This window comes from Trachurus trachurus (genome assembly GCF_905171665.1).
Source record: "Trachurus trachurus genome assembly, chromosome: 9".
Taxonomy (NCBI): Eukaryota; Metazoa; Chordata; class Actinopteri; order Carangiformes; family Carangidae; genus Trachurus; species Trachurus trachurus.
The window spans coordinates 23,077,481-23,215,849 of record NC_139895.1 but is presented as its reverse complement, the minus strand read 5'-3'; the positions used below and the strand labels follow the sequence as shown (position 1 = coordinate 23,215,849).

General features: G+C 43.2%; 13 protein-coding genes across 20 annotated transcripts in view; 8 read left to right on the top strand and 5 right to left on the bottom strand.

Moving 5' to 3' along the window:
* Positions 1-5,519, top strand: part of epg5 (ectopic P-granules autophagy protein 5 homolog (C. elegans)) — a 23,328-nt gene extending 17,809 nt beyond the window's left edge. For all 3 annotated transcript variants that reach the window (XM_083978926.1, XM_083978928.1, XM_083978927.1), the window contains exons 39-46: positions 224-448; positions 537-746; positions 1,579-1,723; positions 1,810-2,052; positions 2,440-2,653; positions 3,197-3,415; positions 3,523-3,637; positions 3,735-5,519. In XM_083978926.1, the coding sequence (XP_083835052.1) occupies positions 224-448; positions 537-746; positions 1,579-1,723; positions 1,810-2,052; positions 2,440-2,653; positions 3,197-3,415; positions 3,523-3,637; positions 3,735-3,917 (1,554 nt within the window). In that variant the 3' untranslated portion in view covers positions 3,918-5,519. The remainder of the gene's footprint in view (positions 1-223; positions 449-536; positions 747-1,578; positions 1,724-1,809; positions 2,053-2,439; positions 2,654-3,196; positions 3,416-3,522; positions 3,638-3,734) is intronic.
* Positions 1-22,491, top strand: part of akr1a1a (aldo-keto reductase family 1, member A1a (aldehyde reductase)) — a 29,237-nt gene extending 6,746 nt beyond the window's left edge. Inside the window, exons 1-9 of one of the 2 annotated variants that reach the window (XM_083978930.1) lie at positions 18,739-18,792; positions 19,431-19,528; positions 19,626-19,745; positions 20,278-20,429; positions 20,551-20,746; positions 20,839-20,888; positions 20,989-21,138; positions 21,627-21,786; positions 22,008-22,491. In XM_083978930.1, the coding sequence (XP_083835056.1) occupies positions 19,448-19,528; positions 19,626-19,745; positions 20,278-20,429; positions 20,551-20,746; positions 20,839-20,888; positions 20,989-21,138; positions 21,627-21,786; positions 22,008-22,073 (975 nt within the window). In that variant the 5' untranslated portion in view covers positions 18,739-18,792; positions 19,431-19,447 and the 3' untranslated portion in view covers positions 22,074-22,491. Of the gene's footprint in view, positions 1-18,738; positions 18,793-19,428; positions 19,529-19,625; positions 19,746-20,277; positions 20,430-20,550; positions 20,747-20,838; positions 20,889-20,988; positions 21,139-21,626; positions 21,787-22,007 lie in introns of those variants that run through there. The other variant, XM_083978931.1, reaches the window with a different exon arrangement.
* dnajb5 (DnaJ heat shock protein family (Hsp40) member B5) lies at positions 8,174-18,179 on the top strand. 2 transcript variants are annotated; one of them, XM_083978475.1, is made up of 4 exons: positions 8,174-8,652; positions 9,986-10,271; positions 11,296-11,957; positions 16,144-18,179. In XM_083978475.1, the coding sequence occupies exons 2-4, from the start codon at positions 10,061-10,063 to the stop codon at positions 16,375-16,377; spliced, it is 1,107 nt and encodes a 368-aa protein (XP_083834601.1). In that variant the 5' UTR covers positions 8,174-8,652; positions 9,986-10,060; the 3' UTR covers positions 16,378-18,179. The 2 variants fall into 2 exon arrangements, with proteins under 2 accessions (XP_083834601.1, XP_083834600.1); XM_083978474.1 differs by lacking the exon at positions 8,174-8,652 and adding an exon at positions 9,251-9,361.
* Positions 22,492-22,719: 228 nt separating the features above from the next.
* On the bottom strand, positions 22,720-33,787 carry vcp (valosin containing protein). The gene is made up of 17 exons (XM_083978929.1): positions 33,638-33,787; positions 31,739-31,850; positions 31,442-31,614; positions 31,216-31,358; positions 30,958-31,088; positions 30,741-30,872; positions 30,260-30,362; positions 28,805-28,938; positions 28,349-28,484; positions 26,052-26,164; positions 25,770-25,934; positions 25,546-25,668; positions 25,242-25,454; positions 24,808-25,116; positions 24,456-24,611; positions 24,192-24,346; positions 22,720-23,301 (listed from the first exon to the last, which is right to left on the bottom strand). Exons 1-17 carry the CDS (start codon positions 33,652-33,654, stop codon positions 23,196-23,198), a joined length of 2,421 nt encoding a protein of 806 aa, XP_083835055.1. The 5' UTR covers positions 33,655-33,787; the 3' UTR covers positions 22,720-23,195.
* A 471-nt stretch (positions 33,788-34,258) lies between these two features.
* fancg (FA complementation group G) lies at positions 34,259-41,708 on the bottom strand. Its single transcript, XM_083979735.1, has 14 exons — positions 41,579-41,708; positions 40,682-40,781; positions 40,456-40,581; positions 39,490-39,662; positions 39,053-39,206; positions 38,539-38,669; positions 38,284-38,430; positions 37,914-38,074; positions 37,726-37,792; positions 36,822-37,120; positions 36,701-36,741; positions 36,427-36,600; positions 35,412-35,526; positions 34,259-34,555 (listed from the first exon to the last, which is right to left on the bottom strand). The coding sequence occupies exons 1-14, from the start codon at positions 41,645-41,647 to the stop codon at positions 34,462-34,464; spliced, it is 1,851 nt and encodes a 616-aa protein (XP_083835861.1). The 5' UTR covers positions 41,648-41,708; the 3' UTR covers positions 34,259-34,461.
* Positions 41,709-44,681: 2,973 nt separating this feature from the next.
* Positions 44,682-48,560, top strand: LOC310992025 (neurofilament medium polypeptide-like; the record flags this gene model as incomplete). The annotated part of the gene is made up of 4 exons (XM_083979987.1): positions 44,682-45,432; positions 46,736-46,935; positions 47,047-47,171; positions 47,258-48,560. 4 exons carry the CDS (start codon positions 44,682-44,684, stop codon positions 48,558-48,560), a joined length of 2,379 nt encoding a protein of 792 aa, XP_083836113.1.
* A 2,648-nt stretch (positions 48,561-51,208) lies between these two features.
* thoc5 (THO complex 5) lies at positions 51,209-59,395 on the bottom strand. The gene is made up of 20 exons (XM_083978196.1): positions 59,293-59,395; positions 58,933-59,037; positions 58,318-58,461; positions 57,968-58,081; positions 56,856-56,953; positions 56,387-56,533; positions 56,165-56,279; positions 55,807-55,939; positions 55,628-55,705; positions 55,424-55,467; positions 54,344-54,443; positions 53,431-53,539; positions 53,224-53,325; positions 53,037-53,133; positions 52,834-52,945; positions 52,464-52,567; positions 52,264-52,351; positions 51,838-51,953; positions 51,506-51,696; positions 51,209-51,407 (listed from the first exon to the last, which is right to left on the bottom strand). The coding sequence occupies exons 2-20, from the start codon at positions 59,029-59,031 to the stop codon at positions 51,344-51,346; spliced, it is 2,055 nt and encodes a 684-aa protein (XP_083834322.1). The 5' UTR covers positions 59,032-59,037; positions 59,293-59,395; the 3' UTR covers positions 51,209-51,343.
* A 1,028-nt stretch (positions 59,396-60,423) lies between these two features.
* tfip11 (tuftelin interacting protein 11) lies at positions 60,424-67,200 on the bottom strand. Its single transcript, XM_083978497.1, has 15 exons — positions 67,077-67,200; positions 66,365-66,575; positions 65,510-65,678; positions 65,249-65,405; positions 65,032-65,159; positions 64,743-64,904; positions 64,379-64,570; positions 64,092-64,271; positions 63,849-63,983; positions 63,648-63,751; positions 63,360-63,528; positions 63,007-63,250; positions 62,773-62,915; positions 60,993-61,158; positions 60,424-60,890 (listed from the first exon to the last, which is right to left on the bottom strand). Exons 2-15 carry the CDS (start codon positions 66,571-66,573, stop codon positions 60,544-60,546), a joined length of 2,505 nt encoding a protein of 834 aa, XP_083834623.1. The 5' UTR covers positions 66,574-66,575; positions 67,077-67,200; the 3' UTR covers positions 60,424-60,543.
* A 217-nt stretch (positions 67,201-67,417) lies between these two features.
* srrd (SRR1 domain containing) lies at positions 67,418-69,489 on the top strand. The gene is made up of 6 exons (XM_083978677.1): positions 67,418-67,691; positions 67,844-67,884; positions 67,997-68,205; positions 68,300-68,398; positions 68,843-68,994; positions 69,165-69,489. The coding sequence occupies exons 1-6, from the start codon at positions 67,543-67,545 to the stop codon at positions 69,403-69,405; spliced, it is 891 nt and encodes a 296-aa protein (XP_083834803.1). The 5' UTR covers positions 67,418-67,542; the 3' UTR covers positions 69,406-69,489.
* Positions 69,490-70,489: 1,000 nt separating this feature from the next.
* On the bottom strand, positions 70,490-81,693 carry LOC310990869 (clustered mitochondria protein homolog). Its single transcript, XM_083978400.1, has 28 exons — positions 81,451-81,693; positions 79,896-80,005; positions 79,398-79,569; positions 78,725-78,862; positions 78,433-78,587; positions 78,170-78,324; positions 77,935-78,057; positions 77,635-77,767; positions 77,060-77,152; positions 76,753-76,919; positions 76,398-76,577; positions 75,874-76,311; positions 75,713-75,786; positions 75,478-75,582; positions 75,277-75,377; positions 75,037-75,189; positions 74,873-74,935; positions 74,509-74,741; positions 74,329-74,413; positions 74,020-74,173; positions 73,785-73,924; positions 72,861-72,941; positions 72,643-72,768; positions 72,389-72,498; positions 72,205-72,298; positions 71,980-72,105; positions 71,818-71,891; positions 70,490-71,339 (listed from the first exon to the last, which is right to left on the bottom strand). Exons 1-28 carry the CDS (start codon positions 81,500-81,502, stop codon positions 70,721-70,723), a joined length of 4,254 nt encoding a protein of 1,417 aa, XP_083834526.1. The 5' UTR covers positions 81,503-81,693; the 3' UTR covers positions 70,490-70,720.
* A 1,282-nt stretch (positions 81,694-82,975) lies between these two features.
* On the top strand, positions 82,976-96,922 carry ddhd2 (DDHD domain containing 2). Of its 2 annotated transcripts, none has more exons than XM_083979680.1 (18): positions 82,976-83,092; positions 83,562-83,745; positions 87,842-88,034; positions 89,209-89,402; positions 89,548-89,637; positions 89,792-89,912; positions 90,007-90,096; positions 90,179-90,320; positions 90,461-90,669; positions 90,763-90,824; positions 90,938-91,057; positions 91,134-91,229; positions 91,479-91,652; positions 92,223-92,378; positions 92,489-92,591; positions 92,686-92,847; positions 94,689-94,857; positions 95,002-96,922. In XM_083979680.1, the coding sequence occupies exons 2-18, from the start codon at positions 83,626-83,628 to the stop codon at positions 95,081-95,083; spliced, it is 2,283 nt and encodes a 760-aa protein (XP_083835806.1). In that variant the 5' UTR covers positions 82,976-83,092; positions 83,562-83,625; the 3' UTR covers positions 95,084-96,922. The 2 variants fall into 2 exon arrangements, with proteins under 2 accessions (XP_083835806.1, XP_083835807.1); XM_083979681.1 differs by having other exon boundaries at positions 82,990-83,112.
* Positions 96,923-98,986: 2,064 nt separating this feature from the next.
* On the top strand, positions 98,987-119,835 carry LOC310991748 (transforming acidic coiled-coil-containing protein 1-like). 3 transcript variants are annotated; one of them, XM_083979652.1, is made up of 13 exons: positions 98,987-99,408; positions 108,123-108,214; positions 111,860-112,274; positions 113,788-113,842; positions 113,954-114,023; positions 114,952-115,004; positions 115,898-116,032; positions 116,370-116,446; positions 116,741-116,784; positions 116,947-117,107; positions 117,603-117,709; positions 117,828-117,948; positions 118,082-119,835. In XM_083979652.1, the coding sequence occupies exons 1-13, from the start codon at positions 99,344-99,346 to the stop codon at positions 118,148-118,150; spliced, it is 1,464 nt and encodes a 487-aa protein (XP_083835778.1). In that variant the 5' UTR covers positions 98,987-99,343; the 3' UTR covers positions 118,151-119,835. The 3 variants fall into 3 exon arrangements, with proteins under 3 accessions (XP_083835778.1, XP_083835777.1, XP_083835776.1); XM_083979651.1 differs by lacking the exon at positions 98,987-99,408 and adding an exon at positions 105,934-106,359 and having other exon boundaries at positions 115,901-116,032; XM_083979650.1 differs by lacking the exon at positions 98,987-99,408 and adding an exon at positions 105,934-106,359.
* A 4,982-nt stretch (positions 119,836-124,817) lies between these two features.
* plekha2 (pleckstrin homology domain containing A2) lies at positions 124,818-135,795 on the top strand. Its single transcript, XM_083978471.1, has 12 exons — positions 124,818-125,331; positions 128,237-128,417; positions 128,547-128,603; positions 129,142-129,190; positions 129,331-129,428; positions 130,800-130,931; positions 131,058-131,147; positions 131,248-131,316; positions 131,414-131,484; positions 132,491-132,554; positions 133,852-133,929; positions 134,036-135,795. The coding sequence occupies exons 2-12, from the start codon at positions 128,277-128,279 to the stop codon at positions 134,486-134,488; spliced, it is 1,302 nt and encodes a 433-aa protein (XP_083834597.1). The 5' UTR covers positions 124,818-125,331; positions 128,237-128,276; the 3' UTR covers positions 134,489-135,795.
* Positions 135,796-138,369: the final 2,574 nt, after the last annotated feature.

Below are 138,369 nucleotides of genomic sequence, written 5' to 3'. Positions count from 1 at the left end.
GTTTCTTATTTGAGATATTTCTCATCTGATTTATATAGAGTTATTCTGATAACTTTCAAGAACCGCATTATCAAATAAGGGGTAAAGTTTGCATTAAGTAGCAGTCAATCGTATAATGGGTTATCAGTTCAGAGTACAGTCATTTGAGACTCAAGAGGTTTGATTAGTTTGTATCTGTAGTTATTTAGATTTTGTTTGTTTCCTTGTCTTGCTGTGTTGACAGGTGGAGCGGGGAAGTCCCAAGAGCTGCTTCCTGTTTATGGGAGAAGTGTTATGTGAAGTTAACTGGGTCAGCGTCCTGAGTGACCACTTACAGATCCCTCCAGCATCTTCAGCATATCCAGCTTTACCTGATGCGGGTACTCAGAAGGAGTCACACACCATGTTGGTCTATCTGCTGTACATGCTGGTTTTTCTGGCGAAGGAGGAACAGCTCCTGAGTCAACAGGTGAGTCTGAAACTGTTAAGTTTCACATGAGGAACCGACCTCCTTCCTTCCCCTCTCTCATTCATTTCCACCCCTCCTCTCCCTGCAGGACTCCCCTCTGCTCAGTCTGTTGGTCCAGTCCACCTCTCTGCCCTGGCATCAACTGGACCTGTCCTCATACCAAGGCATTCTGGGATATGTCGGTACCCACTACCCTCCCTCTTTGCTGCTCAGCGGTGATTCTGCTCCTCAGCTGCTGCTGAAGTCACTTCGTAGCGCTGCTGGGCTCCACCCCCGCCCTAATGAAGTGCCACACAGGGTGAGACACTGCTGTGTGTTTTGCAAATCACAGACTTATACATGCATCATAAACGTCTGAAGGTTCACCTAGTCTCAGTCTCCATTCTGCCCTTCACATTTAAGTCCACCTATCTAGGTCTTCAAGTCCTGAGTTTCACCACAGAACTTCACCATTAGTGATGTAATACTGAGAGGATGAATGTAGTGTTAGGTGAATAAATTAAAAGCTTATTCACTAGATACACCTGAGATTTCATGGGAGTCCAATTATAGGAAAAAAGTAGGTATTCAATATAATTGTCACTGAAAATACACAGGAACCCTAATGTATAATATATTCATATATCTGTGGTAATCACCATTAAATTTAGACTTAAACAATTCAGTTTCCTTTGCCAGCTCTGTATCAGAGTCAGCCAAATCACATAAATGTAACGCTTAAGCATTTATAAATGTTCCAAGTCGACAGACTTTGGCAAAAGCTATTCAATACACTTCCAAGTTACAGGATCACTCTGAAATCCATCCATATGTTTTCTTCAACTTTGCCAACTTCAGTCTCATGTACTATTAATGAAAATATGCTCAAAAAATGTGGAAATTAGATGAGACTCAGCATAAAACACAAAACTAGTAAATATAAGATGGAATCAATGTACGGTATTTATTTGCAGAAGTGACAAATGTCAGATTTCACCAAACAGTACAGTAATATGGAATATCCCTCAAAGTGATAATAAGATGCTGTAAATGGCAGATTATTGTACATTTACTAATGCATCTGTTTTTCCACGGCATTAACCCACACATGAAAAAACAACCTCTAATCTCGGGTACTGTCCATCCGTCAGGAGGAGACGCTGAAGGCTGCAGCGTACGTGTGCTGGTGCGTGCAGTCGCTGGTGACTCTGGAGCAAGGAGGCAGCATCAGCCTGAACAGCCTGGAGGCTCAGCTGGAGACGCTACTGGAGAGCATCGTCACATTCAGCCCACCAGGTGAGAGGTCCTCACCCTCAGTAACATTATCACCCATACGTCATCAATACGTATCATTCATCCACCTTTCCACTTTTCCTCTGCAGAGACGGGATTGGAGCAGAGGCATATGGCGTTCTGCGGCCTCTTCAGCGACGCTCTGGCTTTGCTGAACGGAGTCGGTGTCTCAACAGGCGAAGCCCTCGCTGCTCATGTCATTACCTGGCTGGACAGGAAGGGGAGGGGCTTTCCTATTCTGCCTCTTCTCACGGCTTGTACCAGATGTCTCGCATCAGTGCGGCACATGACACGCATCATGGAGGCGTGCATCACAGCGTACTTCAATCACTGTAAGCAAAGTCACATTTTTTTTGTTAGGTTTTTTTTTTTTTTTAGCTCCCACACATTATTTAATTAAGGATTAGTTTTGATTGTAGAGATGTCAGCTTATACAGTGTTACAGTAATTGGAAAGTGCTTAAAGAATTTCCTGTGGCAGAGATCTCTGTATCCAGACACATGCTAGCAAACTGTATATAAACTACTGGTGTTTAACATAATATAGATATTTAAGGCTTTGGGTTTATTTCTGTACTGCCAGTATTCTCCACATACATGTTTTCAGTTGATATACCGGTAGTATGTTTAATGTCTCTATTAAGTGTAGCTTAGGGTTAGTTAAATGTGATATCAAGGTTTCTCCTCCCAAACTCTTTGTTTTTCATTCTCCCTCTTCAGCTGAGGAGGAGTCTGTGGGTTGGGGTCCAGTGTTGGCGTCACTGCAGGTGCCTGAGCTGACAGTGGATGACTTCCTCTCCGAGAGCCAATCAGGAGGCAGCTTCCTGACACTCTACGCCTTCATCCTGCAGCGCCTCAACACCGAATACACAGCAGCCAATGAGAGAAGGACCCTGGCTCTCATTAACACATGGACCAATCAGGTTTTCCCCAGGTTTGGCCCCCTTCATTATGTCATCTCACATCAGCCCCACTCTGTCTAGTTCCCTACAACCTGGGTGTCAGACATGTTTTCATTATCCACAATACACAGTTAACTTAAATCTAGAGCCTGTTCAGGGAACCTTAAATTGTCTGGCTCTTTGGCCCCCTGGTTGTTTTTGGCCACTAAGGTGTGTGTGTGTGCATGGGGGGCCGTTCAGATGCAGCGTCTTTTGCACGAACAAATCCATTAGTTTCAATGTAGACACACGTATATTAAAATGTGTTTGATGATCTTAAACATTTAAGTGTGACAGAGATGCAAAAACACAAGAGTGCAGGAAGGGGGGAAATACTGACAGTGCAGTTATCAAGATGTGCTTCCCCTGCTGCACAGGCCTTTGTCACCTTGGTCTCAAAAAATAACCCCTGCTCTCCCTCAGTTTAACTAGATAGTGTCAAGTCAAATAACTCCAAAGAAATGTAATTCACACATCAACCTGTAAAGCTGTGTTAACCAGTTTATGTGCTGTGATGTGTGTTTTTTTCTGTCTAGTGGTCCAGGTGATGAAGCCAAGCTATTTCTTTGGTGGCACAAAGCATTGAACCTGTCAGCGGAGCAGCTGCAGCCACAGGCGGGCCAGACTGAAGTGTCAGGAGTCATCTTGGGTCTGTTGAGGTTGCAAACCAGACTGCTTCAGCTGGGGGAAGAAAGACTGAACTCTGGGCTGCTGGGAGCTATCGGCCTGGGGAGGAGGTCTCCTGTTTCTAATAGGTACGCTGCTTCCATGCATTTACATGCAAATGAAAACGCCTATAGTGTAATATTGATTTGCCACTGTTAATGAACCAGCTGCTAATGTCTATCTACTGTCCATGTAGGTTCAGGGTGGTGGTGCGCAGTCTGGCAGCTTTCCTGTCAATCCAGGTACAATCAGAGACTGAGGTCCGACTCCAACCCACCAGTGACTTGCAGCTCTCTGCGAAAGCACAGCAAGTATGTAACAACAAGTGTAAATACAGTGTTTTCATTTTATACTCTACAATTTTCTTCTTAAAATAACCTCTGTTTCTGTTTTTTTCTGTGAATGCAGACTGTGGGGATGCTGGAGGCCATGCCCAGCAATAAGCAGTACGCCGAGTTAGAGGACTCTGTGAACAAGGCTATCCAGTTCATCCGATACCCAGGACACTGTCTCAAAGACGCGCCCCGACTTCTGGCTCTGCTATCCAACCTCCTGTACCCCGACCTCAGATACCTGCACATTATCCGTTAATATTGACTCGTGCTCGAGACTGATTCAAAACTATGTCGCCCTTCTGTGGCCATGACAGTGATAGTGACTTGTTCTGTCTGTTTTGTGCAGACAAACTCTTGCTGGAGTACAAAGTTTCCAAGTAAAGGCACTGGTGGGTGCCGAATCGTTTTTTGCTATATATCACTTTTCGACTGATAATGTACAAGGAAGGATCATTCAAGCAGTCAGGAATATCCGAAATGTTATGTGCTAAACACTGTCTTGCACTTTTCTTTGAACGCTCATGTTTATGCCTTGTTGCTTTTTATATAACTGGCCTGTTGGATTTCAACACCATTTCTTCTCCTCTTGATTTGGGAGAATGTTACATATTTATTGAAGCACAATCTATGAATCAGAATTCATCTCCAGGCTTTAGGTCTCACTCTCTCACCTGCATGTGGTATCTTGCAGGGTTAAGTTGAAGGGTCCACAAATTATCAGCAGGAAGCTGAAGGACAGATCTAATAGGCTTACGACTTAGTAGTACCTTCTTAAAATGAGGAAGGGGACATAGCAGGAAAGCTGATCACAGGTTCAATGCCTGATAACAACTCTTGAGATTTGCTGTTGATGCTAGCATCAAGCTAAGAGCTGCCGTCTGAAATGTTTCAGCTTTCGGTACTATACACATACAGATGGATGAATACAGAGGCTGCCTGTGCGAAGTGGTCATCTTTAGTAACAGAACATTGTCCAGTATTATGTTCATGTCCACGCAAAAGTGCTTTGCTTGTTTCTGCCAAAGAGATGTTATTTTTATCTGCTCAGTCACTTAAACCTCTTGACCGTGTTCTCTGGTTGTTTCATCTGTGTCTCCTAGGTACAAAAACAGCAGTTTGAAAAAGCACACGCACTAGAGGATACACCAAATACCACTTACAATGTGCCACACCACTTGGCTTCCTTATAAAGTAGTATGTCCTCTCTAATACAAATTGCTAATGCCACTGGTATGACTGAAAGAGCAGGGATGTAATGTTGTTGAAGCTTAACTGGACTCGCATACAGATGTTGGGGCATTTGAGGATAAAGCCAGACTGTAGATCAGATTTATCAGACCTTCAGACTGTTTTGTGTATACAGAAGATGTTTCACATTTTAATTATCTACATCAGTTTACCTCCTGTGTTGCTCTGTGCCATCAGAATAATAAGTGTGCTGCACTTCTGCAGCCTGAAGCTCACCTTATTGCCTGTGTTATGTGGTGACTGTTAATGTCAAATGCGTTTCTTTTTTATGAGTCAGTGATGAGGAATGGGTCTGTGGGGGGAGCTACAGAGAGAGGCTTCACGGAGGAGGTGTGGTTCTGTCTAATAAAGCATCTCACTGTCTCACAGCTGAGATTTATCCGTTCAGCTCTGTGATCTGGGACCGTATGTAATACATGGAGGCTCTGGGTAGATCACATGGAGAGACACCTGAGTGGGACACCAGGGCATAAGCAACAAGTGGGGGAGTTGGTCAGGGTCTGGACAGCAAGTCGGGGAACGCAGCCTAGTCTACAATAAGCCTGAAATCTGCATTCTCTGTGAATAAGGTTGCAGATGGTCATATTGAAATTAAAGCTTGCTTGTAAGACGCCTGGTCAACATTTTTAAGTAAATTTTGCTCCAATTCATTAAGTCAGTTTAGCCAAATTAGTTCAAGGCAAATTATAACACGTCATGTACTTGGCCATATATTCTTCATAGCTGAACTAATATTCTAAGGCTTTAGAAATATGTCAGTGATTTTATGACAAGTATCTCTTGCTAAATACAATTAAAAAAAAAAAAAAAGTATTTTCTTAACATACATAAATGAAAAACTGCAACATGTATGCTTTTGTCAAGATGGCAGCGTGATAATAATGGTAAGTGAAATGAATGTTAAGTGAAAATGTTTCTCAGTGTTGCATTGTGAAGGCCCATTCCTCATAGGCTCATGATTTTGATGATTGATGCTGTCAATCAACCAGTGGAACTGACATGAACATGGAGTCAGACAACGGTCATGTTATTTGGTCTCAGGTGTACGTACTGTACTAAACTTAAGAGTTTTGATTGCAGGCCATTTCTCATCTGAACTCTTAGATGGAGTGGGCAAAGTGACATTTACAGAGTATGACAAGCTTCCACTGTGAGTAATATGATTGACATAAACATCCTCTTGTTCTGTGTGAAAGTAGACAACCCATGTTCGCAACAGTAAGGAGCTGTTTTCTAAAACTGTCTAAGAGGAGGGCTTTAAATTGAGGTGTTTGTGTCTCTCTCTCTCTCTCTCTCTCTCTCTCTCTCTCTCTCTCTCTCTCTCTCTCTCTCTCTCTGTGTCTGTCTGTGTGTGTCTGTGTCTTTGTGCACAGGCATCCAAGCATCCTCATTTGACACCACCACGTCCTGTCTGAGAGAAAACCTCTTCTCAGGCAACGGTGGTCTGGTCTCTATGGTTACAGGAAGGGTATAAGTGAGAGAGGAGGAGGAGGAGAGGACTGGGTGTTCTGAGGCTGTGAGATGGAGAGAAAAGGAGGTGTGTGTGTGTGTGTGTGGAGGGGGGGGTTGCTTATACTTTCGTCGCTGCCTCCTCCTCCTCTTCACACTTAAAAACAGCCTCCGACTGTCGTCTCTCGCCTCGGTCGACCCTCCGTCCTCCCATCTCTCGGCTCAGGTGGCGTCGGACTCGGTGCGCTGAAGTCACTGATGTTTGTGTGACAGGCCGCCCTCAGGCATGAGCATCCTATCTCCTCCTTAGTTCATCATCCCATCCTCACACATGCAAACACGTGCTTCAGAGTAGGAGACGGAGCATTCCTGGCAGACACATCGCTGTCTGGCAGATTCCCGCGTCACCATGGAAACCCAGCATCAGGTCAGGAATAGTTGCTCCTAGACGGTTTTCAGTGCACACTCAGCATCAGCATCAGTCATCGCTGACAATTTAGGATGCACAGATGAAACAAACACTGTTCCAGCAAAGAGATTGTAGCTTCTCTCTGAAACCTGAACCGTTATGCAAGAACTTGTGACGGTGAGGAGGGAGAGCAGTTCGCTGTGTGACCTGTGTGCTCACTTGGCCCACGTGCAGATGCAGATTTCAGATTTAATTTTATCTGGATGTTAGCGCCAGTGCATTGTAGTCGATCTCAACTTGTTCCGGTGTCCATCACACAGGCCAGGAGTGGAGGGGTCCGAATGAATAACACCCCACTGGTGGTGACCAGCTGCTCTTCTGGGACAGCTGCACCGACCCCGAGACCCTCCTTGCTGCCAAAACACACACACACACACACACACACACACACACACACATACATACTCACACTGAGTTGGACATAGGAATGTTTCTCACCCAGCTCCTCCTCTGCATGCTTGCATTGTTTTGAATGTTTTAGGACATTCATGTCTGTGGGAGCAGGTGTGTATTTGCATGTGTCAGACAGACTCCTCCACTTTTTTTTTCTTTTAACACCTCCTTGCCAATCCAGTGGGGAGCGATGATGACTCAAGCTTAAATGAGACTTCATTTCTCTCTCTTTCTCTCTTGCGTTGACCCGGCAGTGAGTGTACTTTCCTTTCCACTTAACGCTAAAAGTCATCAGTAATGACTCAGACCTCCACCGCTGTCATGCTGTAACATGGGTAGGCTGCTTGTTGATTTGCTCTGGACAGAGAACAGCAGTGAAGTCAGGGAGGAATGTCCGGCCTTCAGGATGTAATGTGTGTCTTCTCAAGTCTGTTGCATGAGCCAAATCTCCCCCACAGTGATGGATGTTTTTTTTTTCTTCTTTTATTAACAAGTTCATGTTGGCTGTGGGGCTGATGATTTGGGGGTCCAAAGTCAAAGTGGGAAAAACTATGTCATCTGGTCTGGAATTTAGGATTATTAGTTGAGGACAGGGCCGTTGCTAGGAATTCTGGGCCCCCTGAAAGAATACTAAAGTGGGCCCCTGACTTTTCCACTTTTGTCTCATTTTTTTATTTAGCCAGTTTGTTTTGATGCTAATGCAGCATTACTATGAGTAGCTACTAGTCAGGGTCTTATGCAGAATAATTAGATTTCTTGTGGGCCCTACTGGGCGCTGGGCCCCTAGAATTATCATCATCTTTCTCCCCTATACAATGGCCAACTTGAGGAAAGGGTTAATGTTCATTTTTAGAGCTGGCGTTGGGAAAGTAGGAGTTTGAATAAAACCTTTACAAAGATAGAAGATGTGTGTATGGAGTCAACACATGACTCAGCGGTGTTAATACCGACTCAACCCAGGCACGACTACAGCACCAGCATCACGCACGTTCAGAATCAGGTGATTGTTTCTCTGTCAGCTATCAGGACTCTCTCTCTCTTTCTATCTCTCTCTCCCTCTCTCTCTCCAAATATGACTGTGTTTCCCTGCACAGTGGAGCCCCACACCTCGGACATGCCTGCTGCAGACGACCAAAACCCGCAGGAGGGGAGAGTGAGAGCAAAGCCCCTGGTGGTCACGTTTCCAAATCAAAGTGTTCAGTGAAAAAGTTTAACCCTCCGTGTAACTCCAGAGAGTGGGAGCTGGGGGTGTTTGTGATCAGACCGTGAACAAAGAGTTCCTGCTGCTGGCTGAGGGAGAGAGCGAGAGAGGGCTGGGTTTGCTGCCCAGACTGTAAACGATCCGACAGGACCGGGATCGGACGCAAACAAGGCGCCAGCAGCAGCAGCAGCAGCAGCAGCAGCAGGAGCAGCAGCAGCAGGAGCCGGCTCGGTAAGGAAGCATTGCATACAGCTGTATAATGTGTATGGATATGTGCATTTTCCCTTTTTCTTTTTTGAGCCAGAGCTTCTTATCGGTGCAGATGCAGACGTTGCAGGGAAGATATGATCATGGGTGTGGAGTAAACCCCCATCCATCATTATGGAGAGTTGTTTATAACATCGCAGCCTTGAATTAAATAAATGAATTAGCCGTTGTCGTTTTTATAGCCATAATGACTGTATGAGACATAATGAGAATAGGGTGAACTTTTTTTTTTTTTTTCCATCTTTGTTTTCTCGGCTAATCCCGGTGGGATCCTGGTCTTCTTTTTTCCACGCATATCTAAACCGGTTAGAGCCGCGGCGGCGTGACGGGCGCAGTGTGTGTGTGTGTGTGTGAGAGAGAGAGAGAGCGTGTGTGTGTGTTCGTGAGCCTGTGCGGGCAGTTGTCCGAGGTTTTCCACTGAAACGTCAGATGCACCTCAAGTGTTTGGTCACCGGTTATTTCAGAGCCTGTGATCCTCCCGGCCGGTGCCGTGCGTCCTGACGTCAATTTATAAGGACCTAGCGGTGCAGAGCGGCGGGCACAGAGCTGAAGGAGGGAAAGACAGACGGACAGATACAGACAGACAGACAGACAGATACAGAGAGAGAGAGAAAGAGAGAGAGAAGCCGGGCCATGTTGATCTGATATTCACCATTAATTGCTGAGAAATCTGGTAGGATTTTCTTGACTTTATTCTCATTTTCTTCCTATCTTCTGCATCGCCCCTGCTGATCCCGTGTTCTCATTTTAAACTGTGCTTTCTCATTTTCATATCCTACTATCGGTTATTTGAACACATCTCAAATTCATAACCCAGCGGTAGCCTATGTTGATTGAAATATTATTACACATTTTTAAATGATCGGGATTTATTTCTGCCTGACAGTGTAGCCATACTGGCATGTCTTTGTCTATAACAGCTTAATTAGCCTACAGCTCGGTCAAACAGAGTGAAAGTGTTTTTTCTGGCCGACAGGTTGAGTTTCCAGGAGGAAGATCAATCAGATAAGAAATCGATTTTTTTTTCTTTTTTTTTTTACCGCGGCAAATCAGTTAGTTTTTCCCCCCTTCCTTCTCAAAATGAGATGAAGATGAAGGGGATTCCTCTACTCTCCACCTGACTCCACATCAGCACAGCAACCACATCCCCATAGCAACAGATGATAAAACCAGTAGGCTACTCTGTGTTCCCATCTCCATCCATCACTAGCAGACTTCACAGTAAAAGCCCTGAAGGAGACTATTAGAGCACATTCTGCATTGTGAGACCCTAACAGTGAGCCCTCCATCTCACCAGTGACTGACCACGGCCAGAGGTGAATCGGAGGCGGGGGGTGCCAGTGACTCCTGAGTGTATGCGTGCAGCACAGCTATGGGGAAGGACTACTACAAGACCCTGGGCATCCCTAAGGGGTCTAATGAGGAGGAGATCAAGAAGGCCTACCGGCGCATGGCGCTGCGCTTCCACCCTGACAAGAACAAGGACGCCAACGCAGAGGAGAAGTTCAAGGAAATAGCAGAGGCCTACGAGGTCCTGAGCGACCCCAAGAAGAGGGTCGTCTATGACCAGCTGGGAGAGGAAGGTGAGGAGTGGGGGGTTGGTGGTGGTGTCAGTGTGTGTGTGTGTGTGTGTGTGTGTGTGTGTGTGTGTGTGTGTGTGTGTGTGTGTGTGTGTGTGTGTGTGTGTGTGTGTGTGTGTGTGTGTGTGTGTGTGTGTGTGTGTGTGTGTGTGTGTGTGTGTGTGTGTGTGTGTGTGTGTGTGTGTGTGTCTGTGTGTAGGATCACTGAGTGCCCTGTTAGTGAAGCCTTGTTGGACAGGCGTTATGATGGATTAAGTTGTTATTGAAATGGGAACACACTCAGTGTCCAGTATCACAGTGGAGGACTCAGGTGGGCTTCAGTCAGCAAAGTACTGGTGCTGCATTAGCACAGGAACGTGTGTGTATGACTGGCTGTTGTTATTAAATCTGGTACATGTCATTAACACTTACCAGCTCTAATACCTGACAGTCTACCTCAGCTGCCAGTGTAGTGTGTGTATAACTGATAACTGGTGTGTGTGTGTGTGTGTGTGTGTGTGTGTGTGTGTGTGTGTGTGTGTGTGTGTGTGTGTGTGTGTGTGTGTGTGTGTGTGTGTGTGTGTGTGTGTGTGTGTGTGTGTGTGTGTGTGTGTGTGTGTGTGTGTGTGTGTGTGTGTGTGTGTGTGTTAGAACGGTGACAGGCAGATGGCTTAAGATCATGATGTGGATGAGATATGAATAGCAGCGACTGCTGTTGTTTGCATTCGTGGGTGTTTTGTACATGTCTTGTTGGAAAAGTGTGTGTGTGTGTTTGTGTGTGTTTGTGTGAGTGCGTTGGGCCAAGTGACCTGATATTTCATGAGCTGCTCCGGCAGCAGCTCTGTTGGAAGTGATGCTGTGGGATTCTTCCTGCCCACGGCTTCACTCTCCTCTCTGCTGTTACCCACACTCTGAGTCCTCTCTGAGAGCAGTTCCTTGTGTTTGGTGTCTAATTTGAGATTAATGTTTGTTGTGGGTGTTGGAGTGTGTGCGTGAGGCCTCACATCTCTCTCTCTCTCTCTCTCTCTCTCTCTTGTTTCACTCTCAGGTTTGAAGACAGGAGGCAGCAGCTCTTCAGGTGCTCCCGGCAGCTCAACGTACCACTACACCTTCCACGGAGACCCCCATGCCACCTTCGCCTCCTTCTTCGGCGGCTCCAACCCCTTCGACATGTTCTTTGGCTCCAGCCGCAGCCACAGCCGCTCCAACGGTTTCTCCTTCCACAACGATCACAACAACGACGGCGAGCAGGACGTGGACATGGACGAGGACGACCCCTTCGCTCACTTTGGGAGACAGTTCGGCTTTCCTGGCGGGATGAACAACGGCTTCCCGGGAGAGGGCCGCAGGAGGAGGGGGGTGCCGTCGGAGCGCCTGGGGGCCGGCCGGAAGCAGCAAGACCCCCCGGTGGTCCACGAGCTGAAGGTCTCGCTGGAAGAGATCTTCCACGGCTGCACCAAGCGCATGAAGATCACCCGCCGCAGGCTGAACCCGGACGGGCGGAGCATGAGGACCGAGGACAAGATCCTCAACATTGTCATCAAGAAGGGCTGGAAGGAAGGGACCAAGATCACCTTCCCCAAGGAGGGGGACGAGACCCCCGAGAACATTCCTGCCGACATAGCCTTTGTGCTTAAAGACAAAGGTCACGCCCACTTCAAGAGAGACGGTTCCAACATCATTTACAACTTGAAGATCAGTCTAAAAGAGGTGCGTCTGCCCATTTTCACCTGACCTGTCTCTCTCCTGCTCTCTGCTTCTCTATCTGTTTTTAGCCCCCTGCGTTTGGACAGAGCTAATGTTGCTGAGGTTTGGAGTTTGATTCCCCGTGGAGCAGACCAGGCAGAAATTTAATGCATTTACAAGGCTGCAAAGTTTTGGGTGAATTGTTTTATTACTCTTCTTCATATCAGTCTTGTCACTCACCATGGGCAAACAGTGAAGGAGATGAGAAAGTGTGAGTGTAATTTAAGGGTAAACGGATTATGTCCTGGGTGGGTGGTCATACTAAATATACTGGGGAGCGTGTGTGTGTGTGTGTGTCTGTGTGTGATTGTTGTTGGAGGGCAAGATCAGTGGAAGCAGAGTTTCTGTCACTGCAGTGCGAGAGAAGCAGCAGGAATGTGGTGTCCTTGTGCGACCGGCGTAGAGTCATCGTCCTTTCTTGTTCTCTGCCACCGTAACAAATACATTATACATAAACACACATGTGGCAGGGGCACGTAAAGCTACACACAGGCCTAAACATACATGCAAGTGTACACACTTCTACATCTTCAAGCGAATTTTGCAAACACACTTGATTAAAGATGGATTGCAGTGTGACAGTGGTGACAATCCAGAATGCTATTACTGTGACTGGCAGGACATTTAATTAGCCGCTCCTACAGTACGAGGGCAACGGGTCCAGCACAGCTCCGCTCCGTCCATGAATTGCACGGGCTTTAATAGAACTAAAAGCGATGCCACCCTTCAGCCCGCTCTCCACATGGCTGCTTTAATGGCAGGTGTTGCCAAAGAGTTGGAGATGTCGGGGGAAAGTTTGTTTGTTCTCAGCTCAAGCCTGAACAGTTTTGCTCTAAAAGCTGCACTGACTGTGAAACATAAGTACACAGCGCAGACCGGAAGACAGCCTGGTTAATAAGAGCACATGAGAGTTTGTTGAGTCACATTAAGTAGGGGTTGGTACTTGATCAGACCTGCACAGCGCTCCCACAGCTAAAACCCTGCGCGCCTACAGCAGCCAGATAAGAGACTTAATAAGTGATGCAGCCAAAAACGGGATGGGGGAGAGAAATGAAGATGTGGATTGGGGCTGGTGGCGGGGAGGGGAGGTGTGTCGGGGGAATATTAGGGAAGTGGGTCAGATGATTCTGTATCCAAAGCAAATAGGAGCTCATATTCCACTGCTCTGCTCTGCTCTGTTTCCCTGAAGATGTGATGCTAAATGCTGCAGTGAAAACTCAGCACCAGCTACACGCTGCACACCAGCCGACCCGACACATACAATATGGCAAATCTTATGCAAGTGCAATTGTTTCCACTTGCAGAAATAAGAAGGGGATGCAGGGGTGGCTAAGATTTATTGACAATTGGAAATACACATATTATGCATATGTAGTTATTTTGTCATATTTCGACTGGTGTAAGATTTCCCTGCTGTTTGATTGCTCAGTTTTTTGTTCTGCCCAAAGTGTGCCCTGATTAGCTGCCTTGTTTAGCTTCTTTGGTGCTGCTGTAAACTCCCAGAAGGCACAGGGAGGAGAGGCAACTTCCAGCCCTGCAGAGCCCTGATTTTGTGACTTTGACACATTGATTTCCCCGAAACTAACCTCTACCTGGATCTATAGGGTAGCTCTTTTCTGGCATTAATGATACCTCTGCAGTCTGTGGTGCTGCATTTCCAACTCCTGTCACAGCTGCTCTCGGCTCAGTAGAAAAGCCCACGTCCAAACACACGTAGGTGCTAACTATAGCTGCTGGGCTCTAAAGGCTAAGTGGACGCTTTCTTGTGTTATGATATAGAAATGCATAGGAGACTGTTTATGTGCATTTTTTTTAGCAGCTTATGTTTTAATCCTCTGATTTATCAAATACAGCCACCAGTATACAGGAAACATAGAGTTATAACAACAAGTTCATCTTAGGCGATAGTCCAAGGTAGGCAGGTAGATATTTATTGTTTAATTGATCACCCAAGAAGAAGATTTAGTGTGTTCTTACAAATATAGCAAAATCAGTGTATGTGTGTGTGTTTGTTTGTGTAAGTTTGTAGCGCTATGTAGTCTGAGCTGAGGCTTATGCAATCAGTGGGCTCTCAGATCAGCTGGCGGTGTGTGTCGAGCGTCATGGCAACCTGTCTCCGTGTGTAAGACTGTGTGTTAGTGAATGGAAGTGTTCGTAACGAGAGGATGAGTCACTGGCCTCCATCACAGCGCGGGGCTATAAAACCACCATCACCCCCCACAATGTACATCGAGGAGGGTAAAGGGGGAACGATGATGCCATGGCTGGAAAACTCTGAAGCAGCTGCAACTTCAACTGCTGTTGTTAAAAAAAAGGAAAAAAAAGACACCAGACGAGACAAGAAAATCCCCCACCTGTCTTAACACGACATTGCCCACATAATGACATGGAGTGGGGTCTTAGAGGTTAAGCAAGTGGCAAGACAGGCAAAGTCACTATTACATCATGAGTGAGGTGAATGGTGTCTGGGGTTTGTGTGTTTCTGGCTCCTTTTTCTATTCGGTCTGAAGTAGCATGTAGTTTAATGGCTTTGATCCAAAAGTATGCTAAGTTTAGTTATCAGCAAGAAGTTCTTCCTAAATAGAGCAGACCCATTTTTACCAGCCTCATTTGAAGTCTACTCAACTCTGCCCCGCTCTTACACTTACCCATGATTTCTCCACCCACCAAAAATAACTCAAACTGGTTTGCTCACATCAGCTTCATTTCTACTTTTAAACGATCACCACTTTGGCCCAGACTGAAACACCTGAACAGCTAGTCAAATGAATTTAAAGGTGCTATGTGTAACTTTTTACTATGGCTACATGAACTGTTTGCATGAACCGCTGTTTACTTATCAAAAGATGTTACAAGTTAAGCTCTTAACTTACGCACCAAAAAACTGTCTCTAAAATATAAAGTTATCTCTTGTTTTGTTCCTATCTCTATCACTTCCTCTACTGAAGTTAGCGTGCTAACCAGCTAGCCATGCTAACCAGCTAGCCATGCCCAGGTTTGTCCTATAACTACCACTTTGAAATTGTGAGTTACTGGAGAGGATTAAGAAGTTGTATTCTCAGTAAATGCCATAAACGGGTTAAAAGTAAAAAAGCCTTTCATACATTTGAAGAAATGCAGGTGTGAAATTTGCTCAGAATACCATGTTGCAAAAAGGATGATTAATAACAAAGATTTTTTTCATCCAGCACCACCAAGAAAAGTAAAAGTTTTAACTTAACCCTTACACACTTACCTTATAGGTCATACACAATATCCTTTCTCCAAAACGTTATTGTATATATTTGCTGACTTTTTTGTGTCACAAATAACTTTGCAGAAGTTGTTTTATATGCATTATACAGGGGAAGTTTGTTATTTATCAGGATGTTCATTCACAGAGTTGGATTTAAATAGTTCTCTATTCATGAGTGATGCTCACCGGAAAACCTGTGAAGTCGTGACCACAGGTCTGTGTTTAGTTTAGCGCTCTCTACGCTCCGACTGGATGCATCAGACGTTGTGATAAGGAGGTGAGGCTTAGGGTGTGTGTGTGTGTGTGTGTGTGTGTGTGTGTGTGTGTGTGTGTGTGTGTGTGTGTGTGTGTGTGTGTGTGTGTGTGTGTGTGTGTGTGTGTGTGTGTGTGTGTGTGTGTGTTTGGGGGGGTGTTCTCTCTCCTCATCCTGCCAGCCCATCTGACAAGCCCTCCAACTATTTACAAGCTCAGCCGATTCCTGCCTCACTTCATTAGCCTCGGCTATGAGACAGTTTCTAAAATTAGTCCCCTGTGCAATGTGTAGCCCCCTCCAACACTAACACACTTATACACACTCATAGACGTGGACACATAAAGACCGGAAAACCTTTCCACTGCCAAGTCATGTTTTTCAAATGTTCCCATTAAATGTGGTTCTGTAGACCCCACTGTGCTGTAGTCCATATAATAAATGTTTTGTCAAGAGAAAGCCAGTTGCCTCCTCTCACACACACACATACCACACACACATGATGAACACACACACAGAAAATACAAGGATGACGTACTTGGGGAAGATAAACTAAAGTTTTTAGTTCATGGAAACATGAAGTCATTGGGATATTCATGGCTTTGGCATTTCATTCCTACTAAGGATATTAACCCTCTCCATCTCCTCTTCCCTCTCCTCTCCAGGCGTTGTGTGGCTGCACAGTTAGTATTCCCACGCTGGAAAACCGTGTCATCTCCCTTCCCTGTCATGACATCATCAAGCCGGGGACGGTGAAGCGACTCAGAGGGGAAGGCCTGCCTTTCCCCAAGAACCCCTCACAGCGCGGTGATCTCATTGTGGAGTTTTCGGTCCGTTTTCCGGACAGGATCCCCCCGCAGTCAAGAGAGATTATCAGACAACACCTCCCCCAGTCATAGGCAGACTCACCTCCAGCCCCCACACACTCCAGACTAAAACCCAGAAACACAAACCTTTACAGTCCATCATCCACTCTTCTCATATATTTTGACCCCTATTGTAATTAACCTTCCCATATCCTGTGTTACTGCACACAGCTTTAAACTGTGGCTGTGGTTTGTAGGGACGTCACAGTGGGAGGGTGAAGGAAGAAAAAATGCCAACACAAATGGCATGATCAGGATGTAATTATTAGTTTTTTTCTTTTGGCCCAAGCACACAAGCGCCCGTGCAGCGGAGAGGTGCTGAGGATGGTCTAAGCACAACCGTGGCTTGTACCGGAACTTCTTTTCTTAACTCTGTTTTTTACGGATTTATCAGTGGTTTTATATGCTGTCCAACTCTCTGATCCTCGTCTTTTTGTGATAGGATGAAGCGTGAGATATTTTTTAAAAGAAACATTTTTTCCAGCATTTTCTTTTCCAAAGGAGGTTTCAATGGTTTATTTTTACCTTGAGTGTACCAGCAGCTTCAGTGTGTTCAGCGTAATCCCCAGTTTTAACACTACACTTCCACTGCCACCTGCTTTTTCTCATGCTTTCAGTCTAATAAAGCATTGTGCTTGCAGTGTGTAGGCTGTTTGCTTTTTAGTATGATCTGTCTCCCCCATAACCAGTTGTATTCTGTGCCAAAATGCACTTAAAGTCCTGAAATTACTCCAAATAGTAATAGCATGTCTCAATTGCATTGGAATATCTGAGAGTGACAATCACATACTGTAACAGCAGTGTTGGATAATACAATCTGCACGTGATATGGGTGCTTCCCCATCTGAGCTGTGCGGCTGCTCTGAACTGAAAAGCCTGGCTCGATATCTGAGGAACATTTATGTGCCTTAGCCCAGTGTCATACCACATATGTAAACACACACATACACACTAATATAAACAACCAGCCATGTTGAGTGCACAACAGACGATGCCCTGTGCTGTGTTAGATGTGACTACTGGGAGCTTGTGATCATAGAAAAACAACACAAGTAAGTAAAGCAATGTAAAATAAATCAACATAATATGGTACTGTATGCAAACAAGGAAGTGTTTTTAAGGAGAGATCTGATAACAAGACTGACAAATTTTGCCAATACATCCCTGTAAAGTGCCGTACAAGTACAGGTTTGATTTCCCAGAGGGATTGAAGCATGAGATAAAACCATAGACTGAAGTAGTTGACATTCCTCTGGGAAACCCAGCTTTGTTGTATATATATTCTGCTTTCTCTTGTGCCATCTGAAGGCCATGTCTCGGTGCTACTGTGAGCAAAAATAGACCACCGTGGAGTCTACTTTTTGATTTCATGGAGTCCTCAGTTTGTGATTCGACAACTGCTTCCGTCCTCTAACATCTGTACATCAAACATTGCGTCTGTTTTGTTTTTTTCAAGTAGAAAAGGCCTGTTTAGGAAACAGGTTTTGTTATATTGCAGCAGCTGTTCTCTGTCTCAGCTGCAGGGGGCGCTGAAAGCTCACTTCAGCTCTTCCTACTGTAGTTTACAGATAAGATGTATGTGTGAGTGTGGTTTATGCAGACAGTCCTAGTAGGTCATATATATCATGTGTATGGGGAAATGTTTGAATGCAACATGTTGAAAAATGCACTTTTTATGTCATTAAAGATACTGACAAATGTAGGAGATGTTGAAAGAGACTTGAATGAAGTGAGTGTGTGAGCGTCCTGCCTCTCAGAGCCTCGGAGGACGCTGGACTGTGGCTCCAACCAGAATGCACATGTGCTGCTGCTGAAGGACTCACTGTCACTGCTTATGTGCGTTTGACAATATTTATGATCTTTTCAAAATTGGAGATAAATAAAAACCAAATGTGTGAAGTTAACAGTGTGTGTCATTTGTCTTTGTATTATTACAGTCGAGAGCTTGGTTTTTTGCATTTCACTGCACTGTTTTTTTAACCTTGGTTTTAGCTTTGCATGTGACCAATACACGTATCTATCTATCTATCTATCTATCTATCTATCTATCTATCTATCTATCTATCTATCTATCTATCTATCTATCTATCTATCTATCTATCTATTCTGACTTGTGGTTCAGTGTTTACATGTAACACAAGCACGCAGGATGGATAATGTTATAATCTTGTAAACAAGGATGTAAGTAACCAGGTTTCTCGTGATTCATGTCTCAAGATAACTTCACCACCATGTTGAAAGTCAAACGTGTATTCATTGTCAGTTGTAATTTGGGATCGGTGTGATGATTACACATTGGTTGTACATGTAACTGTTTGTTATTTTGGCAGGAACACTGTGGAGTTTGGACATTTTCCACCAGTTTGAGTTACAGATAAACACGTGAGGACAGACTTTGACCTCATCCCTTTCAAATCCAGATGCATAGCAGCTGATCTCTGGTCCGAGGTAGGAATGTCTCCTCCAAAAAAATAATAAGACTCTTATCCTCTTGAGTTTTATCTGTGTACTATTTACTGACTGTGTTAGTGCATTAGTCAATTACACGGTCTGTTCAGAAGATCGGTCAGGAGTATGGTCAGGTGACGTGTGTTAAGAGCCTGATCATGTGAAAAGACTGCACTGGTTGATTAAAAGTGTGTGTGTGTGCATGGTTAGGATAAAACAGACAACTAGAGAAGCATGGGAAGGCTTTCTGAGATGTGCTGCACTAACACCACACTGTGACTAATGCCGTATAGCTGCATCAGCTATTTCTGGCTGTGAGGCTGGGTTCGCAGAGAGTTTATATCTTTCCACTAAGGCATCATTTTCAGTTCAGAGAGTGAAAAAATAACAAATAATAGTAGAAAGCAGGTCACAAAATGTTAACTTTTTTTTTGTTGGCTGCATGTGTGATGGATGTGGCTCATCAACTCCTGCTGCAGTACAGCACAGGAGAGTTAATGAGTTTAGATGTGAGTGATAATCAGTAACAGAGTATTTTAGGACTTAGTCATGACTGGACGGCCTCTGGGTCCACTTCCGTAGGAGAGTGAACACCTCACCTCACCTCACCTCCTCTGTCACTGTCTCTGTCCTGTCAGGTCTCCAGAGCTGGAACATGAACACCTTTGTGACTCTCTCGACGGGGCAGAAGATGCCCATGGTCGGACTTGGCACATGGAAGAGCGCTCCAGGACAGGTACTTACTGTAACTACATACTACACCCACACTTTGCTTGAAACATTACAAAGAAAGTGTATATGGACTGTGTCGTCATTGTCCACGTGTTCCTCAGGTGAAGCAGGCAGTGCTGGCAGCTTTGGACTGTGGCTACAGACACATCGACTGTGCTGCTGCTTACGGCAATGAGCAGGAGGTCGGAGAGGCGCTGGCTCTGAGGGTCGGTGCTGGGAAGGTGAGAGACTCTGGTTGTTTTGATCCCGACACTTCATTTTTGGCTTTGGAATCAGCAGCCTCAACTCAAGGCCTATTTCCTAAGTTGTTTTCTCAAGCTTTCATCTATAATACTCTATTAGTGTCCATCAGCACCTCACTGATAGAGGTTTAGACCTCAGCATTTTAAAAACTTTCAATCCATGTTGTCTTTGGAACTGAGCTTATAAAATAACCATGAGGTCAATTAACTTTGCTTCCCGAGTTTTGACATAGTGTTTAAGAGTCTCTGTGTTCAATGTTGACACTCAGTTTAACAACAGGTCACGACTGAGATTTAAGTTCAACATGAGGGTCATGGTCCGGTGCTTTGTGTGGGAGTGAAAAGTTAGGATGAGTCTAAGGACCTGTGACTGACAGGGGCCCTGAAAAATATGAGATTATGTGATATGTTTTTATTGGGCCCAAAGTCCTTGATTATCAGTGAATCAGCGTGTTTCTCTGTTGCTGTTGTTTTTGTATATCCTGTATATCCTTCATACTGTCGACTTCAGGCTCTGCGTCGTGAGGAGGTGTTTGTGACGTCCAAACTGTGGAACACCAAGCATGACCCAGAGGATGTAGAAGAGGCGTGCAGGACCAGTTTAGCCCACCTGGGCCTCACCTACCTGGACCTTTACCTCATACACTGGCCCATGGCCTTTCAGTGAGGCTGGCTTCACTTCACTTACAATAAATTGATTTTGTATCTCCCCCTGGTTGTCACCCAGTGGCCCATGATCAATGTGGGAGTGAAATTACAAACTACATACATGTCTGTGCTTTAGGCCGGGGAAGGAGCTGATGCCCCGACGGGAGGACGGAAGCATTTGTTACTCTGATACACACTACAGACACACTTGGACGGCCATGGAGAGTCTGGTGGATAAAGGTTTGGTGAAGGCTATAGGCCTGTCCAACTTCAACGCCAGGCAGACTGACGACATCATCGGCATGGCCAGACACAAACCTGTCATCAACCAGGTGCAATGTGACTTTCTCGTGCGTCAGAATAAATAAATCTATAAGTTATTATTGATTACAGTGAATGTATATCGTCTATTATTGCTCCACAGGTGGAGTGCCATCCTTATCTGTCTCAAGCAGATCTGCTGTCACACTGTCGGTCAGTGACTTTAACGTTTTTCTTTCTCTCTGAGCTGAACACCATGAACATAAACAATGTCCCAACCGTTTCAGTCACAGTGCTTGTACCTGTGCCTCAGGTCGGTGTCAGTTTATGTCACAGCCTACAGTCCCCTGGGTAGCGGGGACAGACCCTGGGCCTCTCCTGACGAGCCAAGTCTGCTGGAGGATCCACGACTGGGAGCCATCGCCAAGAGATACAAGAAAACACCTGCCCAGGTCATACTCAGGTACTAATCAATCCCTCAGTTTTCTTCTAACCTTGGATTACATGAGTAGAAACAGCTTCATATGAACAATTAATATATAAAATAAATGGTAAAATGGACATTTACACACAAATCTGGGACGGATAGTCCAGGATTAAATTAAAACTTGTTAATTCAGTAAAATTACTTCTTAGTACACTTGATTGACTGATGGCTGGGGTTACGGTTTGGGGGGGGTGGAGGTCCTTTTGTTCCTTTACAGGTACAGCTGTAAAGACCATATACACTCAATGATATGCTCATCAGCTGTATGGTGACTGTATATGTGTAATCAGAGCTCTCATTGTCATATCAAGAGTCACAAACCATTTTATTTTTGTTGCAATTCAGGAATGTGTAGAGATTAGAATATGCAGATTTCACATGGAGGTGTGTTGTTGGTGATGGTTATTTTGTGAATGGATGTATGATGTGTATCTGTAATAAGCAAACCTGTGTGACATCTACAGGTGGCACGTTCAGAGGGGTGTGGTGTGTATCCCTAAAAGCGTGACTCCCTCCAGGATCCAGCAGAACTTGCAGGTGTTTGACTTTTCCCTGTCAGAGGACGACATGAAGCTGATTGAATCCTTCAACCGCAACCAGCGCTTCATTGTCCCGTCCGTCGAGGTGAGTCACTGACTTGTTTATATTCGTTTCTAACAGCAGTCTCAGTGCAAAAATGTTTATTGCCGAGACTCTATGATGGCTTTAAACTTTGCCCTGTCTGAGCTGCTGCAGAGTGGAGTCACCCTGCGTCTCAGAGGCAGAGCTGTTGATGTGTTTTGTGTCACACATCCTGACGCCTGTTGTCCTGCTGACATAACTAATTTGTTGTTTTTCCTCCACAGCGGGACGGTAAAAAGGTGTGGAGAGACGCAGAACATCCTCATTTCCCATTCCATGATGCTTACTGAGTCTACTTCTCCACAAGAGACGCTGTCCTGCTTCTCAAAATCATTGTCACGTACACTGAAGGAAACCTTTTCTTTCTTTTAATTAAAATCTGATCAAAATCTGTTTCTCTTGAGGTGAATTATGATATTTAGTGAATACATCTGTTGAGAACAGTATGTTTTTCCAGTCAACTAAGATTGTGGTGAGCACCACCTGGGGAAAAAACAGTCCATTGCATTATGTTTTCTTTCTTTGCCAGAGTGACACTGTGTGGTCAGTAAGAGAACAGCCTCTCTGACCGATTACAGCAACTTCAACATGGTGGCTATAGATTGAGAAGGTGCTCCTTCTGGGGAGGATAATTATTGAATCACAGCAGTAATACCACATTGCACTTCAAAATTTGCAATTTATCAATGAGTGAATTCTCTCTTAACAGGTTGCTGTCAGGTAGGATAAAAAAAATCTAATTAAAACCTGGGCTTTCCCCATCTCGTAGAACTGCCACACAGTGACAATGGCGTGGTGCTCAAAGAACTTGTTGCTCATTGCTGTACCTCTCCATGTTTCCTGCCTGCTCCTACTTTTAAATAATCAAATAAAAAGGTCAAAAATGTGCATTAAATCTGAATCAGTTAAGAATATCAAAACAGACACTATAACACCTCCATTTGGTGAGATTTTATTTTCAACAACATAACCTTGACAAATTTTGTAATACATTATATGCTACTGTTTATTTAAAAAAAAAAAGAGGAAGTCATTAGCAATATGTTTTTTTCTTTTCTTTCTTATAGTCTAGCATAGAATCCCGTCACTAAAGCCATTCATGTTGGTTGTGATATACTGAGAATGAGGCCACTCAATAAAACCCACCCACCCCACTGAAAAACTCTGCAGTCACTCACTCACCGTCCATTTCCAACATCCCCTTACCCCCACCCACATCAAAGCCAGGGCAAACCAAGCGGCTACATGCTTTCTCCAAGGGGAAAAAAAAACAAAATCATACAAAAGAAAAAAAAACAAAAAACAAAAAAACAGGAACACATGAAAGAAGCACAAAGTCCTAAAAATGTGGAATCTGGTGAGAATTTGTACAGGTGTGATCCCAGTACTGACCACTGTGGGGCAGTGTACATTTATCCATAAAGGTCATCGTCGGCTTCTTCATTGAACACTGGACCAGTGCCCGTTCCTCCTGAGCCATGGCTTGGTCCGCTGCCGCCTGTAGCACTGGAGGGAAACCTGAAACAACAAGAACACAAGTTATTTTCTCCATTTCTTCACACTGATTATCCTACGACAGGGTTATTCAATTACAAATTCAGTTCGGCCAGATTTTAAAACCGAGACCTTAAGCAGGGCCAGACATTTTCAGCGGTCAATAGGGAGGAGGTAATGACAAATGAGCAGCATTTTTAAAACCCAGTATTAGCTACTAAAATCAAATCTACACAGCTGGAAAAAAGAGAATAAGTCAGTAAAAGACGTATGATAGTAGTATTAGTAAAGACATTGTTTTTTTTCTTCTTTTTGGGTTGGAGTTGAGTTGTTGATATTTGGTGCTGTTCCACCAAACATTCCTGGATTAATAAAAAAAAGTTTAGGAACTAAAAGGTTCCTGAGGCCCACTGCTGCGTTTCCACTGAGGTCTACAGTCCCAGGGAGATTATGCAAATCACTAAATGTAGCCTACTTGTCTAAAGAATATTACAGAGATTATTTTATATAATAATTAATATTACAAAGATTATTTTATATAATAATTATTACAAAGATTTATTCTCAAACATATTGATTATGCATGGTGAAAAACTAGGATCAAAAAGACAGCGTGGCTGAGTGGACTGGAGCAATATTGCTTCTGGGCCGCTATTTGAATAGCCCTGTCCTACCACATGGTTTCTTCCTGGCAATTCACATCCTTGGATTTGTATTAACCATTTTTTACTGTCAATGAGAAAATGTTGTGACTGGCATTGTAAAGCTTTATGTTTTTGGATAGACAGTCATGAGAAAAAAAGCTGCTTCTGGTTCAATACTGCAGAGAAGGTACCACCCTGCTTTAATGGGGCATCTAACTACTGACACACATGTTAATGCAAAACATAAAAAAGAAAGAAAAAAAGAAGTACCTGAAGCTGCCAAAGCCACGGCTCTGCTGCAGAGTCTGAGCAAACATCTCGTATTTGCGAATGTCATTATCACTGACGGAACGACGAGCAAATCGCATTGCCTCCTCAAAGTGGTCCTTCCTGATCTCTGGCACAGGATCGTCCTCTTCCACCTCCTGTGAGAAAAAAAAAAAAAGACGGCGTCATAAACATGAAATAAATCCGAAGATGAGCAGCTCAACTAGCTGTGACAAGACTAAACAAGGGGAGAGAAAAAGTACTAACCATTGCTGATGGGTTGGTCTGTCTCTCCCTCTCTCTGCGGATCTCGTTCTCGATGCTCTCCCTGATGGCCAGCTTACACGCCCGCTGGCAGATCTCTGTGAGATCAGCTCCGGAGAAGCCATTGGTCATCTTGGCCAGGAAGTCCAAGTCCACATCCTATCAAATAGGAGAAATGTGAGGTTTTAAGTTTGATCCTGATTCTAAAATTATTCATCAGATAAATAGAACAATTGACTGTTGGTTAGAAAATGTATATCAGTCTATATTAAATGTATATTACTGACCATTAAATGGATAAAATAATTCACTGCAAACAACTGTTAAGTGCTGCTATGATTAGTGGCACTCTCACCTTGCTGATGGGACTCTTGCGGAGGTTGGCCTTCAGGATGCTCATCCTGCTCTTCTCGTCGGGCAGGGGGATGTAGATGAGCTGGTCCAGACGGCCGGGTCTCAGAATGGCAGGGTCAATGATGTCTGGTCTGTTTGTTGCTCCGATGATGAAGACGTTCTTCTTGCTGGACATGCCGTCCATCTCGGTCAGGATCTGGTTGATGACACGGTCGGCTGCTCCGCCACCATCTCCCACGTTGCCACCACGGGCCTTGGCTATGGAGTCCAGCTCATCAAAGAAGAGAACGCAGGGGGCTGCCTGACGAGCCTGGAAACATAACATGAACAAAATGGTTTTTAAACTTAATTCTGTAGAGTGAAATTAGTTAAAAACACTGAAGCATGTGGTTGTTCTGCAGATTAACTGCACCCACAGCCTACAGACAGTCTCACCTTGTCAAAGATCTCCCTGACGTTCGCCTCAGACTCTCCAAACCACATGGTGAGCAGCTCGGGTCCTTTGATGGAGATGAAGTTTGCCTGGCACTCGTTGGCGATGGCTTTGGCCAACAGAGTCTTACCACAACCAGGGGGACCGTAGAAGAGCACACCCTTGGATGGGGTCATGCCAAACTTGAGGAACTTGTCTGGATGCTCCACCGGGTACTGGATTTAAATAGAGACGACACAACTGTAGTTTTATAGTTTGTTATGCATCATTTCCAGACATGATCTCACTTCTGAAAGCCCTTCATACCTGCACCAGCTCCTGCAGCTCCCTCTTGACATCTTCCAGACCTCCGATATCCTCCCAGGTGATGTTGGGGACCTCCACAACCGTCTCCCTCAGGGCTGATGGGTTGCTCTGGCTCAGGGCCCACTGCACAACAACATTGAGTGAATTAGTATTAACCTTTGTAGACCTTGTGGAACCATGTCACTCTCACCCCACAGCCCAAAAAAAACACATTAGAGTCTTACCTTGAAGTCATCCATGGTGACAGCAAGGGAGTTCATGACTTCAGCATCAATGGTCTCGTCCTCAAGGTCGATCAGGTCCATCTTCTTTCTGATGGCCTGCAGGGCAGCCTCAGAGCAGAGAGCAGCCAGATCTGCACCCACATGTCCGTGGGTCTCATTGGCCACCTACATTAAGATAAAAAGACCTCAGTAGTATTATTTACTTTGCAGCTACAGGTAATGGACAGGACTTCAATCACATGACTATAGCAGCGTGTGGTGAAGAGAAGTTTGTGTACAAACCTGTTCTAGGTCAACATCGTCAGCCAGCTTCATGTTCTTAGTGTGAATCTGAAGAATCTCCAACCTGCCGGTGGCGTCGGGGATGCCAATGTCGACTTCCCTATCAAAACGCCCTGGAGACAGTCGGGGTTCAAGCACACACTTAGCGGTTCCAATTAAACAGATTAAGAGAAATATAATACACATCTCAAAAACATCTTATGACATCTGTTCTCAGCACTGACAACAGAAGAAACAACTTAAACTTTGCTCCAACACATTTCAAAAAGCACGAGTCTCTGGTGAATACACAAAATCCATTCCCAACCCTCTGTAACAAACATCCCATCATAAGCAGTGTTGTGAGACACACTGAAAAAAGGAAACATAACTGCAGGCAGCAATTTTCATCAATGATTTGACTCCAGTACACAACAAATCAGAATTTCAACAGTACATCTGAATTTGCAAGAGATCAAACCTCCCTGATACAGAAAATAATATTCTGAGAACCGCTGAGACATTTTAATGCAGCTACTAGTTAACCTCTTCATGCAGAGGCCATTTTTGGCAATTTCCGCCTGTTTTTGTATCACTGCAATTAAAGCTTAATAGCCACAGAAGTGCTAATCCCACAACTATGGTTTATGGCTTAAATGAAAGACAACCTTTGTCCCTTTACATCTATATGTATAAAATATTGAATTGAGTCATTCCATAAAAAAATGGGCTTCTGGAATTGCTATTTTTTTTGGAAAAAAAAAAAAACGAGTTTGAAATTTTTGGTGAAAAGGTGATATATCAAAATCCTAATTATAAAACAGGTTGAATTTTACATATATGGTTCACACACTCCCTGTCCACATGTGTACCAAATTTTAGGTTGATATGTAAAACTACTGAGGCACTATAGAGTTTTTCCAAACAGTGTCCCTTGGCGATGTACAGTGTGCAAAACCTGTCCAAAATTGTCCAATTTGGCTAAAATGCACACTGCAAGATTTTAGTGAGATTTTTTTTTTTCCAACAGATAACCTATTGGGGCCAATCACACACTTGATGGGTTTTAGGAACACCAGTTACATAAGTAAAATGCCATTTGAAAATTTTATTTCTGGGGATGAATATTTAGTGTCCAAAACCCATCCAAACATGAATTTACCTATTTTCGCCTGTATTATATTGTTATTTTCCTTTAAAACTCCAGAAGTAAACATCCCACAACCATCAGTGATGGCTTAAATTAACAAGGACATTTGAAATAGTTCATTTTGTCTTTTATTATTATTTTTAATTAAACTTGGGGCAGTAAAAACACACTTTTTGTGTCGACTTGTATTGCTTACATGTTGACACTAGGGGGAGAGGGAACCACATGAACCAGCTGGGTGCAGGCTTAAGCTTTGCCCAATCAGGGATCATTATATATCAGGTCACACCTTAGAGTCTCTGCTATTGGACCAAAAAGTTTTCACCCCCGTGACTTTGATTGACAGGCGACGAGAGACTCGCAAAACCGGGTGCGCAGTCTGCCGGAGAATGCGAGTAGTATTAGAACTGCGGAGTTACGTAAAACGCCGAGGAATATCTGGTCACGATGGATAAAATCAATCAATGGATTATTTTCGAGCACATGTTCAGCTTTTAAAAAAGGGTAAGCTTGTAATTTTATTCAGTGTTTTAGTGGGTCTATTATTGATTATTGTCCGTCTTTTTCGGCACTCGAAAATGACTTCCGGGTTTGTGTGTGCTGAGTGAGCAGGCTGGTTTAAACCTTTGATGGGGTAAAAACTGCATTTTTGTGCTTTGCTTTTGTTTATATGACAGTTTATGATTTTTTGGTGGTGAAAGAAGAGGTGTACAGATGGTACATATATGTTTTAATCACCTTCGTTGTTGACGTGACGTCGCTTGTGGGCTGCCGTAGTCTGAAATTGTTTGAGACATTTTCAGTGACTGTGAAAAAACCGTAGCACCTAGAAGCTTCATTTTTTTTCTACCTGTTGCTGAAAGTGTCCTTAAAAGGTCTGTGGTGGAGTTTTCATTACAGCATGCCTACTTTTCGTTATATTAAGGACGCCGTTCGTGTGTTATTGATTTGGGACGCCGGCGTCCCAACCACTAGGGGGCCTGCGTGAACAGGTTAAACACATCTACACTGTTTTAAATGCATGACCACTGAAAATGACTTCAGTTGAACATGAGCAAAAATGAAACTTCTGTTATAAATGTGTATATTAATAGCTGATTGTGTAATCGATCCATTCATAGAGACGCACTGGATGCTACTTCTCTGTAACTGAATACAGATAACTTACCAAATCTCCTGAGAGCTGGGTCAATGCTGTTGGGTCTGTTGGTGGCAGCCATGACGATGACATGAGCTCTTTGTTTCAGGCCGTCCATAAGAGTCAGCAGCTGAGAAACAATGCGCCTCTCCACCTCTCCATGAGTCTACAAAAAGACACAATTCATGTTACAAACCGGCAGTGTGTTGATTAGCGTTTAAGGTGACAATAGAAAAAAAAAAAGTTTTTTAATCTGTGAAAAATTACTGTTTGAAATGAACATAAACACATAAATGCAAATCATGTCTAAATAATAATAATAATAATAAAATAAAAATAAAAACACTTTCCAATTTCAAAGTTTCCTGATATCTGGCCACTGATGGCCATTTTCATTTAATCCACTAATAACCTCCATAAATTATAAAACACACACTGTCATGTGACAATCAGCCATCCATTTAGTTCTCCTCTCTTCCCGCTCACCTTCTCTCTCTTTGGAGCGATTGCGTCAAGCTCATCAATAAAGATGATGGCAGGGGCATTCTTCTCCGCTTCCTCGAAGGCCTTCCTCAGGTTACTCTCGCTCTCTCCTGCCAGCTTGCTCATAATCTCAGGACCTAAAAACAGAGCCGAAACATTTTGAGAAAGCTGAACTATCCCCAACTACTGTCTTTAAAAGCCAAGAGAGCCCATCTAAACTTCTTTAAGACGTGTTTGAGATTTACCCCGATGTAAAAAATATATATATCAGGCATAATAACATTATGACCGCCTGCCTAATAGTGTGTTGGTCCCCCTTTGCCAAATACACAACAACAAACTGTGATGCACTGTGGTTCTGCCAACTTTCTATCAGAACCAACATTGACTTTGAGCAATTTGGGCGACAGTAGCTGGTCTGTTGGATCAGACCACACAGCCTTCGCTCCCCACATGTATCAATGAGCCTTGGCCGCCCATGACACCGTCGCCGGTTCACCACTGTTGCCATCTTTAACCACTTTTAACAGATACTGACCACTGCAGCCCGGAACACCCCACAAGAGCTGCAGTTTTCCCAGATGCTCTGACCCGGTCGTTTAGCCATCACAGTTTGGCTCTTGTCAAACTGACTCAAATCCTTATCTTGACCATTTTTCCTGCTTCTAACATCAACTTTAAGGGAGAAACGTTCACTTGCTGCCTAATGTATCCCACCCACTAACAGGTGCTATGATGAAGTGTTATTTACTTCACCTGTCAGTGGTCATACTGTTATATGTGTATATACTGAAAAACTGCTAATGTAATGCAGTATAAATCATCCAAACCACTTTTCCATCTTTACTCAAGGGAATAAAAACACCTCTCTATTTTTAAGCAGTACTGTATAAAACTTTTGATAGGATCTTTTGTCATAATTTAATTTTCTTCTTCATAGAATGTAAAAGCAACCATTGACAGGATTCTTAGTTTTGATGGGACACTTTTTTTTAAGGTGTGAAAGCTGATGCACACCTAAAAAAAATCTTGAAAAACAGGTGCGTTGGAGCATAGGTTAGGAGTGAACAATGGTAAAAATGGTCTCCCGCACACTGTCAAGTCACTTGCAAAAGACTTAAATAAAACAAACAACGTTTCGGTCCACAGGACCTTTTTCAAGCAGAGATGTTTTAAAAAAAAAAGACATTTCAGGCAAATATATGGCCTACTATAACTAAGATAGCCAATCACAGGCTGTGAAAAATTACCCCCCCACTGATCCAGCCTGTGATTGGCTATCTTAGTTATAGGCCATATATTTGCGACGTTGTTTGTTTTATTTAAGTCTTTTGCAAGTGACTTGACAGTGTGCGGGAGACCCTTTTTTACCATTGTACACTTTTTTTTAACAAATGAGAAAAACATGCCTAAACAGCAAGTGCAGTGACAAATTTCATAATAGATGTCTGTTCGCACCATTAATCAGGAAGAAGAAAGCTCCAGTCTCATTGGCCACAGCTCTGGCGATCAAGGTCTTTCCAGTTCCTGGGGGTCCATACAGCAGGATTCCACGTGGGGGCTGAAAAGGGGGGAAAGCATTTTTTGAGCTCAGATTGTATCGTATGAACAATGATTTTGTCTCGAGTCAAGTCTTTATAATAACATCATAATGCAAACTAAAAAGCAAGTGAAAAGTGTACAGCATATCAGATATGACAAACTCAGCAGACTGGTTCAGGTTGTAGTCCTGAGTAATTCAATAATGTCCACTCCACATCAACATTATGCCTAAGCTAATCAATATTTGCTACTATAATAAGACGCATACATTACTGCATGCGTATGATTCTATTACAACCTCTGGGTGTTTTCAAATTCAGGGTGGAAATATTTCAACAGAAAATGTTCCAGATAAAATTCCACAGCAAAGGCCAAACAGCTGGCTGGATTGTCATACCTTGACTCCAATGGCCTTGAACAGTGCAGGGTGTCTGAGAGGAAGCTCCACCATCTCTTTGATCTGAGCCAACTGCTTTCTCACTCCTCCAATGTCATCATAGCCCACCTCGTTCAGAGACTCCTCCTCATCCTGCACATTCCAACACGAGATGTTCAAGTGTCAATGCAATCCACGTTTGGCAACTGTTAACCAATGTGACATATCTGCTACCCACCTCTCTCCTGATTGGTTCTCCCTCGCAGTGGATGACTGTATCAGGAGCGACAATGCAGTAAGGAGAGGGATCGGTCTCCACCACCTTGAACTCCACAGCACGCATGCCACCTCTGACCAGGAATATGTCACCTTCACAAGGAAAAAGACGAGATTGTTCATTTCACCACTATAACAAAGTTACATGTTGACATATACAAGTGATTATTTATCAGGCTGGACAATTATCTTTATTCTGACAGAGAAAATTGGTACTCACCTTTGCGGATGGGCCTATATGCCTCCAAAAAGTATGGCTTCAGATAGACCTCAAACAGGTTGCCAGTGATTCCTTCTACTGTGTCATCTATTGGGAGGACGTGGATCCTCTTTCCATACTTCACATCAGGGCATGGCTGGATGCTGAGGGAGACATTAGACTTAATACCACTTCTGTTTTCTAGGGGTGTAAAATAAACTGAAGACAAGTATGTCCTTCTACCCACCTGATGACATCACCCAGACGGACTCTCAGGTTGTTGCGGACCACCCTGTTCATGCGTACTTTTTCATCAGAGCAGGTGTCATCTGACAGCACAATGCACACAGTCTCCCGCCTCTTTTTTCCCTTCATCAGCACTGTATCTCCACGGAAGAGCTGCAGCTCATCCATCTTGGTCTGCAGAGACATTATGCAGAGTTATTTCACGAACCACAATGTTCAGATACTGCTGATCAATCATAACAACTCGGATCACAACATGGTTGTGATCTGTAGGTAAGCCATGTATTGAACCATTTACCTGAGAGAGGGAGACCACGCTGTTGTCTTCATTGATGGATTCATCAACGATCAGTCTGTTTGGTCTGTTCTTCTGTTTCAGAATTGCAGTGGCTAGGTCATCATTTTTGGATCTATGATGAGAAACAAGGGGAGATGCAAGTTGTAGGTTAAACAAAAGACTTTTTAATAACGCATCTCTGAGGTTTCATACAGCCCTCTCACCAACACATGTGATGCTCAGATGTAATAGAAAAATGTAAAGAAAACCAACAACATCCCACTTCTACTGCAAACTAATATTAGGGTTGGTAATTTAATTTTATTCATTATACACACAATAAACATGTCTCTGACAGTGCTTCTGAACAGAGTTTCAGGTTAAGTTTCTAAACCGGGTTTCAGGTTTAGTTTCTAGGGTGAGTCTCTGGGGAACTTATAAAACACTGTCAAGCGAAACCTCAGGATGATTTTCCATGTTGAGGAGGTCACAGGGTGCTGCCTAATTTAAGATAAATCATTACTGACATTTCAAAATTTGCCCATAAACATAGGAGATTCATAAGAGGTTTCATAACAGATCAACACACCTAATACCCAGAAATGAACTGATAGTACTGGTTGTGTATAATGTGCATTGCTGAATGTAAGTTAACAGTATTGTTTGTGTTAGAATTTTTGAATGTAAATGAATTTCTACTATTTTGTCAACACTTTGATGGGGTCCATTTGAATAAAAGCATCGTACGTTTAAATATATGTCGATGAGGCATTAGTCAATCCTCTATATAAACAATCTATTGTGTGTAATACAACTAAAAATAAACGATGGATTTCTGTGACTGTTAGTGCAAACAGGTCGTTTACATAATTTGCCAACAGCACTGACTGCACGTTACACGTGTAAAAACCCTCACAAATCAAACCTATATTAGTCACACTGCCAAAAACAAACTAATACGTTAAGGTTCAATATGTCATGCGTTTCTGGAAAACTCTTGGGACCGGTTTTGTAGTTTCTCTTTCATGTTGTTAGCATGCTAACAGTAGCCTCTAAGCTAACAGACTGGCGAGCAAGCGAGCGCAGATGACACAGCAAAAGGAATAGAAAAAAAACTTTGTTAGCCAGCTAGGATTTCCCTTAAAAAAGATAGACGCTCTGACTTATCCTTGAGCTTTACATGATTTGGCTGTCAAGGTAACCATCGGTTATGTATTAATCAAATGTGTTTTTTTTCATTGTTTTGCTAACAGGGAGATAGAGCCCGAGCAAATTCTCGATCATTTAAAATGAATAGCCAGCTCCGTTAGCCTGCTAGCTCTAGTGGCTACAGACAGCTCCGTCACAGAGTTAGCCATCCGGATGACCAGCGATTTCTTTCGCTAAAAATGTTTGATTAATAACCGGGTCGATGGCGTTTATCAATTGCATTAGTATTTGTTCGGTCCAATTTAACGCCCAGTCTCGAGGTAGGCTGTTAGCCGGTGTATAGGCCAACTTGTCGGTATGACGGTGGATGGCTTTGGCCTTGACACTATTGCTAAGCTAGCGCTAGCATTCAAACACGACAGCAATGACTGCGCTTTGTCAGGTCGCTGTCACAACCGGCTACGCTCGGTCCCGTTAACCGGCCAACGACAGCACTCAAACAACTGTCAACAATTCACCGGGGGATACCATCGTGTTTGTCAGAGGATTTGCAGTGTGGGGTTATTTAACCAACGGACAAAAAGTGCGGAGGCTGAAGTAACTGACCCCATTAGCCCTGCTGCTAACAGACTCGTTTATGTATTAGCAATCGAGCTAACTTTAATAAACTAACGTATTCAGAGCTGACGTTAGCCATTTAAAGGGCATATATCGATAACCATTGTTCCCGAAAAACGCATTTTAAAAATTATTGAAAACGTTTCTACTTACTCCCCTCCCGAGGCCATGGTCGTCCACCTGGATTACTATCAATAAATAAAGAAATCCTAGCTAAATGTTTCAGAGGCTTAACCGGTTCTTGATTCTCTACGTTCTGTGATTTCACACGAAAGACCAGCAGGTTCCGTGCTCCTCTTTAGACTTATACCGTGAGCTGGATGCACCCTGCATTCTGATTGGCTAGAGGGTAACTGACAAATTCAACAACCAATGAAGGGGTCTGGAATCGGGCGTCACCGAAACGTTGTGGAATTTTAGCCAATTGGAAAAGAGTGGGTTGTTCCTGTTGTCATCAACTTCTCTCTGATTGGTCTATCGCCATCATCGGCCATCCAATTGATGCTTACCGCGTTGATACTGAAGAATCGCAAAAACATTGAATTGGACTTACTTTTCATAACAACGGATCTTGCCATAGTCTTATTAATAGGAAGAATTGACAAATGAATAGCAGCAACACAGTTAAAGGTGTATCTTCATAAATAGTATGTTTATTTTATATCATAAAACACTTTTAATTAATAGATAACAATAACAGTTTTCATCACTCTTGCTTGATATACAGTGATATATATCACCCACCGAAACCTTCAGCTTCACAGTGTCCAGTTATCTTGTATTACTTTATGTATAAACCACCACCTGTGTTAATTCTCAGGCTCAAGAAGTAAGTCCTTACAATATGGTTTATTTTAGTGTCCCTGTAGAGTAGACACATGTTTGTTGTGGGTATGGGTTTCAGTTCAAAGACCAGCGAAAGCTGATCCTGTTCAGTAAGTGATAGGCCATTCTTCTTTTGTTCTTCACCAGACTGACTAGGTAGGACGAAGTTCCCGTACTCTGTGCTGCAGCTCTGTGGAGTCCAGCAAAGGGCCAGACTGAGGTTCCTGCAGGTATACAGGAAGACCCCTGCAAAGCAGGAGGCAGACACACAGTTAGGAGAGTAACATCAGAGTACAGTAAATGTGATCTGCTTGAAGAATCATAAGACTTAGAGGCTCAAAATGTTATTGTCTTGGAAAAATTTTCTGTTCAGACCTATTGTATTTAATAAGTTTTGTTTTCAGAAATTTGCTTTGTATCTAGATCCATCAGAGACAGACTGCAATTTTGTTTTTGAGTAACCATCAAATTTTAAACCAAAATGATTTTAGTCTCTCTGTTTTTTTTCTTGCATACTTGCAATTGAAATAACTAAAATCTCCCTGATAATATGTATTGTACGCCTTTAATCCATGTACTTGTGGTGCAGGTATGTTACTTACAGTTGGACCTCACCAACTCGGTTGGCAATGTTAAAGTTGTCTAATTTCATTACTTCCAGTAAACATTACGACTGGAGTTCATGTTAACTGATGATGATATTCTCCACACCACCAATGAAGGGATACAACTTTATGCTCTAACTATTATATTTCTGTTTTAAATTAAACAAAGGAAATAATTGACAGCAGCCTTGTGTGAAATCTTCAGACTAGGTTGACCAACTGTTTTTGTGTGATTTGTCCCGTTGCATGCACATTAGCTTGAGTGTACAATGCTTTAATGTGGTTAGGGTTGGGTCTGTCTCGTGTGGCTTATAAAACCAACAACCCCACATTGGGTTTTACCGAAATTCATCCATGTATTAAGACCTGCACACATGTAGTGAGGTCATCTAAGATGCATTATGTATTAAGTGTACACTTTCTGCATTAACATACCACACAGCATAAACCACAAACTCTGTGAAGATTTGGTGAATATAAGAATGACGGTGTCTTACTCCGCTGAGGACTGTGAGGTGAAGCTCCAGGTCTTTTCCCAACAAGCTGCTGCCTCCTGTCTCCTGCCAAGCCTCCACAGCACTTCACCACACCACAGTCCTGCACCCACACACTCTGAGACAGCACATACAACATGGTGGTGTGTTCAAACAAAGGATCACATAATCCCAGTACAGATTCACTACAGTCCTTTGGTGCATTCATGTCAATGCCAAGAGTGCCCAGAGAAAATGTGATGTGACAGTGAATGTTTTACATTTGAAATAAATTCTCTTTCAATCGGTAGCCAGTAAAAAAGCTATTACAAGAAGGTGGTTATCAAAAGAGTCCCCATCGAAAGAGGAGTGGATTGCAATTGTGAAAGAAATATATGACATGGAAAAAATGACTTTCTCCTTGAACTTGTGCATGGATAAATTCACTACATACTGGAGGAAATGGACAACTCATCTGGAATAAATGGTCCCTCATCACAACAGGACACAGTTAGCATTTACTAATGTGATTGATTGTGTTTTGTTTTGTTTGAGTACATGTGGTACTTTATGCTTTATGATATGAAGGAAAGACTGTGCGTAAATAGAACTAAAAGAACTGAAATGTCTTTAAAACCTGGACCTAGCCCTATCTCTTAAAATGTACACGTCATATTGATTCATTCTCCCCTGTGTATTTTATTTTCTCCATCTGTGCCCTTTTTTTTAATGTTCTTTTTTCCATATATATTGTAAAACTCCTTAAAAACAAAGTTTAAAAAAAAAATCTCTTTCAATCAGAACCTGTAACTCCACCACCAGTGCTCAAATCCAAATTTATTAATCCATCCAAAATATTTCTAATTTGATGTCTGTATTAATACCCATGTATGGGCCTGAAGTGACTGCCTATGACTGACCTTTAGCTGCCTCTCTGAAACCAAGATACTGCAGTGACTGCCATAATCCTGTGGCAAAAATTACTTCAAGCTTGCTCAGCTGCATTCACGATGAATATACAGCTGTGTTATTAATATACCTGGGAACGCCTGCAGACTGAGCAGGAGGTCTCGCAGTGCCTCTTTCAGTTGGTCTGTCTGGGTGAAGCTGATACCCCTACCAGCAAGCGAAAGACTTTTCAGCCTTTGGAGGATACACAAATTTGTTTCCTGCTTGACAACCATGTCTGCACTGGGGATTTGTGGTTGGAAACCTGTAATTAAACATCAACAGGATATGATGCTTAAAACAACAGTAGCTTCAGGTGAGAAGAGCAGAAAATTCTCTCCAAAGTAGGTCATGAAAGTACCGACCTTTCTTGTTATAGCGGACCTTCACCAGCAGGTTGATACACCTGTAACGCAGAATTCAATCTCATAATATGGTAGTATTGGTATAGTAACATAGATATAACAAAACTTCCATCTAACAGACCTAGTGTAGTGAGTCACAGCTTGTTTCCAGTCCTTCAGGTGAGTGTGGTAGTGACCCTGCAGGAGGTAGGCAGCCGCTGTCCAGAGTAACATCGCCACCTTATCTTCACCTTCTCCTCCCTCACTCCTGTCCTCTGGATCCTCCAACACCGGCTTCTCTGGCAGCAGCTCAAGAGTAGTGTTGATGACTTCGTTGCACAGTGCCATGCAATCTGCAGGCCGCCCAGCCATGAGCAAGGCAGCGCCGGCCTCAAGGTAGAGCTCAGGCAACCTGGGGAGGGGAGTGGCCTCGGTGTGGACCTGCAACAGAGACACACAGGAAAGAAGATGTAACATAAACATCTTTCTTCGTTCGAATTCTGCTTCGGGTGGCTGCTTTGGGTGGCCCTTCACTGCATGACACTTATCTTTCTTTTAAAAATAAATTTAAAACTATGGTTGAGAGACGGTCAAGTATGTGACCATCTGCTCTGAAACTGTAATGTAGGTATTTTATTGTATGCACTGTAATTGTATTGTATACTATGTATTTTATAAGTAGGCATAGTACTGTTTTGTGTTTCTTTTTTTGTTTCTTTTTTAATGCATTTTAATTATTGTAGTGCTCAAGTCACCTGCCCCAGAGACTACGGTTGAAAATTAGCCAACTTGGCTAAACCGGCATGTTTACAGAAATGTTTATTAATGTGCATTGTCTCTGTATATTTAAACCAATAAACTGAACTAAACTAAATTCCCCCTCTCTCTACCTCCCCATTTCCTGTCTCTCTCAACTGTACTATCAACTAAAGGCAAAAATGCCCCAAAAATATACTTAAGAAAAAAAGAAAATACAGTCTGACTTCTTGCAGTATACACAGGATTACATCTCAACTCATTTTTAAATTATCTTGCATGTGACTCACTCCGTATTGATCTTTTGAGTGAAGCGCAGACAGCAGGTCCAGATAATGTTCCACACCTTCTGTCACCCTGCAGAAACAGCAACCACACCACCCATGTAACAACTACAGTGTGCACGTCGATGAATCCACTGTTCTTATCTCCATCTGCATTTGAGACTCTGAGCTCTCCATACTGGCTGCTGCCTCACCTCCCATGGAGCACACACTTCAGGGCCAGATTGTGGAGGACAGAGAGGGCAGAGGGGACTGAGAGCAGGTTGTGCAGTGATTGGCTGCAGAGCAGTAAGGGTGGAGAGAGGAGATGGGAACTGGCCAGAGTAGGAACTGTAGCAGAGGGCAACATCAAACTCTGTGGAACAAGAGAGGTTTCATGTTTCAGTATGCAAGTCTACACTTAAGTCAATATGCGTCAGTGTCTAAAATTAACTCTTTCGTTCGCTTTATTGAGCTATTCAACCACAGCTACAAGATGAATGTTTTTGAATAATTTTACAAGGACATAGCATGCCTGTCCTTGCCATGTTTATGAACTACATACTGTATGTGTGAGCGACTCACCGAGTGCAGCAGGCGAAGAGCTTGTATCTCAGCCTGTGTGTTCCCCAGCTGTCTGTAGATGAGCATACTCTGGTACAAAGCACATCCACAACAGGAGTCTGTCTCCAGCGCCTTCCTGTAACACTGCAGTGCCATTTGAGGTCGGCTCTGGTGACAAATGAAAACACATACGCTTAATACCTGCAAATGTTCAAACCTGTCAGGTCCAGGCAGGATGTATGGTAATTTATTTGTTTGAGTATTCTGAATGTGTACCATATGGGCGAGGCAGGAGCCTGAGAGGAGGTGAACATATGCTATTAGAGCTCTGGGTGCGGGCAGGGAGAGAGCTGACTGCAGATCAGAGAGAGCGTCTGAACTCTGACCTTCACTCAACCTTTCAGCACCTTAATGACACACACAGAAGACAACAAAACACAAGATTGATTACTGAGTAGCGGAAACAAAAGTCAATTTACGTATCACTGTCTGGGTTCAGTTTAAACAATTTTATTTAAAGAATTTCCTCTCACTTCCTGGGATTAGGAGCCTGTGGAGTGTTGGCTTACAATCAGCATTATAACAAAAAATGACACAGTAGATCCAAGTAGTATTTTTTCTTTTCTTTCTGTTTTTCTTGTTTGGTAGAATTCATGCAAAATAAGCAAATTGTACAAAGATTAACATGTATTTACACAGCCCACAACTGAAATCAATCAAATCGCTGTTCTGCAACGAACTGCATCTGGTCTTTCAATATATGTTAACAAAAAACATGAATGTTGCTGACCTTGAGCAATGGAAGTGCAAATCTGCAATAGTTCAACAAGCCTCCTTGGGTCTGTCATTAGCAGAGGGATGTCAGAGGATTTCCCACTTGCCTCACTCCTCCTGTCATCCCCATCTCCACCACACAGTGTCTCACACAGAGAGCACAACTCCTCCTGCATCACAGGGAAATCATGTAGCTGAGTTTTACAGAACAGTTGTATGTGTTAATACTGACATATCCACAGCAACAAGGAAGTACAAAACAATAAAGACAACAAGGCATAAACACTAATAAACGGACACTTCAGTAAAGTGGTTTGGTTTACACCAAAGGCTGAATGACAAACATTTTATGAGCTCAATCAAACTGGACTGAATGGGAAGATGCAACAGAGCTCCTTTAAACCACACCAAACACATGTGAGGCATGAACATATGCAAGAAACAGGAACTTACCTTAAATTCCTGTATAGGTTTCAGTTGGCAGGTGGCCAACCATATTGCCCACTGCAGACAGAGAAGGTACAGTACACAGGAATTCAAAGCTGCGTTTCCATTTAATTTGAGAACGGTTCTCCAAAACACAGAAGGGTCTGAAGCAAGAGAGTCCTCTCCCGTCGTCTGAAGAGCTGCAGGGAATAAGAGCAGCATGTCAGTGGAATTACTTCCTTTTTTTTTAAAGGCTCCATGCTGTGCACTTTTCTCTGGGTTTATTTACCTGCTGATATCCCTAACAAGATGTATCAATGGTTTTGAGTACCTGTGATCTGCCTAATATTGTTTATACTGCCCCTTTCTGTTGCCTCTTTCTGGAGCTCTAGCAGGCACAGGTCATTTGGCCAATCAGAAGAGAGAATGAGAACCTCTCCTCTTATTGGCTGACTGTTTTTGAGTGGCATGTGGTCGGGCCAATCATAGGCAAGTTACTGAAACCTAAGCTGCATTCATAAAAATTGAAAAATAACAACTGGTCACGGTGGGCGGAGTTACCTTGTGTGTGACATCACAGAAAGGAGGAAGTGCTATCTGCTCATCTCAAAGAGAATGTTCCTACAAATGGGCGGTGTGTGTTTCTCCATTTATGACCAGTTTGATGCATGGGGCAGTATATACGTGGCCCAGAGACCTCCGCAAGCACCAAAAAATAACCAAAATCACATTTTTCATGCCATGGGGCCTTTAAAGTATATTTTTTGGCGTTTTTGCCTTTATTTGATAGCACACAGGAAAGGGGGAGGCAGAGAGAGGGGGAATGACATGCAGGAAAGGTCTGCCTGACGCGGGATTTGAACCGGGGACGCCTGCATTGAGGACTGTAGCCTCTACATGGGGCGGCCACCTTAGCCACTGAGCCACGCACCGTCCCTACTTCCTTTTTTTATGTGTATCATTTTGTCATGATTTTCCAAAAGCGGCCTCTACCTCTCTTTAGTGCTTGTGTGAGGAGCAGCTCGGCTTCTGTGAACTGAGACAGAGCGGTAGTGCACACGCAGGCGTTGTACACCACTGATAGCTCCAAATGAGTGTGATCTGCAACAGGAGGAGCACCTGCAGGGAAAGGAGGAGAAGACAGAAGATGCTTTGAAGCACAAGCTGACCTTTCCACTTTGACAAAATCAGTCTTTGTGTTATGAATTAGATGGAGTACCTTGGATTTTCCTCAAAAGTTTGTGAAACTCGGAGGAATACCACCTCAGGTGGGACTGGTTCTGATCTCGGCTCAAGGTTTCTCCTCCTCCTTCCTGCTGCTGAAATGACAAAGTGAAAGCAAACTGATAACATGAACAGGATGTAACAGTGTTTGCTATATTTAGACAGTGATCTGAGGTGGAAAGTCAAAGTCCAATTACTCAAATAGTGTACTTAAGTCCAATTAAATCCAATTAAGATGTACCTCCTGAATGCTACCGCTCATTGCTGTCACAATATCATTTTGAGATAAAGACGTTACCTTTCACTACACACTGACTGTATATTGTCATAAGCTACTTCTGAGAAAAGATTTAGCCCACAAAACATATGATCACTAATTAATACCTGCTGCATATGTTATATCCAGTTTAGTGGTGAGAAGGCTCCACATTGACCTGCTCCAATGATAAAATGCTTCTTAATATAAAATAACATAATTGAGAGAAGCCATGCTGCTCAATGACTACTTTCTATTATGTTTTCTATTAAAACTTTATTGTTCTCAGTTAATTAACACTTAACACCTTAAACGCAGAATTGTTATTCTAATAATGTTTTACTGTGTGTTATTGCTACTGTAAGTAACGTGAAAAGATATGACTTCATCCACATCTGGTCATAAAACTGTATCTAGGCCTACTGACAAAACAAAACAAACACAGTGGAAAACTGTTTGTTTATAACCGATGGTCTTCCTGTGTTACAGATAGTAGTAGCGTATAGTCTTAACGGCTGTAGACATTGTTTGCCTTTTAATATACCTATTTACCATACAGTACAAGTTATTTATAAAGTAACCAATGTTGTCCAATGTTAGAATAGGAGTTCATATCAAACTGTTGTCTGAACGTACCCTCCATTTGTTTATCAGCTCGTTGTTTTCCTGGATCCACTTATTTAGTAGAGAGGTTGGTCGATACATTTTTGCTATTTTATGAAAAAGTCGATGTTTTTGTTGTTTAGTTTGAAGTTTCCCTCGCTGACCGAGCGGAGCTACCGACACCGGAAGGAAGCGCTGTGTGTCTGTCTCGGTGTCGGTGCAGAGCGGCGGTGCTGCCCCCTGTGGCCGGCGGGGGAAGCGACTGCGACCGGCCGCTGACTGCTGATTGTCCACCAGGTGGCGCCACGACAGAGCGGAGGAGAGCCAGACTTTAGTTTTGTTCTGGAAACTTCAATCATTAGGCTACAGTTCGTCCAACCACCAGACCGAGCTGCGAGGGGCCGATGCTGTTTGCCCTTTGTCGTGAACATAACGACACTCACAGTAAGCCTACAGACACACACAACTACACAGCCTTAATGTAGGCTATTTAGTTTCACTTTGAATGATGTTTGTCCACTTAAAAAAAAAAGAAATCAGTGGCCAAACTGGCATGTCCCCACCATCATGTGCACACACACATACACACGCGTGCACATGTAGGCCTACAGGTCTGAAGCAAGTAAATAGCTACAAGCCAAGGTCTTAATTACATTACAGCTGACTCATCGTTGAGACTGCCAGGACAGCCATTTTTCCAGTTGTCCCCCACAAGGTGACCCCCTCTTTTCTCATCCAGTTCCACTCCTTTCCTCTCCTCTCATCCCCATGTCCCTCAGTCATCCCCCCATCCATGCATCATCATGTTCCCTGTTGTCTGCAGCCTCCATTGTCCGCCTGTATCAAAGCCTCCCTGCTCCTCTTTTCTTTCATCGTCTCAAGTCTCCGAAAGCTCTAAATAGCCTATATCACTATGGGGGGGATATTGAGGGAAGATCCTGATATCCACTGCTCCTCCTCAGCACACACTCACACAGTTGCAGCACAGCACATTACACACACGCACAAGAGCTGTCTTCCATTCCAGGTCTCTACGTCTTTCATGTCCCCTGAGACAGGTTTCACTGTTTTCTGACATTTTCCTCTGCATCGATCTTGCTATTTTCCATCTCTCTGTCTGACTCAGTCAGCCTCCGTCTCTCCATCTCCAAGGACAAGGTCGCTTCATGGCAGGAGCCTCCCACCTCCTTTTCCTCTCAATGCCTTTTTACATGGCAAGATTTCAAACCCCCATTAAAAAGGCCATTTTAAAACATTTTACTGTGACAAATCCAGCCAGGGTGCCACAGAAGGGCGAGCTGCATTTCCAGCCTAAATTCGGCCGTTCAATACACTTGCTGGACATTTCGCAGACGACCTTCCACCATCTGGAGGTCTTATTCCGTCCTACAGCTTATTTGATCAGCGAAATAGAAATCCTTTTAGGTATGAGACTTGACTGGGATTGGACCAGACCTACTACACTATTATCACTGCAATACTTGATGTGGTTTATGAGGTTTCATCTGCTTTCTACTTAAAGCTTGTGCCCCTCCTGTTAGATTTCAGCCCTGAACGGCTGGTTCAAATAACAAAGAACTGTCCAACATATAGGCTACTGCAACATGAGACCCTCACTATATCAGGGCTGAATTCTGCTGACTCTGCTCCATTATTCTCATCTATAAAACATGAAGCAAGAGGAGGGGGGCTGACACATGTTATTTCTGTCCTGCATGCCCCCTGCTCCCCTCCCCCCGGTTCAAAATGATGAGATGTGGTGCAAAACACACTTTGCATCTCACAAACATGAACACACATAAGGCCTCTGGGATTCACCTTTGAAGATGAGTTGTGAAAAATGCAAAGTTGCTGAGGGCAGGTGAAGGGCTCGTGTGTCACACAGTCCCCGGGGTGTCACTCTTGACAACACATGTTCACAGGGGGAGAAAATGGCTGAGACCAAGAAATGAGTGAGTTCTGATCCATCTATTCTTCACCACACACCTCCGAGGGACGGAGCAAGGCATCTTTCTACACAGTTCCCCCTGCTCCATGCAGCGCAAACTCATTCACCCTGAATTTGAGTAATCAATAGGTGCTGTATGTGCTCTTCAGAGCTGGTCCTCCTCTCAGAGCATCCCTTTAGATCAGCAGAGACAGCTCAGTGTATTTTTCTGTGAATGCTGTATCATTGCAGCTCAGTGGACAGACAGACACCCTGATGTGCATGCACCATGAAGTTGCTATTTTTTGACAGCTTCTTCTTTTTCTTTTGCTGCTGCCGTTGTTTTGGGGTTTTATGTCAGTGCTGTCACATGTCATGCTTGGCCTGCACCACATCTGCACATCTGGAGATTAATTGCTCTAAAATAAAATAAGAAGCAGGAAGATCAGATTGAGAGAGAGATGAAAAGTTACATTTGAAGAAAAGGGGCAGAAACAAACCTTTTGTGTGTGTGTGTGTGTGTGTGTGTGTGTGAGAGAGAGAGAGAGAGAGAGAGAGAGAGAGAGAGAGAGAGAGAGAGAGAGAGAGAGAGAGAGAGAGAGAGAGAGACTGTCAATGGCCCAGCAGTTGAGTTGAGTCCCGGGGGGGTTGGCGTGGATCTGCAAACTCACACTGCAGCAGTGAAGCTACAGAAAGCATCAGCAGAACCAGAACACACTGCACACCCACACAATCAGTTCACCAGACTCACTAATATGTGTTTTATTACTATGTCTTCAGTTGTTTAAAACATTTTAAAGAATATGGTTTGTGAGAGCTGTTTATTAAGAGCCATAGCAGCAAATTAACAATGGTGCAGGCCTAAAATGACTCCAATCATTTAACACACACACACAGCCCAAGATTTTCTCCAGATGTTTTAAGGCACATAGAATATAAAAGTTGCGACTGATGCATGAAAAGCATGTTATATGCTTTATAAATCAGTGCTCTTTAGGATTGCTGTGCTTAATAAACCTCGTTAACACCTTTAGAAATTCAAGTCATTAACTAAGGGGCGATACACCGACGTTCGTGCGCATGCTGAAGAACAGATATCTCTTTAAGTGGAGTGTATGTCCTGGTGCTGACTAGTGAGTTTTCCCTCCCTCCTATATAAACCCTGCGCTCTCCCTCCTCTGCAGTCACTTCTCCTGTGGACCCGCCAACATGAGTTTCACAGTAGAGCACCACCTCTACGGCCCGACCTCCTACCGCAAGGCTCGGCCTGCGTCCGTGTCCTCCAGCGGCTTCCACTCCCAGCGCCGCCGCCTCACCTACAGCCAGCCGTCCTCCTCCGACAGCCTGGACACCTTCAACGGCGACATGACGCGGAGGAGCGAGAAAGAGATCCTGCAGGCTCTGAACGACCGGTTCGCCGGCTACATCGACAAGGTGCGGAACCTCGAGATGCACAACCGCAACCTGGAGGCGGAGGCGGCGGCGCTGCGACACAGCCAGGCCGGACGCGCATCTGTCGGAGAGCACTACGAGCGAGAGCTGGGCGACCTGAGGGGCATCCTGCAGCAGCTGACCGGGGAGAAGGCCCGCGCCGCTCTGGAGCACGAGCACCTGGAGGAGGACATCCAGCAGCTGCGCGTCAGGCTCGAGGATGAGGCGCGCAACCGGGAAGAGTTGGACGCTGCCGCTCGCGCAATGAAAAAGTACGTGGAGGAGTGCCGGTTGGCGCGGCAGGAGCTGGACAAGAAGCTCGGCGCTCTGGAGGAAGAGGCCGCTTTCCTGAAGAAGAACCACGAGGAAGAAGTGGCCGAGCTGCTCGCCCAGATTCAGGGCGCGGAGGTGAGCTTCGACATGCGAGACTCGCTGAAGACGGACGTCACCGGCGCACTGCGAGAGATCCGCTCACAGCTGGACAGTCACGCATCCAAGACCGCAACGCACGCAGAGGAATGGTTCAAAGGTGAGTTGTGTCCAAAAAAAAAGGTAAAGTTTTAAACAAAGATTTAAAAGATTCAAAGTCACAGAGAAATAGTAGGTTAGTGCTGATTCTCTGTCCATGGTGCTGAAGACCGAGGTCACATCCACAAGAGTTATATTGAGGGTGTCGAAGATAAATGAGCAGTATCTTGCTTTAGGACATATCATGGTTGCAGTTTAACACAGGCTACTTTTATCATGTGTGCATATAAACACATCCTGATGGTTGTATAAGCAATGTCACTCTTGTATCCTGCCAGATCGAGGAAGTTTAATTTTAGACGTATGAAGAAAATCAAGATCTTAGTAGAAAATGAGAAACCATCGGGGTTGAGACACTGTGTTTAAATGCTGCGTTTTTTTCTTCCTTCCTGTGGCTGCGTCGCTGCCGCAGAATGATCGTTTTTTACTTAAGCCAAGCACTGCAGGAGTGAGATGACACACAGTCAGGGAGGAAGGAGACTGTGGCTCATTTGCACTCTCACTTGGGCGAAAACAGTGGGTGTGTTCTTGCTCGCACCTCATGTGCATTGTGTCCGCCTCTGCCCACTGTGTTGATGAATCTCAAACTCAGGACCTCTACAAATAGAAAAAGCCTCAAGGTCACTGGGCTGTTAACAGTCATCCTCACTGCTGTATGACTGGAGTTTACCAAGAACATAGGAATAAGGTGCATTTTTAGCTGATGATTAAGAAAGGTAATAGTTAACTTAGTGACTTAAATGATCTGCTGTAACAGGATCAGATGCACCACTTTGCTGCTGATCAGTGTGATAAAACACAAATTAAGAGGCTTTAAAGGCCGAAAGGGGTATCATGACCAGCAGTTCAGTAGCAGCTTCCCCCCACTCATTGCTCTATGCATTGATCCTTGATGTTCATTTACATGCTGACAGACAGTAATGACCTTCTCTGTGTGCTGTCCAGCTGACTGCAGCAGTGAGGCTCATTCACGGACGAGGGAGCGAGCTGACTCAGACTACAGACTGACAGATGGACTCTGTCAAGGTCACTCAGGCTCCCAGCGGTGACTGCTCTCTTGTGCTGTCAGTACAGATCACAGGTCAAATATCTCAGGACAGCAACAACAACAAAACAGTCTAGTGTGTTTCTATGGACTGGATGAGAGGGCTGGTTTTCTCTCTGCTTCAGTATATGCAGGTCACTTCAAACTGTTTCGGGACTTGTGCCAGCTGATGGTGTGACACAGCAAAATGAATATATTATGTTACATAAGCGACTTCTAAATGCTATATACATCATCTTGTCTGCGGTTCTTCTTGCAGTCCGTATGGAGCGCCTGTCTGATGCTGCTAGGTCTAACCAGGACGCCATTCGTGGGAGCCAGGAAGAGATTGCAGATTACCGCCGTCAGCTCCAGAGCCGCACCATCGAGCTGGAGACTCTCCGAGGAACCAAGGAGTCACTGGAGAGGCAGCGCATGGAGAGCGAAGACAGACACCACGATGACCTCAACTCACTACAGGCACAAACATCTCACTTGATCTCTTAGGGAGAAAACACGTTGCGTACATTCATTGCGTACATGTTTTTGCGTGGTATCTGACCTGTAAGGCTGTGTGTTTTCACTCTGCAGGAGACCATCAACCAGCTGGATAATGAACTGAAAACCACCAAATGGGAAATGGCCAGCCAGCTGAAAGATTACCAAGACCTGCTGAATGTGAAGATGGCTCTAGATATTGAGATAGCTGCTTATAGGTCGGTTTAAAACCCACACATAATTAAAATATAGTCCTTGGGTTCTTCCTCACTGACTGTGTTATGTTTTTTTGTCTTTAAAACAGGAAGTTACTGGAGGGAGAGGAGAAACGCTTTGTGACAGGAGGAGCTCCGTACTCCTACCTGGAAAGCAGAATCTCTGCTCACCTGAAAGTGAAAGCAGAGGAGATCTCAGACACAGTCATCGTGGAGGAACAGACAGATGAGACCCAGGTGACAGAAGTGACAGAGGAGGCAGATGAGGAGGAAAAGAAAGAAGAAGAAGAGGAGGAGGAGGAGGCAGCAGCAGAAGAGGAAGAAGGCGAGCAGGAAGAGGAAGGTGAGGAAACCAAAGAAGAGGAGGAAGGAGAAGGTGAGGAGGGAGAAGATAAGGAGGAAGGAGAGGCAGAAGCAGAGGCAGAGGAGGAGAAAGAGGAGGAAAAGGGAGAGGAGGAAGCCGAGGAGAAAGCCGAGGAGAAAGCCGAGGAAGAGGAAGCAGGTGAGGAAGAGGACAAGTCCAAATCTCCAGAAAAGGCTGCATCCCCTCCTTCTAAATCTCCACAGCCTAAATCCCCTGCTGTGAAATCACCCGAATCTAAATCTCCACCAAAATCACCCGAACCTAAATCTCCAGTGTCCAAATCCCCTCCCAAGTCTCCTGCAGTGAAATCCCCGGCCGGAGACGAGTCGAAGTCACCTGCACCAAAGTCACCTGTGTCAAAATCCCCCGAATCTAAATCTCCTCCCAAGACCCCCGAGCCAAAGTCTCCTGAGAAAGAGAAGGCCAAGCCCGTTGCCATCAAAGAAACCCCTAAAGAGGAGAAGAAGGAGGAAAAGCCTGAGCCTGTCAAGGAGGAAAAGAAGGAGAAAGAACAGCCTGTGAAGGAGGAGAAGAAGGAGGAGCCCAAGGAGAAAGAGCCTGAGAGCAAAGCAGAGAAGGCAGACAAACCCGATACGAAGAAAGACAGCAAAGCGGACGAAGCACCAAAGAAGGAGGAAGCTTCAAAACCTGCTCCTCCCAGCAAGCCTGCAGAGGACAAACCTGCCGCCAAGCCCGAGGCTAAAGAGAGCGCTCCCCCTGCAAAGGAGGAGAAGCCCGCTGCTCCCAAACCGGCAGAGAAGACCGAGCCTGAGCCGAAGCCTGCTGCCAAAGCAGAGCCTGAGAAAACAGAGAGCAAGAAGGAGGAGAAGAAGCCAGAGGAGAAGCCTGCACCTAAAGCAGAGCCCGAGAAAACAGAGAGCAAGGCAGAGGTGAAGAAGCCGGAGGAGAAGAAGGACACCAGTAAAGATGAGAGCAAGGAGGTGAAGGAGGGAGCGAAGGCAGAGAAAGTAGAGAAATCCTCTGGCACCGAGGCCAAGGAGAGCAAGGAGGAGAAGGCCAAGAAGTAAAAGCCTGAGGAGCTCCATTCCAGGGCGACAGAGGCGGAGATGCCAAAGAACTGTGAGGGAGGGAGGGGAGAGCAGGGCAGAGAGGCTGGAAGCACCCAGCAGCCCAGACCGGCACTGTAGTGTCCAAAACCAAGCAGGTAACGGTATGTAAGCAATAGTGATTTCTGTAGCAATTATCCCCCTGCTCCCTAAGTATGGCCATTACACACCCCTGATGCTTCTGATGTACGACTGTAGTGAATGCAGAATGCTCTAAACTCTTTATCTGAATGTGACAACTGCCCTTAATAAATATCAAGTGCATTTAAACCGAATCCCGCTGACGGGGACCGCAGGGGCCTGCTGTACCTACACAAGCCTTTCAAGGGTAGAGATGTCAAAACAATGTCAAGCTAAAGATTGTGACAGCTATTGAATATAAAATGTATATTTAAGGAGATACAAATGTCTATATTATATTTACAGATACATCAGTATGAAAGACTTGAATTTTGCTTGTTGTGCACCTTAACGCAGCTTCTCCTGACAGGTGAACTGCAGCGTCTCACTTCTGGTCTGCAATGCTAGGACAATGATGATGTGCTATGTATAAACTGCTGAGATTATGCAATATGAAACAGTAAATAAAGAATGAAAATCAAACAACAAAATGCCTTTTGTGGTGGGTTTCGTAATCTGTTTACACAGCGAAAAACATTATGACCCAAAGTGAGAATTTATGAAAAAAGAAGAGTCAATAGTCTCTCAGTGCGTGAGGCCGTAAGGTAAATGCTCTGAGTAACTGCACTGCATTGCGGCTAAGGAGAGAGAGAGGGAGGGGGCTGTGCCCGCCCCTCCCCACGTCCCACAGACTATGTTCATGTATAAATCAGAAGCAGTTGCCTCCTTGCACAGAACTAACCGATTTTTGTCTTATTCCCCAGCTTTGCCTCACTGCACAAAATCATCAGCAACCCGGGTTTTTATATAATAATTTAGAATATTTTAAGTTGCATCATAGTGAAATAATGCAAACACAAAATGTACCCAGGAAATAATTATTAGTCAAAAATGTTTATATATTGACCTTAGAATTAAGAAATAAGTTCTCATGAGTTCACACGACCTGAATAAACCAAAAAGCATTAAAACTTTGCCTGATTGTAATTTCATTTTTTCACAATGTTGAAGATGAGAAAGCTGTATGAGACTTGCCAGAAATGGTTTAATTAAAAAACGATTCCAAGACAACAAGGCGAACACTGAAGATCATGAAATCCCTGTTTGAACAGTGTGTAATGTCACAGGCATAAAACAGCTGGATGCTTCCAACAGGATGAGTCAGTGAGAGAAGTCTGGGAGGGCTCGTGTGAGAAACCTAATGATCTTCATCTTCAGGCCAACCTGGGGCGACACTGAGTGGTGGCTTCAGCCTGCTAAAGGCCAAACACATCAAGTGCTGCTCCATGAGCAGACTGTGATAGCTGTCACAGTCTTTGTAGCTCTATGGACAGATGAAACCAGAGCATCAGTTCAGTTAAAGGTGATGAAATGAAGCCCACAGGGTAAAAAAAAAACACCCTGACTGCAGTAAAGCATGAGCGAGGCTGTCATGCTGTGGAGTTGCTCTGTTGCCTCTGGTACTGGAAACACTGAATGTATCCAAGGTTTTAGAGTTAGAAAGTCAGTCTGAGGTGAAGCTCACATCCAGCAGCAAAAAGGAAAAGGAAGGAAAACAGTGTTTTGAACTGAACAACAATAGTCCTGACCCAAAGCCTATTAAACACTATTGGTGAGCTGAAATCTGTCAATAAAAACAGGCCCCCTGCAAACTTAAGAGCTTCAATGCATAGTAATGGCAGAAACTACAAGAGAAGTGCAAAGAAGTTGTGGATGGCTACAAAAAAATGTTTAGTCATGCTCATTGCTGCCAAAGGTTTTGTGACCAAAATAGGGTAATGGTTGTCAATAAATGTGTCTGGGTACATTTTGAGATCATTTCATAATTATGCAAGGTTATTTTCCTGACTGTTATATAAAACTGGTTCATTTGCTTAAGACACTGTGCATTGCAGTTATTTTGACCAGTTATTTTTTATATGTATGTATATATATATATATGCACACACAAATCTTAATAATATCTTAATACAAATATGTAATATAACTGTCAGATAAAAGGTGTGGCTTTTAACTGCATTTACACTGCTGCTGGTGGTGACTAAACTAACTCATTATACCACTCCATGTCTATTAAAAAGCAGCTACACATTACATTTAAGCCATTCAAAACTAAGAACTAGTTCACATCCTTCTCGATTTATAATATATAATATATAATAATGATACTTTTGCCAAAAACACAGTGAAATTGACACCAACCAGTTTTATCAATGTGACTGCTAACAGGATGATCAATGACAGACGAAAGGCTGTAGGCAATAAACCAAATGTCATACTCCACAGACATGATTCTCAGTGGAAATGACTCAGCTCGCGCCAGCACCGAACCGCGGTGGCATAATAATCAGCCAGTGCAGACACCTATAAATAGAGCAGCAGAGAGAGGTGAGGGAAGGCAGGAAGGCAGAGGGACAAAAGAGGAAAATTTGCAGTGCACAACAAAGCCTAGATACAAGAGACCCATAAAAAGACCAGATACACACCCATTCAAGAAAATAACAAAGTGTTCTTTTATTTTCAGACTGGTAAAAACATTTCTAAAAGGCGATACTTGTGTGTCAAGGAGTCACAAAGGTGAGCTCGGGGGAGTTGGAGTCAGAAGAAGAATCATATGTACAGGTTTAACGATGACTGAAGAAGCCCTGAGGATGGTTGTACTTGAATGGCTTCAGACGATTTGGACCCCTGAAATTCAAAGGTAGAGAAAGATGTCAGATGTCAGACGTTTTGTATATTGCGTCATTGATCAAATGTGTGTAAGTCCTCTCTGTGACTGTCCTTACCTGACAGTGCGTAAACACATCTTTTCACGGGGGAACTCGCGGGGTCCCTCCACACTGTCATCTTGTCCCTCCGTCTCCAAATACACGTCCAGGCAGACACACAGGCGCGCAAACTGATTGGTCAGGAGCTGGTGTCCTGGACGTGGCCCCTGTAGCTCGTTTTTAAACACGTTCACCTCGCTCTCCATGGCCTGAAAAATGCAAAAGACAAGTCTGCATGAGAAAAATTACGAGTACCATCCATAACAGGACTAGACATAAAATGAGCTCATACAGAGCAAAAGCTTCCTGGACATAGAAAAAAAAAAAACACGTTATTGATGAGTTCATACCCGCAGGTTGTCATCGCTGCGCCCGCTCCGCTCTCCTTTCCAGCTGAGACAGAGGGAGAAAAGAGGAGAAATCTCTGGGTAGCGAGGGCTCAGCACCACTGCAGCCTGGAGACGAGCTGAGAGGACGAAACGGATACAGTTTGTTTTATACACAACACTAGGTCAAAACTTGACATCATGGCTGGACCGTGTGTGGTCAATGTGCAAAATGGAGGACAGAGTTTGTGTCTCTCCTCTCTGTGCTCACATATATAGTATTTTAATACGGCTCAATTCCCTACGAAGCTGTTCTCTTTCATGTTCACACACTGTCTGACTGCTGAACTAGGTTAACTAGGATCACAAAGTCATAGGCCTGGCGCCGCTGTTGCAGTCTAGTCGAGTTATCAATTACAGCTTCCTCTAGCATTGGTCATTATTACCTACCTGTGCCTCTTTCAACCACTCCCATGAAGTAGAGATCAGAGTCCTTCGCCAGCCCAGCCTCAGTCACATGACGTGTATATGGCAGATCCTTGACAGGTAGAGAAATATCACAGTTAGCTGTGCTGCCATCAGGGGCACAATTGGAGGAATACTTTCAGTAAATCTGATTCCAAACATGTATGTTTGTGTGTGTAGTATACCAGGTACTCCTGGTGACAGATGGTGGTCCAGCGAGCAAGGCGGGATATGATCTTGGCGGGGAAGAGGTTCTGACACTCACTGGAGACCGGGATGATACTGTGCTCTGAGGAAAGGAGGACGAATTATCTCAGTTAAAAGTTCAGTCTGTTTTTTTTTTTTTCAAGCATGTAGGAGTATTATACTACCAATTCAGTCTGACCTTGAGAGACTGGTGGCCCTGTTAACTCCCAAACATTTAAGTCTGGCTAATCTAGCATGTTTGTACTTGCCCTCTCTACAGAGAGAGAAAGAGAGGCAAACAACGGCCCAAGGGCCAAAACATGCATACATTAGTGAGTATTTAATGTGAAAAGTTGACATGTAAAGTACCTAAAGAGGCAAACTGCTTGTGCAAAGCCAAACGGGACTGGACCCGTCCCCTGAGCAGCTTCATGGTGCTCTCCATGTGGCTGGCACTCAGGGAACTACCCACACGCACACCCTGCAAAACATCAACACATATGATGATGATACGGCTGTTAAGACACAGGACATGCGCTCTGCTGGTAATGAGGCTCAATATCAACGCTCACCTCAGAAGCATCACTGGGAAAGTGGAGTCCTCCGAGACTCTGGACCCACATGTAGGGATGTCCCAGCTCCTCCAAGTAATCAGCAAAGGTAACGATCCTAAAAAAGAAATGACGGTTTAGTTCTGCTGGGATTTCGTTAAGTTAGGTGGTGTGGTCCTTACGCGCCCTCATCATCTGACATCCTCACCCGACTTTATCAAACTGGTAGCGATTAGCTGGATTGGGTGTCTCCCGTCCCTGGTCGCCGGTATAGAGGCAGCTGAGTAAAGTGTCTGACTTCAGCAGATCTCTGCAAAAGAAGACACCATCAGACTTTCCCTTCAGTGACTCAAAGAGGGAGTAAATGTGTGGGTTCATACATACACACACACACACACACACAAAACACACTCACCCTGCGCTGATGGCTGTGGTGAGATCTGTGCAGGTGGAGACCTTAGTCTTGACTGTCATGATGTTCAGATTCATCAGGTAGTAGAAGTAGAGATGGAGGATGCTGCCATCTGTGGAGACAAGATGGATAACACTTGGTGATGAATTAATCCATTAGAAGCTTCATTCATTATTCCCCCAGCCACCCTCTTTTCACTAATCCTTCCTGTGATCCTCCCACAGCGTTTACACTTTACACTGCAGTGCATTAGAGGGCAATAACAAGGTGTGGCCACAATGAATGATAGCAGCACCCGGGGGATGCATACTACTGTATGCCGAGGGTCATCTTTCACACTCCACTCTGCAGCCCAAGTGAACCCAGTGACACTCTGTCACTCAGAGACACACACACTGCTCAGTTGTTGGTTTTGCTGCAGTGAGACGACGGCTGGAGCTGGCAGCAGTGAGGAGGAGAACTGGGGAGAGGGAAGGTACTAGAAATAAAAGCAGGAATAAGAGGAGGACCACGGATGAGGAAATATGCTAACAGCTTTCTGTAGGTGCTGCAGAACCGTGATGCTGCAAGCGTCTCTCTCACCTCTCCCCCTCCCCTTCCCTCCTCCTCCCGTAAGTAGAGTTAAGCCTGCAATGCAGGTCTGTAATCTGTCACTGTTTCTTTAATGGCCAGCAGAGGGACCACGAGGGTCAAGTGGTGGTATGTTATCACAGCAGAGTGGGTCACTGTCTTTTTATTCCACATGCTATCTGTGAGGCTAGAGTTCCCAAATGACACAGTGTACACATGGGGACATTACAAGGAATGTAATGCAGATGATTTGTAAATATTTGGGCTTTAACGTGCTGTGTAACGATGGGGAATGTACTTGGCACAGGCTCTTACACCCAAAAGTATCAAACACAGATTGTGTTACCTTTACACTTGAGGTCTAGGCAGAGGGATAGAGGATGTCTCTTCAGCATCTCCCGTCTCTTGTCATCCAGCTGGCCACCTGTAGTCGGCCTTCTCCTCTTCTGTGAAACGGAAACACAAGGAGGAAAAGAAAGAAAGCAAAAATAAAATGCATGTTTGACCATTGTGGCATATCAATCAAATTTTAAAAAACAATTTGCCTCAGATTTCAGCTGATTACTGGGGAAACATGATATTCACTGAACCTCTCAGGCACTTTGGCCCTCTACTATTACAGAGAATAGAGGATGGGTTGAAAGTAGCGGATTGAAGGAGTGAGAAAGAAGAGAGCGTGTCAGATGAGCTTTCATGAAAATGGCTAGACACTAGACAGATGTTGTGTCTTAAATGAGATACTTCAGTTCTTACACTGACATGTAGTACACTGTGTGTAAGTATAGTAACTGGTGTAGTGCATGAATTTGGACACGTGACAGTGTCAAATCCATCAATGCTGTTGTGAACTCAACACAAATGACCAGCACAGTATGCGACCCTGTGAAAATGTCAGCTGCTTGGCTCTCTTCAAGTTAGAATACATGTTGATGGTCACAAATTCAGTGCACTACATGTTGCTGTACTTGTCAATGTGAAAATCCTTATGTACTCAAACCAGCAGGTTTGAGTATTTAAGTATGGAGGCAAGAGATTGCAATCAAACATGGAAACTGTATTCCCAAATCCATAGAAAGTATGAAAATATGTATTCTCTTCAGCTCTAGATAAACATCCGGGCAGACGTCTCACCAGCAAAAACAAGTGCTGCTTTGGTGCCGAGTGTGCATGCTCCTGTGAGCTCAGGTTACAGTCACCTCGCCGTTCTTGGCAAATATTTCTCAGAATCCCCGGCTAATACTCATCTGGATGCAGGAAGCGATCGATGGTTGCTGCTCCCCAACCTGCCAGAGTGCATGACAGCTAGGGGCTTTTGGGACAGTCTGTGTGTCCAGTGCAGAGATGGGTATATTAAGAAATCGCTGCACTCACTGACCTGAGGGGGTGTGTGTGTGTGTTTTGAAGTAAAGCCAAGCCTGAGACTCACCGTTTTCTCTTGTTCCTCCTCCGCATCTGAATCACTCTCATCATCTGGACGACACAGAACAAATGATTTTATGCTTGTAAAAGCTGAGAACGCATCGCTAAACATTACATCTTGACATACTGGCAACAACTGGTCAACAGGGCTGAGAGTTCATGTGCACATGCTGCATGTTTGATGGCAGACAAAAAGTAAAAGTGTTTGTACCCTGTGAATCCTCTGGAGGTTTGGACAAGGCCTTGGCTTCATCCACATCGCCACTGATGGACATAGTCAGGTTTTTGTCTGAAATGGAAACAAATGTAAACCACCGACAGTCAGAGCTCTAATGCCAATAAAAAAACATGTCGTCTTGAAATGTGGGACGTTCTCTGACGATTACTCACCACAGGCCTGGCCGTAGGCATTGGCTTGAACAAACAGGACATAGAGAGGTGGAGGGAGATGGCGAGCAACCTCAGTCTGTTTCTGAGTCTGTTCAAAAGGCATCGACAGGTAGTCCTGCACAGGGATAGACGCCTGACAAAGAAGACACAGCATAAATCATTATCATTTCAAGGATCCAATCATGATGTGGCACAGTGGCAGTTTAACCTTGACTTAAATAAAGACTTCAGTAAATAAGGAAATAAACAAAACGGTCAGTGTCATAAATGATTATTGAATAGTTATTCAGAACCCTTCGTGGTTCGTTCAAAGTTCAGAGGACGAAACCTTGATAATACGGCACACAGACAGTTATACCTGCATGATGGCGTTGAGTCCAGGCTGTAAGCTTGTCAGATGTTCCTTCTTCACTTCAATGCTCTTCTGGATCTTCTCCTTCGTGGCCTGTGATTCTTTGTATTTCTCTGCCAACCTGTAATCCAAGCACAAACTTTAACTACTGATCTGTGCATCCAAAAAAGTCTAGATTGATAGTTCAACCACAGCGTGCTACTAATGCACAGTGCTGTGTGCTGGTACCTCTTTCTTTGTTCCAGCTCCCAGTCCAGTCGAGCCAGTGTGAGTTGGTGGGGGTCGTTTTTTGTATGCTGGGGCCTGGAAATCTCCTGTGGGGCCTCCTGGTAAAACTCTTCCTCAGGCACCAAGTCTATTTCCTCATGCTTAGACCTGGGATGGGGAAACAGAAGTTAACTACCTGAAAATGTGAATATGAATTGACATTGTGACTGAGAAGCCATTCTTCCAACATAACTCTAGGAGCAACTTTTAATGAACTTTTTCTGTGTTGTTTGAGCTGGTTCATTATTTTTCATTTAAGCCCTTATTCATTGAGTGATAATACCACGGACGATTTCATTCAGAGTCGGGCTGGTAGTGGGTTCCTCAACGTTTTTAACGACAAATCTAAATAAAGTTTTTTGTTGTTGTACTGTTAAACTAGACCAACAGATAAAAGCTGTCCTGATGAAATGTTTTGAGTTTTACTTACTTGAACTCCAGACACTTGCTGATCTCCTTCTGAAGATGCATCACTTCATACAGCAGGTTCTGCAACTGAAGGTGCAGTACATCCACTTTCTGCTTCGCCTGGAAGGAGAAAAAAAAAAAAGACAGTGATTAATTCTGTTTGAATATACAACCCAGGTCAGTTTGACACAAGAAACAATATGCCATGGATCTGAACCAATTTTTAAAAAGAACAAGGGTCACTAAAGGTGCTTTTGAGGAACTAAAAGATTCCTGTGGCCCACTGTCGTCTGCATTTCCACCGAGGCCTAAAGTCCTGTGGAGATCATGCAAATCATTACTAAAGTAAATAACTGTATGTACAAGAACAAAGATTTCTTCTCAAACACATATTATTTTGATTATTCATGGTGAAAAACAAGGATCAATAAGTCTTAACGGGGCGAAATGATAAGGCTTGGCAGCTAATAACTGCAACATATCGCTCATTCCACCAGCAGACCAGCAGACAGCAAGACTGAGACGCCCCGTCGGCCTTGAGACCCGACGACCGGGCCGACTGCCCCAAGCCTTGGTCCCTCAACTGCCATCAGGTGGCGACTGGCCCCAAGCTGGAAACATGCCACGCACGAAAGCGGGACGGCTGATGGGAATCACAACATCTTGTTTCGGTGTTAAAAGTCTTTGGGCCTATGTCTTATCAGTAATACGCTACGACGTAATGGAGATAATAACTTTGTTCTATGATGGAATACAATTCCTCCATTTTTAAGGGGAAATCTAAATCTATAACCCCAGAACCAAATGTAGTTCCTGGTCTATGTGGTCAAAACACTTGTAGTTCCTTGAAAGGTTCCTGGGGAAAGCTCCTGCGGTGGAAATGCTGCATCTGAATTGAAACACCTTTAACGATAACAAACCAGGGGGCGTCTCAGCTCTCTCTGCTGACAGTAGCAGCTACTATTGTTAGGTTTTATAAGGAGGCAAATTGTTCAACCGTCCTTTTGTAGATCAGCACAAAACGGAGTTGACGCAGCACTTTTCCAGCAAATGAATGGAGTAGAGTGAACTAAACCTAAGGTGGGGTTTCTTTAAATATCTCACAAACAGAACAGCATTAAGAGTTGAACTCACCTCATGTGTCTGGTCTCTGCCTCTCTTCAGACGCATGTGAGCCAGACGATTAAGTTTTTTCAGATTCATGAAGTGGATGCAGCTCTGCATACGTTTCTGCTCCACCTCGGCACACTGAACACAGATAAAACTTATTAAGACTTCAGTAATGGCAAATGCAGAGGCTCATCCATTAGGGGTCATATATACAATGTTATGGTGCATTTGATTTTCCATTACTACAAACATATATCAATATACGCTTGTTTCTACAGTGGCAAACCAGCACCTCACCTTGATGACATCTAATCTGTAATGGGTCTAATGACAGAATATATTTGTGTATCTAGGTGGTAGGATTCATTTCTTACCCCCTCCTTGGCTCCATTGGCTTTAAGTTCCTGGATCTCACTCATGAGAGTGGCCAAACTCTCACATGACTCTTTGTACAGCTGGTAGTCCTGCTCGGGGTCCCGGCCGTCCAGCTCCACCTCCTCGCTGTACACACGTACATCCTGAATAAGAGAGAACACCAGATCAATATAAACAGTATCACAGCCCTGTCAGGCCTGAGCAAACCTGAGACCAGAGCTGCTGATGAGTATTAACAATGACTGCTCATGCTTTTATGAAGAAATGTTATATTGACTTTTGTCCAAAAAAACATGTTACTGTCTGATTCGCTCTTCCCAATAGTTTGACTTAACACATCTCAACAAGTAAGATGTGAAAACATAACACTCCCTGTAATGGAAACATGTTAGATTCTCAGTACTTAAATGTTTATGTGATTGTTTTCTGTCTATGTGAACACAAAGATGAATGAACATAGTTGTCTTTGTATTATATACTATATTGTCCACTGTCACCTCGTCAGTGAGGGTTGTCTGCTGTTGATGGAGGACGTACCAAGTCTCTCTGTATTTAAAACAGATTACAGCAGCACACAGATACCCCAGTGAGCCCCTCCTCTGTCCTGTTGTTACCTGCTGGTCTCCCTCCGCCCGGCCGCGCTTCATCTCCGGGGTTCCTCCTTCGCTGCGGAGCACCTTCGACTTTCGCTTCTTCAGAGCCTCCGACGACATGTTTGGCTGGATACAGACCGGGGGATGTACATAATGAATTATATTTCAATAAAGCTAAACCAGGCAACCGATAGCTACAGTGATATCACAACATTTGCCCATTAGCTGCTCGCTGTTAGCTCTGCGGTAGCCTGGGCTGGTTAGCTCATCGGCTACCTGCTGTTAGCTCGTCGGCTCATAAAAGCGCCTTCAACAATCAAAAGACACCAACCAGTGGGTACATCGTGTGTTTGGTGGGGATATCTTTAAATATTCACTTACCTCAGTGATGAAAACAATGCCTGAAGTTATTAAATCGTGTGTAAAAGCACATGCACAGGTACTTTGTTTTACCGCAGAGCGCCGACTGCGGACGGACGGAAGCCCTGTCGTGTCAAAACACCTACAGGAGTTACACTACTGCCCCCTGCAGGAATAAACGTAAATACCATGTCAGAAGGGGAGGGAAATACAGTACTGTATTAAAAATCATCTAGGTCAAAATGTTTTTTCCTCACTGTCCTGTAATAAAATAATTGAACAAAATTATAAATTCATGCACAGGATGTACCTTACTCCACTCTGCCTAAGTAAAGTGTTTCCTAACTCATCTTCCAGATGTCATCGTTGTAAAACATAAGGGGTCAATCATGCATGTTTTTTGGGGAATGTAGGAAATTAAAATATTTCTGGAAGGCAATACATGATCTTAAGGTTGTGGAAAGACCATTGGACATTACACCAACACAGTACTTCTTTGGTACTGAATTGGACAAGACACTGGACACCACACACAGGAAGAAGATTATCATAATATCCTATACAGCAAAGAAATGCATCTTGCTCAAATGGAATTAACAAAGACCCCCATAATTTGATTTGTTTAAACAAATCTTAAATGAAACTTTAAGACTGGAACAACACACATACGCTCTAAAGAATAAGGGGGGTGCCTTCCGGAGGATATGGGAACCGCTTATGGACCTACACATAATAGGGTTTGGCATGCTTTACAATGATTTACAAATGAACTGTGACCATGGACTGATTTGATTCAATTTGCTGTATTTTTGTTGTTTGTTTTGTACTATTTTTTTTTATTTTTCCCTTATTTTCCTCCTCAATTGTCTGTTCTGAAAATTAAAAAAAAAAAAAAAAATCTATATAGTATATCGGAAGAACCTATTGTAAGATTATTCCATACAAGCGGAAACATTAAGAAAACACACATGTGCTCAAAAGGTAGAGTTGAAATATGTTACAAGAACATGCAACACCTAGAAAAAAATCTGTAATATAGCTATATAAATGAGGTGCTTTAATATTATATTGCTTGAATATATGTTGATTTAACCTCTGATTATAACAACAACAAAGTAGACCATGGCATATGAAAGGGATTTATTCACAATACTAAGAAATGACACTGAAAATTTACAAAGTACATATGACAAAGTTCTGTGTACTTAAAATACATAAAGCAAACATTTGCCCCGCTCACTCATTTACACCAGGGAATTGGCCAGTTCACCCTCATTTGGCCATATCTATCAGACTCTGCAAAGACGTGGGCACCCAAGTCTTCTCTCCTTGGACAAACACAACCCCTCTGTCTATGTAGATGACAATACGCCCAAACGTGTACAGCTGTTTTCCCTCGTGCCGTTTGGCGACTAAGGGCATGAAGACAATGTTATTCTCCTCTGCCTTGGTCTGGATGAGATCTTTGAAGTTGGTTGGCACACCAGCGCTGATGCCCCTGTGAGCTACACTCTCAGCATCCCTGCGCTCCTGCATGGCCTCATACTGGAAGTCCTTTCGTCTCTCCGTCTGTGTGAGATATGCAATGTTCTCCCTTGCTCCAGGTTGCATATATCCACCTGTGGATGAGAAAAGATTTGTTATATGTTTTGATTGCAGTAGAAAAAACACTACATCATTACTTAAGTACGATTATATTATAAACTGCATACAATACTAACCCATGCCTGAAGAGACTGCACGGTTCATGATGTCCAAAGCTTCATTGAATTTCTCTTTTATGAGCGGCTGTGTCAACAAAACATCACTGAACATGCTTTTCCAACCGAGGTACCATTTTGTGATTTCCTCATAGTTAGGGCTGTTGCTCAACCACGAACACAGCACCTAAAAATCAACAACAGACAGACACAACAAAGACAGACACAATTTAATTTAATTTAAAAAGTAGTGTTGTGTTGTTTTATATATGAACTTGTTTTCTTTGCATTATACAAGGTCTGAAAACACCAGAATTTTTTTGGTTATTCTGACCTGTTGGTATTTTCTGCAAATAAATGCTCTAAATGACAATATTTTTATTTCCAATTTGGGAGAAATGTTGTCAGTAGGTTATAGAATGAAACAAAAGTGTTCATTTTACTCAAACACATACCTATGAATAGTAAAACCAGAGGAAGTGATCATTTTGAAGTGGTCTCTTAATTTTTTCCAGAGCTGTATATATAAAATACTCAGATATAGCTAACATGTAAACAATAGGGCTGTCAAAATTGCTCCAAAATGACGTTCGAATATTCGTTCTAAAAATAACACATAATTCGAATATATTCGAATATCTAATTGCGCATTATGCCAACAGGTGGACAAACTAGTACTACTTGTATAGGCTTTTTTTTTTTCAATTTTAACATCTTTGACAATGCCCAGGACATTACAAAATGAACTGGCTCGCGGCTCTCCCGCCCCCTCTAACTTGTGTGAGCAATTAAAGGTCCCGACTCTTGTCTGTATAGACAGGCTTCATTCAGTGATTGAAGCGGTGCCGATTCCGTGGGCGCTCCGGTGCACGAGGGGAGGGGGTGGGGGGGGGCATTTCTCCGTGCCGCGCCTCGGCCACTCAGCTGTGTGTCTGTGGGTAGCTCATGAACACCGGTCCCGCCGGTGGTCGCGGTCCTTCTGTGGTTCGGGTCGGTGATGCCGGTCTGCTTTGGCCCAGAGACCATCAGATTTTACCGCGGGAGGACTTTGGGGAGGACACGGTGTTGCTCCAGATGAAGACCGGGCGGGACAGTCGGCTGAGAGCTTCCTGTTTCTGCTCCGAGCTGCTGGAGCCTCGCGGGTGAGAGCAGAGCAGCTGCTGCATCCACACGCAGAACTCCGTTTGCAGAAGCTGAGTTATGTTAAAACACAACTGAAAATATTGTAGCGACCCCGCAGTAATGTTGTTGTTATGATGTCTGTGATTTCTGACTGACTATTAGCGTATGGTTGGATGAGAAACGGGGCCGGGGTGAGTGTGGGGAGGAGCAGAGGAAAAAGTGAGAGCTCAAGTGAGACTCACTCACTCACCTACACACACACACACACACACACACACACACACACACACACACACAGGACTCTGTCCTCCTCACACTCACCCCGGCCCCGTTTCTCATCCAACCATACGCTACCTGCCCGTACACATTCACAGTCAGTCAGAAATCACAGACATCATAACAACAACATTACTGCGGGGTCGCTACAATATTTTCAGTTGTGCAGTTGGCTATTATAAATAATGAGCGATGAGCCCGGCCATCATACAGTGCGCCCGCTGTTTTATTTAGGCCTTTTTTTTCTTTTTTCGTTTTTTTCCCCACTGTTTATTTAATATTCGAATATTAATTTTCACATTCGAATCTCGTGTTTTTTTTAATATTCGAATATATATTCGAATTTAGAATATTCGTTGACAGCCCTAGTAAACAAATCAATATGTAAGTATAGTATCCTGACCTGCAACCACTTAGTGAAGAAGTTTTTGTCCAGCAGGGACACGAAGCTGGAGGGGGACAGCATGCCCTCCCAGTCCATCACCCAGTGAAATGGCTCCATCTGCTGCTGGTGAGGGTTGATCACCAGCTCTTCCAGACAAAGAGCTGTAGAGGGAAACAGGAACCATTAAATGAAAATACATCAACGTCTCTCACTGTTCTGGCATCCTCAGTATTGTTATTGATGAGGACGTACCTAGTTTAGGGATGATGTTTTTCACCATGAAGGCCTCCCATGCGCCTGGTGTGAAAACATCTTTCCAAGGTTGGAGGATCAGCCGGGCTGAGGTGTCACTGGGATGCCACCGCTGCAACGCGTTGGACAGTTTGCTCCTGATAGGTGGGTAGAGGGGCTCTAGACGTGATTGGAGCAGAGGAAGCCATGGGTGAATCCAGGAGTGGATGGGCACCGTGTCGGTTAAAGGGTTCCAGTTATCCACCTATCAAACAGGAAACAAAAGGTTAAAAATAAAAACCAAGTAAAATGATGTAAAGTTTTAAAAACCAGAGTTTATGTGTCTACACGTGGATGAAGTGTGCATGTTTCACCTCTCGCTGCAGCCGTGGTAAGACCAGCTGCTCCAGCAGGTGATCCATGATCCACATGGGGATGAGAGGAGCCCACACGTCCACACAATCCACCATCGGCCCGACGATACGAGGCTGCCAGCTTGACACACAGGACCGCATCACTGGAATCCACACTTCCCACAGGACTCTGGTACGACAAACAACAAAAAACATGTCACAAACACATACAGCACAAAATATGTTGTAACACCTACTAAGTTGAATTAATTCACACAAACATATGTGTGTGTGTTTGCTTAAAATGACCTGTGGTAAGGGTCCATATTTGAGTCTGGGGCACTGGAGTGGAGGTCTCTAGACTCAAGGATTGCTCTCCACTGACCAATGTCTTCCAGGCAATAAGAGCTGTCCTGGAAAGGGAAAAGTCTCAAAATTGGAATCACATCACTGATAATTATGAGAGTATGTAGTTTCATCAAAACAATACAACTGCAAATCATACTGTACCTTCAGTGGGTCCCAGGAACGAAGTTTCTCTTTAAGTAACGGGTGAACAACAGCCACAGCCAGGTCTGCCAACCCCATTGTCTTGTATTCTTCGTAATAGTCTGTTTGCAACGTTTCAAAGATCCGGGCGCACTCCTGCACGGTGAGGGAGGAAAGTATATATAAGGGTTATGTTTGTGGATTTAAAAATGGAGCAGGGACTAATGAACTGAAACAGTCAGTGTGTGTTGACAGTATACATACCTGCAGGGTGGGTCCTTCCCCAGGGGCCATCTCCCCAGAGGGAAAACGCTCCACCAGTGCCAGCACAGCCTCCATTTTCTGGATGGCATCTTGCTCTGTGTCCAGTCTGCTCTGCAGCGCTCGTGATTCATGGCTCAGGGACACAACTACGTCTTTTTCATGCTGCAGACGTCTGGCAGACTACGGGAGGAGGATTAATATGATGAGAAAAGGAGAAAAGATTTCAGTACGTGGTAGAAGCAGCATGGAAAAGATTGACGGTACAAAAGTGAGAGTACACCTCATACCTGTAATATGTCCTGTTCTGTGAGGTCTATCAGTAGCTGCAGGTTATGTTCAAGCTCAGGCAGAGCAAAGCCAGATCCTTTCTGATCCCGGGTGGACATGCTTGGTGGACCTTCATCTGGGACACTGTGCTTGCTGGTCATCTGACTGTAACTGTAGTATACCTTTTGCTCTCTTCCAGTCATATCTATTACCTAGAGACAGGTAGAGATGTGGGGTAAATAAGACTCTGAGCCACAGCATCTTACAATGAATAAATCCTCATGATTATCACAACATTACATTCTAATTCAAGGCATGTAATCCAAGTCACAACACTCCCATGAGACTGGAGCAAAGGAGCGTTACTGCAGGAGTCTAACTTACCTTGACCTGTGCCAGCTCTCCAGCAGATGCTGCTGTGCTCCGCCCTGCTAGTTTGCCTTTAGCCTTCAGCTCATCTACAGTTTTGTAGGAGTACTTGGGTTTCTTCTTCCCGGCAGATGCTGCAGGATCCTTGCGCCATTGGCCTAACTCCTTCTGAAATTCCTACACAGACAGGAATTGAAAACAGTGACAAAAAAACGTTGATTGACTCACCAAATAATTTCTGCAATATTAAATAACAGTATTGCTAGACAGAAACAAAAGACAAGACAATTTTTGTCAACACTACCTTTTCCTCTTCTTCCTCCGAGTCAACCACAGGAAAATCCTGAAGACTCTGCTTGGTGCGCTCATTGCCATAAGCCCCCACTGCTCCCTTGCCTTTACGAACCTTTGCCTCAATAGGGTTTATAATACCTGCACCAAGAAGAGAGTGACATGTTAGTTTATCATCTCTACTCTTGTAAAATACAAACCGTTGCTAAACATCTCAATAAAATACCCACCTTGTGCATTCTTGCCCAAGCCTTTGCCTGGTTGGTAACCCATTTTCTGCAGAAGCTTCTGTCCGATTCCTTTTGTGTGCTTTTCCCAGTTACCAATGCCTTGTCCAGACTGTATGCCACCTGCGAACCTCTGTGACTGATGCCCACGGAAATTACCCTGCCAATAACAACACATTTAGTTAATCATATCATTTTTTCATTTGATCGTCTGTTGCAGACTAAAACAGAAAAGAGCTTAAACACACACAAAACTGAATTTACCATCTGGAGTTTTTTGGGCGCGGTGCTGCGAGGAGGGGACGGTGCTGGCGGAGCATCATCCTCAGAATCATTAGAGCCTCCGTCTCCTTTCTGCTGCTGTTTCTCCTCAGCTGCAGTCTTGCGCAGACCAGCACTCACAAAGCTCACTGGAGCAGTGTAATCTTTAGATCTAGAGAAGACACAAACAGCCTACTCATTACTCACTACTTAATCATTTATTTTACAGAGAACCGAGACACTCATCATCATATCACCTCAACAGAGATTTATTTATTGTATGCTTATATTTATAGCTTTTGTAATTCTGGTAATATTTAACTTTTTAATTTTTGTAATTTTTCTTTTTCTCCTATTTTAAGTTGTGGATTTGTATTATTCTGCAATATTCTTTACCTTTGTACACTGGAGCGCTATGACGAAAGAATTTCCCGCAAGGGATTAATAAAGTATATTCTATTCTATTCTATTCTATTCTATTCTATTCATGAGGGTGATACTTAAAATGCCTTTATTGATACATGGCTAATCCATTAAAGATGAATATAATATATATGATATGAATTTATGGTGCGAGTGAGAGATATGTAGTATGCACACACTGTTTATACAGTATGTTTTGCTCAAATTTCTATGTCATTAAATGTATGTTTTGTTGTAGATGTATGTTGTTAAATATGTTATGTTTTGTTGTAGTTTTATGTTGAATACATGTTGTTTTGTGTTGTTATTAAAATTAAATAAAAACAGACCACTTATTTTTGTGTATACCTGTTAAAAAAGAAAAAAAAGTGGTGTTTCTGTGTACTTCTTCTCTTGGGGTGGCTAAGATGGAATAAAAACAACCCCGTGCTTTACCTCTTGCCCCCGAAGCTCGGTCTCTCATCCTCATCCGAGTCCCTCTCAGCCCAGATGCCGTAGGTGGCCTGCTCCTTGGTCTGCCTGTGTCTGCGGCGGTCTGGGTTGAACTCATTGGCCAGGTCCCACTCTGTCACCTCGAAGCTCTCGATCTCCACTCCCTCCTCCTCCTCCTCCCCTCTCCGTCCGTACAGGTGGGACATCGACATCTCTGGATATCACAGTAAACAAAATACCAAGACGGTTCACGGGGCGTAGAAATGGAAAAGATGCATCCAGGGCTATCACTATGACAACTGAACAAATCCTTCAAACCATCGTCACATCCAGTCACATTTATTGAGTTTGACAAGACATTTCAGCAGCTGTGCGGTGTGGTCATTGCTGCTTTTTCATGAGTGAGGTCACCAATAACATTTTGCCGTTGAACCACATAATTACTAATGTAAATACAATAAACGCCAGTCTGCCGAAGATAGTTTTTACCATTTTATTTAAGTTAAACGGACAATAAAGTCCGAGTCTGAGTCAGATTTTCACAAATAGCTCCCAGTACTCATAACGTTACTAGACACAGCTACTAAAGAGAAAACACAACGTGAATTCAAGTTTTGATTAGCAATAGCTCACGCTAGCTAATATAAACTGCTCGCTCTGGAGGAAAACAGGCGAACTGGTAGATAATTAAGAAAACAACCTTTCTCTAACTCACCTGAAACCTAAGTTATTCCCTCACAAGGAGATCAGAAACACATTATTTCTTCAGTGGCAGCAGTGAAAGGTAACACAGCTAGCAGCAGCAGCTAGCTCCTTCGTATTACACACGACAACACAAGTACTTCCGGTGACGGCCGGTGTCCTGAACGAGGGAACAAAACAACTATTAAAACAAATAACAATCTTTTTTTTTCTTCAAATCGTGTCATACAATAAAGTTGATTTATTGATTATAAATCAATTTGTCTGAAAATTAGGAATGGATACAATTTTATTTGTAAAAAAAAATTCTTGACACCGGAAGAGGAAATTTGTGTCACACTGAAAACAGCCCCATGTGCCACAAGCTTGTCAAACCAAAGCAACGCTGAAATGGTAACTTAGTCAACAACAAAATATAAATATATATATGTACATCCATCAGATGTCAGTGTACACGGGGTAAGGGTGAAGTATCGTAGATGTCTGACCCCGGGGAGCAGTGGCAAGTGGCCCGGCGGCGAAAAGGCGCAGCGCGGAAACCAAAGTCCCTCCAGCAGTCAGCAGCTGCAGCATGCTGCCAGGAGCAGCTGGATGTCGGGAAGACCGTCAGGCGGGTCAGAGACACTGTGTAAGAAAACGTACTCCAGTCCAGCAGCAGCTTCTAAAATATAATTCATATTTCCATATTATGGATATATTATCTGAATTGATGTCTCAGATGAACAATATGCTTGTACTCAAATCCAGTCCACTGATTGTGTTTATCTGCTCTTTCTGCAGATCTGAGCTAAGATGTGAGGAATTTTGGCAAGAGTGGAGAGGTAGCTATACGTATTCTGGACTAGCAGCATTATCACCAAACATTTTGTTTTGATGGGGAGTGGTTTAGTTTGCAGCTTGATGAACTGTCAGGATTTATTGATTATTCTGCAGAGCAGCTCCTGGTGGCAGGATCAGTATCGCTCTCTAAACATCCAGAGAATGAGGACACAGAGGATCCTGCTGGCCAACTGGAGAAGGACAAAGAGGGCAGACTGTGTCCACAGTTGGAGTGTGTGTGCTACGGCCTTGGCTCCTTTTCCTCCTGTGTCTCGGCTCGCTACCAGCTCGCCATGTTGCTGCTGTTGCTGGAAGCAGCACAGGTCAGAGAAAGGTTTCATCAGTGGAATAAGAAACACTGACATGAGGCGCTGTTCATCCCAATCTATATCTAACGGCTTCTCTCTCTGCCCTTAGATCCCACTGAAGGACTGCTCTGTTTATGACCCTGCGTTCTCCACTGGAGAGAGGGATGTTTTGAGAGAGCTGGGTCTGACTGTTCTCACAAAAAATGAGGTCAGACTGATAAGAAATGTAACATTTGTTCCTGAAACTCCCCTCTGTGTTTCTTGTGTTCCTCATGAGAATGTGTTCTGTTTCTCTGGAGAAATATAGAAATAGTCACTGAAAGCACGTTCTGTTTGGTAAAGTCTTTATTGTGGTGGGTTCAAGACTTTAAGGGCAACCAAGATTTCAGAATTTGTTGCCAAGGACCATGTATCCCCCAAGCCTTTTTGTTATGAAATCATATCCAGAGCTGGAACAATAACAATAAGCAAGCACATAGTATATTTTTTCATCCAAAGGATGCTGCTTTGTAGCATATTTGTCAGATGTTCAAATAAATGCAAATAATTGATTAACCATAAACAATTATGGAACACTGACAAAACCACAGATGATTTATCTCAACAGTTTCAGGTCTGCTTTTTCGGTCACTAACTGTTCTGAACTGTGCAGGAAGGGAAACGTTTGGCAACAAAGCCCACCCTGTTTTACATGATGCACTGTGGGAAAGCCCTTTACAACAACCTTCTGTGGAAGAACTGGAACTCACGATGTCTTCGTTGGATGATAATTGTTGGAAATGGCTTCAATGGCATGAGGGACAGGTCTGTACAAGACATGAATGTGAGAAATGCCTTCTAGGAAGTGGAAGGAGAGATGATTGATTGATTGATTGATTGATTGATTGATTGATTGATTGATTGATTGATTGATTGATTGATTGATTGATTGATTGATTGATTGATTGATTATCATTTGTTATCTGCATCAACAGGACAATCGAAAGAGAGTTCAAGCGAGACTACAGCTACATTAGTCAAGCTGTGGATGTGTGTGCGGAGAGACAGCTGCCCTGTCCATCCCGTCTGATTGACGTCTTCAGTGACACGGCAGTCATCACCTTTCCTACCAGCAACCTTAACAGACTCCCACAATCCACCTGGGCAGAGCCACTTGAACCACAGTACCAACACTGCCCTGATTTGGAGATTATACAGAGCAAAACACAGAGCTGAGTTTGGATAAATAAGATAAATCTGGACTTTTTTTTATTGTTTCCATTGATGTAACCAGTTTTTAAATAAATGAACAATGAGAAAGAAAAAGATAATGTCAACCATTTTGAATTATTTGATTCAAGCTATCTCAAAGACTATATTCATAAAATTAGGAGTTTTAGTATCAATGTGTCTTTTGCTTAAAGCAGATATCAGCTTCGCGGCCGTTTCGGCTAATGCTGCGTTCGAGGCAGGCTTTTGAAACGGTAAGTTACAGCTTCAAGTCACAACTACGACTTGGTAGCGTTCCAGGTAACCCGTAGCTCGTGTTTTTACCATCCTGTTGTCTGTGAAAGTTCCCTATAACGGCCACTCGTAACTTCCGACCCGTGAACTCGTACCAGATCGAACTGGTATGACTTCACAGGAAGGAAAAACACAAAGTACGAGTTTCTTTGAACGCACCATGAGTTAGCAGCCCCCGCCCTTGTCAGGCATCAATTGGTCCTCGTGCTACGTCACCACATTCACGCGCATCCCTTGGCTGCACACACAGCCCTTCATGCCGTTCTCTCTCCTCATTGGATAACACTTGTATCCCACAAGGAAAATTTTCTCCTCGGGTTACAGCAGAGCAGAGTGACGGAGAGACTCGTGTTTAGGCTGAAATACTTCATGTAAGTGATTGCTGACGGAAAATAGGACTATTTAGGACTTATATTAACAAAACATTCCACTGATATCTGCTTTAAAATGGTCATACTGATGTTTTATTAGGTTCAATCCTACAATCCATGCTATATCCACTACAGACAGCCAGTTTTAATACATAGAGTGCATTCAAAATGTGTCCTGCTACAGTGTATGTAATACAAAAGAAAGTGTTTTACATTCCAAAACACAAAACTTTCTATTGCATCATCTTCTACCTTTTTTTTTTATTTCTTTGACAGAAAAATGTCCTCATGTTTTGTTTTGTGTAGATTGACTTTACACCTGAATCATAATTTTTATGAATAATAGATTTGTATCTTATGTGTGCTTCTGTTTGTCACCAGATTGATGTTAAGAAAAGACAGCACATGTTTAATACACCAGAGTAAAAAGTTTATTGTTGGAAAAAAATAACACTCAACAGTTCATCCCTCTCCCTGCATCAGTAATAACCTCACCACCACAAAGTAATACTCATCCTTTTACTCTCTGTTGCCTTATACTGAGCTTCGTATTCATTGGTTCAAATAACAACTAGGATCCCAGGGAGAGTTTTATCTTGCAGCAGTGACTTCAGAAAAAACTTGACTACAACACTGTTTCCTTGATTGATATGTGTTTACTCTTCAGCTACTCCATTGGCTGTGACATCTGTCACTCCATTTACTCCTCCATTAACTGCTTTTGAAACAACAACATCTGCCCAGGTCCCTTTGCTCTTAAGGACTGATGGGCTCACAGCGATGTCCCCTGCTCCATTTATTTCACCATCTTTCTCATCTGACTTCATCTCCTCGCTTGTTGCATCAGATTTCATCTCCCCGTTAGCTGCGCTGCTCTTTACTCCATTTTGTGCACTGATCTCAGTTTCATCTCCTGCAGCCTTGACTTCTGACTCCCCATTCGCTATCTTGACCTCACTGTCCTCACTGTCTCCGCCTGCATCTGTTTTCTCCTCATGCTGGTTTTGTTCAGCTGCCTCCACATCTGGACCGTTAGCTGAAACTGCGGCAGCGCTCTCCACTGACGCCTCGTCCGCCAGTTGCTCCTGTTCGCTCTCACTGTTATTCTTTACTGCAGGGCTTCCTCCGTCTTCAGCTTCCTTCCCGCATCCTGTTTCTTGACCAGAGCCTTTCTCCCCCTCGTTCGCAGTATCATAAGGTAGTTTGAGTCCCAGTTCTCTTGCTGCTGCTATCTTTCGTTCCAGGTGTTTCTGCTTATACTCCTGGAGCCTGTCACTGTGAAAACACAATAAATTCATGAGAGTTTTCCTGATTAGCAAAAATAATGAAAAAAAGCACTAGAGCAGGTGGGGCAGTTATGTATTCAGCATTTACTTGTTTGGTTCATTTTTACAGAGGAGAATAGAAAATAGATATCAAGCAGGAACAAAGAAAGTGTATTTTTAAAAAGCTAAACAGATTAACACTGACTGCTTTTGCTTATCACAAATATACTGTATTTTCTTTTTGTTAGCTGATAAGTAACAATGCATTAATATAGACTTGCCAAAATAAGTTTAAAAAACAACACGTTCATTTTTTTATCTTGTCTTTCAGAGACACATAACAAGAAAATTAGTTTATATAATATGTTTTAATCACTCATCGTGTCAGTATTGGGTTTTTTAAGAATAAAATCTAATATTTATAAAGTCAACATTTCAGCATTTCAACACACTTTAGGCATTATATGATACATATCTGTGACATTTACCTTTTTGTGATCCTCCTGATTCCTGTCACTAGCACCATTTGCTCCAAAGTGGTGTCAGTTGAGGGAGTCAGACACTAAACAAATAGAGGACAATAAGCTTAAGAGACATGTTTCCAATATTCTAAAGATTATCTCAGAGACAACCTGAGCTCCTCCACATACCTCCACTGTTTGCTCTGTGCAGTCAGGTCCCGCCTGTCTGAGCGAGCGCTCCACCTGCACCGCCTGCTTGGTTATGGTGCACAGAAACTCTTTGCTGCAGCGTGTCTGTGGGTGATCCTCTCCAAACTGAGAAAGAAAATAACTATAAGATAGCACACCCCCATACACACACACATACACCAACCAATCCACTTAACATGTTCTCTCAAATAAAGAAACACTGACCAGGGCAGTAAAGGCAGCAAGAGCTTCTTTCTCATGGGTCATAGCACCTCGGTAGTCACCCTTAGTGCACATCCACTGGGCCAACAGGTGCTGACTGCATAGACAAAAAAAAAAACATAATGTTGGAAAACAAAACAAAAACCTCTTTAGGAAATATCAGCGCAAGCTATAAGTGATAACTTACCTGAGAGCAGTATGCAAGTCTGAGGGCCCGAAGAAGGAAGTGTTAAGTCTCAGGGCATTCTTTAGGAACTTCCCAGTCTGCTCTCCTGTCAGCACCAACCCAAGGCAGCTCTGTGGGGAAACAGTGAGAGGAGTGTCATCTTTTTTAAGTGGGTGTTGTCTACTTGTTTCTTGTTATATCTCAAAGGGAAATGTGTTTGCTTTAGGTTCAAGTGGATAGCAAAAAGTGTCTATTTTTAAAGTGTTGCGACCTACATCCAGTGTTGCGATATAGGGATGGTCCTCTCCATGGACTGTCAGCAGCATTAGTCGAGCTCTGAGGAAACACTTCTGAGCCAGGGCAGTCTCCCCTCCAGCCAACACATACACAGCCAAGAAGGTCTACATAATACATAACAATGATAGGACAATGATTACAATGCAATCACAGGATACAGTACATACTCTGTGACACAAAGGTTAACTCTACTCACATATTGCTGGATAGTGTTTGGATGGTCAAAGCCAAGCACCCGCTCACTGATGACCACTGCTCTCAGCTGGATACTGCGAGCCTGAGAAACAGAGGGAGTCACAGTGATGAGTGGAAATGAAATGGTTGACTTTGCATATACAAATAACATGAAAAACCATTTGATGCATCTATTCAACTATATCAACTATTTGTGTTAGAGCACACATACAAAATAGCAGTGCTGAGAGAGTTAAAGGTCTCATAACGTATAGAGTGTGATTTATCTGTCTCTTTTTATGATAAAGCAGGTCTAAAGCTCTACATTAATACTCTTAAAACAAGCTGCCAGGGCTGTGTAAATTTGTGATGTCACAACTGTACAGTCACGGCCCTCAGCTATGCCTCATGGCTGGCTCATGTGGACCCATCCAACCTTGTAGGATTTGGTTTCACTCAGAGTTTATCTGAAACCTGCTAAATTCTTATCCTCTCTTCTGATTGGCTCACAGACCTTTTGTCACTAGAGCTCCAGAGAGTCATGAGAGGAGTTGCGAATCTACATTGAGACTGTTTTTCCCTCTTAAAACCACAAATAAATCCTCATATGGATCAACATTTCAAATAACAGACAAGAAAAGTGTAAAATATTGACTTCAACTGTCAAAAGTAAAAGTACTCATGAGGAAGAATGTCCTCTTTTTATATCATCTGTTATTTTATTCAACTGATTTATTGATGTATTGACAAGTAAATAGCACTTTGATTTTACTTATATGTAGCTAACAAATTTAAGTGTATCTTTATGCAATACTGGTCATCACTGCATCATATTTCTTTTACACAAGTAAAATACCTTCAACAGTAACTGTAGAGTAAAGAAGTAAATATACTATGTTTTTTACCAATAGCATAGCTGTGAAGTAATGTGGAGCAGCAAGCCTACCTCCGCTGTCTTTCCCTGCAGGTAAGCCACTCTGGCCAGCAGGCTGTGGCAAAAACAGGCCTCAGGGTGCAGGTCGTCACACACCCTACCAAACAAGTAGGCTGCATCTTTCAGCTGCTCATGGGCCTGATCCAGCAGACCTGCAGTAGGATAATACACAATAATATTTAATTGGACTTAATTTAACAAAAATAAACATTGACATCAAGATTATAGTCCAGTTTAATTGACTCACCTTTCTGGATGGAGATTTGTGCAGCGCGGAACTGTTTTGAAGCGTCCACGGTCGGCATGTTAACGTGCTTGACAACAGGGAGGATGTTGAGGATGTCGTCTGGACCAATGGGAGCTTTGTTTTGGTTGTCGAGCAGGTAGTCCCTCAGCCTCAACTGGTGTGGACATAGAAATATTAAACATATTTTTCTCTCCTATTAGCCTATACAGTAGCCTATCTCTTCTCCAGTTTTTACCTGGCAGCTATATAAAAAAATTACTATTTGAAAGGTTTATAACAAACTGAATCCACATTTCATTCGTCTGTTACCTGCACTCCAGTCTTCAAACAGAACTCTCTGAGCAGAGACACCTTCTGGAGGCCGTAGTGCTCTACGAGGTGGTTCGGACCGGAGCTGTCACAGAGAAAAATGACAGTTGTTGTAAAACTAACACTAATCCTTTGTACAAACAAACACGAGGGGAGAACAAACAAAGGCTTGGTCCTTACCCGAGGCTGTCAGAGATGTTGTACGTCTCAGCAGCGTCCTGGCAGACCAGGTTCCACAGCTCAGACCCGGTGAGAGTGCTCCAGGGCGTGCTTTCAGAGGCCCCAGCTCCTCGGCCACGCCGCCTTGACTTCTTCTTCATCTCCTCCCCAACAGGAGCGGGCGTGAAGTGGGGAACCAATAGGCAGCAGAGGAAGTGACTGACAGCCGCGGAGAGACTAGGCACATCCACACCCTGTAAAGACACGACCAGAAGCTGCAGTTCATTCTTTCTAGAGCACGTGGACTCGCACCTGCTGCTATTTCACCTCTCCACTTTGAGTTGTGCGAACGTAGTAATGCTCCTGCCAGAATATTTGGAAGTACCTGAAGGAAACTGTTGAACACTCTTCTCGTGGAGCGGATAAAAATGTCGCCTAGGACCGTTCTCTGTTGAACACAGAAAGAAGGAAAAATAGGAAGCACAGTTAGCAGAGTGGTTATATAACTAAGACTAGTTTAATGTTGGCTATTTTGTACATAAAACACACCATTATATGCCTCAGATGCTCCTTGTGTTCTGATTGGCTAATAGCCTTGAGCACATGGCCCAGATACCGGAGGTTGATGCCTTGCTGGTGAAGTGCCAGCTTTAGAGAAGCTCCATCCATTGGTGGCTCATAGCAATGTTGGCAATAATCCACCTGCATACATGTACATACATGTGGTAAACATGTTGAATTTTCACACACGATGTGTCTATTAAAGCATTTTATCTGTGGTCAACTTACGAAGGCCGGTATCTGGTGTGTGACGATGAAAGCTGCAGCTTCCCTCAGTAACCTCTCCTGCAGGTTTGTGGCCGCACTCTCGGCAGGAGGGAAGGATACCCCTAAACACAGTGCACAAGAAGCATGTGATGTTATGTCATGGCAAATTATGTGACTGTATGTGTGTGTGTGTATATGAGTGTTTGTGGTATCTCTGTATACCTGGACAAAAGACGTTGGGGTTAAAGCGCATCTCGAAGATGATGTCACTAACAGAGCCGATCTCTTTACAAGCAGCTCGCACTGCATTAGTGGCTCGAGAGTCACCTGGAGGGATAAAAACATTTTAAGGACAGAAGGGCCAAAGTTCTGTAGTAGTGTATAATATATTATTAAGTATTAACTATAAGTTTGGTTGCCATTGGGTTAGATCTTCTTCTTAGTAAGCATTTCTTACAAGCTGTTGCGCATTCCTCAAAGCCTCCGTTCTCGTCCAAGGTCTCCTTGACACACTGAGTGAACTGACAGTGTCTAATAGAAGCAAAAAATAAAACGTTAACTTTTTCAGAAAAACCTTTGAAAGTGGAGATTAAAAGCTTAATTTTATGTAAGACTCACTTGTGCTGGATGAAAGCCTGAACCAGCTCTGGTCTCAGTCTACAGAGGCTGTGAGGAAATGTCTTTGGAAGCCCAGAGTCTGTGTTATAACTCTCTGGCCAGCCGTCTTTTACACAACCCTTCTTCTCCTCTCCCTCTTCACAGTTTTCTGTCTTTTGCTCTTCTCCAGTGATTGTCTGACTTTCTGTCTCTGCTTCTGGGCAGAAGTTGGCATCAGCTGGGAAGGTCCTAAACACATCAAGTATGTAGAACCTCCCATCAGCTCCCAGCAGTCCCTGAGCATCCACTGAAGTGAACAGCGGGACCTTGTGATTTTCGCGCATCACAACAACGTGTCTCTGGAGTGAGAGAGATTTGGCAGAACTAGCCAGGAGTGCTAGTAGCTTTCTGCGTTCAGGGGACTCTTGGGGTCCTGCATTTACCCCGTACATCAAGCCTCTGAAAACCAGAATGAGAAAGATGTTAGCGGAAAAAGCTGGAAAAAAAAGTAAAACACAGTTTGTTGTTTGGTCCACAGGGTGTACCTCGCAGCAGGAGCAGTTTCCTGGTCCTGCTCCGTGCCCTCCAGCCCAGGGGCCAAGCCCTGCGCAGACAGACGTACACCTCTGTAGTCTACAACGGCTGTGGGTAGTGTGTGCAGCCCCTCCATCCCCTCCAGGTCACTGTAGGCTTGTACTCCTTTCAGCTCCAACCTCTGAGCTGCCCTGCAAGAAGAGGATGAGGAAACAATTAAATAATCCACACCATTATCACAAAAATTTTGTATAGCTAGTCCTCTTATTGGACGCTTCACTTAACCCGCACATAAATATAACTGAGAGCAAATTACTTCAGGTGTTTAATTTTATATATAATTTGTTTATTGTGGTCTGTTCTTACCTGCGACCCCTTTCCCCACCAAACACTGCACTTGCTGCCCCCTGGTTCATGTACAGGCCACCCCACAGGAAAGCTGGGTCCTCTGGGTTTCCATTTACTGGCTCCACAAAGCCATCTACAACAGTCTCTGCCCCCTGCATGACGGCCCTCACAAACGCACTGTTTACCTGAAAGGAAGAAGAAGGTAAGAGCAAAGGTGAGAAGAGGAGAAAGCGAACAAATAAAACACATGAAAGAAAACTGTTGCTCTCGTTGCCCTGAGCCATCCTGATGCTGTTTTGAGCTGGATCCCAGCTTTCACGGTTACCTGGAGCATTGCCCTGTCTCTCTGCAGCCTCTCCTCCAGACTGCCTTGTGGAAGACCTCTGGCTGCTTGCAACTCCTCATTCCAATCTGGGGCCTGCACGAGAACCACAAACAATTACACACGTAGTTACTACACTCAGTATCGCTTCCAGCAGCAAACTACAACGAAGACCCACACACATTTTATTTTAGCTATCTTTTATAATCACTCCGTGACAGGTCAAGTCAGTGAACACAATTTAATTCAGCTCTTTTCGCAGGATGTGTGGAACTCAGAGACCGTCACATTCACACCCGTCCCTGTGCAAACAATGGCAGATGGGAAAATGCTTCACACTAAAGGCTGCCAACTTAAATGTTACATTTATGTATATTAAATAATAAAATACTGCAACTCATACAGTAATAAGAATGCTATTGCACCACTTAATATACAACACAAATAAATATAGCATGTTTATAACCAGAAAAAATTCCTCACAGTGCCACTCCTGCTGATCAAGAGTTACATATTGTACAGACAGAGCTGATCAGACAGAAATATGATCATCTCTGAACGCTGAGGAAGTTGCTGACCTGTCTTGCTGCCTGTTCATCCATTCCCAGTCTGCTGAAGGTGTTTTTGTGAGTGCGGGAGGCGCAGGTTGGCCCGAGCCAGCTCAGTGTGTGGTAAGGAGTGGGCATCACCTCAACTGGTGGTAACTGAGTCCTGAGGGGAGAAAGATATCAAGCTGCATTACTCAAAATCCCTTTCACTGACAGTCATTTTTTTGTGTTGTTTTGGTCTACAAGTATTACATTTGGCACATACAGTACATTTATTCAAACCCCACTGTTAGTGTCTGAGCCTCCTTTAGGCACATGCAATAGCTTTACCTGTTTTTGAGTGTAGTGAAAGTTTGTTTGAAGGCAGGGCTGATGTGACAGAGCAGTTCGGTGAAACAGTGACAAACTGGAGAGGACTGAGCAGGACGAGGATCAAACACATCTTCTGTAGACCTGAGAGGAAGAATTGAATTAATCATCAAACAGAAACAGATATGAAGTTGTGTTGTTTATACGGGATTGCCAAGTCAAGTTATTGACTTTAAAGAGTTGTGATTTTCTTTACCTGTTGAGGAAGAAACCTTTTGGACAAGATGTGATGTCAAATCGTCGTCCCTCCATCGTCACCACAGAGATGTACAGGAAGTCCCCCTGCAGCTTCCTGTGTCCTGGAGGTGGGTTCCAGCAGCTGAGAGACAGGTCCCTCAGGTAAGTCGGGGCCTGACGAAACAAATATATACGGTCAGAGACAGTCATTGTGTGTTTGGGTGTGTGTCTGGGTGAACTAGCCTAAGTGTTTAAAAGATTGCAGGTATTTACAGTGCGTACCTCTGGCTGGGAGCTGTGTGGTAACAGAGCCATGAGCGGTCTTTCTGAGGAACCAGGGAGGAGGTACTCAGGAGGAGCTCCGTCCTGGTTGGCCGATTCTGTTTTTGTGTTGCTTAGAGAGCGTTTCAGGCCCTTTCCATTTGGTAAGCTGGAGTCTGCACAAAAAAAGATTGCACTTGAAGTTACATGCAACTTTGGAGCTTTGTATTTTCCTCTTGCGTAGATGCAAAGTGTGTGTGTGTGTGTGTGTGTGTGTGCGTGTGTGTGTGTGTGTGTGTGTGTGTGTGTGTACCTGACGTCTGTGAATGTGTGAGTGTCTCCAGTACGCTTGGTGAGCGCCCTTCTCTCAGCGCATCCTGAGGTCCAGATGCTCTCAGCAGCTCCAGGACACGGGCCAGATGGAGCCTGGCTGAGTTGGCAGTGTAGGGCTCTGGAAAGTAATATACTGGTTCATTTAGACAGACCCTCTTTACAATGGTGCTTTTTTTTCAAAACACAAATCTATCAGGGTGCGTAGCCTACTATAGGTGTGAACAACGTAGCCACAGACGAAGCAGCTTCAGTGTTTCAACAGCCAGGAGGTGAGAAACTAATTGGTTGGCACACACAGATGTAATCTCTGCAACTATAAATCTCTGCAGCCATAAACCTTGTTATGGTGTCTGAGAAAAGGTGAGTCAGCTGTTCACAATGACTTGAGAGAAACTTAAGTGTGTGCGAAGGGGAATGGTTGTGATGAAAAAACAGATAGGATTATTCTTACAGAAAGCTCTTAACTGTGAAGTACAAACACGGTACAGTGCAATTCCCACTTCAATTTAAGTGTTAATCATAAAAAGAAGAAGGTTTGTTGTTCAAGCTACTGGAAAAGTTATGGAATTGATTGGGACAAATCCCATTTGTCTTGATTTTACTTTATGGGCTAAAGGTAGACCAGAAGAGTTAACAGAAAACAAGTTTGTTACCTTCCACCAGGCGAACAATGGCTCCTGGTTTAAGGCCTTTGAGGCTTTGCAGTTCTGCCAGGGGATCCAGAGTCGCTCCAGCTAATGCCAGCGACAAGTTCGAGCGAGGACACACCTCCTCCCTCGAAAGCAGAGTCATGACTGCGTCTTGGACGAGCCAAAATCCATGGACCTAGAGAGAGGCATGGTTTAACACACCAAGGAATAACAACTTATATACCTGCCTGTTGGATTAACATTCACTACTGTACTCTGTTCATGAGTATAGTCAAAGAACACAAGGTATTTCAAGCATCACATTGAGACTCCAGTTTTGTACATGATAAAATGATAAAAAACACAAGTAAACTGTGCACGCAAAGATACAACACCAGGTAAAGAATTGATTTGTTATAAAAACTGTACGCTCAGCTATCTCTGTTTGTTTCCACCATCTCTGATCACTTAGGAACTCTTCTTACATTCAGACAGGAAACAAATATGGATTCAGTTTTGTACCTGCAGTTCAAATGACTCTACTCCCGCTCCCTGGATCTTCACAGGAAACGATGTGTCTTCATCTTGCTTATTACCGACAGCATTCTTTCCACCAGTCATGCTGATTACATCTGTTTGAAGGGGAAGTAAGAAAAACAAAACTAGCTGAGGATAATCACAGAGCCCTCCAAAGGACAAGTAAATAATACTGTCTTCCACTCATTACATGCTGGGAACATTTCCAGCTCCACTCTGAAAGGACTACAGACAGCTGTTATAGAAAAATGGATGAGAAACTGAATGTAAGAATAAATGAATGGATGAATGAATGAAGGAAGGAACTGAGGGAGGAATTATAATTCCGATGTATTATGTTCAGATCTGTTCTTATTGCCGAATCATTTCGCATGATGACTCGTTGCACTGAGGAGTCTGTGTGTGAGAGTGCCTGAGGCCAGGAGTGAAATTATGCAAAAAGACATGTCAAAGAAAAAGAAAGTGGGGTGTGTCTTCCTTTTTTCTTTTTTCTTTTACACACACTGGCAGAACCAGAGGGAGAGCAGGACCCAGCGTGTTCCTCAACCTGCCGTGTGACTAAACCTGTTGAATTTGCCTACTCGCCCTCATGTCATTTCGGAGTGAAAAAGGTCAACCACACCCAACGGTGGTATGTTTAGAGAGCAGAATTTTACAGCGTGTAAACTAACAAACCAATAACTTGGCACCTGCATGGATGCTTGCACATTACATGTAGATAACAACAGCGCAGAGAAGTTACTCAGGTCTCATCTCTCAAGGCTGTAGTTCATTCCACAGTAAATCTCCTGTTTCTGCTGTCAATCTGGGACCACTTTACCACTGGAGAGCACCCAAAACATAGCTTCTGTGTTTGTGATTGGCTGGAGGAAGGTCCCTCCTCGCTGTGAGTTCAGAGCCAGTAGCCTCTTTTCTGTGGGAGCTACTGCCTTAGCTACTACCACACAGTCCATGTACAGTATCTATCTTTTGTGTGTGTGTGTGTGTGTGTGTGTGTGTGTGTGTGTGTGTGTGTGTGTGTGTGTGTGTGTGTGTGTGTGTGTGTGTGTGTGTGTGTGTGTGTGTGTGAGTGTCTGAGTGTGTTAATTCAATCACTCAGTCTTGAAGAGGAGGAGTGGCAGGTTAAAAAATGTTGAGAGGCCCACTTGAGAGCTGGTAAAAATTAAAGCAAAAGCAAAAATTAAAGCACTTAAAAGATATGTGTATGAGTTTGATCCTTGCACATGAGGTGTGCAGGAACAAATAAAAGTAGGACTGTAATAGAGTAGGAACAGTTTACCTAGAGCTATTTCAGGTATGACACTAACTCTGCGTAAGAGTTAAAAGCACTTCTCAAAGTGGTCAAAAAGTTGTTTGAAGCAGCAAATAGCACAGGCCGAGCTCAGAGCAGCAGTACAGTGCTAAATCTCCCACCCTCCTCACATTCTGCAGCGAGGGAGGCACCAGGCGAAAAAAGAAGGAAGAGGAAAGAGCAAAACAGGAGACAGAGGGGGAGAGAGAGAGGGGAGCAGAGAAGGACAACATCGCAGGAGTTTCTCACCACTTTTGGCCTGATTTCTTCCTCCTCCTCCTCTCCTAACTTTGTCCTTCATGTCTGCGTGTTGAAGTTTTTCTTTTCTTGAGCTGTCCTCTTGTGTTTTCACTTCCCTGCTCTGGAAGTTGTTCTCCCCTCAGTGTTGACTGCTGGAAGAGTGCGCAGAGTGAGGGAGAGAGTGAGTGGAAGTGCGCAGCTGGATTGCTTGTGAGCCCAGCCGAGTGAAAGTAAATGACTGTTCAGGATTGTGACTCCTGCCCCTTTCTACAAGGCAAACTCAGCTTATCTGCTCTCCCTGTGTGAAAAGGCCACACCCTCTTATTGCTCCACACAGACTCATTACTCCCTGCATGTGTCTCACTTTGTTGGACTGGGTGTGTCTATGTGTTGTAGCCCTACTCACTCTTCCTTCCCCTGCTGGCATATTTCACTCTTCACTCCCTCTTTCTCTCCACCCTGGAGGAAAGGTGGGAATTACATTTTAGTTTTGATAGCGGTTTGACTAATTACTTTAATCTTAACCTACTTCTGACATTAAGCATTTCATGCTACAAATGACAGGGTGTGTTTATCTGGCTATAGCTACATGTTTAATGGTAACAGGAACACTTAACACTTAAATTACACACTTCCTCAATAGGTCATGGGGGCCCTTATGGATGTTACACCACTGACTGAAGGTGAAGTCAGATTTAGCTGTAAATACAATCATGAAACAAATGGGTGTGTCTGTGTCTCATGATGCATGATGATACCTCATTCTTAAGAAACCAATGCGTTCACATTTTACACATACTTAGGCAGCTTTCTTAGTTAGGCTCATAGGCTGTACAGGTGCATGCCATAAAATACCCGAGGCTCTTACTAAAGGGCAAAGTGAATCACTTTGCCCTTTAGTAAGAGCCTTCACTTTAAGTGAATATGGCATTTAGAATAGCATCTGCAGTATGTCGCTCGTTTAATCTGTCTGTTGGCTGGAAAACATGTATTTCCTCTCAAACGCACATCTGACATCTAGTTAGTAGTAGCCTACGGCATGTGCCCCAAACCCACAAGTTGTGTTTTTACCCCCTAATTACTGATTTCTATGTATGCAAATTCATAACGTCTGGTAAGTACAGTAGGCCTATTTGAGGGAGGTGGCTTCATGACGCTGTGGTGTTTAGTGTTGCCTTGCAGTGCCACTCGTAAATTTCAGGTTTTACATATAAAGCTCCGTTCGTTTCCGCCATTGGTGACATTTCCCATCGCTGTTTGCCCAAGTGAAATTGAATCATAATTACTGTTACATATTAACGCTTATCTTATAACAAGGTGCGATTTTATTAATTTATTAGGAATGTTTTTTATTCTAGTGCAAATGGACGACGTGTTGACGTATTTCGCCCTCTGATATTCACACATTGAAAACTCGAGCCTCACAGAAATGCCCCTCTGTAGAACTGTATTTATTCAAAACGATTAATTTGGTGCTTAGTGTGGTTTTAGTCAGCCTTTAATCTCCCGATAGTCTAATTTCCTGGAGCACTCAAACCGAGCACCGTTTGACAGGAGGCTGTCCTTGCTGCTAGCCGAGCTACCCGGAGCTAATCAACGAAAACAAACCGTCTAACGCAAACAAATCATCTGCATGTCTGCGACGTTGTCGGTGAGTCCAAGATAACAAATGTATGTTACAGCCGCTAAAACACCCAAAAGACATCCAACAACAGGCCGAGGGGACGGTGAAGTTAACACGAGTGTCCCGCCGTTTAACCATCACAACTCAGCTAGCATGATGAACCTCTCTGGCCTCTCGGAAGCATCTGTTAATTCATAACATTGACACACACTCACACGCAAACAAAACAGGAAATAACCGGTAACGTTGGCTAGTTTAGGTGTCAGTAACATTTTGTCAGTAGTAACTTAGTCACACATCCCTCTTAGCGTTAGCTCACACACATTATTTAACCTCTCTGTTTACATCTCATGTTCATTTTGCCCTGAGGACGTAAACATTATTGACTGGTGGGTCAGCTGCCACGGTGTCCATGTTTGTCTATGTATAGCAGCACCACTGTCTGACCTGTTATGTTATGTACTAATAGTTGTGGTGGTGGTTGTTGTTGTTGCAGGTCCAGTGTTTGAGTGCCCTTCCCCTTGGGTCAGAGCCGAGGGCAGAGGTCCGGTCTTGGGCTAATGTCATTCAGTCCTGGTGAGGAGGGGCGTCTGTCTCAGGCTGCCCCAAACATTAACACACAGGACTTGTCCGACAGCCCCACTCAGGCCCGCCGGACAGGGGACACACCTGAGGATCAGGTGAGCCTGCATGTGTGATATTGTGAAGTGAAGTGCTGTGTTGTACATTGAATATGCCTTTTTCATTTTTAGGATGTATGTTGTAATAGTTAGGCATCACAGATATGACGTGCAGGTTTTAATTATATAATAAGTGTCCTTGCTCTTATTGAATACAGCCGACCTGTATGGTCCTGTAAAAAAGAAAGACTCTCATCTCTTTTAAGTTTTTTTTTTAATTTTTATTATTAGTTCTGTACTGGGTTGGTCTCCTCATAAGGCAAACCCAGAGAGTTTTAAGCAGCCACTGAAATTTAGATAAACGTAACATCTCACCTCTATATACAGCAAGCAATGACAACTTGCACAAGTTCAAGGTACTTGAACTTGAAATACTCAAATTAAATTCACATAATTGGGATTCATTGCAATGCAATTTAAAACAAAGGTCTTCTTCAAAACTTCAAACGTACTGAATGTGACGAGAGAGAACAGAGTGACGTCTGTCTGTGCTCTTGTCCTCTTGGACGGAAACAGCTGCTGCCCTCTTTTCCCCTTTTTGAATATTAGTAGGGCAAGGCAGCAATGGTGAGCTTGCAGAGGCTATAGATGTGTGAGCCACATACTGTTCCCCTTTAAGGTGACCACACTGTACGTTTTTAGACACAGCACATAGAGGAGACAATATAACCAGCACGGTGTCGCAAGTTAGCACCAGAGTGTGACGTCTTGTCAGTGATAAGCGAAGAACACACATGTACCTGGATGGAACAATAACAATCACATAAACCATATGAGTGAGTGTGTTGGGGGTTTATGGCTAAAGAATTTATTTTGTTGCACGATACTAAAGATAGAAAAAATGTACCATACACACAGGAAGGAATAACTTACAAGGAGGTAATCTGATTTCATTCTCAGGACATGTGCTCCGTTCACATTCCTGTTTATTCTCAGTGTTGCACATTACATTCCTAATTGGTTTGTTGATTTGCCTGTTGTATCGTATGTCATGTGGGTGTTGTGTCAGCCTTTGTCTTTCATTTATTTTAACACAATGACACCGGAGCAGTAGTAGTAGTAGTACCACAAGCATTACTGGCAGCGCTGTTTGTGAATGTAAGACATTCACAAATCGTGGGTGATTTCAATATCCACCACATCTGCTGTAGGGACAGACCACTAGTCAAAGATTTCCTAGATGTCACTGACTCTTTCAACCTCACTCAGTTTGTATCCGGACCAACACACCAGCGTGGTCATACTTTAGATCTCGTGCTTGGTTATGGACTGTCCGTGACAATTAGTGATATCTGTGCTCTCCCAGTTTTGGATCACTCAGTTGTTTTATTCGATATTTCTATCCCTATTGTATCTGCTTCCGGGAAAAAGTCAGAATCTCTGAGGTCTACTCGCTATATTTCCCCCAGAGCTTTGAACGAGTTGACCTTGTGCTTGCCTGAGGTGGTCGATTCTGCCTTTAGTCAGTCTCATTCTGTTGATTGCTTAACTGAAAAATTTAATAGTGAAATTAGGGGTCTGTTGGATCTGGTGGCCCCAGCTAAGACTCGAAAGGGCCCTCAGAAGAATCCTATGCCTTGGCTAAATGGCGACTTGTCAAGTCTTAGAAAAAGCTGTAGGAATAATGAACGACAGTGGCGCAGTTCTAGGCTTGAAGTTCATTATCAAATATGGCAGGATAGTCTGACCACATATCAGTCCAGGATGTCAGCTGCAAAGTCAGCCTATTATTCTAATTTAATTACGACCAATAAGCAGAATCCAAGGATTCTTTTCGAAACAGTATCTCAACTAACAAACAGTAGATCGCCAATTATTCACACTGATCTCTCTGCTCAGGATTTTATGCAGTTTTTTGATCACAAAGTTGAGGACATTAGAGCTAGAATACCTCAGCCCAAGGGATTAAACTGTGTCGCCTCAGTGCCCTGTTTTCCTGAACAAGGCTTCTGTACGTTTGAGCATATCTCGTTGGCTGTGCTTACCGATATTGTTATGGCTGCAAGAAGTACTACCTGTTCTCTTGACCCTCTGCCAGCATGGGTTGTTAAGGAACTCTGGTCAACATTAGGTCTCCATATATTATCCATCCTTAACCTCTCCCTCTCTACAGGGGTTTTTCCTGCATGCTTTAAGGCTGCTGTGGTCAAACCTTTGTTAAAGAAACCACACCTTGACAGTAACTCCTTAGCAAATTACAGACCCGTCTCGAACTTAGCCTTTTTATCAAAAATCTTGGAGAAAGTAGTTTCAATCCAGTTTATAAATTTTTTGTCATCAAATGAATTATTTGAACCATTACAGTCTGCTTTCCGTGCCAATCATTCCACCGAAACAGCTCTCACAAAAGTTGTTAACGACCTACTATTAGCCATGGACTCAGTTTCAACATCGGTTCTTCTATTATTAGATCTTAGCGCTGCGTTCAATACTGTGGATCACTGCATACTATTGGACAGGCTGAAAAATTACTTTGGCATCTCTGGTCAGGTAGTTGCATGGCTGACATCTTATCTGTCAGGGAGATCTCAACGTGTTCTTTATAACAATGTTTTTTCTGATCCTTGTCCTGTTATCCATGTGGTTCCACAGGGCTCCGTCCTGGGGCCATTACTATTTTCATTGTACTTAGCACCACTCGGTCAGATTCTACGTTCTTTTGGGATTGTCTTTCATTGTTATGCCGACGATGTGCAAATTTTTATGCCAGTGGTTGCAGGAAGAAGGTCGGACTGTGACAAACTCATAGCCTGTCTGAGTGCAGTGAAGTCTTGGCTATCAACCAACTTCCTGCTACTAAACTCAGCTAAAACTGAGATGATAGCTATTGGACCCCCGACTTACAGACAACAGTTTGATCATTTCTATCTATCCTTCGACAACGATATCATACATTCTATAGAGTAAAGAATCTCGGTGTTGTCCTGGATCAGTCCCTTTCATTTGATTTACATATAAGAGGTGACACGTGTTGCATTTCTTCACCTACGAAATATAGCCAAGATCAGACAAATTCTGTCAATGAAAGATGCCGAGGTCCTTATTCACGCCTTTGTTACATCTAGGATTGATTACTGTAATGTCCTCTTATCTGGACTATCCAAGAAGAGCCTTCATGGATTACAAATGGTTCAGAATACTGCAGCCCGTATTTTGTCTGGCTCATCTAGGTATGAGCACATTACGCCAGTGCTGGCTTCTCTTCATTGGCTCCCTATTCAGTTTAGAGCAGATTTTAAGGTGCTTTTACTAACATTTAAAATCTTAAACGGCTTGGCACCTTTGTACTTGAGTGATTTAATTAATGTGTATGTACCCACACGGTCTCTACGCTCCCATAGGAGTGTGTCTCTTTGTGTTCCAAAGGTTAGGAAAAAGACGGTTGGTGAGCGTGCCTTTTCCTATCGTGCTCCAACACTGTGGAACAATCTCCCTTTGGACATCAGGCAGGCCTGTTCAATTGGGGTTTTTAAAACAAAGCTTAAGACCCACTTATTTACCGTTGCATATGGGTCTTTTTATGGGTTTTCATTATTAAAATCCTGCCCTGTTTTAAGTATGTTCTGTATTTTGTTGTTTTGGAATGTCTCTGCTTGTAAACTGCAAGCAGTTTTGATGTGTTGTACAGCACTTTGATGTAAAGCGCTTTATAAATAAAATTATTATTATTATTATTCAGTGGAAATAGATCCAGTTCTTATACAGCTGTAGCTGTGGCTGTGTCAGTCGTGGAAAGAAGAGGAGACAAGAGATAGCTTGTAGAGGGGAAAGAATAAAACAGGGCTTTGTGCTTCCGGCCTAGAGGAGGTCTGATCCTTTCCTGTGTGACTGTCCTTTGCTTTGTCTGATGGTCTCAGGTTCCTCGATAGGAGCCTAATAGAAGAGTGCAGACTTAGCTCAGACTTTAGTATTTACTTATTCTTGAAGCTGCAGAGTTGCACAGTGAGCTGTTCTACCAAGGGCAAACACAGCAGGTATATGTTTAATGTGTACATCAGGCATTGAATTTTAACCTGGTAATGAGGAAATATTGCTGACAATAAGAACGAATTTTGATTTAATGTCTTGAGTATGCTTGTGTTATTATTTTTTCCAGGTGTTGCCTGTGGTGGATGAGGCATCTCCTTCTTCCACATCTTCCTTCGAGATGCTTGACATGGAGTCACCCCCAGCTCCTTACAAAGAAGTACAGCCTCATTGGTTCTTTTGTCGACGGGCTGATGACAGCACCTCCTGGCTTCCTTTCAGCATGGAGGACTCTGAGAAACTAGAAAGGGCCTCCAACAATGGTAAGGGCGTTATGTTTTACACACACTGAATAATATGCGTTTTGTTTAAATGCTTTAATAGAGTATATTTGTGAAAAGAACAAAAGAAGAGTGACGAGTTTACTACAAACAGCTGTGAAAAGGATAAAATGTTAAATTAATACTCTTGCCAGCACTGGCCTGATGCCCACCAGGACACTCAAGTCTCATGACAGGACATGCTCACTGTTACTAGGTGTTGACGGCAAATTAAGGTTTCAGGGTGGTTTTATGTGTTTTGTCAATAGGCAGTCATTTGTGGAAAGTTAAAGGAAGTAATTAAATGCAGAGTTGGCATGTGTGGTATCCATATTTAAACCTGAAGTTAAATGACTACTTAAAAACATACACAACTTCCTCAAGAGAAACTGTTAATTGAATAGATTTGATTTTTAAATGAGTGCCAGACATTATGATAAAAAATGATATTGCTGTAATGTCTGTTGGTAAATAGTGAGCAGCTAGCAGCTAGTTAGCTCTGCATAAAGACTGAAAATGTGGGGAAAATCCTGCATAACAGCACCCCTGAAGCTCAGTAATTAACACGTTGCACCTCATGTGTCCAAAAGGTTCATTCATGTAATGGTTTTATAAAGCGTCATGGAGGCTACTAGACTGCACGTAACTACTGCCAAGGAAAGCAATCAAAAGCAGCAATGATATTAATAAAAGGCTTAGTAAACAAGTTCCTCTTGGTATTATAAAGAGTACCATCTAGAGCTGCTCTATGTATCTATATACAGTACTATATAAAACGTGTCTCTCCCTATGAGAGTGTACAGTTATTCTCTGTAATACAAGACAAAATGGCAGTGTCTCTGCCCACAAAATATTCCAGAGAACTGAACTCAGTCTCCTAATGATGCTGCTACAGAAGTCCAAGGTCAGTGAGCCATAATTGCTGCAAAGTAACACCAAAGCCTTGTGGTTAAGTTCTCAGTCATCAGAGTTTTGATTGAAGAGTAACTTACTTGGCGTTCCCATAAACAACTATTTCATTTACTGTTTTCCTCCATGCGTCTGAAACAAACATCACATCTGGGAACATGTTCTTACAATTCAAAAGCTGTTGAGCACGACGCTGTTGTACATAGTTGTCCTCACAGAACATTTTCCTTTGGTTCTCACATCTACTTGTGTATGTTTACTTTTGCAGGAGGAGACAAGGGCGAGGAGGTGGTGGTAGCGGTGGATGGAGAACGGTACGATGTGCATGTCAAGGAGAGGAAGCGCTATGCCGTGTACTGGGAGCAGGGTCCCACTGAAGTCCGTCGCTGTACCTGGTTCTACAAAGGAGATAAAGACACCCGCTTCATGCCGTACCCCGAAGACTTCAGCAAAAATCTGGAGGTAGTCGGACACTGACATTGTACTTAAACCACCAAATCATACACCCCTGCAGCTTTTCACTGCATTCTCTTCCTAACTCTGCCTGTGCCTCAGTTATATTCGTCTGTCTTTGATTCCTCCCCCTACGCATCCTCCAATCTTTCAGGAGGCTTATATGATAGCAGTGACCGTGGACGAATGGAAGAGGAAACTGGAGTTCCCCACTGGAGAGACTGTTATTTTACACAATCCCAAAGTAAGTCCTGATTTTAAAATATCATCACGAACAGTATGATTGCATACCCATACTACAAACCTACACAACAAGTGAATATACTGTATATTTTGTTAGGTATATTGTCTTCCTCTCATAAAATCTCCACTCTTTCATCTCCCTGCTCCTCACTCAGCTGATAATGCAATATCAGCCAATAGGATTGCAGGACGAGTGGATGTCTTCCCCCTCGGAGCAAACACGCCCTCGAACAGTCAAGAGGGGAGTGGAGAACATCTCTGTAGAAATACCCGATGGTGTGTGTGTAGGAATCTGCAATATAATTTGTTTTTAGGAAGTATTACCTACAGTCAACTAGGTAATGTGCTCATCATTATTCTGTGTTCCCAGGTGAACCAGAAAAAGTGGACCACCTTGTCTTTATGGTGCACGGCATTGGTCCTGCGTGTGACCTGCGCTTCAGATCCATCATACAGTGTGGTAGGTGTATGTATACTCATTATTTACGTACAAGCGTACATTAATGTGTATTCATGACTTCTCTATCTCTATCTTTCCCCAGTAAATGACTTCAGGAGTGCCTCCCTGTCCCTCCTGGCCTCTCATTATAAGCGTGCTCAGCAGGACGGTCAGGTAGGCAGAGTGGAGTTCCTCCCAGTCAACTGGCACAGCGCTCTACACGGGGATGCCACTGGGGTGGATGAGTAAGTAAGAGGAGGGGTGGAGAGAGAGTTAACAGGTTGTGCAATACTTAATGCTACTGATACTCATGAAACTTGGATTTTCTGTGCTTCAAACTCTGGCTAACTGCATTTTATGTTCTCCCACCTTCTTTGCCTCCCAGGGACATTCAGAGGATCACCCTTCCCAGTATCAGCAGGCTGAGACATTTCACCAACGACACTCTGCTCGACCTGTTTTTCTACAACAGTCCCACCTACTGCCAGACCATCGTGGACACAGTAGCGTCAGAGATCAATAGGCTGCACTCCCTCTTCAAACAGAGGCACCCAGAATTCAACGGGGCAGTTACAGTAGTTGGCCACAGCCTAGGTTAGAGATACAGAAACACACATACAGTTACAAACAAGTGCAACATAAAAATACTGACTTTAGACATACTGAGTCCTCTTTTCGTGTCCTTAGGTTCGCTGATCCTATTTGACCTGTTAACCAATCAGCGGACTGGGACTGAAACCAGAAAGGGGGTACGTTTACAGTCACAAAAGACAAAATCAATATAGTGCTAAAAATATCACATATTTCTATGTACCGGTATGTAGAAAACTGATCTCCCATTCTCCCCCTCCCTGTACTCCAGGTGCCTTCTGGTGAGCCGTGTCGTCTCAACTGCGACACACTGGAGCAGACTCTGGCCAGGCTGGGCCTACAGCAATACTTGGACACACTGCAGGCAGAAAACCTTGACCTGGAGTCACTGGTAATACAAACACACACACATAGTGGGCATATAAAGTGTATTAGATGGTTAACAATGTATGTTTCTCTTCTTTTAGGCTCTTTGCCATGATAGTGATCTTAAAGTTTTAGGAATCCCTCTTGGACCTCGGAAGAAGATCCTGAACTACGTCAAGAGAAAATGGATTCCAGAGGTAAGACACAGAAATGTGTGTATTTAATCTGGTTAATTTAGTTAATTTAGTCTGGTTGGTTTATCAGACTATAAACCCTCCTTCACATTTATGTGTCTTAGATCTGAACTGTCTCTGGACAAAATGTATCTAGTTGGGTTCATATGCTTAAACATGAGTTTTTCATTGCTGGTGTCTTTTACTTGTAGTAGTAGTAGAGTTTGTACATTTGCATCAACTGAGCCTGTTTGTATTTCTCACTCTAAACAGGATTGTAAATCAGGGACAGTGCCTCTGGCACCAGGGATGCAAGCCCCACTCCAAGCGACCAGTGGTTGTGATGGTAACCATTCTTCGGGACCGACACCCCAGCCACATTTCCATAGAGCGCAGTCTGTCACCAGTGCTGTTGACTATGAATACTTCGACGTGGGCATTGGACAGGTAGCACACATGCTTACAGGTTCAGTATGATTATTTGTGCTTGGGAGAACCAGTAGCTGAAAGCTTTGATGCATCAAATTCCTGCTTCTCTTCCACCCCCCTCCCGCTTCCCTGGACAGACCAATGGAGGCATAGCCAAGGGACAGGTGTGTCTCACATAGTGTCCCCATGCTACCGGGCTTTGTCCTTCAATCTCTTTGATCTCACTGTACCTGGAGTCTCTCCTGATATACAGCCCACTGTGGGCCGGGAAAATTCAAGGCAACTGATTTACAGTGGCTACTTTATGAGCCATGGAGTTCCCATGCCTAAGTCACATTATACTGTGATTTGTGTTTGTCTCATTGAGTCGTACAATCCAAGACCACCCTCTGTGTCTGTGCTCATCTGTTCCTGCATGAATGGTCACTTCCTCCGTCTCCTCTTTACCTGCTGTCATGCTCCCTCCCTGTGAATGCCTGTCTGTTTTCACACATCACGGTTCACCAGAGGAGTTTCATCTCAGTTCTCTCTGACTTACTGGATGTGCAGTAGCACACATGTCTCTGAGCATACCCTCTCTCTCCCCAGGTATCCATTGATTATCCACAACTGGCATTCCACCCTCAGACGTTTTTTGCGTTTGGCTCTCCCATCGGAATGTTTCTGACCGTCCGTGGGCTGAAACGCATCGATCCAAACTACACCTTCCCAACCTGCAAGAGTTTTTACAACATCTACCACCCGGTGGGTAATCACATATTTGCAGCATTTCACAAGCTCTCACTACAGCATTCCTCTCACTTACTGAAAGAGGTCCCCTATTAAAAGTACTTTAATTTCTTTCTCCTTTGTAGTATGATCCTGTGGCCTATCGAGTAGAGCCCATGATTATTTCAGATATAGATTTCGAGCCTATGCTAATCCCACATCACAAAGGCCGCAAGAGGATGCACCTGGGTATGTCTCTCTGTCTCTTTCCTTTTCTTTGCTGAACGATGTTGTTGCATAAACATTTGTTCAATGATAATACTTATTTCTCTTTGTCTCGCAGAACTAAAGGACAGCTTGACCCGTATGAGCATGGATTTGAAGAACAATGTACTGGGATCATTACGGACTGCATGGCAGTCTTTTTCCAGACTACCTGTTGCTGCACTGCCCCCGGTGGAGGAAGGAGAAACTACAATAGAGAGAAACCTTCAAGAGACACAGGGTAAAAAATAACTTTTGTTTTATATGTGTATGTTTTGTGTGTGTGTGTGTGTGTGGGAGTGTGCAGAAGGGTGTGTCTAACCCTTTTTCTTCATACTCCTCTCATCCTTCTCTGCATGTTGCCACCCTCCCTTCCCCTCTTTTGCTCTGTCTGGTGGTTGCTTCTGCGACCTTTCACCCCTTTCCATTTTACCTCGAACCTCAGCCTCAGCGGCAGTCACTGTGTCTGCTAAGAGAGACGAGAAAAATGCTGATTTTTGGACTAAAATACTGGAGTGGCCCAGGGCCCTTCATAAATATTACTTCCAAGGTAAGCCAGGATGGCCACACTGAGTTGAATTTAATTATTTTATTGTCATTGTGCACAGTACAACGGAATTTTAGGTGCAACAACTCCAAAATGCCAATGGCTTGAGTAAATGCAAAAAGTGAATAAATTAGGTTATTATTATCTGCTTAAGATAATCAGCCGATTTTTGTCTTTGGTCGGAAGGGGGGAAATCGGGGCAAAATCAGCCCGATTATCTTTATGTGTGTGGTAGGCTTTAGCAGAATGGCTGGAGATTTATCTGTCTCTCATAGACCTCTATACTGTAGATGCATGATTCAGTAAAAGCCTGTGAGTTTATTATAGACTCTCTGATATTTAATTTTCCTTGCTTGAATCTGGAAAATTTCACATTTTTAACAATCACTATTTTCTTCATTGTTGAGACTACTTTGCTGCACCAACACCACTGATTAAAAGAAAAACAGTGTGTTCACTTACTACAGTTTACTCTGGCACATTGACTCTTTTACAAAGAGCAAATGTTATGCAATGTAAGTCATCATTGCTGCAGGCTCTCACTACTCCTCTGCTCCTCCCTCTCAGAATGTCTTACCGATCCTTCTGTACGTCTAATCTTCAACCTTAATTTACCGACATATCCTTCAGGCCTTTCCCTCCTCCTCTGGCTCTCAGCTTTGATTGGTTGAACTGGATGCTTGACTGACTGTCAACACCAGACGCCACTTGAGTAACCGGCCCATGACACACTCTCTTAACAACTGAACAATAACATCTGTGAAGTTGTGATCACAGTTTTTATAACAAGAGTCATATGCTGGAACTGAACCAGCAGGTTATGTCATTAATCAGCGGCAAGTCACATACTCAGAAAATACAGGCAGGTACATGTCCTGTTCTTCTCTAAACCACCTGGAGAACTTAATCTGTCGGTTTATTAATGGACACAGAAGGAATGTAGCTGTTGTCAGAGAGGACCACGAGGTGCACACCATGTAGGGTACTGTTAGTTCTGCTATAATAAATGCAGAATTGGGATGTCTGAAATAACCATTCAAAATGCATGAAAAAGAAGCAGCCAGCAACGTAGTACTGAGATCTCTCTTACAACCACAGGATGTTCATAATATACCAACAAACACATTTATCCATCTCAAAATAGTTCAGAAATGGCTAAATCAAATATTTAACAGATTATCGTTATCATTATATGAAATCATATCTGTTGCTTGATATTTCTGAATTGCAGTTAAAACCTCATTTACTGTATACCTGCAGTATGTGTAGGACCTGTACTTGTGGTCAGGTTGTTTTATTATGAAATAATAAAACTGCATTGTGTTGTGTTTAATCTGCATTCTTCTATAAATCCTTTTTGGTTTAAGTGCTATTTGCTTCAGAGCAGCTACTCTCTTCTTTTCTGTCTGTAATCTGATCTGTTCCTCCTTTACTGAAAAATATGAGTGAAAACCATTAGGGGCTCCTGCTAGCTGCTGTCATTTGTTGTTTGTCTCCCTATACCATCTTATCTGTTTTGACTTGTGTCCCTGCAGGAGTGACTGAGGAGGCAGAGTCCTCAGTGTCAGTGGAAGAGGGGGAGCAGCCAGAGATCAATATGGGGATGTTGAACGGAGGCCGAAGGATCGACTATGTACTTCAGGAGAAACCCATTGAGAGCTTCAACGAATATCTGTTCGCTATCCAGTCTCATCTGTGTTACTGGTGAGTCACACATAACCTGTTCAGAGCGAGGGTGGACCAGAATGAGTGTGCCCTGCTTATGTTTTGTGTTTCTGGTTCAATGAAATGTCTCGCTCTCCCACCCTTCACTGTCTCTCTATCTCTCTCTCTCTCCTTGTCTATCAGGGAATCTGAGGATACTGCTCTCTTGCTGCTGAAGGAGATTTATGACAAGCAGGGTGTGGCCTTTGAACAGCCACAACAGTAATAAAAGTTTCATGAATGTGAACTCGCAAACATGACAGTAACCTGAAAGTTAGAAACTGAAGGCCAGCTGACCGGACGGAGCTACAGGCTCCACAGTCCCAGAATGCCTTACTGTCTGTCTGGGTGTCGCCTGCCCCGCCTGCCCCGCCTGCCCCGCCTGCCCCGCCTGCCCCGCCTGCCCTCTCCTCCCCAACAGTGGAAACTGTTTGGCTTCCGACAGGTGAACTAGTTTCAGACGATTTGTGGTAGTCATGGCTTCTTTGTGTGGTTCAAAGAATGGAAAGGGTTTGGTGTTGTTTCACATCCACCCCGACATTACTGTCATGGTCCTGGTTGCACTTTTTTTCTTTTTCTTTGAGTTATTGTTTATTTTACTTCACTTTGCACTTTCAATTACCAACAATTATTGACATATCATGCTTACAGTTGCAGCTGATTAATACTGAAAACAATTATTGTTTTAACCAGTGAACACACACAATAATCGTTCAAGTATGAAAGAACACATCAAGTCTTGTAATGGTTATAGTGTTCATCACATTGGTTTGAATTTCAAACTGAAATAGATGTTTAGCTGGTGTTTCTATGTACTGTAGTACAAAAAAATATATTTTAAAATACCAGAATATAAATAAATTGTAGATTATAATCTTTAAATTTTGATATGTTTCCCAAACCTGTGTACGGCCTCCAAAACTGAGAAATGTAGAACTATAATTACAATTAACTATAATCCCTATTGTAGGTGTGTTCAACTGTGGGCATCCCTCTTGGCAACAGAAGTTATCCTCCTCCTCTTTATAAATAGCCTGACTAGGAAAATTAAGGGTAACATTTTGTCTGTTACCAGTTTCTAGGCAGCTCCCTTTGCGGTCTTTTATTGACCGTAAATGGAAAGTGAAGTTGAAAAGAAGTAATCCTGATGAAGAAACATGTCAGAAATGAAGTACAGAACTGCAGGTGCTCCAAAGGACTTGTTTTATCATGTTGTGTGTGTTTGTGTGTGTGAGTACAGTATGTTATAGCCGTGTGCAAGCTGTACAGAAAGGCCAGTTCTACCTTTTGTCCTCCAGGTCTGTGCCACTCCTTTATCATCCTCTTCGTTCTGCTCTGTCATAGTTGACGCAAATTATATCTCGCTGCAAGCCCATACCAGCTTTGTAATTATCCTCAAATATTGTTAATTCCAAGACAGACTGGGATCTGGCTAACTTTTGCAAAATCTAAGGGCCAAATCATACTTCATCTCCTTATTTTTTCCTTATATGGACAATGTGTAATCAACATTTCATCTGTATTGCATGCACTTTTTAATGTCAGAGCAGAGTTTCTCAGCCTTTCTTGCTTTGCACTGATTTGTGCTCCAATGTTCACATAATTCTTACAAACGCCGCAATAAGAGTTGACACTTTGAAATCATGAAATCATTCTTAGAAATGTCTCATGTCGCATATCGAGCAACACAAGGTCCAAACAGGAAAGTTGAGAAACTCTCTCTGTCAGAGTGATTTAACTCTGTGACTCACATGTTATGCACCGTAAGGGGAACCACAGCCCCAGCACCAAAGCTCTGAATGACCTTGATCCCAACCCTTTGGGTGTAACATCCGCACAATTAACAAATTAACCACATGGGGTTGTTCATTTTTCCTTATTTAGAAATGCACTGAACACTATATTACCATGTTGGAGTAATTTTCCTTGAACCTCACCATTGTGTTTGTTTTTTTGAACATGTTAGTAGCCTATTGAAACAGTAAAAAAGAAAGACATTTTCTCTTCACCATGACAACTGTTGTGGCATTTGATACTAATATGTTGATACATACCAAAAACAAATGTTCCGCTTTATGAAGAATACACTATGAATATGGTTGTGTGCCATAATAAAACATTACCAATACCTTGTTGTCGGTTTGTTGGAGTTGATGGAAGCCTTCTTGTTCTGGATGTGAAGTAACCACTGTGACTTAACCTGTTTAATCTTAGTGAGGCAAACCTACAGATCTACACCTCACTGAGCTTCTAAATCAAAAAGAACAATTTACAAAGGTGATTAGCAACCAGATACATTTATCCAAGTACAAATTTAAGGTTAATTTAAATGTAGGCCTACTGAGGATCTTCTTTTCATTCCTCTTTATACTTGTACTCTGTAACATTAAAGATAGCAACAGTGGTTAGCTCATAAAATGAGTAGCCCATTTACAAACAAATTATGGCAACCATTATAATATTCAGTTAATCAGTTAGCCTAATAATCTTAGTTTAAAAAAAAAAGTATTAGCTGTAGTTTCAAATTTCAAATTTCAAAATTGTTTTTTTGTTAGGTTACTGTGTTAATTGCAATTTCCCTATGTGATATAATGAATCATTGGTTGGACAATGTATGAGAATGTAACACTATTTTCTGTAATTTTATTTGAAAAGAAAAACAACCAATAGGCCTAATCAGATTAATCCGAAATGGTTCCTTCAGCTCCACCGCAACAGGCAATCACAAAATCTAGTTTAGACATGAAGAATGTGTCAGCACAAACAATCCAGTTATCAGAAAAGTTAACAGAGTACATTTTCTCTGTATTTTTCTGGTTATATTTACATAGTTTTTATTTTATAGTCCGGTCCTTATATCCTCGTTGCTATGGTGAATTCCTGGAGCATGCGCGGTTCCGAGGTAAATACTTCATCACTACAGCGGTGAACTGACCGCTGACTTTCTCTGACAACAACATCAACCATGAGGCAAGTTCAACTCTTATACTTGGTTTCCAGCTCCTGTTATTTAAACTAGTCGTCAAATCCGTGTGTTTATTTCTAATTGAGTTAATTTACGGTGCTAACTGGAGTTAGAGTAGCGGTCGGGATGTCAGCACTGACCGTGACAGTTACAATCATGAGTCATTAATTGTAGCTTTTTACTTTCCCTCTTCCCTCCTCCTATCTTTTTTTTCTGTTCTCTCTCGTCGGCTGTGTGGTTGTGCCCACTTTGAACGAAATGTGGTGAAGTCATTGAGAAATTAGGACCTCCATAGTGAGCCTCATGTGATTCACCTCAGTGGGAGTAAGCTATGCACTAAAGCCTCTCAGTTATTTTCTAAGGCGGGCCTGTCCTCCTCGGGAACCAACACTGCACACTGACCCTGCAGACTTTTAGCCATTGTTCAAAATATCTGAAGAGACTGACTGAATGACACAGCACAGACTTTGATTCAAGAGGTAAGATTTCTTTCAATCATTATCTCAGTAGGATGCATCGACCATACACTACATTTTTCTTCTCTTTTCTTCCTCTAGCTGTTGGTTAAAGAGTATCTAACTAACTTTTCACGTGTTTGGGGTTATCTTATTCAGCCTCTGTCAGCCTAGATGAAGCCCCTTCTGTCACACTGATTGCATTGTTTGATCTGCATTTGAAGGGATATCCTGTTAGGTTACAGGGCAAAATCTAACTGATGAGCTTAGCAAATTAATGTATTCAGCTTTAACTATGTGTGTGTAACTGTAAGGGGCTGCAGGGGTGGGCTCTGGGTCACAGCAGGTAGTGGGATTGTGGTACAACAACAAGTGGAGCTGTGTTTTATGCCGCCAACTCTCCCTCCATCACCACCCTCCCTCCCCCTGGATCTCAGATGTGGTATTCAATTCAGCTGACTGACAATAGAAGAGACTCTTTCTCTCTTGAACAATACTCTCACCCCTGCCAGATACTCCACCACCCCACCCCGGCCCACCCCATGACACACACTCTCCATCTCCCCTCCTCCCACTCCTTGGACTCTAAGTGGTCTTTAAACTGCCCCCTCCCCACACACACTCCACCTCCTAAAGGCTGTGCATTGCCTAACAAGTGAAAATAATCTGCCTCTGCTATGCATGTATATTTGAGTGTGTGTGTGTGTGTTTGAAAGAGAAAGAGAGAGAGAGAGATGATGGCGGGTGAGGTGAAGTGGAGCTAGGAGGCGGGACCGACAGCAGAGCCATTCATGTGTGTCTATTGGTACTCCTGAGTGTTTAGCCTGTACAGCATCAACAGAGACGGTGAAAGCGGAAAGACGAAGACGAGGAAGAGGAAGAGGGAGAGGGAGAGGGAGAGGCTGGTTGATTAAATAATAACTAGTCAGTCATGAGAAGCGGTGCGTTATTTGGCTTGGACGTTGAGTCAAGCTGTTCGGAGGAGAAGCAGAGGTGAACCTTGGGAGGGGGAAAGGACACACGGGGCATCTGAGACACAACACACACACGCTTGGCTGTTGTTGCCATGGGGGGCTCGCTCAGCCAGAGCAGGAAGAGCTCCATCAGCTCTCCAAGGAAGAAGAGCAGCATGTAAGATGATACCCTTCATTGTTTGTCTGCGTGTGTCGGTGTGACTGGACACCCAAATAGTTGACCAAGTTGATCAATCTTGATCAATTTCGCCCTTGAGATTGTTTTTGTGTGTGTGTGTGTGTGTGTCTGAACTGGGTGCTTCTGTATCGGAGTGTGGGAGAAGGGAAGTTGAAGGGCAACGCTGGGACCTTGATGTTTCCCTAAAAAGCCACGGGAGCTTCCCAGCTGGACTTGAGAGCATATCAGTCCATCACGCAGCTCATCATCACACAGCCACTGTTGCTATGCTAGTTTGAATACTCTTTTACGTATTCAAATGAGCACACAGCCACTGCTGCTGTACTAGTCTGTCTGTTTTGTTTTTTCTCACCTATTCAAATCGACAGAGAGCTGGAGGAGTCACAGGGCAAGGCAGGAGTGGTACAGCTGATACCATTAGCAGAGAGGCTAATGCAATGAGCATGAGTTGAAGAGATCATGCCCCTGAAATTAAGACAGCGTCCCAACCGTCCTTTCAGTTTTGACGTTATTATAGTAGTAGGTTTTAGAATATAATAAAAGAAGAGATAATGCTTCTGCCAGCAATTAATTATGCAACTGTGACCCTCATTCTAAAATGGTGTTTTAATCATCATACAAGCTGCACGGTTTATATCTGTTAAAATGTCACCATGGATTTCTGTTCTTTTCATGCAGTATGCTTGATGTCCTTAGTGTGTATGTGTAATGTATGAACTGCAGCTATCTGAAGGCTTCCTGTTTTAAAAATGTAGGGAAAGGACACGGAGATGTGGTTGCACTCTGGCATTGGTCAGAGCTTGAAAGCATTTAACCACAACACTCCCTCTTCTTTTCTTTTTTTTTCTCCCTCTAATCCTTTCTAACAGAGTAAGTCCTTTCACTTTGTCCTCCCAGTGATGCTTTTTATCTCCATTTACAAGCCTCTCTAAGCCCCTTGTCGTGGATCACAAGCGTCATATTACAGTGTTCACTCAGTGATGTGATGTAAGTCAAGGAGAGCAGTGGTGAGATGCCCCACTGTATAGAAGACGATGTTGTTTTGGAAATGGAAGAGAGATTCATACTCATTTGATAAGGTCATTTTAACAAAAATCTCTCATCACCACACAAGCGTACTGTAGTCTTCTGCATACGTCTGTGTTTGTGTTAGGGCAGGTGGGGGTTGGGGTCGTCCCTGTGGGAAAACTGGGAAGCCAACCAGTGCCGTGGGATCGCAGCTTTCAGCTTTTGTTCTAATTTTAGTCTGCTTCATCATCCTTTTTATGTCTTAACTGGAGCAGTCTTGGATGCAGTTTGGACTTCCTGTTCTCCAAAAAAACCCCTGAACATCAAAACTGTTCCCCACTTGGGAAAATAGCCGAGCTGTATTTGGAGCTCATTTCTTGCTGCAGTGATATGAAATCAGGCCAATGTCGGCTGAAAAATGTATGTTATCTTTAAAGAGACAAATGTCACGAATATGAAAACAGGCGCAGAATTTGAGCTTGTTCATCTACATTATGCATAAGCCTTCACGGATGAGCCTCGGCAACATAAAAGTGAAACTCACTGCTGAATAATGTTGAAGTTAATGGCTGAAAATCTTCACTTGCGTAATGTTGTTGTGGACTGTGTAGCCTACACATCGCTGTTTAAATCACAGTCCAAAACAAAATAGTAATTGAATGAAAAGCATTTTGAACAGAAATGTCATTTTCTCCAACTGAATTTAAAAATGCAAAGAATAGTCTTTTTTTGTCATGGTACAAAAAAAACTACAACTAGCCTACTACGACTAGTGATAAATAATGAATAAAAATGAAAAATAAATAATCAAGAATAGGGGCACAAACATATTGCACTGTTAATGAATAGAATAATGAATGAAAGAAACGCTCCCTTATTGCACTTAAAGAAAATTAATAGTGATAATGTCCAAACAATTAAGTATCTGTGAATGGAAACATCATAAAGTAGAACAGTAGGGGGTGTGTCGTCTCCCTGCTACGGTGCATGTGTGCACAATGCACATGCACTATTGTCTGGGAATTGTGTGCTCTTGTGTCCCTGTTGTAGTAGCTAACAATAGCTCGGTCGGTGTCTCTCTACATGACTTCTCACTGGAAAACTCCTCCTCTCTTTCTCCTTTACTGTCTCACTCCGTCTCTTTTGTTTTAACTGTCAGTCAAGTTTTTCTCGTGTACTGAGGGATGGCGAATGCCTCGGCTCCATTCAGTCCAACTCAGCTTGCTCTGATAGGCTGATCTCAGACATTTCAGGGATGTGAATGTGGCTGTGGTTCCCAAAAGCCCATCAAAGACGTTGTAGCAGCTGTCTCTCTCTCTCTCTCTCTCTCTCTCTCTCTCTCTCTCTCTCTCTCTCTCTCTCTCTCTCTCTCTCTCTCTCTGTCTATGCAAAGCTGCATTTTAATATCAGAATCAGCGAAAGGTGGTAAATATCATCTGCTGTGCTACCTTCCTGCCTGCCTGCCTGTCTGTGTGTGTGTGTTGTCTATATGCATGTCTCCGTTGTTTAGCACACTCGTCGTGACCCCTTCCCAAATGGTTGCCATGGTGAAGCCAGAGATCCTGTCAACCCTGTTTAAACTCTCAAAGCGAATGTCAGGTCTCCCGTGTGTTATCTTGCTTTCTCCTTCACATCTGTTCTTTCTTTGAGCTTTTATCTTGATGAAGAAAAAATTAGGCACTGAGCAAGTATTTCTTTGAGAGGGGTCATTGTATCTGAACGGATGGCTGAATCTGATGCTGCTGTTTTTTTGTTTTTTTGTTTTATTCATGAGCAATCTGGGCAATAGTCCAATATTGACCACTAGATGGAGCCATAATACAAGGCAACAAACGTAACCCAGCAATGTTATTGTGTTCATATCAGATTCACGAGAGTCTATCAGAGAGACAGGAAGAGGCAGTGATTCAGTTATAGACTGAAACTTTCAAAAACTGAAATTTAAAAAGTTATTCTACACAGGAGAAAATGAATACCCATGGGTTTAATCTCAGTCAGATTGAGTCAATGCTCACATGATATGAGTATTGCACTCATCTTTTAAAGAGACTTTTTTGACAAAAATCTATAACAATTTGTGAAACAGTACAACACAACACATCAGAGCTCCACTGACGCTGACTAAAAGATATAGTTTGATGATGAAAAGGCATCACTTGGTACATGCATTCATGTGCAGCCACTACTTGAAACGAGACTCGAGAGTCAAATCTAAAATTAAAAGAACAAAAAGCTGTAATTACTCTGCAAATTTGAAAATGTTGGACAAACAACACACTCACAACTCCGTTATTTTGAGATGTGGATATATAAAAAAAAAATGTGGATGGCACTGGATGAAAGGTCATGATGAGATTACATTGAAAATCAAAGCAGCTCCTTTCCCTCGGTGATTTGAATGTGCATGCAAAATATATCCAAGTTTTTGTCTGTGTGTTAGTAGAAGAAGTTGTTTTCAAGATAAGTGAAATCATTTTATCACAAAGATGCAAATGACCACCAAAAACATTCATGTTCATCATCAAGGGACAGGGAATTAGAATAATTTCTTAAAGATACCTTGTTATGGACCATAGTGTCGGTTAGGGAGAGATGGCGTCTCATTGGTGGGGCTAAATGAAGGATCAAGGCTGGTTGACCTTCTGCTGTAATGCAGGGGGATTGAGAGCGGAGATAAACGGTCTGTGGTAGTTGAGAAGCTTCTCCGATTCCCTCTCTGTATCTGCACGACACTCACCCTCACACACACACACACTCACATAGTTATCTCATGCTGTATCGCATCACTTCTGTTGTGGCTCACAGACATGTTTATCATCGCCGATTTATTCTTAGCTCATAACCACACATGCCGCCATCAGTCAAAAAGTAATTGGTGATTACGGTTGTGCATTCTTGGTGGATTAACTGACAGCAAACATAATTGCTGTAGTTTAATAGGCCTGTGTGTGGTGGAGTGTGTCTCTTTATCTGCCTTTCTAGTCTGTGTGCTAAGGTGCCAGCTGTAGATCACATAGGGTGTGTATATGTATATGTGTGGGCTTTGCCACTGTTAACGCTGTGCGCTATTTGTGGTTTCGAAGTATTACATAAGATCTGATTCTTTTCCCTCTTTCTGTTTTTCCTCCTCTGCCTGTGGTTCATGACTCTGCTGTATAGAAGCAACCAGGGACAGATTGTCTGTCTTCTAGTGTGTTGTCTCCCTCTGTGTAAATACATGTGTTTTTTGTTTTGTTTTGTCTTTTTTTTTTTTTTTTTTTTTTTTACAAGTTTACAGCTTCAAGGTGTCACAGGGTAAAACTGTTTGTGCAAGGCAGGATGTGCATTAAGTCTGAACGTGCTGCTCGAGGGGCTCTGTTAGTTTCGGGCAGGTCTAGTCCTCTGCAAGACAGACAGGTTTGTCCTCTCAGCTGTTCCAACTGACAGATAAGGAGGGAAAGGAGGCCATGTCAGGAATGTTAAAGACACACAAACAAATGTGAAAGACTCTGGTCCTGCCCCAAAACTCACTTTCTGCCCCTTTGATTTCCAAATTACCACCATCCTCATTGTCTCGCTGTCTGTTTCTCCCCCTCATTTTAATTGATGCAGTTTTCCATCTGTCCTTCTTGCCTTTTAATTTGCTCCATTTTTCCATCCAGCCATCACAGGGCCCCTTTCTCTGTGTTCACTAGTGTGTGACATTATTTGCGCATGTGTATGTGCTTTTTTTTTCTCTCTTAATTATCTGGACTTGTCTCTGTGTACCAGCTCAGTGGGAGCTGTTTTAGAGCCCTCTGCCTTTCCTTGCAAGTGTCTCATGTGAGCAGTAAACAGCAGGAAAGGTGCTTCAAAGTGCATATAAAAAGAAAAGCATCTCTGCTCCTTCCTTTTTCTATCCCTGCTCACCTTTATCGCTGTGGCTGAACCATCCTCCCGTTATTAGATTAGTCATGGTCCATGTTTTTCAAAGAACACATCTCATCTGGCCTAGATACTCTGTGTGTGTGTGTGTGTGTGTGTGTGTGTGTGTGTGTGTGTGTGTGTGTGTGTGTGTGTGTGTGTGTGTGTGTTTGTGTGTGTGTGTGTGTGTGTGTGTGTGTGTGTGTGTGTGTGTGTGTGTGTGTGTGTGTGTGTGTGTGTGTGTGTGTGTGTGTGTGTGTGTGTGTGTGTGTGTGTGTGTGTGTGTGTGTGTGTGTGTGTGAGAGAGACAGAGAGGGAGATGTATAAATGTGAAAGCCTGGACTTAAAGTTACATAAGCCATCAACGAACAGCCTCAGAGGCGCACATGTGAGTGGGTGTGTGAGCAGTGATGAGAGCTTTCATCCAAATGACTTTTAGTGTCGGTCCAGTTGGTATTTCCATCATTATTGTCCAATCTAGGTTTGCTTTATTGATTAGTTAGCTTTGTGTCCTGGATGTTTTCACCAAATGACAACAGACCCTCTGTATGTTTGGTCACACATCATGGATGAACAACTGAATTCCCATACACATATTATATGCGTATAAAGGCTGCATTGTTGCGCCTCGCTGAAAATATCAGCAGTTTAATCGCTCTTGTCTCCTCATGTTTATTAAGGGATAAAAGAGAACACGTGCTCTGTTTCAGGGAAGTGTCATGTCATAATCACAGTTCTCCACTGTCTCTGCCGTGGAGCAGCCGTGCCAAGTAAACAAACCATTAACAATCAAATTACTTTCAGATTACCCTTCAAACTCAGTGGGCTGTCCAGTCATGTCTGCACCAGCCTTTAGACTGTATGGCACCAGGGCAGTCGCTGAATTTAAGAGAAAATTCCTTCAGTTTGGTTCAATAAAAAAAAAGTCTGTCAAATGTCTGCAAGTGCTGATGCTAGTTAACAGTTTTATTAAATATGGGAAGATGCAGTTTTATTTTGATGATTTATTGGACATGTAGGGTCAGGGCCGTTGTATAGGGGAGAAAGGTGATAGGGCCCCCCAAAAAAAACCTGACTAATACTCATAGTAATGCTGCATTAGCATCAAAACAAAATGATAATACATTTGTAGTCGAACAAAAAAAGTGGAAAAGTCAGGGGCCCACTTTAGTATTCTTTCAGGGGCCCCAGAATTCCTAGCAACGGCCCTGTGTAGGGTATTGCAGTGGTTTTAGTTCATGACCATCATCTAAGATTATTCAAAAATGTTCTGAATGCTCCATCGTTTCTTTGCTCTCTCTTCTTTAGGGTCACAGACATCTGGTAGTCTCACTCTCCTTTGCATCTGAAAGCAACCGTCGCCTCTCCTCTCGCTGTTAGACCTTCAAAGAGTCAGGAAGGGGAAAGGCGAACCCCCCCTAGCAAGCTAGGAAGTTAGCAAACACAGGAGAGCAGGGGCGAGCCGACGTCTGCTAACCAGCTGATTGTCCGTCCAGACAGAGCGCAGCGAGGGGAGAGGGAGAGAGAGGGAGAGGGAGGAGAGCAGAGAGGAGTGACTACTGATGCTCCAGTAATCTGCACTGTGTGAGTCAGTGCTGTGGTGAGCAGAGCAGCAGCAGCGTGAGACACGTTTCACTCTCACAAACGTCAACAACACAGAAGAGCAGCATGGGAAATCTGAGCAGCTAGGCAGGAGGAGGAAGTGAGACAGCCATATAGCAAGAAAGCAGCGAGGGGAAGAGACAGATCGACAGCTTCTCCTTTTTTTGTTGTTGATGACAGCCCCCTTTTTTTTGTTGGAAGACTTTGGAAGCTCGCTGACCTGCCATTTTGATTGACAGATCAGTCTGAACTGATCCAGTGGAAGACAAAGTTGACTATTAAAGATTGGAGGTGGCATTACATCAGGCTTAGGACTTGACGTGGTGCAGGGATGTCCTGGTTGTCTCCGGTCCAGTGGGCGAAATGGACATGGTCAGCAGTGACTGGGAGTGCAGGAGATGATGAGCAGCCCAGAGCGGAGGAGGATGGAAAGGACAAGTAAGAGGGTTTGGCCCCAGATGTTGATGTGTGTGAGAGAGTGTAGTCAGAGAGATCCTCCGTGTTTACAGCAGGATCAGTCTAAAAGATATGAAATCAAAAAGGACAGATTTTTTTATAGTGTTTGGACTCTAAGAGACTGATTGTGTATGTGTGTGGGTGTTTGTGTGATGACGACAGATTCCCCTGAGTCATACTGACAGGTGGCGGATATATACACACACACACACACACACACACACACACACACACACACACAGACAAACTGATTGATACTGTGGTATAGGCTTAGATTCTTTCCTACGCTGTGGATCCGAGTGACGGGGTCCGACTCCTGTCATCGGCTAAAAACATATTTTTAGCTACTGCCTTGTCCGTCTCTGTTTTGTTTATACAGTAGTACCATCGTGTCTTTATGAGAGACCAAATACTCAGGATCTGACTGTCTGGACCTGTTTTAATGTGTGTGTGTGTGTGTGTGTGTGTGTGAGGGCTGTTAAGCAGTTGGGAAACAGTTGCTGAAAGTTGGGGGAAGGGGGAAAAAAGCCACAGTTTCCAAAGCTTTTGATTTTTTTTTTTCCTGTCCATTTCCAGTTTCTAAGTAACCATGCAAGATCGCAACCATTGGGGCCATCTCTGGGACATGATTCAGTGTGTGTGTGTGTGTGTGTGTGTGTGTGTGGGTGCAGGGTGGATGGGTGGGGGTGGGGGGTATGTACACTGGGATTAGCTCTGGATGGTGGTGTTGTGTGGAGCTGCAGAATGAGTGAATGTGTTTGTGTGAACTGGTATCAGAGACAGAGAGTGGTTGGATATTGGCACTGAGCTTTGTTCCGTCTTGTGCTGTTTTTCATTAGTGTGGACGTTTTGATGTGCTTTCAAGTGGCTGGGAATGGGTGCACACACAGACACACACAAACACACACACACACCTCACTCTGTGTCTCCCTTCCTTTTTGTCTCTCCACAGTTTGGAAATAAATTTAGGCTGGGTGTCTAGGCAGCTGACACAGCAGACCAAAAGACTGTGTGTGTGTGTGTGTGTGTGTGTGTGTGTGTGTGTGTGTGTGTGTGTGTGTGTGTGTGTGTGTGTGTTGTGTGTGTGTTGTGCGGGACACAGTGTGTCCTTATTGAGGTCTAAAGGATGCAGGTGGTCTTGTAGGCCTTCACTTCCTCTCCTCTCCCTTCCTCTGACTTCCTTTAAAATAAAAGCAGCTTGTTTATTTTAAGCCACTTTGAACTCTAGATCTATTGTTTTCATGTCACTTAAAGAAAACAGAAGATTGATACTGGAAAGCCGGTGCTATTATTTGTTAGAGTAAATTTGACACTGCAACATGGACTTTCATTGTTATATGTACATCATTAGGTGGCTGTTTCTAGCATTTATAGGTTGTTATTTATACTCATCAGCACTTTCAATGCCTCTCTGTTCTCAGAGACAGTGGGCTGTTGTTTCAGAAGCGCTCTTCCAACTTTAAACCAGGCAATGTGATTTGTCATAATCACATGCTCCAAATCACTTTATGAGAATAGTCGTTACTGTTTTGTGTGTAATTTTTTCTCAATTTCAGCACATTTTCAATTTCAAGATATCTTCTTAAGGTCTACATACTATGCCCAATGTGCATGCTCAGTTGTGGCCCAGTCACTTTGTCTATTTCAGTCCATCTATGAGTTTTGTTTGTAATATTTAAAAAAAGGTTATTTAGAATAAAGGCGTAAAATAAGTAATTGTCCTTCCTCTCTCTTTCTCCCCTCAGTTCAGACTCGGAGGGAACCTATGAGACTCCAGAGGCAGAGTCTCCGGGTGTTGTGAAGCTACTGAGCCAACTGGACAACTCCAACCACACAGGTGAGACCCAGGGCTCTTATACACTGTATCTACCAAGATACCAAGTGTTCAACTAAGTAGAAGTACTACGGTAAGTTCTTCTTTGGTACATCTGTGGAGTCCCAAAAAGCTAAAGCGAAAACAATAACATAAACATGTGACAGAGGGTTGCTGTTGCACAGGCTGTGCCTCAGTCCAGCAAAGAGACTGTCGAACTAGCTTTCCTAGCACGGTAAAGCTCTTTGAGTGGTTGTTAAGTCTAGAAAATCAGGTTGCTTTATAAATGCAGTCCATACTTTTTATATTGAAAAGCTGTGCTTGAATGTTTTCAACCACAGCAGCATCACTGATGGGTGTGGTTCACCTGCCGGGCGTGTATCAGCATTAGGACTGAACATTAGCAAACTACCCAGTCTAACATTTTGGTGGCATATAGGTGCCAAAATAAATCAGTTTTATTTCATAAAAATCAGTTCTTGAAATCAGTGCCTCCTTGCCTATGGAAACAGCCAAGTCTTCCTCCAAGTAACGAGTATCAATAGGTCAGAAATAATTGTTTCCTGTGTCTGATTTTGGCATTTGTTATTTTAATGCTATTTATTTGCAAGCTTTTGCTATTGCTACGTTACCAGTGTCATAACGACTGTGGTTTAATTACCAGTCCAGAAGAAATGTTGATTTCAGCATCAAATTTCAGCTCACTCTGGTTTTGGCTGGACCATCTCACAGAGGGGTTGACTGAACAACAAGCATCTCTCAGAGGAAGCATTATAACCTCTCGTCTAGTAAATGCAACAATGGTTGTAGCTCTTGGCAAGACTGGTAAACAGTTTTTCGAGTTAATGCTGGCTGTGTAGCAATGGCTGATCTTACAAATAGCTCTTTTAAAGTTAGGGTCAGGCTGTTTGTCTTTCTTTCTGCTCAAACTGTCTCAAAACTTAAATGTAAGGTAAATTATATTTTCAGATTGCAATGTTACTTTGTATAACTCCAATTTCTGAGTAGTGTGACCATGCCTGCTATAGATTTGTGATACTGTGTGCATGAAAGGTTATTAGAAGTGTAAATTAGCTCTTTCCCATTAGACAGACCTGTCTGTGTGAAGCTGCCAAAGAGGTCCACTCACTGGTGTCCAAGCCCCCCGCTCCCCTAACCCATTTTGCCTTCAGCTGTCCTGCTTTACCCACACAGACACGAGCACCACACGTTACCATGGTGACAGATAATCTGGAGAGCATCTTCTGTGCTGAAACTAATGCTGTTATATGAGTTACGTTTGCAAGCTCGGTTTTCTTTAACCATCTACATTTCAGTAATTGATTGACATGTACTGTATATGCGTGTTAGGATATCATTCGTCTGCACAGTATGGATGTCTCCGCTACTTAAATCAGACATGTTTTGACCACCACACATGGGATACTGCTGTGCCAATAAATAACAAGAGATGAATCCATTTTGTATTTAATCCAGTTTTCAGACAATAACAGTGTCCTTTTGTGATAAAACCGTCACATGGTCAGTCCAAATTGTGGTTCAGTTTTGTAAATAAAAGATCGACTGTGAAGAAATTGATAGTTTAGTTCGCTATAATTAGACTCAAAATGTTCAGGGCGCAATTGCTGCCTGTTCATGGGAAGAACCACATACCACAACCTAATTGCATGTACCGTTGAACCAGGATGAAACATTAGACAGCAGTGTGCCTACCAATACTCTGTCTGTTTCTCTCTCACATCCCCCTCTGTCTCTTTTTCCTCTTTTTTGTTGAGTTGTGAAACTGTAGTAAAGCCTGATGTTGTTTTTGTTGCTAGGCCGCATGGTGGTGTATGTACTCCCCATGACTGGGTGTGGCTCCTCTACATCTGCTCCTTGTCTCTGAAGGGTGTGTGTGCAGTGTTTTTGAGAGTCCCTGCATTTTGAGCAGAGAGAGGCTTTGCTGAAGTTACATCAATTGACCGTGTGATGTAGTAAGTCACACGTAAGCCTTAGGTCACTGCTAACAGCGTGTGAACCTGTCACCCACCCAAGGTGAAACCACAATGTCCTCATTCATATTGTGCACGTTGAGAAGAAAAGCACAGGAGAGGGTCTTGTGGGTTTGTTATTGCGTGGAGCTGTGAGAGTTGGTCTGAGTGCATTTTTCTTCAGTAACAGAGCATCCTGTGTTTCAGCAGAAATGTGACTCAACAGAGACTGGGTCTGCTGCTGTGGTCGTCAGCTAGCTGTTAACTTTGAGGACACAGGATGTGAAGTGCCGTGAGAGGAAGCCTGTAGCCATTTTAAGTGTTCTCACAGGAGAAGTAGAGGCCGTCTCCTCAGGGGTAAATCCCTGAATGACAGATAAAATCGTTGTGTAGCCACAGGATTGAGATGTTTTGTTAAATTGTTTAAGGGCACAGAGGAGGGCATAAGGTCTATTTTCTCCAGGACAGCCACTGAGTGGTTCCTCTATCTGTCATACTGCTCCCACAGTGTTGGTTTCAGTGAAAATGCTCTAAAAACCATCTGTGTATGACCTATCAGGCACCGTACAGGAGAGAGATACAGTTAACTAGGGATGGGCATTTCGACTAATTTACTAATCGTGTAACCGAAGCTGGTACTAATCGGGTAATCGAGTACTGTAATAAAAAATAAAATGACGTCATGTCTGACGGACAGAGCGCAGCCGGTGCATAAATGCGCTCTGTCCGTCAGACAGTCCGCATTACTGACACACAGCGTCGTCACACACAATGTCAGGTGGATAATAAGAGTAGAGACTGGAGTTTAAGATGCACATACGAGGCAGATGTGCATCTTTATGCCGGGGAATAAATGCGCTGCATGCGCTCTGAGCGCTGAGTGCAGCGCTGAGTGCAGCGCATTTATGCCGCGGCTGCCACGGAGGAGAAAACTTTTTTTTTCTTTTCTTTTTTAAATCATTAGCGGTGCTTATTTATTAGTCCACACTACACATGTTGGTGCCTTCGGTCCTCTCTGCCTCGCATCGTTTCAGGAAATAACAGGGAAGGTTTCAGAGTGTTTGTAAAGTGAAAGTATATTTTCTACCAGACTTGAGACCTGTCGTCTCCCTCCCGACGGCGTACGTCGCCGAGGGAGGGAGGGAGAATTATTGTAAAAGGTTTGAAAGTCCGAGGCTCGATCCAAAAACGCTTTTACACAGCAGAAAATCACGTTGCTTGATCCGAAACTGTTTAACACTACAAAAAGCCGAACCATGGCATGATAATGTAGTCTGATCCGACACTAGATTGCGCTCTGACGTGCCGTTTTTTTTAATCCTCGGGTACCCGAGTAATAAATTCATAACCGAGTAGCAGATTGCTACTCGAGTACTCGAGTACCCGGGTAACCGTGCACATCCCTACAGTTAACAATCCAGAGGATAGAAAATAACAGGAGAGTATAGGAGAAGTATTTAGCAGCAAAAGCTCTGGGTGTATACTGGGTGTGTAAGTCAGTCACTGTTTGAAAATATGTGCACCATATGAACTTCAAAAGCAAGTAGATGTCAGTGTTGTGGTCACAACTTGTTTCCGATTCCTCCAAGTGCCCCATAAAATCAGTTGATGTGAGTTTATAGGGGGAAAAGACAGGTTTATGGGTTTAAGAACAGAAAAATGTGGTTTATAAACCATCTCTCTTCTTTTTTTTTTACAGCTCCTCCTGATATTACAAACCACTTCCTGGACAAAAACTGTAACCAGGATGTTGGCACGGTCTCATTCCAAGAGGTTGATTCACTGAACAACCTCACCAGCTCCTCGCCAAACAACAGCGGCTTGAGTGTGGATCAGAACCTTAATTTCACCCTAAGCACAAAACCAGGGGAGGGCCTCTCCCCGTCTGCTCCTCTCCGGCCCCCGTCGCTGTCCGTCCTCTCTCCACTGAACAAACCCGATCCCTCGGAGGTGGATGATGAGGCTCCGGTGACGTCAGACTCCAGCCCAGACTCAAACTTGATCCCCAGTCATGACATCTGTGTGGACCCAGATTTGCTCAATGGCAACATAAACTCTGACACCGTGCTGTCAAATACAAAACTCACCTGTGACACCAGCGACACCATAATAACGTGAGTAGAGCATTATCAAACAAACATACACAGAGGCCATTCTTCTCCAGTTACCGATCATAATCATCCTCTTTACAGTCAGTGGCTACATTCACTGAATCACTGTGACTCACAGATTTACTGGCTGGAAAAACGGCTGCTCTCTTTTATGGCTGTAGAAAACAGAAGTGAATGCTTCCTATTGTGCAGAGTGAACCTGAAGGGATCAGACTGTTCTCATTTTAACAAACCGTTGTGACCTGTTCTGGTCTGTCAACTATTGTTTCTCTTCTAAGTCCATTCATTCCTCTCCAGTGTTATTATAGTTTTTAATGTTTTTATTCCTGTTTTTTTTTGTTTTTTTTTAGAATTTGAGTTCACTTTCATTTTAGCTTAGTTGTTTGTGGGGTTTGTTTTGCATTTGGTTGCTGATTTAGGTCAGATTTTAAATATTCAGAGCTGGGTGGAGTATTTTGCTGACAGAAACTACTCTTTAAGTGGCAAAGAGACATTAACGTGTCAAACAGTGACCTCTTGTGGTTTGTTTCTGTTATTGTTCTGCTTAAGGAGTGCCACCCATGTTACTGTACAGTGTGCACTGAGTTTATTTATGTGCATCAAAAGATTTATGTTGGAACAACTCTTTGAATGACTCCAACATCTCTAATTTTAAATATTTGAAGCATCTCTCTATGACTCTCTTGCCAATACGAAAATATCAGAAGACAATTAAATGGCCCAAAATGCTTAATTTTGATTATTTTTTTATTTTCTATTGCAGCTTTAAAAAAAATTTGAGGACGTTTTTGACTTTCATTGATGCTTTATTTTATAGTTCAACAAACAAAACTCTCACCAGTGCTAGTTTTTGTCTTGACTTTCTGTTTACTAAACTATAATAACCCTGCACTCATTTTCTGTTTAACCTAACCCCTGTCCCATCCTCCCTTGTGTCTTTCTTTCCTTTTCCCTCCCAACCTGTCATTCTGACCCCCTCCTTTCTGTGTGGCATCAGGACTGCAGAGCAAGTCCATTTCCTCTGTGTTCTGTTGTAAGTACTGTGTAGCTGTGTGTGCAGACGTGTGTGTTTTTGTAATTTGCTATGACTGAATACAAGTCCAGTGTCATTCCACAGTCTGCTGTGTCACTCACTTGACCTAGATTTCCCTTCGACCTCAAAGTGAAGGTGGGGGGAAAAACTGAGGAATAGATTTAGAAAGTGGAGGAGAGAGTGTTAATAGGAACCTTGTAATTTCCCTCTAATGCCCTGTGCAACTGTTGTTGCTCCTATTTCAAATTGGCAAACACCGTCAGCATTAATCAGCTTTTTCTCCTGCATAATTCAGCACTTTTAGCAGAGCATGGAAGATCAGGCCACACGCATACACAGAGCAAAGCAATGAGGTCTGACCATGAGGCTTTCTATCTGTCCTGCTTTTTCTTTGCAATGTTACACCTGCTCACATGCACCCACATGGAGAGATACGGTCTGTTTTGTCTTAACGTTGGTATTGTGTTTGACCTTCATCCTCAGGAACTCCTGTAAGATGAAGCAGAATCAGCTGATGCAACAGGACTTTGCTGGACAGGTAAGAATGGGAAATGTGTCTACTGCTCACTTTCTAAGCAACAGCTAGCTCATGTGGTCCTGACGAACTACTTTCAGTCAGTGTGGTTGACTTTGCTCACTGTCGTTGAAGGAAGACCATCATGGAGGCCATGCCACAGATGAGGAGAAGCTGGCGAGCAAACCCGACAAGGACCAAAGCAGTGAGTAAAAGGATCAATGAGTATTGATTTTAGTGCTTTGTCCATAATGTCTACATTTCTGAGAGCCACCCAGTTACAACACACATGAATACACTAATGAATGGCTCCGTTGTTAGTCAGCTCGGTGAGGCACTCGTGGACAGAGATCAGATAACTGGATGTTAAATTTTAGACAGCTTGCTTTAGCTTCCCTCAGGGCAAATAATCAGCCATGCTCGATCGATACCGCACAGCGAGAAGGTCATCTTTGGCTTACTGTTACAGACACACTCACACAACATTAATCATTAACTTCGCGTATCATTTTGTGCCGCATTTAAACTTGTGACTTTGCACGTCGTGAGCACAGAGACTGTACAACAACACAAACTGTTTCCTCTGCTGTGTAACGGCTACTGTTTGTTTGTTTTTTTACTACTGAAATGATTTCTCAGAGCATATGCTTTTAAAGACTGTCGGAGCTCTTTTTTATTTGGCTTTTTACACAGTAAAAACACAGAAAGTTATTTACATGCAAGAAAAGCTGCTTCCTTTGTTTTTAGAAATAGTTCTGCACAAATGTCTGGTGTCTGGCGTAGCCATTTGAACTTGTCTTTAGTCATCATAACATAAAATAAAAACAAAAATGATTATATCAACACCAAAGACTTTAGTATTCAGACTCAAGCTTTTTCCTTGAAGTAATGAAATGCAGCTCACCACTGCAGTTACCAAGAGTCAGTCATGAGAACAAATGACGGCATCTCATTCAGGTTGCAGTGAAATCAGACTCTACAACTCAGGAAAACGTTTGTTTTTGTGACATATTTTAACGTTGACCCTCATGTACTGCTGTGTGCCTGTCCTGTTGTTGAACTATATTGAATTACAGACCACAGCATCAACATCACAAATTTCTTCATAACATGAGTTTGTTGCTTTCTTCCAGTCCAAGACTGCCATGTGACATCCAGCCCTGAGGAGTCAGACTGCTGCTCTGTGGTGAGGAAATATTACATTAGCCATTTTAGTAATTTCCCCTACATCGTCTGTGCCAGGCCTATGTACGGTTCATTTAATTATCATCTCAGTCCTACACTATCATTCATACTGTATCTGATTTACTCTACTTCAGCACCTCTGATTATGATTCCTCCCTAAAACCACTAGGTGGGGCCGGTGCACTCATTTATACGTAGGTCAAACTGAACCGTCACCATCAGCATCAAGGAAAAAACAGCTATGACAAGTCCAGACGTGTCCTAGTGTTGCTTGACGCTGTAGTGTTAACAGTGGCCGCTCCACTTCTCTCAGTATGTGTGATTTGAATGGGTGACCTTTACACTGTGAATGAAAGACTGTCCAAGCAGTTGTGTGTTGTGACTCCAGAGTAGACAAAATTATAGACTATATACAAAGCTGCAGTATGATGGTCCATCTGATAGGATGACTGCGGTGTGCTGTAGGACAGCAGGGGGTGCTTTCATGTCCTCAGGTGACAGATGGATTTAGATTATCATACAGGAGATTAGAAGATGAGTGTTATAATCCAGGTAAGGACAAAATGAGAGAGGAGAGAGACGTGGGGGAAGAGAAGAAGGAGGACTGAGATGTTTGAGAACACTCATTAAAAGGCAAGGCGGGCATGAAGCGAAACATGAGGGGGAGAGATGTCTAAGAGAGAAATAACAGACAGGAAATTCTGCACCTCATACTACATAGTATAGTTTGCATTGGTAATATTTAGAATATAAGAGGGAATGTTGTTTGAAATACCTTATAAGACAATTGTAGTAATATATATATATTTTTAAAGTGTAGGTGGGCTAACCCTCCAATAATAATGCTTGATATGTAAAGCAGTTGACTGATTCCACTCTGCCCTCTGCCCTCAGCAGTACGAGGACACGTGCAAACTGAAGAACAAGTCAAGGGGAAGTGAGATGCAGAAAACAGGAAGTCAGGTCCTGGACTCCATCTGCATCAGTGAGGCTGAAAAGCAGGCCGTTCTCACCCTCATTAGAGAGGAGGTACACACTTCTAACTGCTCACACATCCAGCATGAAATATGTCGTACGTGTTTGTCAAGTACATGTGTGTGATAATGTTTTTGTTTGGGTTTTTTTCAAATGTGGGTATATGTTTTCAATGTCTGGTGGTGTACAATTGTGTGCTATATGTGTGACAGACAATAAAGGCATCTATCTATCTATCTATCTATCTATCTATCTATCTATCTATCTATCTATCTATCTATCTATCTATCTATCTATCTATCTATCTATCTATCTATCTATCTATCTATCTATCTATCTATCTATCTATCTAGTTTTATTTGTACACTCACAGTCACCATCTTGCTTTCAGATCATCACTAAAGAGGTGGAAGCCAGTGACTGGAAGAAGAAGTACGAGGACTGCAGACAAGAAGTCACTGAGATGAGGTCAACAAACATGTTTCTGCATAATGTTTCTCAACTCAATAATCATAAAGAAGTGACCATGATTTACTTTGAGTGTGTCAACTTGGTTGGGTAAAATGAGGTTTTGACACGCTCAAACACAACTGAATAATTTCGTCAAGATATTACTAATTAATAACTTGTATTTTTAATAGGAGGCTTTTAGTTTTTGGGCTGTAGTAGAAGTATCAGCGCAGTGATTTAGGTGTTACCTTTAAAAACCAGCCGCCTGTCTTTCAGTTTAAGACCTTTCATGTTTTGTCTTACGTATTGCAGGAAGATCGTTGCAGAGTATGAAAAGACAATTGCTCAGATGATCGGTGAGTAGAAATTTCGGATTATGAAATCTACACTGAAAAGTACATTTATGTTAAACGTTTTGTTAAAACCACGCATTTCACTGTTACAGTGTGATGTGTCAAGATACAAGAAATAATTTATTAAGCACTTCACAGTAATGCCTGCTTCTCCCCTGCCCTCAGAGGATGAGCAGCGCAACAGTGTGAGCTCCCAGAAGGCTTTGCATGCTCTGACGATGGAGAAGGAGGCCGCCCTGGCAGATCTGAACTCTGTGGAGCGTTCGCTATCTGACGTGTTCCGGCGTTACGAGAACATGAAGAGCACCCTGGAGGGCTTTAAGAAAGTAAGGACTCCCAGGACAAGTTGGTGTCTGGATGACTTTTGGTAGGAAGTGTCACTTTCACGTGCTGAGATGATCAGCTGACACTGAGAAAGTTAAGGTCTGAATAAAGCTAGAGCTGGGATCAGTGTTTGTCTAGAAGTGAGTGCTTAAATTGAGCGTTCCTGGCCGTCAGTCAGTGTTCGCTCCCTCAACAAATACCACACAAAAACCCCCTGGATTAAAGCAATGTGTGCCCAAATGTTGACCCTTGTTTGACTTCTGGGGAAGCGGACAGCTGCGGTGAATGTACTGGGCAGCATCCAGCTGAAAATGTGTGTAACTGCAGGAATTCAGAAAGATTAGAAGGAGGAGATCCCACAGTGTTTAGAGAGGGAAGAATTCCCGCTCTTTAACTCAGGTCAAGACAAACATGAGGATACTGTCGGGATGAGCGATGATATATCTGCTCTCTCTATGTTGAATAACACTGTGGCTGATCCCTGTTTCCACAAACAGAATGAAGAGGTGCTGAAGAAGTGTGCTCAGGAGTATCTGGCCAGAGTCAAACAGGAGGAGCAGAGATACCAGACACTTAAAGTCCATGCTGAGGAGAAACTCGACAAGTATGTGGAGACTGAAAGGAAATCTGTTTCAACAGACCAAATTCTTGTATTTTGGGGGTTTGAGATGCGGTTATATATCAAACGTTTACTAATTTTTCTCATTCCTCGTCTCACTCAGGGCCAATGAGGAGATCGCTCAGGTGCGTGCTAAGTCCGGCTCAGAGCACATGGCGCTCACTGCCACCCTGAGGAAGGAGCAGATGAAGAATGAGTCTCTGGAACAAGCTCTGCAGCAGAAGGTCAGAGGCATCCTCGCCTTTCAGTCCATCATAAGACCATTTTAATGTCCTCTTCACAAGGAATTTCCGTGCTGGGATTTAGTATATATGGATGTATTAAATAACTTCTTCATCCTTTGTTGTTTTGTGACAGAATCAAGAGATCGAGGAGCTCACAAAGATCTGTGATGAGCTGATTGCCAAAATGGGAAGAATAGACTGAGAGACGATTCCTGTGGATCAGCTGCTGCCGTCCCTCTGGTCCTGCCTACAGTGACGCCCTGTGCATGCCCCCAGCCAAAAAGCAGCTCCTGTTCCCTGTGCTAAGCCCTGAGTCTCAGAGACTGCTATGTACAAATTTATAAAGTAACTTCCTGTCCACTACTGTTGCACTACTTGTGATCAGAATCAAGAAGGTTCTGTAAATTATAGTTATTGTGGGGACTTTGTTATATGTGGTCACTGTGTTTTGCATTAGTTGCACATTATGAGGTCATCCGGACCCCTTGTGCTTTCATCCACCAGCGAACAACAACCCGCTTGTGACTCAACTTAAATTCCCAGCAGCTTAACGGCTAAATTCCTAGCATAATGCCCCTGCAGGATGACATCAGATTTAATGCGAGCTGGGGTTGTTTTGGAGTTTTGCATGGGCGTTTGACGAGGATTGTTTAAAAAGCAACAATAGAATAAAATGTATTTTTTATAATGTAAGCAAAGAGTTTACCCTGAGAGAGAGAGAGAGAGAGAGAGAGAGAGAGAGAGAGAGAGAGGATATTTTGTGGGGGCAGAATGAGGTCAGGGTTAAAGTCAAGCTGCACAAGAGCTGAAGAAAAGGATTTAGGAGTGGTTGAGGAAGTACATCAGTCAGGCTTCAAGGGCCTCGGTTTGTTCAGGAGTGACACGGAAACAAGAAGGAATCTGAACCACATTTCAGTGAAACTAAAGCTGCAGCTTCTTTACCTGAGTTTCACTACAACACAGATGTTAAAGGTTCTGCAGAATATTTATCATGCACAGAGAAGTGTAATCACCTGACATTCATGAACTTCCCTGTGACTCTATAAACTTTGTGGCATTGTCTTTTCTGATCCAGAGACAATAAGTAAAAATCAACTCCACAACTGGTCACAATCTGTCACGGGGGAAGACATAATGGCACTATATTTTGTTGAAGATATTAATATGCAGTATGACACCATTGTTTTTAAACCATCACTGTCAAGAGCATATGCTAATCATATTTACCTCTTACCACAAATTAAAGAAAAGAGACTGAACAGCTTCAGAAGATATGTTATGAGGGTTATTCAACACATCAGTCTGCTTTTTTGCATGTTTATTTGCGTTTCTCAGGATTCAGATTGTTTTCTTAACACGCCAGTAAAACCAGTTGTGTTGGGCACAGTGCTTTAGTAATGGAGGTTGTCACATAACTGGGTATTGAAATATTTCTGAACCAATGCCAATGATGAAAACGACAACAAGAAAACAGCTTTTTCAATTCTTGCCTTTTTCTACAGAAAGCTTACTTAAGGTTTAACAGAAACTATTTACCTTGATAAAATACAATGTAGAAGTTTCAACTCTTGTGATTTTAATCAGGCAATATTTGGTTAAAGAAAATAAAACTACAAATGGGTGAGTATTTCTATTTTATTGATACTTTGAGTTGGTCACTATTGAAAAAAAGTTTTAAAACCTGATATCCAGCTTCCAAACCACCATGAAAATCCACTTATGACACAAACCCACTGATGTGCCACAGTTTATATCTGTGCCATTCTAATGTCACATCATCTCCTTGTTTTTAATATTTTTAATATTGTTTTGACACTTTAGCCCCTTTCTTAAGGTTTTTGTTTGCATTTGTAAATTAGAAATGGTGATCTCACACGTGTTGACATTGCAGACTAACAGTGAGTGTGTGAGTGTGTGTACATTTGCCTAAATAAACATAAATATAATTTGTTTTACTACAAGTTATGTGTGTTTCTTTTGTTTGTTCAGTGTGTGTGTGTGTGTGTGTGTGTGTGTGTGTGTGTTTGTTGTGTTTGTCTGCATGTGTGACATGGTCTCAGCTGTAGCCTCAGTCCCAGTAATGATGCACTAGTGTTTACATCAGACCCAACACACACACACAACATTACACTAACATTTTACTTTTACCATTGGCTATTTATTGTCACTCTTTTTATTTTACTATTTATTACCTCAAACTCCTTATTTTAATCTTTTAATTCTTTTATTCTCTATGCACTATTTTATGAACTTATCTGTTGTTGTTGATGAATGATGATTGATTGTGCAGCTGAGAAACTGAATCTATCTATCTATCTATCTATCTATCTATCTATCTATCTATCTATCTATCTATCTATCTATCTATCTATCTATCTATCTATCTATCTATCTATCTATCTATCTATCTATCTATCACTCATCCCGTTACGTCCACACTGTCAGACAGGTGTCAGTAGATACAAAAACAGTGTTTTAGAACCAATCCTCCAGCAAATGACCTCAACTTTCTGCTGCTCGCTGGACTGATGGCTTGATAACGGCGTCTCTCTGTTAAAGCTTGCTGGGTTAAGTCTATTACTACAGGGTGCTGCCTGTGCAGCATAGATGGAGATTACAGAGATAAGACCTTAATGCCCTCAGACACCTTCCCATGTCTAAACCCCCTCCTCCACCTCAACCTCTGCTGTCCCCTCCATCAGACACTCACCTCAGTCCGTCCACTCTCTCTCTGGACTCTTGGAGACACACTGACCCATCAGCCAGCTGCCATGAAGACTGCACTCGCCCTGCTGCTGTTCATCTCTCTGGCCTGCCACAGTAAGTTTCTACAACACTGATACCCACACACTGGATTCAGGGGAGGGGGTGTGTTTGTAAACAGTGGGGAAGGATTTGGTTGATTATCAGCAGGCAGACTAATTGTAGACGGGTTATAAAAGCACCGATGATCCAGGAACCAGAGAGAGGCTTGTTCAATGAAAAATGTTTCGTACTCAAATCTGTCTCAGGTTTAAACCTTCATGAGTCAGAACTGAGTGTAGCCTTCATGAGACTGACTGTGATACTCGGATCTCTAGTGTGTGTGGATGCACAGTGGGATGAAATATGAGCTCATGGTTGTTTGTTTGTGTGCTGACACCTTGCCTGTGAATATACATGCTTAGTCTCAAGTCAGGTGTTCTCTCTTGTTCTGTCTGTAAAGGCCACGCCCTCAAATGTCACACATGCGTGGCGTCCAATGAGGAAGACTGCAACCGACAGGGCTCCACCCCCTGTCCTCAGTACGCTGACGCCTGCTCCACCATCACAGGACCCAGTGAGTAAAACACAAACAAACACACAGCCGAGGGAAACATATGGCACAAATATGGGTTGCTTTGGTTGATTACAATAGTGTAAATGCCTCACTAGAGGTCAGCACATCACTGGCGACTCGCTGCATGTGTGAAGCAGGAGTTTGAGGAAGTCAGTGCAGCTTAAAATAGCTCACATGTTGTTTCCATTGACAAAGTGAAGGTCAGTATTAAAACCCATAATGCAGCAGTAGAAGAATTTCTGTGTAATGGCTGCAGGCTTAGCAGATGGAAAGGCCTATTCATTATTCTGTCAATACCGTCTTTACTCTGTTTGCTTGTGTGTGTGTGTGTGTGTGTGTGTGTGTGTGTGTGTGTGTGTGTGTGTGTGTGTGTGTGTGTGTGTGTGTGTGTGTGTGTGTGTGTGTGTGTGTGTGTGTGTGTGTGTGTGTGTGTGTGTGATCACAGCTTCCCTCTCTACATCCTCTCATGATTTGAGGTTGCTGGATGTTATCCCAGCAGTTTATGATAACCACAGCCTATCAGTGTGTGTGTGTGTTTAGATTTGGGAGGGAGTTCAACGGGTTGACAAGATCACACACACACATTCAGCTCTCTTTCACTCCCATCTGCCCGTCTCACTCACTCGTCCCTGTGTGTCCTGCTCCCCCTCATCAGACACCGTGATGAAGTCGTGCTCCTACAAGGCTTTCTGTGAGAAGGCCAACGGCGGCAACTCTGGAGCGCAGATGTCGTGCTGCTTCGGTGACGACTGCAACGGCCCCCACAGGAGCCGCAGCCACGGTCACCACAACAGTGTGCGGGTCCTGACCTCCAGCCCCCTCCTGCTGGTCACGGCCCTGTTGCTGCGTCTGACCTTCACTCAGCTCTAAACTCTTCTTGTTTAATTGTTCTGTTACTGTAATAACCCGTCCGTCCGTCTGTCCACGTTTCTTAAATGCAGGTTTCTTTTAAATAAAAGAGAGGGATTCAAGCTGCAGAGTTTGGTGAGTTTTGAGATTGTGGTGTAAACAAAACAAGTGTCTCTGCTGCGTTTTTTGGTGGTGGTTCATTCAAGGAACGTGGTCTGTCCTGTAAATACGAGCTGCATTTCAGCAGCTTTCTTTGTCCTTTTTTATTCTTTATTCTTTATCATTAAAATCTGAACTTTAACCTCATGATCTATAGGCCTACACTGCTGTATCTACTTTCAGGTGATGTAAAGCCATGAACCTGAAAGTGTTTGTGGTGAATTAATGTACAAAGTGACACCCACTCACAGCTCTGGCCTAGCTGGTGGGACTTGGGTGTGGTTTTAGTGCTTGGATGCCTCAGTGGGTAGCTGCTAGTGCACAGCTCGCTCGACACCATAGAACCACATCATTCGCTTGTGTTGTTGCCGTGGTAACCCATGAGGCAAACAATATTTTAACAACACGTAATTGTTATAAAATACTTAGTGCTTGAATTGTTCATTGTACACTTTGTGCATGCAAGCTTGTCTTAATAAAGATACAATCACACCTCTACTTTGTGTTGTTTCTGGTTTGTGATTGTGTGTGGGCAAGGTGACAGTGGTTTGGCATTTGATCCCCTACACTTGACTTTTAAAAGCCACAGAGAAGAAAAGTAGGTTCAAGATGATGATGTGTCTAATGTGAAAGTACCTGCAGTGCAAGACACATGTGCAGTCTGACAGTTATAATCAGCACAGAGAGGAGTAACAGGGGGCGGGCCGGGGTATCTGTGGAAACTTTAAGACTTCCTCCTGCAACTGTGAAACTGTGTAAATCCTGTGCAGTCGCCACAGGATATGAAATCAGTGAGGTAGGTCTACGTCCTCACTCAGGCAGGTCATATCATGGGCAACCACTTCCTCTTCATGGAGGACACAAATCCTCCTGTAATTGCTGACATATCTTAGATCAGCATTAAAAAGTGACGTGTAAGACTGTATGCATAAAAAACTCTTCATCCCTGACTCCTGACTAGACATACAGAGTTGAAACCAGGGGGTCAGGTCAGTTCATCCTCTCACTTTCTCTCTTTCTCTGCACAAGAATTTCATCACAGGACTCAAACTCTGATCACCTTTGTGTAACAGGGAAAAAACTGTGAGGCAATACTTTGGTACTGTATTTAAGCACGATGAATTATCATTTACATTTACATCAAATTTGTCTGATGTTGAAGTTCATACTTGGCAGATTAAGATTTTATATTAAAACACAATAAAAGATAAGAGATAGATATGATTCACTGGAGCTTGAACTACAATGTATTCATGAATTCCTTCAACAGGTTTGATTCGCAACCCTTGACCCGTTTGCTCGCTAAGAAATCTTGTTTTGATGTTATTTTGATGTGTTCCTCCATACTGACTGTTTCTCTCGTATCATTTTCCTTTCTGGTGGTGAACTGAAACTGAAATGAGTCTGTCCTGTCGTGAGTAGCTGTGGTCGGAGGTGTCGCCTCACTGTATTCATCATGGTTCACACTGGCAGGTCATCTGTTTCGTATGTTGAACCTGAACCCAACAATCCCAAACAACCCTTTGACCTTAAGCTGCAGAGCACAACACCGCTCACGTCGCGAACGCTGGCTTCTAACAAAACATGACACATGAATGAATGCTAAATATGCATTTTGCAACAGTGCATGTAAAAATCTTTGCAGCTCGTTTATGAAATCTTCCTTTATTGCATGATTTTGCATGAAGAAGCTGTAGTTGCAGGCTATCTCAGAAAATGTTTTTAAAAACTATATTACAACTCCTCGTGCTATACTTCCCACATTATCACCGTACACGGAGGACACTGAGGTCATGTCCTCTGTCAGAACTGAATGACCTAAGAGAGACCTTTTACAACAGGCAGGCACAAAACTATACCTACATTAAAATCAAAAGAATGGAGCTTAATTAATATTTCTCCATCAGACATAACAAACAATGTAGAGAAAGCTTTAAATGCACATCAATCTGATTGAGTAGAAATTCAAAAATATATAAAAAAAAAAAAAAAAAAATTTGAATTGGGGGATTTCAGGCTTATGACCTTGGTATTTCTGACATTTTTCTGGCTACAGCAGTGATCAAGGTTGTCCCATTGCTAGTTTTACAGGACTCTAAAGAACAGGAAGCTTTTTTTTTTTCTTTACCACCAACTCTTGCACCTGTCACTCACACACACCCACATACACACACATACACACACACACCTCCCTATGGCAGGTGTATGAATTGCTCCATTGTTCACTGTGTCCTCACTACTGTAAATGCCTGTGTTAGAGTTAAGGCTGCAGACACAGTTAGTTTCAGGTCGGTGGTAGGTTATTTATTTGTGATGGTGAAGATTATGGTGCATTATGTCACATGTGTCTTCAGACAAATAGCCTCTGTAGGCCTACGTGAGTCCGTGTGTGTGTGTGTGTGTGTGTGTGTGTGTGTGTGTGTGTGTGTGTGTGTGTGTGTGTGTGTGTGTGTGTGTGACCCACTTCTCAAATTACCACCTGAGAAGAAGCGAGATAACACATCGCAGGCAGTTGCAGGAAGAGGAGATGGTGCACGATACTGTATACATTTTATTTCGTCTCCGTTCAAGCCTGGGTGAATGGGTGAAGGCAGTCAGTCAGAGAACTAGAGGCCGGAGTTGCACCACTGTCTGTTGAAATAACAATACACGAGGTTAGAAAAGGGCAGTTGAGCCTGTTGAGCTCAGTTTAGTTCCTCATTATGTGAACGCAACAGCACGAGAAGCGGAGCAGGAGGAGGAGGAGGAGGAGGAGGAGGAGGACCCGGCCGGAGCTGAGAGGACGCATAGATCACATCCGGGGCTGGTTTATTCTAATAACGAAACGTCCTACCCGGAAAAAAGACAAGTCTTCTCTAATCCGACCACACAAACAAATAGACGAGAGTGTGACAGGCCGATGCACGCCGGCTTTGTAGACGTCTGTAGCTTGTTAAAGTTGTTAAAAACCTGATCTACCATGCTCCTATTCGTCAAACTCGCGTCTCTACTCTGCGCTTCGTAGCCGTGCGGGGCGCTGGCTGCGGCGTTCACTGACTCTCCACAGCACAGGGTAAGTAGCCTAGTCCGTCGACTGGGTGTGTGTGTGTGTGTGTGTGTGTGTGTGTGTGTGTGTGTGTGTGTGTGTGTGTGTGTGTGTGTGTCTCCAGTAGGAGTGGCGGTGAGTGGTCGGTGAGTCAGGGCAGGTCATCTGAGCTGACCATATGTAAGTGTCAGGTGTCGCTTACTAACTTCTTCACATTTCAAAGTTTGTTTTTTTTCTCACTGCAGCCTCACCATCACGTTATACGTGCACGTCAGGGGTTAACGGTGCCATTCAGTGGTGTGAAGACAGAAAGTGACCAATCTCATCAAGCAGAAATAGTTTTGTGATCAGTTAATCGATCTGCCCAAAACGCAGGGTAGCCTACAACTTGCAAACTAACAGCTAATTACCCAGAAATACTCACTGTTTTAAAGTATTTTATTTGACTACTGCAATGCTACAATATAGTCCACCACATCTTAGAAAATATTCTATATTATTTTACCATTTTATCTATTTTAGAGCTGTAATGACAGGTTATTTATGTGATGAGTTTAGGAGCTGTAGGAAACTTTCTGGGGTGGGGATGGGGCTGAACCTTGTGGTTCCAGGCTTTGTAACATCCTCTGACCTGAATGTCTCCAAATGATAAAACAGTATTGACTTGATTAACCATGAAATATTTTAGAAATGACAGCCACCCTACTACTGAACCAAGTGCTGTCAATTGAACGGTTATTACCACACAGCCACTGACTGGTAGCAAAAGATGAGCTGATAATATTAAACATTTGGACTGGGAATTTAAGGACTCCCTCCTTTTTTCATAAAAAGATAATCCCTGATAATTTTAACACAGTCCCTAAAAATATGAAGGCCTAACATGTTAATGTATCTTTATAGATGATATCCCTCAGTAGCAGAGAAAAACGGGGAATGTTTGACACTTGAGCTCAGAAAATGATTAATGGCACCGATTAATGACAAATTAGTGGGATGGCGCTTAAAGGGAGGCTTTACCAGGCAAACCAAGAGCGAGGCCACAGAGAGGGAAGTGCAGGGTTGAGGGTCTTGTGTGGGATAATTCAGCCTCAGCTGCACCGGGTTTGACCTTTGTCATTCTGACACTCTATTACTTAATATCTCCTTTAATCCTTTTATAACTGATACCAATTAAAGAATTCACCTCAACGTTTTCACTATTGGTTTCTGCTAATCTGAAAAGAGGCTGGACACAAATAAAGCAGATGTGCAGACTGGGTGTAGGTGGGTTTCACTTCACTACCCTGGATGTGGTAAAAGAAATACCTTTGATATCACTGCTGTGATGTATATGCTCCATTCTGTCTTCGTACACACACTTTGTGTTTACATTAACTTGTAGATTTGTCTCATCCTGTTTCAAATGAATCTGCTAAAGACTGAATTCTATTTATTGGTAAAGTTTTGCCATAGAGGCCAAAGCCTTACCACAGCTTCTCCTGGTAATGGTTTAGCCAGATGGTTTATGGTACTCAAATTGGTTTGTATGTGTGTAAGTGTGCACGAACATGGGTCTGTGTGTGCGTGTGTGTGTACCAGACTCAGCATTGGTATCTGCCCTCTGCATGTTTTTCGATTTTCCATTATACCCAGAGTTTGTGAAAAGTTCCTCTGAATGGTTTGTGTGTTTGACCTATTACGATAGCAAAAGAAAACATGGTGGATGTCTGACACATCACAAGCACAGCCCACAAAATTTTTCAAAGCAGTTTCAAAATGAAGTATTTTTCCAAACCATTGACTTGAACACAGTTTCACAGCAGATCCACCAGCAGAGTGAAGATGCAGCCTCATGTGTCGGCTGTTATTACTTACAGTAGGTTTGCCTGCGTTTTGTTGGGTGATCTGTGTGTGACATTTCTCATGGAAATAATTTCCATCTCCTGAAAGTTTTCCAGCCAAGACAGTGCTCTGAAAGTATTGTCAGGCAGAACAGCTGTTCAGGCCTGATTATACATTTTATATGACTGTCTCTTGAGTTATAATTTTTATTCTCGTTTGCCATCATTCTACCTTTGTGCTCGGTCTTTTCCATAAATTCAAATATCTGGAGAAGTAAAGATGTGTGGAATGGAAAAAGTGCAGAAAGACTGCTTTGCATTTTTTTCTTCAGTGCGTCTGACTGTTTACAATCTGTCATTGTGAGGCCTTCACGTTTAGTCTGCAAAGAGAGACGATGACATTGGAGGGACTGAAAAGTTCCGCTAGTAACTTAAGGAGGACAAGATTATAAAATGGAGCTCTCGCCATGCCAGAAACCTCCCAGCTCCCCCAAAGTATAAAAAAAACATCTTAAATTTACTGTCAGACGTCTGCCATAGATGAAATTCTCCTGGAAAGCAAACCCGATCGAAATACCGTCGGCATACCTGAGTGTCTGGGCTGAATGGGTCTTGATTTTTGCTGTCAATCAGCAGCACTGTGATTCACATGGTATCGTCTTAATGAACTTCCACCACCCTACTCCTCCTCTCCTCTTTTTCCCCTCTCCCTCTCCTTCCTCCCTCCTTCTCTTCTCTGGCCAGTGGAAATGTGCGTGTGTGCAGATCTTGAGTGCAGTCTGTAATTTTTGGCTGTGGTGGAGGGCCTCAGCTCAGCCTTGGGCTGCAGGGTTTGCTGCTCAGCCTCAATCACGTCACATGAAAAACTGCTGAGTGTGAGCGGGTCTCTTTCTTCCTGTGTGTATGTGTGTGTGTGTGTGTGTGTGTGTGTGTATTCGAACACGAAATGAAAGATGGTTTATCCTCCACATCTGCTCGTCTCTGCCTTTCTGTCTGTGTCCTACTGTCGTTGCCTTTACATTTTGGCTCCCATTGTCCATCTGACTTGACTCTCTGTCTTTCTCCGTGTCCGTCTGTCCCAGTGATATGTGATAGCAGCAGCAGCAGCAGCAGCAGCAGCAGCAGCAGCAGCAGCAGCAGCAGCAGCAGCAGCATGCCGTACGTGGACCGGCTGAACCGTGTTTGCGGCTTCCTGGACATCGAGGAGAAGGAGAACAGCTGCCGCTTTCAGAGACGATACTTTATCCTCGACACACAGGGAAATGCTCTGCTGTGGTATATGGACAACCCTCAGGTGCTCCACTCACACATGCATGACACAGGCTTGCACAAACAGCAAGAGGAAGTGAAATTGACCAATAGAAGCCATGTAACCTTGGACCCTGAGCCAATGACGAGTCTGTGTGTTTGTGTTTGCATGCAGAACCTGCCCAGTGGAGCCAGCTTTGTTGGCAGTCTGAAACTAACCTACATCTCCAAGGTAAACCGGTCTGTCGACTGCCTGTCGTGTCCCTCTTCTGTGGGTTGTAGTTACATAAAGTCCTGTGAACTAACACATCTTGAGGAGATGCTTCAACATGTGGGCATGTGTGTGTGTACGTGGATGCAGGAATTCAGAGTGCACACACAAATAGAAACATGCAAATAGGCTCCACAGAGACAGGAGATGTCTGGTTTATCTGCTCTAATAGTTAACGGTCACATGCGGCGCGGAGCTGGAGCAGACTTTGTGAAGTTTTCCAGATGTCAGGGTGCTCGCTGAGCTAACCAGAGATAATGACATCTGGCTTCAGTGCACAGTTGTGCTGACAGCTCCTCCCTGGACACTCTGAGTCAAACAGACATCAAAGATATGAACAGTTTCTTCTCTTCTCCCCTCCCTGTGTCTCCTCCTCCTTTTTCTTTCACTTTGCCTCCTCTCCTCTCCTCTCCTCTCCTCTCCTCTCCTCTCCTCTCCTCTCCTCTCCTCTCCTCTCCTCTCCTCTCCTCTCCTCTCCTCTCCTCTCCTCTCCTCTCAGGTGAGTGAAGCCACAGCGAAGCAAAAGCCCAAGACAGAGTTCTGTTTTGGTGAGTGTTTTTCAGGGAAACAGTGAGTCAGTCTCATGCAGTAGCTAGCGCACAATGGCATTAATTTTGTTTACACATGTGATATGATTATATAATGCGTTTATTGTGGAAATTCATGGAAAGGATGTCTATTTCTGCAGTCATCAATGCAGTTTCGCGGCGGTACTTCCTTCAAGCCAACGATGTGACTGACATGAGGGACTGGGTGGCTGCTCTCAACAGGGCCAGCAAGATCACTGTGAGTTCAACACACACACACACACACACACACACACACACACACACACACACACACACACACACACACACACACACACACACACACACACACACACACACACACACACACACACACACACACACACACACACAGACATACACACAATTAGAACCAGATGCTTTTGTCTAATGCAGAGTTAGAAAGAGACTAATGTTACAGTTATTGATGAGAGATTTTTTTCCACCTGAGCGCAGGAAGCTGCAGCTTGCGGTGGTGTTGCTAACGCCGGTCTGACCTGGGTGGGTGCATATACCAGCGGGTTGCCTACATCTACTCTCTGACACACTTAATGAATGAGGAAATTGTGAATGTGCACAATTGTGAGCGATAGCACACTCACATCACTGTGGTGGAGGTGTCAAAAGGCCACGTATGTGTGTGAAAGAGCATAATGTGCACATTTGCATTTGCATCATATTTGTGTTTGTTTGGCGACACTGCCTTCTATAACCGGTGTCATCCAAATGTGTCCTGACAGCAGATGACACAGAAGAGTGTGTCTCTCTCTCTCTCACCTGCACACTTACACAGGAAGCAGCTCTGCTCACTCTCTTTCACTTCCCCTTCGATTGGAGGACTGCTTTGCCGCCTTCTTCTCTGAGCTTCTTAGCCTCAATGAAACTGTGTGAAAACACTTTCTAAAACACAATGGGCAGACTGTCAAGGAAGGAATAGAAATAAAACACAGACTAATGGATTCTGGGCCTTAAATTCCCAAAGATAAAGTATGTAGAATGCAGCCCTTCAAATGATTTGATATATTTTTCTTCCTCAGCCACATCAGGGTGGGGGAGTTTAGATTTTAGTGATGGGCGTATGTGTTTGAGCCACACTCAGCTGCCAGTTTATGATGTGCGTGCACTAATCTCTGCTTCATTAAGGTTATTATGTTCATGTTTATGTTGTTTTGGAGAAATGTTGGTTCAACTTTATGATAATTTGGATTGTCCACCCCATTTATATCAATAAGTGTAGGCTAAGTAACAGCTCTGAGACATCTCTCTGTATAATGGAGTACAGCACTGCTAATATGTCGAGCCAAACCAGCTTAGAGACTTGATAGCAGAGCACTTTCCAGCTGTTTTTCTCTTAAATCTACAGTTAACTTTTAATTGTAATTTGGCACGTGTGTGGTCAAAGTAAGCGCTCAGTGAACTGAAGTTGGACGCTTTCATCCAGAACATTTCACAGTTGTTGTGCTCCAGCACAGGGGCTCCCAGTGGGAATTAAACCACTACCTCCTGGCTGTTAGAGAAAACGTTACCCAATCAGTTTTTACACATGCTAATGGCAGTGTAATTAATGTTATCCTACCTTTTTTTTCGACAGGTTCCTAAATCTGGCCATGCACCTCCGAGGTCAGATGTGACCGCGGTGATCAGTGAGACTCAGGGAGGGAAGAGACAGCAGGCCTACAAGGCTGAGATCATAGGTGGTGTGGTGGTGCACACTCCCATCCAGGTAAAGGAGAGGAGGCCCAAATCCCAAAATGTTACAAAAAAAACAAAACAAAAAAACTAGTCTCATACATCTGAGAGCAGTTACTGTTATAATGCTAATAGAGATGGTTATGTTGAAATGTTTCAGAATGACAGTGAAGAGACAGATGGGAGAGAGAGGAAGGGCAACAGGCCAGGCGTGCTGAGATGTGGTTACTGTGTGAAACAGGGAAATGTGGTGAGTACCCAGCTACTTATAACTGATTAACTCTGTGTTTGAATAAAACAAATCTATGTGGAATCTGTAATGTGCTGTTTTTTTTGTTTTTTTTTTTAAGAGAAAAAGCTGGAAGAGGCGGTTTTTCACCCTGGATGACAACACAGTCAGTTACTACAAATCTGAGACAGTGAGGAGACTTTTTTTTTCTTTCTATTTCCTGTCTCTTTCTGTGTGACTGTGGTCTTTGTCTGACCATGTCTGAATTGGGCTCATGTTTGTCTCAGGAGAAGGAGCCTCTCCGAGCTATTCCACTGAGAGACATTCAGAAGGTCCATGAATGTCTCGTCAAGTCAGGGTGAGTCAACTGCGAATCCCTAAGTCAAATTCTCCCACACTTTTACCTTCTCGGCATCTGCTTTTTTATCTGATATGGATGTAAAGATAATGCAAATATATGATTTCCATATGAACAGATAACACACTGGTATAAACAGCATCTGCATTGTGGCAGTTGTAAAACTATTTTTTATCTGCCTCTCCATGTTTTAGCTGTCTATGAATAGGCTCAAACATGGAGAAGTTCACTTTTCTTTTATTTATATAGCACGTTTAAAAGACCTGTCACGGTCAGCCAAAGTGCTTTACAGCGCAGAAATAAAAAAGAAAAATGACATAACAATACACACACACATATCAATACACATACATAAATATACACATGCTATGTACACGCATATACAGTATATACACATATACATAACCATGGCGAAAACACATCAGTAGGCCTACAAGATTATTTAAACAAAGATACTGACAAACTAATGTTGGTCACCTTCTTAAAAATGCAGACAACCGGGACAAGAAGGTTCTTAATTTCATCAATAGCTTTCGCGTGTTTTAATAGACACTAAACATCCCTCGCCTTTGGATTAAAACCCATCCCATGAGTTATTTCAGCTTGAACACATCAGACCAACTTAATCTGAGCCTCCTCCTATTATATAGCCGACACAAACCCCAAATTTTGTGAAAACCATGCAACATAAGTGCAGTGCAATTCTGACTGGTATTTACCACTATAATAAATCTCTCAGCCTGTTTCTGCTTTTCATTTCCTCCTGAACCACTAGAAGCATCATAGTCTCAGACACAATTTGGAGTTTTTCCTTTGCAATGTGCAATCTAAATAGAAAGTATGCTTAATTTGATGTGCAACAGCCACTTGTATAAATCTTAATACAATATAATTGTGAAATAAACAGAAAGAGCTAGTAGCTCTGCAGTAGGCCTACACTCAGACTACTGTGTCACCCACCCTTCTAGCCACTGTATGTTTTAGCAGGATCATTTTTCACTTTCAGGGATCTCCTGCTAAGAGACAACTTGTTTGAGATCATCACCAGCTCCAGAACTTTCTACATTCAGGTAAAATCTCACTCACTTATTTTTCAAGTCTGTATCAATGTAACACAGACCTAATGAGCAGGGAAGGTCTGCAGTCCCAGGTGTATGTGATCTGATGTTGTTGAGTTGTTTTCCCTAAATGCTCTACTGCTGATGTGTGGCACGGAAAGTTTGTTTTTGTGAAATGGGCACAGCCATCTGTTACCATAACAACAATAACATCCTGTTCCTCCCCCTGGGAGAACAGCTGATGGAGACGGCAAGGGTCTGATCAGATGGGAAGTGCAAGAGAGAGAGAGAGAGAGAGAGAGAGAGAGAGAGAGAGGCTGCAAACACGAGCACTTTTATTTTTGTCTGTGCAAGAAAAAAAAGGAACCATGACAAACATTTAAACAAAAAAAAGTCATGCGTAAACAAAAATAGATTTTACAGATTATTATCGCAGTGGAAGTGCAGACATCAAAATGAAAAATTACTATCAAATCATCTTAAACTAAAAGTAGCCTAACTATAAATATTACACATTGAAATTTGAGCCTGTTATTAACATTTGTGAGTTTTAAAAGCCTGATAGCGATATATCTGCTTGTAGATGATCAAAACTAGGCTTGCAAACTGCTAATTGTTTTAATACTATCATAATCTGTCCAGTATGTTTTCCTTCATGTCTCTGCTAAACACACTAAAGATTGAAATGAAATGCTCATGAGTTACAACTAAAGCCATCCAACTGTGCAACACAAGCTTACATTAGCTTAGCACTAGCGGCCGTCTGCTTATGTCAGCCAGAGACCAGCTTGACCAACACAAATCCTATGTAAGCACAAGATGTTCATTTCAAAAGGGTCTCAAATACATTTTTTAATGTAATTTCAATGTAGCCTAATTTCCTGAGACAATGGGCACTGTAGGTTTGGGCAAATCTTACTTACTTACTACAAAAATAGTGCATATGTGGCAGATTCTTTGTGGATTAATACAGACCATCGACAGTCTCATATTTGTGGCTGCAGAACAGTGTATGTGGGAATCAAAATAAACTACACCGCCCATGTTCATCCTCATCATGAAGGATTCATGTTTCAGATTTAGTTTTGCTCATTCATGTGTTTTTACTTGTTTGTAGATACAACAATGGAGGCACAGAGGAATGATCTGTATGTTGGTTGTTGACAGATGAATATAGGCTTGTATCTCCAGGCTCAGACTTTCAAACCAGATTGGCTTCTATTAGAAAATGCGACAACAGGACAAACTAGTCCAGTGGCTGGTATGAAAATGACATAGTCGTGCTTAATCTTCTAACTTTCCTCTGCAGACTGACTCCCCAGAAGAGATGCACAGTTGGATCAGGGACATTGAGACGAAGATTCAGGAGTTCAGATGTCCCCCTAAGGTAACTGCTTTGTCTCCCTCCCTCTTCTCTGCGGCCAGACTTCAAAAACAGTGAAACTTTTGATTCTGATGGATACTGATGATTTTTTTTGTCTCTCTAATTGCAGGGATTTTCATTTAAACGTGCGTCTTCACTCTACCGAAGTCACAATGCCTCATCTGCATCTCGTGGTCAACAGAGCGATGAGCGCAGACCTCAGCTGATCAAGTCCTGCTCTGTGGCGCCGGGCTGGCAGCCCTGGACGCCCGTCCCTATGAGTGAGCCCACCATCATGGACGCAGAAGATGAAGACAGCGCCTTCAGCTCCGCGCCCAACTTGCCTTCTCTTTCCTCCTCTTCCACCTCTTCATCCACCTCCTCCTCCTCCAACTCCCTCTCTACCCCGGTCCCTTGCCCCACCACCAATCCCCCACCTTCGGCCAGCGGATTGGGGCTCCTCACAGCGTCGGGGGATGTGGCCAGCGGGCGCCGGAGGCACCGCTCTCAGCCTCAGCCTCACACCAACTGCAGTTTCCCTTTCAGCCTGGATGACGACGGCATCCGTACCACAGACGTCTAGTTCAGTGTAGTCTGACCCCTGTGTGGACTTAAGTGTTGGTACCTGCTTTAAAATGAATGTGACTTGTAATAATAGTATTCCCTGCTAACGAAGTGACACTGTGACCATCTGCCTCAACGCCATGAGATGAGAAGAGATAAGGTTGAGGTTGGGGCCCCCTGCTGGTTTTGTAGCTATATTGCAGATGAAGGATCACCCAGCTGGAAGGAGACCAAGAGGTGCAGTGTTTGCCGTTCACAGGACTGTGAAAAGGTGTGATGGGGTGTTTTTTAGTGCAACTTCCTCTGAAAACTTGAATAATCTTGTTGTTACTTGTTCTTGCAAACTTACAAATTATGGCACATGCTTTCAATCCGTTGCACTTGGCTCCCATTGGACATGTATCACTGTCACCGGGATCGTGTTCTCACCCCTGCTGTAAGTATTCACGAAGAAGTGTTGAAAGGCTTTTATTTTTTAACACATCACTATCTGTATGTTTTATATTCAAGCTTATGTTCACAAAACACTTAAAATTCATTCGGACAATGTTATGCTCTTGTTGAGCCGAGCAGTGTTTTTCCTTCTCTTTTCTTGAGACACATTATATGAAACGCCTCACATCTACTTACCTTCATTAATAATTAACAAGCATTTATTACTACATTGTAATCGGGTGTCTTGGGGAAAGTATCCTGTAGGTCTCATAAAAAAGGTACCTGCACTCTCATGCCAACTGACTGTGTATGTGTGTGGACAGAGAAGATGGACTTGTAAGCAGCTTGTATGTGTTCGCACTATTTGAACTTTCAAATCTTTTAATACTTGGCTTAAAGATCAATTATCAGGAAACTGTGACTCCTCCTTTAGCTTGTAATAATGTGCTTCTAATGTCAGAGCACGGCAGTGTTTGCGTGGTACTTGTTGTAGAATGTACTTACTATCAAAGTACAGCTGCTCAACTGGTTGACAGCTTTGTAAATGTGACTTTTCTAATTGCATCATCATGTGGTAAAATGTGCCACTACTTTTGGTAATTTAATTGAAATTCTGCACTTTTCTAATTTTACTTTGTTCTTAAGATTTTTTTCGTCACAGCTTTCACAGCAGATAATTCAGCTTCCTCTGAAACAATGCTTCAGATAATTTGTGTAGTTCCCACGGCAGTTGCAGCCATTTATCAGGTTAATCTCAAGACTTAATTGAAGTGGTACCATGTTCATTCCTGTTTCCATTTTCTGAAGCTGTGTGCACTCGTCTGCCTGCGTATATTGTTAATTTTCCTTTCTGTACATTAAATGATGCTTTTTGTTTATCTTGTCCAGCCTCCTTTAGATCGCCTTTAGAAGTTTATGGGTTGTTTTTCACACTGCCATCTAGTGGCAAGTATGTGAATCCAAATTTTAAACAACACAAAGAAACTTGGGAGAGTTTTTTGATTTACCTCACAAGGAGATTTAACTTTTAACTTTTATCTTTCTCTCTAAAGGGCAAAAATGTCCCACCCTCAGGCCTGCAGTGGGTCAGGGTCAGCACATTTGTCCTTTAACACTGTCACCTTAAAGACATGCAGACCATGTAGATGCAAAAACAAGAAAGCGCACACATGCCAATCTTGTGCCCGGAGGCTGTGTTAAGTGAAGTGTTTCACACGTCCAGTGCAAAGGTCCATTAGGTAAAATGCCTACAACGCTGTCCTGACCTCCATCCACTTCCCTCTCCGCCTCTCCGGTGCAGCTGTGTGGCTGCAGGACCGGCGAGAGTAAAATGTCTCCACTGAACAGTTTAAATTGTGTCGTTAGGTTAAAAAAAAAGGCCCTGAGTGCCCGTGAAATGTCAGCTGTGTTGAAATTAGTTTTCAGTCTGTTAAAGACAAAGTTCCCCAAGGTCCCGAGAGAAAGCCAAGCAGAAACATGTGGGGATGAGGATGGTGATGAAAGTTTGGTGAGGTAAAGGAAAGAAAAACTGCTATGACGCTGCTGATGGAGGATGAGCTTGTGGGGACCAACATGCATAACTCAGGTCTGTCCTATTTTTTTCTTTTTTTTACGTAGACAGTCCTTTTACCTTTACATATTGGCCCACTGGTCTAAAACCTACAAACATAATCTAGTCGTCTGCTGAGCTCCTAAAGGTGCTTAAGTTCAAAGTCTGTCTCTTTGAGAAACAAAGAGATAAATGTCTGGAAATATGGCGACACACTGAGAAGCCCCCAAGGTTGAACTTGCTGTTAATAATGTAAAGGTCACGTAGCACTTCAGTTTGACGCCTGTGAGTGACAGCCGCTCTGAGGGCAGACAAACACACTGCTCCCTGAAATGTTAATGTTCCCACATGGATGACTCTGCATCAGACTGCTCCCTCTCTGCCTGTTTCTGATGTCACCTCTCTCTGGTTATTTTAAACAACCATGCTGCGACCACTAAGGAGCTGTGTGTTTCATTGCTGGTAGACTGACATTGGGAATTACAGCAGCAATGCTGTGTAGGATTTGTTTCTTTTGGGCCTTATCACACCAACATCTTTTGTTTCCGACTGTAATTTCCCTGTTGGCAGATGAAAACCACTAGAGGGAGCTGCATGACACCACACTGTCCACTACATGCAGGCTGATCCAGGTGCAATGAGCTGGAGCAGTGTAGCCTACATAGGCCTAATGTCTGTATTTTCCAAATGTTAAATAAAGATTCCCATTGAAAAAAAAAGAATTCATAAAGCAGTCTTCCTCTATCACAAAGACTCACTTCTAACCTAAACCATCAAAGCCTATAGCCACTCAAAGTCAATCCCAACCGATCCCAACAAGCCTACAGTGAAAGCTTGAGGATGATGTGCCAGATGCTCAACAATGAAAAAAAACACACACACCATATTTCCATGGATTGTTGTGGCAACACTAAATGTTGCCTTTCAATCCGCTTTGTCACCTTCAAAATAAAAGCCCTTGCAGAAATAAGATCAGCACAGACGTAGGCTACGTGACAAATAATACATAAGAATAAACAGTTTTTCCTCTTTAGATTAATTTTAAAAAATCGATCAAAAGCCAAAACATTCACTTACCTACTTACTTTAAGTCTTGTAATATATATATGTTGATATGTAGCCTAACGCTAACCACGATAAAATGTCAACGATAAAATGTTAAATTCCCATTTGTCCCATGGATGTATTATAGCTGCTCCGCTTCATTTTGGCGCCAATTAATGACGTCACGGCTCATACGCGCATGCGCTGGGGTTGTTGATGTTTACAAGTTTCTTTATACAGTCTGTGGTTTGTACCTCTGTCGGTCTCGACTAGCCTATCAAGATTAATTAGTTTTTTAAGTCGGATGTCTGGACTTTGTGTTATCAGAGAAAACAGCCCAGACAGGTGAACGTTACGCTGTTCAAGAGCTGACTACTGTCAAAGATACTCTAACTGCTGAAACTGTTTTTAGCCTGGTGGGCTATTTGTTTACCTGTGTTAGCTTATTTGTAATGGAGAGGAGGACACCTGTCCGGATAGCTACCCGGAAAAAACCTGCCGAATGTCTGGTTTACAAGTTATTAAGGAAACTAAGGTAAGTGGTCTCCATTTCAATGCTGAATTGTTGATTTTTTTCTCTTTGCCACACTGTTTTATGGATGTTTCTGTCGGTAGTATTCCCCACAATGTGATTAGAGGAGGACATCCCTGCATGGGTATACCCAAGCTATCCCAGCCTCTCCCTCACTTCAGTCTGCGTGTAGCCTACCTACAGGCCTACAGAGTCGGTGATTCACTGTAAACCTACTTTATTCTATCTGTTTAATGGTTGAAATCACCTTGAACCACTGACACTGAAGAAATCCAAACTGGGTGGTGAAGACAACAACTCCCATGATCCCACTCACCCTCATTTCATGACTTTTGTTATT

Bases quoted from the DNA above. Each gene is read 5' to 3' on its own strand.
- dnajb5 (XM_083978475.1), top strand. From the start codon at position 10,061: ATGGGGAAGGACTACTACAAGACCCTGGGCATCCCTAAGGGGTCTAAT. The intron at 10,272-11,295 runs GTGAGGAGTGGG...TTTCACTCTCAG, and splicing joins TGACCAGCTGGGAGAGGAAG to GTTTGAAGACAGGAGGCAGC. The intron at 11,958-16,143 runs GTGCGTCTGCCC...TCTCCTCTCCAG, and splicing joins TGAAGATCAGTCTAAAAGAG to GCGTTGTGTGGCTGCACAGT.
- thoc5 (XM_083978196.1), bottom strand. From the start codon at position 59,031: ATGTCGTCGGAGGCTCTGAAGAAGCGAAAGTCGAAGGTGCTCCGCAGC. The intron at 56,280-56,386 runs GTACCAGCACAC...CTTGGATTACAG, and splicing joins GAGCTGGAACAAAGAAAGAG to GTTGGCAGAGAAATACAAAG. The intron at 54,444-55,423 runs GTGAGTCTCAGG...TCCGTTTCACAG, and splicing joins AGGAGGAACAAGAGAAAACG to AAGAGGAGAAGGCCGACTAC.
- ddhd2 (XM_083979680.1), top strand. From the start codon at position 83,626: ATGTCATTCAGTCCTGGTGAGGAGGGGCGTCTGTCTCAGGCTGCCCCA. The intron at 89,913-90,006 runs GTGTGTGTGTAG...CTGTGTTCCCAG, and splicing joins CTCTGTAGAAATACCCGATG to GTGAACCAGAAAAAGTGGAC. The intron at 90,825-90,937 runs GTACGTTTACAG...CCTGTACTCCAG, and splicing joins GGACTGAAACCAGAAAGGGG to GTGCCTTCTGGTGAGCCGTG.
- LOC310990869 (XM_083978400.1), bottom strand. From the start codon at position 81,502: ATGAAGGACAAAGTTAGGAGAGGAGGAGGAGGAAGAAATCAGGCCAAA. The intron at 78,588-78,724 runs GTACACACACAC...TTTTTTGTGCAG, and splicing joins CACACATTCACAGACGTCAG to ACTCCAGCTTACCAAATGGA. The intron at 72,299-72,388 runs GTAAGTTATCAC...TTGTCTATGCAG, and splicing joins GACTTGCATACTGCTCTCAG to TCAGCACCTGTTGGCCCAGT.
- plekha2 (XM_083978471.1), top strand. From the start codon at position 128,277: ATGCCGTACGTGGACCGGCTGAACCGTGTTTGCGGCTTCCTGGACATC. The intron at 129,191-129,330 runs GTGAGTGTTTTT...CTATTTCTGCAG, and splicing joins CAAGACAGAGTTCTGTTTTG to TCATCAATGCAGTTTCGCGG. The intron at 131,485-132,490 runs GTGAGTCAACTG...TTTCACTTTCAG, and splicing joins GAATGTCTCGTCAAGTCAGG to GGATCTCCTGCTAAGAGACA.
- tfip11 (XM_083978497.1), bottom strand. From the start codon at position 66,573: ATGTCGATGTCCCACCTGTACGGACGGAGAGGGGAGGAGGAGGAGGAG. The intron at 64,571-64,742 runs GTAAGTTAGACT...ACCTGTCTCTAG, and splicing joins GAGAGCTGGCACAGGTCAAG to GTAATAGATATGACTGGAAG. The intron at 63,752-63,848 runs GTACAGTATGAT...TTCCCTTTCCAG, and splicing joins GTTCCTGGGACCCACTGAAG to GACAGCTCTTATTGCCTGGA.
- fancg (XM_083979735.1), bottom strand. From the start codon at position 41,647: ATGTATCGACCAACCTCTCTACTAAATAAGTGGATCCAGGAAAACAAC. The intron at 37,121-37,725 runs GTGAGTCACATG...TCTCTGTTGCAG, and splicing joins ACTCAAAAGATCAATACGGA to GTCCACACCGAGGCCACTCC. The intron at 36,601-36,700 runs GTCGGTACTTTC...GTTTAATTACAG, and splicing joins GGTCCGCTATAACAAGAAAG to GTTTCCAACCACAAATCCCC.
- LOC310991748 (XM_083979650.1), top strand. From the start codon at position 106,253: ATGTCCTGGTTGTCTCCGGTCCAGTGGGCGAAATGGACATGGTCAGCA. The intron at 106,360-108,122 runs GTAAGAGGGTTT...TTCTCCCCTCAG, and splicing joins GAGGAGGATGGAAAGGACAA to TTCAGACTCGGAGGGAACCT. The intron at 117,108-117,602 runs GTAAGGACTCCC...TTCCACAAACAG, and splicing joins CCCTGGAGGGCTTTAAGAAA to AATGAAGAGGTGCTGAAGAA.
- vcp (XM_083978929.1), bottom strand. The intron at 31,359-31,441 runs GTGGGTAGAAGG...TGTCTCCCTCAG, and splicing joins CGTCTGGGTGATGTCATCAG to CATCCAGCCATGCCCTGATG. The intron at 28,485-28,804 runs GTGAGCGGGAAG...GTCTTTTTGTAG, and splicing joins TCGCTCCAAAGAGAGAGAAG to ACTCATGGAGAGGTGGAGAG.
- srrd (XM_083978677.1), top strand. From the start codon at position 67,543: ATGTCTGACCCCGGGGAGCAGTGGCAAGTGGCCCGGCGGCGAAAAGGC. The intron at 67,692-67,843 runs GTAAGAAAACGT...CTCTTTCTGCAG, and splicing joins AGGCGGGTCAGAGACACTGT to ATCTGAGCTAAGATGTGAGG. The intron at 67,885-67,996 runs GTAGCTATACGT...ATTATTCTGCAG, and splicing joins ATTTTGGCAAGAGTGGAGAG to AGCAGCTCCTGGTGGCAGGA.